General features: G+C 42.8%; 3 protein-coding genes across 7 annotated transcripts; 1 reads left to right on the forward strand and 2 right to left on the reverse strand.

Moving 5' to 3' along the window:
• Window positions 1–293: 293 nt before the first annotated feature.
• HMCES (5-hydroxymethylcytosine binding, ES cell specific) lies at window positions 294–22788 on the reverse strand. 4 transcript variants are annotated; one of them, XM_038565487.1, is made up of 7 exons: window positions 22700–22788; window positions 21893–22098; window positions 12410–12553; window positions 11624–11749; window positions 5802–5980; window positions 2376–2568; window positions 294–932 (listed from the first exon to the last, which is right to left on the reverse strand). In XM_038565487.1, exons 2-7 carry the CDS (start codon window positions 22073–22075, stop codon window positions 684–686), a joined length of 1074 nt encoding a protein of 357 aa, XP_038421415.1. In that variant the 5' UTR covers window positions 22076–22098; window positions 22700–22788; the 3' UTR covers window positions 294–683. The 4 variants fall into 4 exon arrangements, with proteins under 4 accessions (XP_038421415.1, XP_038421413.1, XP_038421414.1 ...); XM_038565485.1 differs by lacking the exon at window positions 22700–22788 and adding an exon at window positions 22378–22476; XM_038565486.1 differs by lacking the exon at window positions 22700–22788 and adding an exon at window positions 22433–22474.
• A 1014-nt stretch (window positions 22789–23802) lies between these two features.
• Window positions 23803–51982, reverse strand: COPG1 (COPI coat complex subunit gamma 1). The gene is made up of 24 exons (XM_038565484.1): window positions 51828–51982; window positions 50849–50901; window positions 50325–50405; window positions 49794–49865; window positions 49601–49680; window positions 48021–48096; window positions 47667–47759; window positions 47192–47278; window positions 45592–45749; window positions 45371–45504; window positions 44222–44289; window positions 43629–43817; window positions 42569–42664; window positions 40424–40667; window positions 38926–39001; window positions 35249–35352; window positions 34652–34777; window positions 34275–34343; window positions 29943–30085; window positions 29446–29617; window positions 28660–28757; window positions 27517–27655; window positions 27094–27192; window positions 23803–24282 (listed from the first exon to the last, which is right to left on the reverse strand). The coding sequence occupies exons 1-24, from the start codon at window positions 51862–51864 to the stop codon at window positions 24152–24154; spliced, it is 2625 nt and encodes an 874-aa protein (XP_038421412.1). The 5' UTR covers window positions 51865–51982; the 3' UTR covers window positions 23803–24151.
• A 56491-nt stretch (window positions 51983–108473) lies between these two features.
• CNBP (CCHC-type zinc finger nucleic acid binding protein) lies at window positions 108474–121159 on the forward strand. 2 transcript variants are annotated; one of them, NM_001252264.1, is made up of 5 exons: window positions 108474–108638; window positions 118002–118139; window positions 118238–118330; window positions 118487–118685; window positions 120068–121159. In NM_001252264.1, exons 2-5 carry the CDS (start codon window positions 118016–118018, stop codon window positions 120183–120185), a joined length of 534 nt encoding a protein of 177 aa, NP_001239193.1. In that variant the 5' UTR covers window positions 108474–108638; window positions 118002–118015; the 3' UTR covers window positions 120186–121159. The 2 variants fall into 2 exon arrangements, with proteins under 2 accessions (NP_001239193.1, NP_001239194.1); NM_001252265.1 differs by having other exon boundaries at window positions 118002–118118.
• Window positions 121160–129542: the final 8383 nt, after the last annotated feature.

The raw sequence follows: 129542 nt of genomic DNA on the forward strand, positions 1-129542 counted from the left end.
TGCCCAGCTTTGTGTTTAGCAACCACTCAGCTTGGTTTTCAGCTAAAGGATTCACAAAACTTCCAAGTATTAAGAGTGAACAGTGCCTCAACGAAGACACCCTCACCACACACACACACACACACACACACACACACACACGCTGAGCCTTTTTGCGGTTTCCAAAAAAAGCAGTTTTGTCCACAAAAAGCCCCAGGGCTCCATATTTGTGACAAAATCCATTCCTGGGGACTGATGCCAGGAGAAAACAGTAAGATCCAGAACTTCCCCTGCCAGCAGCATTTTCTGAAATGTAGACAGTATCAAATATAATTTATTCAGAGAAAAATACAATGTTTTAAGAACTTAATTCCAAAAGGCTGACAGAACCCAAAAGCTGAGCAGAAAACAGCCTTCTGTGAGCAGTAACAGGTCAAGCTGAGAACCACACGGGGTCTAGCTTGGAGAGAAGGCTCCACCAGCCACACACCAGGTATAAAGGCCCCTATGAATTACTGATGGTGGGCGGTCCCTCCTCTGCCCAGGCTGCCATCTGCTCCACTGTGGGTTCCTAGTTGCAGCCAGGAAAGCTATCCACTCATGAATCCACAACTGTCAAAGCAATACTGCTATCTCATCCCAAAGCAAATCCACACACATAATAAGCAACAAAATTGAGTACAGCAAATCACAGTCTTGGTCTCTCAAAGTCCCTGATATTGGCTGTGAGGCCGCTTGGCTACAGGCTCCTCTTCCTTCTCCTGCTTCAGCCATCGCTCCAGGAGTCCTGCACTTCCTCTCTTGGTGGGGAATGGGCTCTTTTGTAGGAACTGGCTGGACCACTGGGGCACATCTGACTCTGCCTTTTGGGGTGTTTTGGACTCTTCCTTTTTGGGTGACTTTGTGGCCAGCCATTTCATCATCTTCTGGCTACTACCACTTGCCTTGAGATCCTAGGAGAAAGAGGAAAATGCTCAAACCACCCAGCTTAAGCTTTTGGGAAAAGGCCAACTGCAAGGGAAGACTAGAGAAGAGGAATTAGGTACTGACCCAGCCTTGGAAGAGGTTACTGAGAGCGAGACTGGGCCCAGTGGTCAGGAGTGGGGAGAAGGGAGGAGCAACTGAGTATACTCCAAGAGGTACAAGGAGTAGGGAGTAGCTCTTACAGCAGGCCTCAGATGAAGTGTGTGGGACCAGTCAGAAAAGAGCTGATGGGCAATCCAAACAGGTGCAGAGAAAGAAGAATTCTCAGGGAAGAGGGTATATTCAGTGTGCCCAGGCTGAGTGTGGGGATATCAAACCGGAGATGTATGGCTTCAAGCAGTCACCGTGATTAAGGATTCAGCTAAGGCTGAACAGGCTGACCTGTTTCCCCACTGTGCAGCCAGCCTCTCCTCGACTGGCACTGCTTCCCCCTCCAGCTCTTACACTTGCACCTCAACCCTAAACTGAAGGTTTTATATTCATTTAAATGCCACCTCTCCAGAATTGAGAATTCTTCAGGGGTAAAGACCATGGCAGAAATGGGGCAGTATCTAGTACAAAATGAATGTGTATCATTACATTTTTAGAGACCTCTAGGGAATAGAGGGATCAGGATTGCAGGAGTTTGCAGAGAACTGAGACAAAAGAAAAAAAGATGACACTGCGTATTGAAAACTTAGAAACTTTCAGAAAAATGAGGTGTAGTAGCTATTTTGTAATCATTGTCCTTAACACTTCTCAGGCATTCTAAGATGTCTATTCTTGGAACACTCAGAGCCATGTCCTACTTAAGTCCCTCAGTATCACCTGGAAACAACTGCTATTCCCAAACCTTTGCTCTGGAACTTTTGTTCCCACTGGAGGTCTCTGGCCTGTTCACCTTCCCTTCAGAATATAACTATTCTTTCCAATTCTGAAAAGTTAAAGTTCATGGCAGGAATGTTCTCAAATCCTCCTGAAGGAGTATAAGGATTGGAACTCCTCCAACTTGTAGCTGGGAAAACAAAGGTACAGAAAAGAGACAGAAAAAAATTCCACAGTTGCAGACAAAGATACAATTGCCGACAAGGGCTCTTTTGTCTTTCTTAAAATCACCCTCCAGATTAGGAGTCCTCAAATTTGGCTTATCAGATTCGCTTAATGACACAGAAGCCCAAGCCCAGCCCTGAATACTGACTCAACAGGTCTAGATAAGGTCCAACATTTATATCTTGAAAGAGTTCTCCTGAGGAGTCTAAGTCATAGCCAGATTTGAGAATAGTGCTCTGCTCCATCTTACCATACATAAAGAAATGTGAGTCTTGGGTGGTTTAGATTAAAGCTAATTGTGAAAGGCCATATTCTAACTGAAAAAGCTATCCTGGCAGAAGACAGAAAGCTCAGAAAGGACTATCAGAGTCACAGGCCCTTACCTTTTTGACCAATAGGTTGACAGGAGCAAGACATTTAGGAGTGTTGTTTCGGGAGTTGTTCACCACGGAAGAGACTGGATGGAAGGTGATGTTCTCTGTGGGGTGGATTAACTTCAGAGCTTCCTGAGTTGAGACCTCACCAAAGTTAAGCCATTTAGAGACTTCTTCCTCTCCATCTAATATGGCAGGCATCCTAGCCAGTGAGGTAGAGACATTGGTTAGGAGGTAGAGAGAGGGTAGGGAGACAGAAGGAAGACTTGAGTCAGCACAAATCAGCCTAAGGATAAACTTGTCCTCTTTTTACACCTCCTGTGCTGATCTGAGGCCATGTGCTCCCTGACCACAACTTGATAGGGAACAACATTCAACCCTTGGGAGCTAGCTTACAAAGTTTATGGCAAAGACAGTGAATAGTGCTATGACAGGATCCAGTGCATTCCAGTGTACTAGCTAACCGACTGGTGAACATTCTGTGATGACTCAGATGCCTAAAATTAAAGGGAAATTAAAGGGAAAATTTGTCTATCAGTAATAATCTCTAGATTTACAGTAAGAAAGAGCTATTTACATAATTGTGAACTACCAGAAACTATGCCTCAGAAAGCAAGGATGCTGCCTAAGATGACTCCTGATATCTACCCAGGGAAATGTTAGGAAAAGACCCTGTGTTTAGCTTCCAGTTTTATGTCCTAGACCAAGGGAAAGCATGCTACACATTCACTGGTGGAACACTTGATTTTAGGAGATATATGCATAAACATCTATTTTAATAATTATTAGAACTTCAACAAATCAAACGTTCACTTTCAAAAATATTTTAGAATTGGGACATCTGATCTGAGTGGCTGTTGGTTAAACGTCAACTCTCAATTTTGGCTCAGGTCATGATCTCAGGGTTGTGAGATGGAGACCCACGTCAGGCTCTGCACTCAGTGGGGAGTCAGCTTGAGATTCTCTTCCTCTGTCCCTCCCCCTGCTTGCTAGCTCCCTCTCTGAATAAATAAATCTTAAAAAAAATTTAGTCTGTGAAATCCAGATGCATTTTCTGATGAATGGCATCTCTGCATTGTATTATAGTTTAACTGGAAGTAAATGGGAGCACTTAACTTTTCTTAACAGTGTATAAAATAATGTTGTATTAAAAAAAATCAATGGGAATTTATTATTTTTTTAAAAGATCTTATTTATTTATTCATGAGAGACAGAGAGGCGAGACACCAGGGAGCCCAATGTGGGACTCGATCCTAGGACCCCGGGATCACGACCTGAGCCGAAGGCAGACGCTCAACCACTGAGCCACCCAGGCATCCCAGAATTTATCGTAAATTAGTGAGAAATACAACCACTATATCATATGAAAGTATAATTTCACAAAGAATGCTTAGGACAAGGCTAAAATAGATAATCCTATCATGTACAGCACTACATTCTTTTCAGCAAAACATCAAGTATCACTTCTGAGGGCACCTGGATCTGGCAAAACCTGTTAGTGACAGACAGTCAATTCTACTAATGCTTGTTTTTAAAATGTGGTCTGTTCCAATGTGATTGATGTATTAGAGAGCAATTTCAGCATAATGTAAATTTCTTTTTTTTTTTTAATTTTTATTTATTTATGATAGTCAGAGAGAGAGAGAGAGAGAGAGTCAGAGACATAGGCAGAGGGAGAAGCAGGCTCCATGCAGGGAGCCCGATGTGGGATTCGATCCCGGGTCTCCAGGATCGCGCCCTGGGCCAAAGGCAGGCGCTAAACCGCTGCGCCACCCAGGGATCCCATAATGTAAATTTCTTGTTTACTTTAGTTTTGTCTGTGGGAAACATGAGGTGAACAGACAGCTGCATCCAGTTGAATGGAACCTTGTAGGAACATACAGAAACACCTCAAATATTGACAGCTACTGCAGCTCACTGTATGTTATCTTCCAAAGTTATGTTTTGCTCTTATTTTGCATTTGTTGAATATATTCTCCCTATATTAAAAAAAACCCCTTCATCCAACATCTCAAATATGCCTAATAAGCTTTGTAGTTCAAAACATGCAAAGGAGTACATGTAAGTAGAAAATTTTTTGACTACTGATGAGAAGCTTGAACTATTAGAGCGTCCTGAAAAAAGAGAACGTGTGCTATCTCTTTAGCAGCAAACATAAAGGAATCCACCAGTGACAACATTGTGAAAGTAAAAGGAATGTCTATGGTTGCAATAACTTCAAGAAGTATCATGAAGTCAGTATCAATCAGGTCTAAAGGAACAGAAAAAAATGAAGAGATTCTTCAGCATATGGATTGAATGCCAAACAGTAAAAAAACAAAAACAAAAACAAAAACAAAAACAAAAAAAACCCCTGTAAGCTCTCATAAGTTTTATTTATACTTAAAGGCCTGGATGGCTTGGTGGTTTCAAACAGTGATTAAATTTCCAAAACTTTCAGTGTCAGGAGAAGACATTAGCATGGATGAAAATGCTGCTAAAGAATTTTCAGGGGGATCCCTGGGTGGCTCAGCGGTTTAGCGCCTGCCTTTGGCCTGGGGCGTGATCCTGGAGTTTTGGGATCGAGTCCGGCGTTGGGCTCTCAGCATGGAGCCTACTTCTCCCTCTGCCTGTGTCTCTGCCCAGCCCCCCATGTCTATCATGAATAAATAAATAAAATATTTAAAAAATAAAGAATTTTCAGCAGTTAATACAGAAGTTAATTGCAGGAAGGGGCTATATACACTGGATTAAAAAGTTCAATTTTGATTAAATATGTATTTATTATAAATGCATGCCCTGAAGAACAACATTTCTTTTTTTAACTCTGAGATCATGACCTGAGACTAAGGCAGACACTTAACTGAAATGAGCTAGCTACCCAGGCACCACCCCCTAAGGAACATTTCAAAGGCAGAAAAACTTGCCCCAGGACTTACGGCCGCAAAGATCGTACATTTTGCCTAATTTTCCCTCCACTTCACAATAGCTCATAAGTTACAACTTCTCCGACACTCATTTTCCACAAGCAAATTCTGCAACTTTCTAAGGTAAAGTGCCATATTTAATGTAATATCTATGTAGATAACTGTGGAACTGTTAATAGGTTCCTATTATTTTTTAATGTGTTCCTGATGAATTTTTAGGCATTGTCCTCTTTTTTTAAATTTAATTTAATTTAATTTAATTTAATTTAATTTAATTTTATTTTATTTTTGGCATTGTCCTCTTAACCCACACTTTTCTCATATGTTCTTGGGTTTTCACTGTACAGTTTGGCATAGTGTGGGGACTTTTTTTTCATATTATAGCCAAACTCCACAAAGCAACTGCTACTCTCTAAATTTCTGCATACATAGAAACATTGAATCCAAAGCTACCTATCTAAAAGCAGAGGACAAATCCTAAATCCTCTTCTGAATGCTTTTGGACCTAGGTATTAGAACTGTAACTTACCTAGGGTGAATGTCATTCAAGCTCTTGCAGGAATCTACTGTGATGATGGTGTAGGAATACAGGAGGTCTCCTTCTGGGGACTCCCAGCAGTCAAAGATCCCCGCCATTGTCAGCAGCCTCCAGTTGTCCCAGACTTTCTCCCAGTACTCAGAACTGTCCACAGCACCAATGCTACCTGACTGGAACAAAATACATGGGCAGATTAGATACTCAGCACCCCCTCCTACACACAGGCTGGGCACTACCACAGACTTAACATAGCAATCATTTTAGAAGTACTTTAGCCCATGCGCTAGCTCCTCTTGATCCACTATTGCTAAAAGAAAGAGGTTTGATGGCAAGTACCCACTGAAGCTATGGATTTATGGCTCCTTAATGCTTTCAGAATACAATCCAACATCATCAATGGGCATTCAGGCATTCCATGATCTGGCCCATCATTCCAGCTTTTACTAACAATTTTTTTGGTCTTTAAAAAAATATATTTATTTATTTGACAGAGAAAAGAGAGAGTGTGAGCACAAGCAGGGGGAGCTGCAGCAGGAGAGGGAGAAGCAGATTCCCGACTGAGCCCGACACAGGGCTCAATCCCAATCATGACCTGAGCTGAAGGCAAATGCTTAACTGATTGAACCACCCAGATGCCCTTTTAATAACAATTTTAATTTGAGCCAAACCCAGCTGTTTGTAAATAAAGCCCTTGTACAATTTCATGTCCTTGTATCTTGCCAGAGCAACTTCTTCTGCCCAAAATGTCCTGCCATTTCTCATCATGCCAGCTCCTACCTAACATTTAAGATTCAGTTCAGGTATCCCTGGGTGGCGCAGCGGTTTGGCGCCTGCCTTTGGCCCGGGGCGTGATCCTGGAGACCTGGGATCAAATCCCACGTCGGGCTCCCGGTGCATGGAGCCTGCTTCTCCCTCTGCCTGTGTCTCTGCCTCTCTGTCTCTCTCTGTGTGACTATCATGAATAAATAAATAAAATCTTTAAAAAAAAAAAAAAAAGATTCAGTTCAAGACCTAGAACTTAGAAAGCTGGAAAGAGTACCCCCTCTACTCTAACAATAAGAAAAAAGCTAGATAATCTATAAAAGTCATAACTTTTTTTCTTCTTTTATTATTTTATTTTTATTTTTTATGTTCAAGCCCCATATGGAGCCCAACACGGGGCTTGAATCTATGAACCTAAGATCCAGATCTGAGCTGCTATTAAGAGTTGGACACTTAACCAACTGAGCCACCTAGGGTGCCCAAAAATCATAACTCCTTAAACTCATCAGAAAACAGGTCACTGGGCAACCAATTGGCATAAACTTTATGGAAAGAGAGGGGCTTCCAAGGGAAGATGAAACATAAGTACTGGCTTACTGGAGACAACAGGAGGAAAGCAAGGCCTTCATTCAGGTAAAATTATCATCAAATTGCTAAAAACAAAAAAAAACAAAAAAAAAAAAAAAACAAATTGCTAAAAACAGTGTATGGGCTAGCCTGAGAGTCCAGAACCCCTGGAAGCTGCAGACATTAGGGGAGTTTACATCAGTTTACAGAACTCTTCACCATGAGCCTCTCCAGCTGCTCACAAGAAAGACAGGGGCAGAGCAGGAAACCAGAGAAAGCCTTTCTTGCTGGTCCATGCCTAGAGGAGGGAGGCCTCACTCTCTTACACCAAGGAAAGGCATGAAGCCTCACCCAATCACTTCTCCTCTAAGGAGCAAAAGCCTTAAGGGGCCAGGGTATAGGTAATACAGCCTGTTGCCCGTAAGATACAGGTAAGACCCACTGAGTCTGGGGAAGGGTAGAAGATCCCTCCTACTCGAAGCAGCAGGATTCCCGAGAAAGCCTGAGCCTGACACCAAGGGTCACAGATCTGTTGAGACTGAGGCTGTATGAAGACAAGAAAGAACACTCTCCCACCTTTTAGATCAGCAAGTACCACATGAACAGCAACAGAAGCCTAATTCTGGGGAAGGGGCAAGAGCATAGAGATCCTCTCGAAAGCACAGGCTTAAAGGGAGGTACTATAGTTGAAGGAAGCAGGGCTACTGAGAAAAACCCTCTGGAAGTTTACTCTTACCCTGAACACAAAATGGCATGGAGAAATTTAAACCCTGTAGTGGGGATCCCTGGGTGGCGCAGCGGTTTGGCGCCTGCCTTTGGCCCAGGGCGCAATCCTGGAAGACCCGGGATCGAATCCCACGTCGGGCTCCCGGTGCATGGAGCCTGCTTCTCCCTCTGCCTGTGTCTCTGCCTCTCTCTCTCTGTGAGACTATCATAAATAAATAAAAAAAAATTTTTTTATGATAGTCACAGACAGAGAGAAGAGAGAGAGAGAGAGGCATCAACACAGGCAGAGGGAGAAGCAGGCACCATACAGAGAGCCTGACGTGGGACTCGATTCCGGGTCTGCAGGATCACACCCTGGGCTGCAGGCGGCGCTAAACCGCTGCACCACCGGGGCTGCCCGAATAAAGGTAATTGTAACAACAAAACCAGTTTAGCTCCTGATAAGATCGACTCAATCTCATACATTTATGGCTTATTAGAAGAATAAATGTATCCATTTCCAGATGTAATTATCTCAGTCTCTGGCAATCAAAAATTTTAAGACTGGGCAGCCCCAGTGGCGCAGCGGTTTAGCGCCACCTGCGGCCCGGGGCGTGATCCAGGAGACCCGGGATCGAGTCCCACATCCGGCTCCCTGCATGGAGCCTGCTTCTCCCCCTGCCTGTGTCTCTGCTTCTCTGTCTCTGTGTCTCTCATGAATAAATAAATAAAACCTTAAAAAAAAAAAAGGACTGGAAAAATTCTAGTCATTATTTTAAAAAACAAAACAACCACACACACACAAAAAATACCAAAACCAAAAGCAGATGCTCAATCACTGAGCTACCCAGGCATCCCCACTATACAGTTTAAAAGGGTGAATTTGGGCAGCCCGGTGGCTCAGCGGTTTAGCGCCACCTTCAGCCCAGGGCCTGATCCTGGAGACCCGGGATCGAGTCCCACATCGGGCTCCCTTTGTGGAGCCTGCTTCTCCCTCTGCCTGTGTCTCTCTGCCTCTCCTTCTCTCTGTGTCCCTCATGAATAAATAAATAAAATCTTAAAAAAAAAAAAGGGTGAATTTTATGATATGTAAGTTACTTCTCATAAAGAAAATTATGATGATTAAAAAAATGAACTAGATAGTTTCTTGGACAAACAAAAATAGAATTCATTACCAATAGGCCTGAACTACAAGAAGTATTAAAGGAGTTCTTTAGGCTGAAGGAATATGATACCAGATAGAAACTTGGATCTACCCAAAAAAGTAAAGATCCATGGAAATAGCTAAAAATTAAGGTAAATGTAATACTTATTTTTTATCACTATAAAATAATTGTTTAAAGCAAAATAGTAGCAATGTATTGTGAGTTTATAGCATATGAAAAAGTAAACTGTATAACAATATACCAAAAGATAGGAGGATTCAGAATGCACTATTATAAAATTCTTACACTATTCAGGAAGTAGTTTATTCTTTGCAGACTTTTTTTGAAAGATTTTATTTATTTATTCATGAGAGAGAGAGACAGAGACAATGTTCAATGGGCTGAAGGCGGCGCTAAACCACTAAGCCACTGGGGCTGTCCTCAGATACATTCTGATAGGTAAGAAAAACTGGACAGAATTGAGAAAGTGCCATCCTACTTAATCCACACAAGTGCCTAACAGTCTCTCAAGAAGAGGGGATCCCTGGGTGGCGCAGCGGTTTGGCGCCTGCCTTTGGCCCAGGGCGCGATCCTGGAGACCCGGGATCGAATCCCACGTCGGGCTCCCGGTGCATGGAGCCTGCTTCTCCCTCTGCCTGTGTCTCTGCCTCTCTCTCTCTCTCTCTCTGTGACTATCATAAATAAATAAAAATTAAAAAAAAAAAAAAAGAAGAGTGCCAGAGGGAAAGACTCTGAAAAGATATATAATTCCTAAAGACAGAAAAGCTAAGCTCTAGAATCCTATGGAGTGGTGCCCTCAAGAAGCCACAGAATTCTGACTTACTGCTAATTTATTTATTTACTTAAATATTTTATTATTATTTTTTTTTAAAGTAGGCTCCATCCTGGCGATCAAGTCTCAGATCAAGACTGAGCTGAGGGATCCCTGGGTGGCGCAGCGGTTTGGCGCCTGCCTTTGGCCCAGGGCGCGATCCCGGAGACCCGGGATCGAATCCCACATCGGGTTCCCGGTGCATGGAGCCTGCTTCTCCCTCTGCCTGTGTCTCTGCCTCTCTCTCTCTCTCTCTGTGACTATCATAAATAAATAAAAATTAAAAAAAAAAAAAAAAAAGACTGAGCTGAGAGCAAGTGACTAAGCCACCAAGCACACCTAAAGGATTTTATTTTTAAGTAATCTCTGCACTTAAAGTAGGGCTTGAACTTACAACCCTGAGATCAAGAGTCACATGCTCCCTTGGCTAAGCCAGCCAGAGGCCACCAATAATTCCCAATTTTTAAAAAATTTAAATTCAATTAGCCAACATATAGTACATCATTAGTTTCAGATGCAGAGTTCAGTAATTCACCAGTTGCGTATAACACGCCTGCCTTCCGCTCAGGTCATGATGCTGGAGTCCGGGATCGAGTCCTGCATTGGATTCCCTGCGGGGAGCCTGCTTCTCCCTCTGCTTATGTCTCTCTCTTTCTCTGTATTTCTTTCATGAAATAAATAAATAAGTCTTAAAAAAGACAAAACCACACCCAGTGCTCATCACATCATGTGCCCTCCTTAATGCCCACCATGGCCCCCCCCCCCCAAAAATGCCCATGGCCCAGTTACCCCATCCTCCCACCCACAATAATTCCCAATTTTAACAAAGCAAACTGGTGAGAATGCAAAGGCTTTAGCAACACCAAAGCAACAAATGTGATTAAAATGAAAACATGATACTGGCATGTCTGATTTGTTTTTAATTTCCTTATAATGGGGGTGCCTGGGTGGCTGAGTTGGTCAAGCAGCCACCTTCAGCTTGGGTCATGATCTTGGGGTCCTGGGATTGAGCCCCACATTGGGCTCCCTGCTTAGTGGGGAGTTTGCTTCTCCTTTTCTCCTTCTGCTGCTCCCTCTGCTTGTGCTCTCTCACTTGTATTCTCTCTTAAATAAAATCTTTAAAAAACCTTTTCCTTAAAATGTTATGTGAACAGCCTAAATTTTTTGTCTTAAAATGGGAGTTCTATGAGGAAAATGCTAAATATAATCACCATGTGACCTAGCAAATCCACCTCTAGGCATAAACCCAAGAGAAATTATAACATATATTCATATGAAAACTTGTACATGAATGTCCACGTAGCAATATCTGTAAGAGTCAAAAGTAGAAACAACGTACGTATCCATCAACTGGTGAATGAATAAACAAAATGTGGCCTATCCATATAATGGACGAGCAATAAATGAGCAATGAAGTAGTGACATGGATCAACGCTGAAAAATTATATTCAGTAAAAGAAGCCAGCTACAAAAGACTATATATTGTAGAAGTCTAAATATATTAAATGTCCAATATAGGCAAATCTACAGAGATCAAAAGACTAGTGGCTGTCAGGGCTGGGGAGAATAGACATGGACACTGACAGTTAAAGGACATGGGGTTTCTATCTGGGGTGATGAAAATGTAAAATTAGCAGCGATGGTTGAACAACTCTGAATATACTAAAAAATCACTGACTTGCATACTTTAAAAAGGTGAATTTTATGGTGAATTATACCTCAATAAAGCAGTTATTTAAAAAGAAATTCTATGAAGAAAGAAACAAAGTGTGCCTCTTTGGATTAGCTACTATTGACAATACCTTTTCTGTTTTGGCTTGGGGGAAGTAGATGAAGTATGGCTGTCTTTCACTAGTAACCTGACATCGCTGCCACTCGTAGAATCCATCTGCTAAAACAACACAGCGTCTTCCTTTTCCAAGAGGAACCTGAGGGAAAATGTGAGCAAAATACAGTTTTAGTGAGAGAATATGTCATGGGCTTGAGTTGAAATCTCAGGTCCACCAATGTAGGACCTTAGGGCAGTTATTTCTGTCCCTCACTTTTCCTATGCATAAAGTCACCATTCACACAGCTGTTGAAAAGATTAAATAATGTACTACAGCCTCAGCTGCATTTAATTTTAATGCATGAGGGGTGCCTGGGTAGCTCAGTGGTTGAGTGTCTGCCTTAGGCTCAGGTCATGATCCCGGGGTCCTGGGATTGAGTCCCGCATCGGGCTCCCTGCAAGGGAGGCTGCTTCTCTGCTTCTCTGTCATAAATGGATAAATAAAACCTTAAAAAAAAATGTAAGTGCATGAGAACCTCCAAATGAAAGCTGTCTACCTGGGGGGGCGGGGGGGGGGGGAGAGGAAACTGTCTAGCTGGACCCATTCAACCTACAGAGGATGAGAAGAAATAATAGTTTTGTTTCAAACCATTAAGTTTTGGGATGACTTACACAGTAATATATATAATAGCACTCAACATTATTAGCAACTGGGAACACACTTTCCAGGAGAATCTTATTTCCTGGGTATATAAGGCATTAATAGCTCTGTTGGAAGAAAGAACAGAATATGCGCATTTTCCATAGACCTGTGACCTACCTTAAAGGAACGTTTCTCCATCATGGTATCACTACGACAGTTGGTAATGTTGAATGGCAGCTTGGAAGGATCACTCTCTTTGAACCATGATGGGACCAATCCCCATCTCATGGGAGCAATGATACGCTCAGATGAATCTGCACCCTGCCATGGGAAAAGATAAGATCCGTGAGGAGATCATAATGAAATTTAGAAAACCAATGGCTCAGCGGTTGAGTGTCTGCCTTCACTTCAGGGTGTGATCCCAGATTCCAGGATTGAGTCCCACATCGGGCTCCCCACAAGGAGCCTGCTTCTCCCTCTGCCTGGGTCTCCACCTCTCTCTGTCTCTCATGAACAAATAAATAAAATCTTTAAAAACAAAACAAAACAAAACAAAACAAAAGTAATGGGGATCCCTGGGTGGCTCAGTGGTTTGGTGCCTGCCTTTGGCCTGGGGCGCGATCCTGGAGTCCCGGGATCGAGTCCCACGTCAGGCTCCCTGCATGGAGCCTGCTTCTCCCTCTGCCTGTGTCTCTGCCTCTCTCTATGTCTAACATGAATAAATAAATAAATAAATCTTAAAAAAAACCAAAAAACAAATGTAGCACATGCATTATATTACTATTAGTATAAAAATACAAAAAATACAGAGATTATTAAAAGGAAAAGATTCGATTTGAAAACAATTTTAATGATTTATCACAATGTGAGTAACTTAAGTTCTTCAGCATTTATTAGAATGTAAGACATACTACTTGGGTAGGGTGGGACACAAAATTTAGTTTCTAGGGCGCCTAGGTGGCTCAGTTAAGCTTCTGTCTTTGGCTCAAGTCATGATCCCAGGGGCCTGGGATGGAGCCCTGTATCAGGCTCTCTGCTCAGTGGGGCATCTGTTTCTCCCTCTCTCTCTGACCCTCCCCCGTGCTCATTCTCATTCTCTCTCAAATAAATAAAATCTTAAAAAACACAAAAAACTCTTCAAAGAAGTTTAATTTTTTTTTTAAAGAGACATACAGAGAGAAGCAGAGACATAAGCAGAGGGAGAAGCAGGCTCCCTGTGAGGAACTCGATCCCAGGACCTGAGCCAAAGGTAGACAGACACTCAACCACTGAGCCACCCAGGTGCCCAAAGAAGTTTAGTCTCTGTAAATGTTTACTTAGTGCCTCTTATGAGAGTCATAGTACTAGGCCTAGCAGTATGTGGTCCCAGCTCTCAAGAACTACATATCACAGACAATGATAATACAATAAGGTAAATGCTATGATCTAGGGATACACAGGGTGCTGTGGGGCAAATGAAGGAGTGCTTAACCTCAAAAGGATTGCACTATAACATATGAAGCCACAAAGACATAAAAATATTAAAACATGGGAGTGGCAGCAAAGGAGTTCAATGAAGAGTGATCTGTAGGAGATGGAATGGAGAAGTATCAACTTGGAAGGGACAGAAAGGACAGGGGTGGTGGTGGGGTGGTTCTTAAATCAGATCTCACAAGAGGTACAGAATTACACTGAGTGTGGAGCCTATTAAAAAAAATAATAAAAACATTAAAAAAATATTTATTCATTCATGAGAGACAAAGAGACAGGCAGAGACACAGGCAGAGAGAAAAGCAGGCTCCATGCAGGAAGCCTGATGTGGGACTCGAACCCGGGCCAAGCTGAAGGCAGATGCTCAACTGCTGAGCACCCAGGCATCCCCAAATAAAAATCTTAAAAAAAAAAAAGATTTCAGAAAGAAAGATAGAAAGTGTGCAAGTGTGGGGAGGACATAGGGAGAGGGAATCCTCAAGCAGACTCCCCACCGAGCATGGAGCCCAATGCAGGGCTCGATCCCAGGACCAAGATCATGACCTGAGCTGAAATCAAGAGTCAGTTGCTTAACTAACTGAACCACCCAGGTGCTCCTAAATAAAATCTTTAAAAATAAAATGAAACAAAGCAAAAACAACAAACAATGTTGGGCTTTCAGTTTCTAAAGGGTTGCTCCAGGTAAAAACACTGCACAGTACTACTTTTTCACTGCTGGAGAAGCAACATGCCTGGTGTATCCTCTCACAGAAAGGAGGGAAGATAAGGAAGCCTGTGCATGGATTTTTTTTTCCCAGATTCCTACTGGTGTTTTTCCCTTACTGATTCTATTATGTATTTTTTCACTGTAATAAACCTTAGCCATAATATGCCTTGTATGCTGAATCCTTCCTAACGAATCTTCAAACGTGAGGGTACACTTAGGGGCCTCCAACACATCCTTGTTTAACTTTTTTGGGGGGTAATTGGCCCCTTGAGAATCTGATGAAACCTATAGATTATAATATCTGTTTGCATGCACACACAATTTTTTTTTTTTAGATTTTATTTATTTATTCATGAGAGACAGAGAGAGACAGAGGGAGAAGCAGGCTCCCTGTAAGGAGCCTGATGTGGGACTTGATCCCAGATCCCGGGATCACACCCTGGGCCAAAGGTAGATAGATGCCCAATTGCTAAGCCATCCAGGCGTTTCCCCCCTCCCCCGCCCACTATTCTATATGTGTACACTATGGGTCGGGAGACACCATGAGCAGAGAGCACATTCTGGGTGCTATCATAATGGTTTAGGGATAAAAATACGGTGGGTCTCATGATGGTAGTAGAATAAAAAACAACAAAAGATAGACTAAAAATAAAATTGTGAATGTAAATGTAAAAGAAAACAAGACTGTTTAAATTTTCAAGCCTAGATGACTGAGCTAAAGAGAAAAGTCTGAAGAGGGGCATGATTTGGGGAAAGGTCAGGTGTTGAATTTCAAATAATAACTGGAAGTCTGGAGCAGTTTAAAGAGATGGTTGCAAAATCTTTGATACTCCTCTCATTGACAGGTGAAGGTGAATGTTCCCTCCCCTTGAATCTGGATGGGCCTGTGATTCACTTGTAACCAACATAATGTGGCACAAGTGACACTATATGATTTCTAAGACTAGGTCAGAAAATGTGTGTCAACTTCTTCCTTGCTTATGGAGACATCGCTTCTGAAGCTCTGAGCTGCCAAAGAAGAAATCCAGCCACCCTAAAGACTGTCATGCTGCAAGGAAGCCCAGGCTGCATTGTGGACGGCCTATGGACTAGCTAGAATTACTAAACCAAAACAAGCTCGGACTTGCGTCCCTCATTTACTCATAAGGCTGAGAGCCCAAACGGTAAATAGTTGGTTGATGCTTGAGAAAGGGCTTGAGCAATGGTTTCCGGAGCTCGCTTATACGTGATCACCCACATAATACAATTGATATAATGTGTTCTAGCCTGATGGTAAAGTTAAATAGGGGTCTGTGCTATTCTTACTGGTCTGTTAATCATATCTATTGTCCTTTTGAAAGCTATGTACCTAGAATAGCATGTTTATCTATTAACTAGGACCCTCCTGTGTCAGTAGGGTCTGTCATGCATGTAGGTATTCCTTTATCTTTGTTCTGCTTGTGCTATATAATACCGTAAGAAGCTTGAATAAAGTTGACACTGCTTGGACACCGTGTCCCTCCTGTCCCCATCTCTTTACATTTTTTTATTTTCCTCATCCTCTTACCCTCAGGACCCTGATCGTGTTGCCACAGAGTGCGCAACACTGCATGGAGAGGCCACATGTAAATGTTCTGGTCAACAGCCTCAATTGAGAACCAATGTCAACTGCCAGATAAATGAGTGAAAATGCTTCTAGATCAGAGGTTAGCAAATTTTTCTGTAAAGGCCAGATATTAAGTATTGAAGATCTTGGAGGCCCTGTTGCAATTATAATATAACTATTGTTACAGGGACAAAACAGCCATAGACAACGGATAAATGAATGGATGTTGTTGTGTTGCATAATATTTTATTTACATAATAGTCAGAGGGCCCTAGTTTTCGGATTCCTGCTCTAGATGATTCTAGCCTCAAATGCCAGGCCTTCTCAGCTGAGACTCAGACGTCAGGGAAGAGACAAACCATATCTGTAATGCCCTGTCCTCATCCCTCACTGGTGAACAAACGTAACAAAAGGTCCTTTAAAGTCAGTTGAATAAAATCCAAGTACAGGTGTTTATTATGTCCAAGAAACATTTAGAAATATGGAATTAAAACTTAGGAGAGGGGGATCCCTGGGTGGCGCAGCGGTTTAGCACCTGCCTTTGGCCTAGGGCGTGATCCTGGAGACCCGGGATCGAATCCCACGTCGGGCTCCCGGTGCATGGAGCCTGCTTCTCCCTCTGCCTGTGTCTCTGCCTCTCTCTCTCTCTCTCTCTCTCTCTCTGTGTGTGTGACTATCATAAATAAATTTTTTAAAAAATCTAAAAGTTAGGAGAGGGACACCTGGGGGCTCTGCATGGAGACTGCCTCTCTGTCTCTCGTGAATAAATAAATAAAATCTTACACAAACAAACTTAGGAAAGAGGCAGCATGAGGGATCCCTGGGTGGCGCAGCGGTTTGGCGCCTGCCTTTGGCCCAGGGCGCGATCCTGGAGACCCAGGATCGAATCCCACGTCGGGCTCCCGGTGCATGGAGCCTGCTTCTCCCTCTGCCTATGTCTCTGCCTCTCTCTCTCTCTGTGTGTGACTATCATAAATAAATAAAAATTTAAAAAAAAAAAAAAAAAAAAAGAGGCAGCATGGTACAAAGAATGGGTCAGCAAGCTTTCTCTGTGAAAGGCAGATAGTAAATATTTTTGGCTTTGTGAATCCATAGTTTCTGTTGCAATGACTCAAGCAACTCAACTCTACTACCATTGGTATGATGAAAGCAAAGAATGAAGGAGCATATCTGTGCTCTAATAAAACTTTATTTACAAAAACAGGCAATGGGCTAGATTTGATCTGAGGACCAGTTTGCCAACTGCTGGTATAGAGCAAAGAATAAGGCCTTTGCAAGAAGATCCTTGTTCAAAAATCTTGTCTCTGCTACTTATGAGATTGGACTAGTCTCAACTCCCTGGACCTTCAAATGTCCTTATTGAAAAGTAAAAGTAAAAGTCAACTTATAATAAAAGTAAAGTGAACAATACCTACCTTGCAGGATCATTTAAATGCATGACATGAAATACACAAATTATAGTTCAATATTTTTCTAAGGTTAGAATTAAAAATAAACAGTAAAATTTTTCTATGCAAAGGTGATTGTTAAAGCCATGAGGATAAAAGTTTCTTAGAAAGTACATCAGGGTGCCTGGGTGGCTCAGTTGGTTAAGTGTCCAACTTTTGATTTTGGCTCAGGTCATGATCTCAGGGTTGTGAGATTGAGCCCAGCATAGGGCTTGGTGCTCAGGGGGGAGTCTGCTTGAGATTCTCTCTCTCAGATTGATAAATCAATCTTTTTTTTTTTTTTTTTAAGATTTTATTTATTCATGAGACACACAAAGAAAGAGAGGCAGAGACAAAGGCAGAGGGAGAAGCAGGCTCCATGCGGGAAGCCTGATGTGGGACTTGATCCTAGGACTCCAGGATCACAACTCCAGGATCATGCCCCGGGCCTAAGACAGGTGCTTAACTGCTGAGCCACCCAGGTGGATGCAATCTAAGAAAAGAATCATCAGCAATGGTACGGTCTCCAACGGGCTTCCCTTTTGTTCAAAGCTAATCCCTCCACTGTGCTCCTGGTAAGATCCTGTCCTGTTTCTTCTAAAATCTTCCCTGGGGGCACCTGGGTGGCTCAGTGGTTGAGCATCTGTGATCTCTGTGGCCTGGGATTGGGTTCTGCATCCGGCTCCCTCCCTATAGGGAGCTTGCTTCTCCCTCTTATGTCTCTGCCTCTCTCTCTCTCTGTGTGTCTCTCATCAATCAATGAATGAATGAAATCTTGCCTGTATCAGATAATCCTCTTCTCTCTCTCACACACATACACACACTCCATTTTCATTATTCATGGCAGTTAGGTTCTACAAAGTCACTGGAAACATTTTATTAGGGAATACTGAACTGCTACTCTTAGGGGAAATATAAGGTTAGGTTCCCACTTGTGTATGGAGACAATATTTTTATCAATTGATCAATATATAACCTGTTCTGTATGTATTTCTGTTTAAAAACACTTTAATAGGGCAGCCCGGGTGGCTCAGAGGTTTGATGCCGCTTTCGGCCGGGGGTGTGATCCTGGAGATCCGAGATCGAGTCCCCTATCAGGCTCCCCGCACGGAGCCTGGTTCTCCCTCTGCTTGTGTCTCTGCCTCTCTGTCATGAATAAATAAATAAAATCTTTTTTTTTTTTTTTAAAGGAAACTATTTGTAGCAAATAATATGGAAGTAAGTGGAGATGGGGTGGTAGTGAGCAGGTTTCTTTTATTTAGGGTTAGGATGAATTTTCAGAAAGTGGAGCTTTGTCATTGCATGTAAAAGTGGGCATAAGGTTGCACAGATGTACTTTGAAAACATGCCTATAATGTATCTGATGTTACGTTAATGAAGCCTGTGTTCCTCCTAGGGCAGAGACTTTAACATAATGAAGCAGACTCTGGGATCATGACCTGAGAGGATGGCAGATGCTTCTCCCTCTGCCCTTCCCTGCACTTGTGGGCACTTGCGTGTGCTCTACGAAATAAATCAATCTCAAAAAAACAAACCCCCAAACCAAGAAAAACCGCTTTTGTGAATCCTTTGAGAATCAAACGTGTGAAGCAGAAGAGCCCCCTACCCAGAGGATAAATGATTTAACATTATACAATAGTGATCTAAATGATCTCTCATCAGGAATTTACAAGACAATAATACTCTAAATTTGAAGTTCTCAACATGCCCTTTTATTTATTTATTTTTTTTAAGATTTTGTTTATTTATTTGAGAGAGAGAGAGAGAGAGAGAGCACGAGCTGAAGAAGAGGCAGTTGCAGGCTCCTCACTGAGCAGAGAGCCTGACGTGGGGCTCGATTCCAGGACCCCAGGATCATGACTGGAGCCAAAGGCAGATGGTTAACCAACTGAGCCACCTATGCACCCCTTAACATGCAATTTTGACAACCCGTCCCCACAATCAAGATCTAGTGGGGAGAAAGGAGGCATCTGGTGGGTGAAGGCCAGGAATGCTGCTAAACATTCTGCAATGCACAGGACAGCATCCCATCCAAAATGTCAATAATGCCAAGGTTGATAAATCGTATCTTAAAATCCCACTGTTCAGCTTTAATGTTAGTGTGTTCACTGGACAGTTATAAGCCAAACCTAAACATGAGGCTTCCCCCTACTGGGAACAATAAATAGAAAGTAGCTGAGAAGCCACAATATTGAAAATATTGCTCAATATTAGTCATCTTTTCCTCTACCCTTTTGGACTTGTGTAGAGCTGGGGTAAATAAATGAAAGAGGAAGTAATTTGCAAACCAGTGGTTTTAAACGCAAATGTTGCAATCTATACACATGTGCTGGCCACTGATGATATGGATTAACGAAGACCTGAAATGATTCTAATTTTGTTTTATAATTTATAGGTTTCAGACAAATGGAATCTCATATATTTAACAAAATTAGGGAACTCCAGCAATCTTAAAATTTATTAGAGATGTGGAGTCAAAAAACACTGCATCAGTAAATTCATAACACTGATGGAAAAGAGAGGGGGTTATGTTTACTAGGGGCTCTACCTTCTCCATTTCTAGCTCTAGAAGCATCCACTGGAGTGGAGAAAGTGGTCTGGACCTCAGTCCCAGCTCTGTCCCCTCACTTACTGGGTAACCTAAGATAAGTCACAATCTCCCTACGTTTCTATCTTTATATCTGTTAAACAATTTTTTCTTCTAGCTAACGTGCATTCTATAATTCTACAGACGTGATATAGAGAGAAGCAAGGTCAAAAAAGGCACATACATTTAATCTGTCTTCACTTCAAATTAGGCCTTCCTTTATTTTTATTTTTTAAAAGATTTTATTTATTCATGAGAGACACAGACAGAGAGGCAGAGACACAGGCAGAGGGAGAAGTAGGCTCCATGCAGGGAGCCTGATGTGGGACTCGATCCCAGGACTCCAGGATCACGCCCTGGGCCAAAGGCAGGTGTTAAACCGCTGAGCCACCCAAGGATCCCTAGGCCTTCCTTTAAAACATGTTTTATTCTTTCCTTTCCCAGTTAAGATTCCCCATGATATTTATTTTTTATATTTTTAAAATACTTTATTTATTTATTCCTGAGAGACACAGAAAGAGGCAGACATAAGCAGAGGGAAAAGCAGGCTCCCCGACTTGATCCCAAGATCACGACATGAGCTGAGGGCAGAAGCTCAACCACTGGGCCACCCAGGTGCCCCTCCCCATGATATTTAATTTTGATTTGTCTCATTAAAAAAAAAGTTTTTTTAGTTTCAATAGGGAAGGATTGCACCCAATAAAAATAGCTCAAGAATAAACTATTTCATATATATGGCTTCATTCAACCAAAAAGATCAATGTTATTTGGTATGCTTATTCCAAATAATATAGAAATGAATCTTGACTATCACAAGAATTCTGACAAGTAGCATAGGTATAACTGACTTTATAAAGTGATTTAAGCATTATGGATCAAAGAGAATAAAAATCCAGGATGGAAACAATCATGATTTTTTATCCCTATAAATGCCACTTAAAATGCTTAAGACATGGAGGGGCCCCTGGGTAGTGGAGCCAGTTGAGGATCTGACTCTTGGTTTCTGTTGAGGTCTTGATCTCAGGGTTCTGGAATGGAACCTGGGGACCAACTCTGTGCCCTGTGTGGAGTTTGCACGGGATTCTCTCTCTCTCTCTCTCTCCATCTCCCTAACCCCTCTCCCTCTGCCCCTCTGTTCCTGTTGTCTCTTTAAAATAAATAAAATCTTAAGTAAAATAAAATGCTTAAGGCATGGAGAAACCATTGATTTCTGGAATTAAGCATTTTATTTACCGCACTGGTGCCCACCTGCATACACATACACCCACACACACATTCAGGAGATAAAGAACCAAAACAGGATTTTGAATTATTGGGCATGCCAACACTACAGAGGTAAATACTATAGAAACAATGAGTGCAATTAAACCTCAGATACCCAAACCATCCACCATCCACATCGGTTCTTAGCTTCAGTAAAAGACAAAACGACTGAAAACATAAGCAGAAAAAAAAATCACCAGAGGTGTTTCAGATTAGCTCATCTTAATCCTGCTCTAGCCTAGAGATTCTGGGTCAGCTGGGTCGGTAAGGGGCATGAAAGTCTTTTTTTTTTTTTTTTTTTTTAAATACTCAAAAGACTGATAATCAGTAAGGTTTCGAAGATGTGGTCTTAAAAAACGTATTCAAATAGGGGGGTTCTAATCCCTTTGCACGCATTACGACTAGCCCTCAACTGAGCCTGAGGAACACGGCGCCATCTTCTAAGATGAGCAAATACCGAGGACACTTCTCCTTTGCACCGGGGCGGGGGTGGTGCTCAAGGAGGCGGGCGTGGGTCGCGGGGGGTGGGGGGGTGGAGATCAGACCCCGCGAGCCGAGGCGGAGCGCTCGCCACACCAAGCCCCGCCGGGCCGGAAGCGGGCGGGCACACAGCGGCGGTTACCTTCTCCAGGTGCAGTCGTGACAGGAGCACTGGGCTGCTGGACTGCGGGCTCTTGTTGTACGACGGGCAGTACTTGTCGGGGTCCTTCCACTCGGGGAGCCGCTGCCGGCCCTGCCGGTCCCGGTAGGCACACGCTCGGGCCAGCACGTCCTTAGGCAGGTGGCAGGAGGTGCGCCCGCACATGCTCGCGCGCGGCCCGGCGCGGCCTGCAGACCGGAGCACAGCGGGGACGGTCACCGCCCCGATCCCCCGCGGGCCCCCGCGGCCCGGCACAGCCTCGCCAGGCCCGGACGCACGGCGGGGAGGCGGCGCGCCCGGAGACGCCGCAGGCCGGTCTGCGGTCAGGGCAGGAGCCGCACGCCCCGGCTCCGAGGGACCCTTTCCGGCCTCGGCGTCCCGGCCCCACTCCTCCCCTCCTCCCTGCCGACTCTCCCCTCCGGGCTCCGCCGCCGAGACAGGGCACGGGGGGGCTCCCGCCCGCCAACCTCTGGGACTGCAGCCGCCGCCGCCCGGGGTCCCGCCTTCCGGCGCAAACTCCACCTGCTCCTCACCGGCTCGCCTCCCGTCCTCCGCGGCCTGCCCGCCCCGCCTCGCCCCGCCTCGCCCCGCCTCGCCCCGCCTCGCCTCGCCTCGCCCCGCCTCGCCTCGCCTCGCCCCGCCTCGCCTCGCCTCCCCTCCCGTCCTCCGCGGCCCGCCCGCCTCCCCTCCCCTCCCCTCCGCTCTCGTCCTCCGCGGCCCGCCCGCCTCACCTCCAGTCCCCTCAGCTCGCTCCACGTCCACCTCGGCCGGCTTGCCCGACCGCCTTACCTCGGCCGCCTCACGTCCACCTCCGCCCGACCGCAGGCAACGCTCTCCGGCCGCAGGCTCTCAGTACAATGCCGCCCGGCGATCCGGCGCCAGCCCCGCCCCCAGCGCGGTCGGCCCCGCCCCCGAGGGGCCGCCGGATCCCGCAGCGTCCCGCGCCCGCGCAGGAATCTGAATCTTCTTAAAGTACCCCAGGAGGAGGCTACGGCTGGCTTTGGAGGCTGCCGGCTCCCTCCATCTTGGCCCGGCCCCCTGCGAGGTTAAGCCCCGCTTCCCCGGCCGGGCCGCAGCAATGGGCGGGCGGAGACCTCCGGTGCGTCCCAGGGAGCGTGAGGTGCCCGCCTGCACAGAGGGAGCCAGAAGTAGTGCACCGCATCCTCGTGGTGAGAACAGGAAACCTTCCCTTTACGTCGCAGTGAGGCTAACTGCCTCAGTTTTGAGGCAAAAATTGAGAAACCATCAGGAAAACTTCATACTTCACTCTCATACTTCAGTGGGCACCAGAATGCGATTTTCCAGGACCTTCCCTTCCTAACCCTAAAACTGAATTTTTAAGGGTGAGACCTAGATTTTTTAAAAACAGGCCTTGCAGGTGTATTTCGGGCATGAAATTAGCAAAGCTACATGGCTTGAGTTTAACAGAAGTTGAGGTGGCCTCTGAGCCTGCTCCCTTGGGACATAAACCAAGGCTTTCTGGTCTTCAGCCAACAGAGTGCTCTCCTTAGAGAGGGGGCTGTTCTTCCCCTCTGTGTGTTCACAGAATTGGGCTGATTGGGAGCAGACAAACCCCAGGGCGCATGTTAGGGAACACCCAAATCATCCATCCAAACCCTCTGAGGGCCCCGTTCATAACCTAGAGAGGGAGCAATGGTCAGGACTGCAAGAACAGGTGCAACCTCAGTGCCTGCTGTCATCCTCTCCACAAACCTGCACTGCTCCTGTTCCTGGGGCTTGAATGGAGAGGAGTGGAAGTCGTCTGACCTCAAGTACAGCAGCCAAAAGGCTGTGTGTGTAAAGGGGATAGGTCAGGTGTTCCTGGGATGGGGCTCAGAAGGGGGGAAGGGGAAAGTGGAGCCCTTAAGCATGAGTCTGCAGAGTAGCAGCCATTCAATAAATACATGCTGATTTATTTATATGGATAAGATGGTTTTCTTGGGGATAAATTCAAGAGGAGGTGCGAGCATTTTATTCATTTGCGATGTCCTACCCTGACAAGAAGGGCAACAGGTTCTAGGACAAGCTAAAATCATCCCCTATTTAAAAAAAGGAAAAAAAAAGTTATCCCCTAGCAGTCCTGCAGGGAAAAAAAATTTTTTTTTTTCCCCAGTGATTCCTAGTTGTTTTTGAATGCAGAGGCTTGGGAAGGAGTTTCCATTGGAATTCAGGATGAAGGCATGACTTCTGCGTAGTGTTGAGGGGAAAAGGGTAGGAGCAGGGTCCATGCAGTCTGGCCCCTTAGCCCACAGATGCCAAGATGATGTCTACTGGCAGCTCCTCTGAACTTCTGGCTGTCACCTGCATTGTTACTGTGTCCAAAAGCAGCAGTCTGGAGCGCACCAAGATATCATGACCTCCCCGGAACACACCTAGAGGAAAGAGAGAAGTACAGGTGTGTAAGGAAGAAGCTGCAGAGAGTGGGCTAAGGGTGGGATTTGTAGCAACTCATCAAGGCAGCTGTGATGCAGTGAAACGGGAGTGGGCCTGCAAACGGGAGTTGGGCTGAAATCCCTGAGATTTTATGCAAGTCACTTTACCTCTCTGAGCTACAGTATCCTCAACTATGAAGTAAAGGAGATAATTATACTGTTTTTTAAGCTTTTGCCAGGTGCAAATGAATTAATAAAACATACAAGGCTTTTACCTGGCATCACAGAGGCTCTCATGCATGTTGGCTAAATCTAAGAGCAAAGATGAAGGGACAGCCCCTTCATGACAAAACCACATCGCAGGTGTCTGCAAGACCCAGGGGACTAGGTTGCTTCAGTGTGGCCAGAAACAACCGCTTGGGGTCTATCAGCTGTGAGCAGGGCACTGAAGCAGAACTGCCTCCCAACCCTGTTTAGAAACACTCAGGAAAAAGGGACGCCTGAGTGGCTCAGCAGTTGAGTGCGTGCCTTCGGCCCAGGGCGAGAACCCAGAGTCCCGAGTCCCGGGATCTCTCTCTGCAGCTCTCGTGAATAAATAAATAAAATCTTAAAAAAAGAGAAACAGGAAAAAAAGAAAATCTCCCATTTCCTTTTGTTCAGTTTTAGGTGTGATAATTGTATTGCCCCCACTCCTTTAAACAAGGCATCATTATCTCTTAGAGAAATATACAGATATAGAGACATTTACATACAAAATGCTGTATCTGGAATTTTCTTTAAAATAACTGGGGATGGGACGCCTGGGTGGCTCAGCGGTTGAGTGTCTGTCTGCCTTCGGCTCAAGGCGTGATCTCAGGGTCCCAGGATCGAGTCCCATGTCAGGCTCCCTGCATGGAGCCTGCTTCTCCCTCTGCCTCTGTCTCTGCCTCTCTCTCTCTCTGTGGCTCTCATGAACAAATAAATAAATTTATTTATTAAAAAAATAATAAAAATGAAATAAAATAAAATAAAAATAAAAAAAATAAAATAAAATAAAATAAAATAAAATAAAATAATAAACCGGGGTTGGGGGATAGAGGGAGTGGCGGTATGGATGCTGTTAAGTTACTGAAACTGGAAGATGAGCACATGAGGGCTCATTATAGCATTCAATTTTTTTTTTTTTATAGCATTCAATTTTTGTGTAAGTTTGAAAATTTCCATGTTGACTTCTTAAAATACCATTCCTATTAAAAAAAGACCAATCAACCTAGTAGAGAATTTGAGAAAGGATATGGAAATAATTCACAGAAAAAGAAATACAAATGGCACACATATTTGGGAAGAATGCTTAACTTCTTTCAATATACAAGAAATATAAAATAAAAACTACAGGGACACCTGGGTGGCTCAGCCATTGAGCATCTGCCTTTGGCTCAGGGTGTGATCCTGGAGACCTGTGATCAAGTCCCACATCGGGCGCCCTGCATGGAGCCTGCTTCTCTCTCGGCCTATATGTCTGCCTTGCTCTGTGTGTCTCTCATGAATAAATAAATAAAATTTAAAAAATAAAATAAAATAAAAACTACACTAAGATACCATTTTCCACCCAGACTGGCAAAGATCATTTGATAATGACCTGATAATATACTCTGTATATTACTGATTACTGTATTATACTGATAACATACTATGTTGTCCACAGTGTGGAAGGAAAGGCATACAGTTCCAATAGAAGGCAACTAGAAAAAAAAAAAAAAGAAGGCAACTAGAAATTTATATCAAAATGAGAAATGCGCTTTGACCTGGTAATGCCTTGGGAAGTTTATCCTATAGATATCCTCAGGGAATACATGCAAAATAAAGTATGTGTGTGTGCATGATTAGTCACTGTAGCATTGTTTGTAATAGCAAAAAGCCTGGAACAATCTATATATTTATCAATACAGGCTGATTCTATAAATTATGGTACACCCATACAATGGAATATAAGGAAGCTACAAAAAAGTATGAAGATTTACTCTGGGATGATAAAAAAGTCTTGGAGAAGAACAGTGCTAATATCTACACAATAATGCAGATATACTTCATGCCACTGGGCTGTATACCTGAGCTTAAAATGGTAAATTTTACATTATGTACATTTTACTACAATTAGAAAAAGAGGAAACTCTATGTATTTTTAAATATATTTTTAATTAGAAAAAGAGGAAACTCTATGTATTTTTAAATATATTTTTAATGTAATCTCCACCCCCAACGTGAGGCACAAACTTAGGACCCTGAGATCAAGAATCACATGCTCTACCGACTGAGCCAGCCAAGCATAGGAAAGACAATATATATACTATTTACACGTAAACATCTGAGTTAAAATAGGAAATTGTGCATGTCAGTGTTCGTATCCATAAAATCACTGTTTATAATAACAATGCTGATCAGTCACCTGTCGGAAAGGAACTAGATAGATGACAGGCAGCAAGGGTCGGATATTTCACTGCTGGGCTTTTTTTACTCTATGAATTTTCTTTTTTGTGTTTTTAAAGATTTTATTTATTCTACAGAGTGAGAGAGAGCACAAGCAGGGGGAGTGTCAGGCTCCCCACTGAGCAGAGAGACGGACACAGGGCTCCATTCCAGGACCTTAAGATCATGACCTAAGTTGAACGCAGACGCTTAACCGACTGAGCCACCCAGGTGCCCCTTACTTTGTGAATCTTCAATGCTATAAATTTGAATCCCCATGTTCCCAGTGGGAGCCCTCAACCCAGGGCACAGTAGCATGCAGACTGTAAACTACGTAGGCCCTTCCCACCTAGAAGTGTTGCTTACCAGCCAGAAGCAATGTGTGGGTGTTCTTGTTATCTGGCACTTTGTCTGACCTCTCACAAGGATGCATTCCCAGGAATTTCACGATATTGCCCACAGCCTCTATAGGGAGAAATCCCAGCATCATTAAGCCACATCTCATTTCTACCTTTGTGTCACCACCACTCCCCCATCCTCTAAGCCTGCTCTAAGTTGCGCTTTTAAAAATTTTATTTAGTAATCTCTACACTCAATGTGGGGCTCAAACTCATGACCCTGTGATCAAGAGTCACATGCTGTTCTATTGAGCCAGCCAGGCCCTCTCTAAGGGCCTTTTCATGAAGTGCCATCTGAAGTATATACTCTCAACATGGCCCTGGGTTCCTGGGGGGCCAAGGCCAGGAGGAGTGAAAGGGGAGGACACATTTCAATAGCCAAGGATTTTACCTTCAAGTGTCTTGATAGTAGACAAGGTGAATGTTTCCTCTTTCTCAAACTCATCCCCTACCTCATCCCAGGCTGCTTCAAAGTTCAGTTTCATGACCTTTTGGATATGATCAGCAACAGTGATTTCCAGATCTTCCAGCTGTGGAGATGGAGGTGGAAGTTAGGCATACACCTCCAGGGGAATGGGTTCCTGTTCTGCACACCTGTGGGGCCTCTGCTCTGCACTCACTGCTTATCCCTTTCTTCAACGCATTGGGCAAGTGCTCACTAGACACAGAGCACTGTGCTTGGCTCTGGGGACATACAGTAACTGGACTTTCCTTCAGGTGCTCACAGCCAAGTGGTGTCCTTTCAATAGAAATGCCCTGACCCAAGTGCTCACCTTAGGATGTCAGCTGCAAGGTCACGTCCCTTTGGAAGCCTGCCTAGAGTCAGTGCCTTAAGGATCCAAAGGTCTGCCTTCTACGGCTCGGACACTTATGACTCATCAGATCCCACCCTCTGCCTCAGAATCTCTGAGCCTGACAGATTCTGGACCCCTAGCCTCCATCTCAGCTGTGTCCTCTCTGAACCTGACACATATTAACCCCCAACCTTGGACTGAGAGAGCACATAAAGGTTCCCCATTCATCCAGCCACCAGCTCTTCACTGAGCCCCTACTCTTGGGGATGTTTGTTTCAGGTATGTAAGTAGGACTCCACTCCCACAGCAGAAGCAATCCTCAGGCCCAGTTCTCCCAAGGAGCTCACTTGATCCTAGGGCAATTCCTGCTCTTAGGGTTACTGCTGGCTTCGGGAGGTCCCCTTAACAATGGCCCCCGTGTGACAATGTCAATTATATTCCACAGTGACTGTCCCTCTAGTCACGAGGAGCTGGAACAATTTGCATCACCAGATTGAGTCTGCCCTCAGATGGTACTGAACCACACTGCCCCACGGTCAAACTCCAGAGCAATCCTGCACTCAGCTCATCCAAGCTCAGAAAAGTGGAATTAGACGTCCTTTGAGTGCATGAAAGGACTACTCAACAGATGCAAACCAATCCAATTCTCTAGAAAGCTTGAAGTCTAATTGTTAGCTCCTGGAAGGGGCTGCTCTGCAACCTTAGGCACAAAATTGAGCCTTCCAACACTAGCTTCTTACCACATATTCATCTTCATAGCCTTCATCATCAGTCTCCCCAGTGGTGGGGTCACAGTCCTTGACAGTGAACTTCATCATGCAGCTGAATGTGCAGGCCACTGCAGAGAAGAAAGGCTGGGTGGTCAGGTTGGCCCTAGTCCCTACAGGGGATAAGTTCCTCCATAGGGCAGGTGGCCATGGCCTGTGTTATATTATCAATAGCAGCAACCCCACACAAAATAGCCATCCAATCCCACAAATTTGGACAGAAGATACCACCTTGTGGAAGAGTTAAGTCATGGGTCTGAGGAGCCCCCTCAGAGGGAAGGAAGAAAGAGGAAAGCAGGAGTGCTTTCAGGATGGCTAAGCCCATGCCAGTCACATGTCCAACGTCCAAGGTCTGGAAAAAGACGCTGGTGGGTCCCTTGGAAGGAGTGGAGCTGGGGTGTTTGAGTCTTTGTGCCTATCTTTGTACTCTCATGGTAAAATGAAAAAGTACAAGTTGAGAACCAGAGAGACCTGGGTTCTGCCTCTTACCAGCCACAGGAGCTCAGGCAAGTCCTTTACCCTGAGTCTCATCTAGGAATAGGGAGAGCAGTACTTATCCCCTTAGGAGACTATGAGGGTGAAATGGGATGATGTAGGACAAGTTCCCAGGACTCAGCCTTTCTTCTTCTTTTCCTCAAGACTGAAATCAAGGAGTTGAAGCTCTCAGAGGAGACAAATGGCTGGTGTACATCTGGCCCACACCATCTGGATCCCCAGGGTTCTCACATGGTCCAGGGTGATTTCTGGAGAGGGGCTCACCAGCTGTGGGGTCTTCCTTGGGCAGTGACACCAATGTGTAGCAGGTCCCAGGCTGGTTGTAGGGTAGGCTTCGGGCAGGCACGTAAGAGACCACCTCATAGGCTTCAGTGGGCTCCATCTGCACTGTGACGTTCTCCAAGGTCTGGTCGTTGAGTGTGTTTGTGCAGTCAAACTGAACCAGGGAGGAGAAGGGTTGCTAAGAGACTGCTCTAGGTCTAAGCCCTGCTGTAGAGGAACAGCCCAGAGATCCTAACTCACCCCATGAGCCAAACTAATTCCTATCCCAGTACCTCTGCGCAGGCTCCCTGTCCCAATGCTGACACATAAGAGCCAGAGAAGTCCTGGGTCAAGACTGCAAGATACATACCAGCTGGTGACAGAACCTATCATTAAATTGGGCTCCTGACCAAATCAGTGTGGGACCCTATAGGACCTGTCGCACTTAAGACCACTCCCTAGGCCCAAGCCCCAGCATGGCCTCGGCACTCCCTTCTCACCTGGAACACCATGTGATCAGTGAAGGTGTGTTTGGTGCAGCGGATGACATACTCTGTCTCTGATTCAGTGAGGGCCACAGGCTCAGGCGAAGACTTGAAGAGGGGCCCCAGGCCATGGAACTCTGGCACTGCCGCCAACTGCTCTGAAAGCCACAGGCCACAAATTCACTCAGCCTTTTAATTCCCAGACCAACCTGTGATGGTTTCTAATATATGCTCATGGCCAACTCTCCATGTCTTTCACCCTACTGAGATGGATGTATATGTATACACAACGGGTTACTCGCTATTTCCCAAATATACAAATACATTTTCTCCTCTTGCTAACAAAAGACCTCAGCCACAGAAAACTGACTGAGAGACCCCAATGTCTGAGGCCTAATCCATTTGGAGACTCCTACAACTTTAGAAGCTCAGCAAGAATTCTTTTTTTTTTTTTTTTTTAATTTTTATTTATTTATGATAGTCACAGAGAGAGAGAGAGAGGCGCAGAGACAGAGGCAGAGGGAGAAGCAGGCTCCATGCACCGGGAGCCCGATGTGGGATTCGATCCCGGGTCTCCAGGATCGCGCCCTGGGCCAAAGGCAGGCGCCAAACCGCTGTGCCACCCAGGGATCCCAGCAAGAATTCTTTTTTTTTTTTTTTTTTTTTTTTTAAGGTTTTATTTATTTATTCATGAGAGACACAGAGACAGAGAGAGGCAGAGACACAGGCAGAGGGAGAAACAGGCTCCATGCACCGGGAGCCCGACGTGGGATTCGATCCCGGGTCTCCAGGATCGCGCCCTGGGCCAAAGGCAGGCGCCAAACCGCTGCGCCACCCAGGGATCCCCCAGCAAGAATTCTTAAAAGGAAACTCTGGGCAGCCCCAGTGGCTCAGCAGTTTAGCGCCGCCTTCAGCCCAGAGTGTGATCCTGGAGACCTGGGATCGAGTCCCACATCAGGCTCCCTGCATGAAGCCTGCTCCTCCCTCTGCCTGTGTCTCTGCCCCCTCTCTCTCTCTGTGTTCCTGGTGAATAAATAAAATCTTAAAAAAAAAAAAAAAAAAAAAAGAAAAACTCTAAAGATGAGATGAATGACGTTACAGCCACAGAATCAGGCAAAAGAACAAACTGGTCCTATACGTTTGTCAGTTAAGATAAACCGGCCAGTAATGAGATGTTTCAGATTCAGACTTGTAGAAAACCTCACTTCAAGTGGTCTTGGGCACCTGGTAAACCTATCCCTACACCCCAAAGCCTGCTTCCAGCAGTGGGCTGGGTCTTCTGGCCTACAGGCCCACATCTGGCAGCAGTCTGCACACCATGTTTGTCTATGATGACTGTGCCTACTGCTCTCTTCCCTGTTCTACAGTAGGGGCATCGTTTCTCAAAGTATGGTCATGGATCACTGGTGTCAAGAGTTATCTAAGGGTGTGACTTGTCAAAAACTCAGATTCTTGGCCCATCATAAATATGCTCTGGCTCTGGGATTCAGGAATCTCATTTCTAAGAAAATTTCTCAGATGTTTCTGATGTACACTAATATGTGTAGACCACTGCCCTAAGATTTTTAACTTGTCTTCCCAATTAAGTTGAACTCTGTAAGGACAGGAATTGTGGCAAGGCCAGGGATCTGATTATTTTGCCCTGAACTTAGTAGGTACTCAATTCATGTTTCATGGGTAGAGACAAAAAAAGTAGGCATTATTATTATTTTTTGCTTTCTCTTTGTGACTGCTTCAGTCCTCTGCCACCTACAGGACTGCATCTGATGAATGTGCAGGCAGTAAAAAGCCCAGAAAGAGCCAGCCTAGATATCTGGGCAGTAAAAAGCCCAGAAAGAGCCAGAAAAGGGCACTTTTGGGCCATCATGATCATGAGCTACTACAGTGCTTTTTCTGTGGGAATTTACTTCTTGGAGCACCATGTTTCTACACCTGACACTTAACTAACCCAGGGGATTCTATAGAAGCTATCAGTTAACACTGAGTGTCTGATTCTTCACCAATAAAATAGATTTAACAATCTTGTTCACAGTGTTGTTGTAAAGATAAATGAAGCAATAAATATCAGGATCTAGCAAAATTCCTAGAACTGAACAGGTGATCAATAAACGTTAGGCTTTGGAAGACTGTTTAAAGATGAAATTCACAGCCCCTTAGAGATTTAGAAGGAGTCTTCCTTCGAAGGTATGTCAGAATGGTGGCCCCAAGACGTACACAGGCTAACTCCCAGAACCTGTAAATACGTTACATCACATGGTAAAAGTGATTTTGCAGATGCGATTAAGTTGTATTTTTGAGAAGGCGAGATTATCCTGGATTATCTGGGTGGGCCCAAAGTAATCACAAGGATCCTTATGAGAAGGAGGCAAAAGGCTCAGAGTCAGATCTGGCTGACTGTGAAGGTGCTGGCTATGAAGGTGAAGGAAGGGATCATTAGGAGAGCAATGAAGGAGGCCTCCAGAAACTAGAAAAAGCAAAGACATGTTTCTCCCCTAAAGCCTCCAGAGGGAGCTCAGCAATACCAACACAGTGAAACCCATTTTAGACCTCTACCCTCAGAATTGTAAGACAATAGGGATCCCTGGGTGGCGCAGCGGTTTGGCGCCTGCCTTTGGCCCAGGGCGCGATCCTGGAGACCAGGGATCAAATCCCACGTCGGGCTCCCGGTGCATGGAGCCTGCTTCTCCCTCTGCCTGTGTCTCTGCCTCTCTCTCTCTCTCTCTCTCTCTGTGTGTGTGTGACTATCATAAATAAATAAAAATTAAAAAAAAAAAAAAAAAAAAGAATTGTAAGACAATAAATTTGTGTGGTGCTAAGCCACTAAGCTTGTGGTGATTTGTGGTAACAGCATGGAGAAGGTAATACAGAAGGAAAAATTCTGTGTTAGAGTGGTCCCAGTTAGTTCCAGATCCTAGTTTTGCTGAATTTGAAAGGTAAATTGATAGAAGATAGGATTCTCGAATGGAATGGAAAAGGGGGGGATTTAATTAAACAATAATTGGGAACTGACCGTGAGGAAGAAAGGTTCTGTTCTAAGTGCCATGATAGAGCATATAAAAGACAAAACCTGTGAAGAACCATATAGAACTAATTAAGAGAAGACAGAAGAGCTGGAATAGAAGAGATGAGCATAGGAGATCCTTCAAGAAGAAAGAGGGGCACATGTTAGATCCTGAAGGTGGGAATTCAGTAGATAATATGGTATGGCAATTAGATACACAGCCTCTACCCTTAAATAGATGACCCTTAAATAGATGCAAGACCAGAGGGATAGATAAATATCTAAATAAAACCTTTCCAGACAATGTGGACTTAAACATCTCTGGAATCCAAGAAAAAATACTAGGGTCTCTGGATCCCGACTATACTGAATTTGACCTCTGGTACCAGCCTGGGCTCCAGGCACCCAAGCTCTCAGAACCAAGGCTAAGTGGTAGCCTTGAGCCAGTCTGATGTGAATCTTAATTCCAACCCCTCTACTTTCTTGCTAATGCAACTTTAGGCATATCACTTTCTCTCTCTGAACTTCCAATTCCTCCAATACTAAATGGACCCAATACCTTACAACTGAGGATTAAATGTGCTGTCTAGGGTACCCTCAGGGCCCAGCACTCCAGAATAAGAACTGTTGTTGATGGGAGTCTGGGTGACTCAGTCAGTTAAGCATCTGCTTTCTTTCTTTCTTTCTTTCCTTTTTTTTTTTTTTTTTAAGATTTTATTTATTTATTCATGAGAGACACACACAGAGAGAGGCAGAGACAACATAGGCAGAGAAAGAAGCAGGCTCCATGCAGGGAGCCTGACGTGGGACTCCATCCTGGGACTCCAGGATCATGCCCTGGGCTGAAGGCAGGTACCTAACCACTGAGCTACCCAGGAATCCCAAGCATCTGCTTTCGGCTTAGTCATGATCCTAAGTTCCTGGGATCAAGCCCAGCATTGGGCTCCCTGCTCAGCAGGGAGTCTGCTTCTCCCTCTGTCCTTCCCCACTCATGCTCTCTCTCAAATTAAGAAGTAAAGGGATCCCTGGGTGGCTCAGTGGTTTGGCGCCTGCCTTTGGCCCAGGGCGCGATCCTGGAGTCCTGGGATCGAGTCCCACGTCGGGCTCCTGTCATGGAGCCTGCTTCTCCCTCCTCCTATATCTCTGCCTCTCTCTCTCTAAGTCCATCATAAATCAATAAATAAATCTTAAAAAAAAAGAAGTAAAATCTTAAAAAAAAAAAAAAAAAAAAGAGTAAGAACTGTTGTTGATTGAGTCTCTTCTAATTTCCCTGAGAAGATCAACTACCCTAAAGCTGAGGAGACCAAGCCCAGGTCCTAAGAGCCCCACCAAGCACTGCTACTCACCCTGGAAGATCTCTTGCCGGGTAGCTGCCACTTTCTCAGGCTGCTTGGCGGCTGTGATGGGGGTGCTTTCTGCAGGAGCAAACAAACATTGTGACCAACAACTCCAGTAATGGGGCATGTTGACCACAGAACTGTTACTTAGGGATTATAACTTCCAACTCCCCTGACAGAGTGTGAACATGTAAGAGTACAGAACACGTGAGAAAGAGTGTGTGCATGCGTCTCTATGTCCTGGAGCTAGATGTAGAAAGGATTATTCCATCCTTTTGGTGTAAGCACCCCATCCTGACTAGGTTTAGTGGCTTCAAGGCCCATGCAGACCTTCCCACAGAGCTTTGGACCTGATGGCCTCTGAAAGGAGCACAGATATTACTTACCTGTTCTCTGCTCTGCCATTGGCGTGGTGGCCAGGGGCACAGACTTGAGGTCAAAAGGTTTTTCTGATGGTTCTAGAGTATACTGCTGCAGAGCTCTCTCCAGACCAGGGATGGAAACCGTCAGACCTAGAAGCCAGTGGGAGACAGACATGCCTGCATACATGACAGAACGAGCACCTGGAATCCCCCACAAAAGATTGAGACCCAGGGGCCTAGGTTTTATGACCCTAGACCACTGAGAAAACCACTTAAAACCCTCTGGGCCTCCACTTTCTCATCTATATCCTTCTTCACACAGCTGGTATGGGGATAAATGTATATAGAAAAGTGACTTATAGAGAGTAGAGTACTATGCAAAGAGAGATTTTTATTAATGACTAGTGTTTCAATTTACCGAGCTGTTTCCACCCACATTGGTGTGAACCACAAGATTGTAGGTCTCCTGAGGTTAGTGATACCATGAAGTTTCCATGCAAGTCTAGCCGAAAGTGTCTTGCCTCAGGCTTCCCCTCCCCAGTGAGGTGCACCTGCTCTGGAATAGTGAGAAGGGCCACAGCTCTGGGATGGGGCCAAGTCAAAGGAGCCGGTGAGACTCACCATTTAGGATATACCCTGCATTGAGGGCCTTCTGCTTCTGCTCCAGGACATTGAGATAGAAGGTGGCTCGGTCCCTTACTTCATTGTCATCATCCATCACACACCTGCAGTCAGAACACACAGTTTTCCTGGCTGGGGCCCCACAGGGATAGCAGGAGGGATACGGGAAGCCTTCATCAGAGGCCAGTCAGAGGAAGCAAGTCTCCTAAAGCTTGGTCCCTAAATGTGCAATCCAAGCATGAAAAGCACAGAAGAGCCTATGATATTCTAACTACCTAAGGGGTGGCCATATTCATATTCCCTGGACCCCCTCCCTGAAGTCCATCCAGTGAAGAAAGCAATCTCCTATATCCAGCAGCATGTGTCAAAAAACAATTTTTTAATTTTTTTATTGGAGTTTGATTTGCCAACATATAGCATAACACCCAGTGCTCATCCTGTCAAGTGCCCCCCTCAGTGCCCGTCACCCAGTCACCCCATTCCTCCCGCCCACCTCCCCTTACATTACCCCTTGTTCATTTCCCAGATTCAGGAGTCTCTCCTATTGTCACCCTCTCTGATATTTCCCACTCATTTTCTCTCCTGTTCCCTATAATCCCTCTCACTATTTTTTATATTTCCTGTATGAGTGAAACCATATAGTTTGTCCTTCTCTGATGGACTTACTTCACTCAGCACAATACCCTCCAGTTCCATCCACTTGAAGCAAATGGTGGGTATTTGTCATTTCTTTTTTTTTTTTTTTAAGATTTTATTTATTCATAGACACACAGAGAGAGGCAGAGACACAGGCAGAGGGAGAGGGAGAAGCAGGCTCCATGCAGGGAGCCCGATGTGGGACTCGATCCCAGGTCTCCAGGATCACACCCCAGGCTGCAGGCGGCGCCAAACCACTGCGCCACCAGGGCTGCCCTATTTGTCATTTCTAATGGCTGAGTAATATTCCACCGTATACACAGACCACATTTTCTTTATCCATTCATCTTTCGATGGGCACTGAGGCTCCTTCCACAGTTTGTCTATTTTGGACATTGCTGCTATGAACATTGGGTGCAGGTGTCTCGGTCTTTCACTGCATCTGTATCTTTGGGCAAACCCCCAGCAGTGCAATTGCTGGGTCATAGGGCAGCTCTATTTTTAACTCTTTGAGGTACCTCCCACACTGTTTTCCAGAGTGGCTGTACCAGTTTACATTCCCATCAACAGTGCAAGAGGGTTCCCCTTTCTTCACATCCTCTCCAACGTTTGTTTCCTGTCTTGTTAATTTTCACCATTCTAACTGGTGTGAGGTGGTATATCTCATTGTGGTTTTGATTTGTATTTTCCTGATGGCAAGTGATGTGGAGCATTTTCTCATGTGTTTTTGGCCATGTCTATGTCTTCTTTGGTGAAATTTCTGTTCATGTCTTTTGCCCATTTCATGATTCCACCCTCACCACTGCTATTCAACATAGTACTAGAAGTCCTAGCCTTAGCAATCAGACAACAAAAAGAAATAAAAGGCATTCAAATTGGCAAAGAAGAAGTCAAACTCTCCCTTTTCGCAGATGACATGATACTGTACATAGAAAACCCAAAAGCCTCCACCCCAAGATTGCTAGAACTCATATAGCAATTTGGCAATGTGGCAGGAAACAAAATCAAGGCCCAGAAATCAGTGGCAGTTCTATACACTAACAATGAGACTGAAGTAAGAGAAATGAAGGAGTCAATCCCATTTACAGCTGTATCCAAAATCATAAGATACCTAAGAATAAATCTAATCAAAGAGATAAAGGATCTATACCCTAAAAACTACAGAACACTTCTGAAAGAAATTGAAGAAGACACAAAGAGATGGAGAAATATTCCATGCTCATGGATTGGAAGAATTAATGTTGTGAAAATGTCAATGCTACCCAGGACAATTTACACGTTCAATGCAATCCCTACCAAAATACCATGGACTTTTTTCAGAGAGTTGGAACAAATCATCTTAAGATTTGTGTGGAATCAGAAAAGACCTTGAATAGCCAGGGGAATATTAAAAAAGAAAACCAGAGCCGAGGGCATCACAATGCTGGGTTTCAAGTTGTACTACAAAGCTGTGATCCACCAAAACAGTGTGGTACTGGCACAAAAACAGACACATAGATCAATGGAACAGAAGAGAGAACCCAGAAATGGGCCCTCAACACTATGGTTGACTAATATTCGACAAAGGAGGAAAGACTATCCACTGGAAAAAGGACAGCCTCTTCAATAAATGGTGTTGGGAAAATTGGACAGCCACGTGCAAAAGAATGAAACTGGATCATTCTCTTACAATATGCACAAAGATAAACTCAAAATAGATGAAAGTTCTAAATGTGAGACATGAATTCATCAAAATAGATGAAAGTTCTAAATGTGAGACATGAATTCATCAAAATCCTATAGGCAACACCCTTTTTGAACTTGGCCACAGCAATGTCTTGCAAGATACATCTAGGAAAGCAAGGGAAACAAAAGCAAAAATGAACTATTGGGACTTCATCAAGATAAAAAGCTTCTGCACAGCAAAGAAACAGTCAACAAAACTAAAAGACAACCTACAGAATGGGAGAAGGTATCCACAAATGGCATATCAGATAAAGGGCTAGTATCCAAGATCTATAAAGAACTTATCAGGGGCAGCCCCGGTGGTCCAGCGGTTTAGCGCCGCCTTCAGCCCAGGGTGTGATGCTGGAGACCTGGGGTCGAGTCCCAGGTCAGGCTCTCTGCGTGGAGCCTGCTTCTCCCTCTGCCTGTCTATGCCTCTCTCTGTCTCTCATGAATAAATAAAATCTTAAAAAAAAAAAAAAAAGAACTTATTAAACTCAACGGCAAAAAAACAAACAATCTAATCATGAAATGGGCAAAAGACATGAAAACAGAATTTAGTATGACCCAACAATTCCCCCTCCTGGGTGAATTCTCTTGAGAACTGACAACACAGGTCACACAGAAACTTGTACGTGAATGTTCACCACAGCATTATTCGCAAGAACTAAAAAATGGGAAGAACCCAAATGTCTGTCAATTTGGTGAAGAGCTAAAATGTGGTCTACCTGTACAATGAATTCTTTGGCCATAAAAAGGAATGAAGTATTGGTACATGTTACAGCATGAATGAACCTTGGAAAAAAAACATTGTGGAGAAGCCAAACACATGAAAGCCCACAGATTAAATGATTCCATTTCATGAAATGACCAGAATGAGCAAATCCATAGAAATAAAAAGTAGATTAGTGGTTGTCTGGGGTTAAGTAGGGGGGGTGCTGAGGGGAGGGAAAAGTGACAAGTAATGGATATAGGGTTTCTTTTCTTTCTATCTCCACCCTCACCAGCTAACCAGCAAAACAGCCAAGCAGGTACAGTTGAAAACAGCCTCATCAAACTTCATATATTGCAAAAAACCCACAGAGACCAAGGAGTCTTAATGCTAGGAACACACATCCACAGAAAGTACTACCCTAGTACAACATTTAGTCTGCCGTATAAGCACCATGGATATAGGGTTCCTATTGGGGATGACAGATATGTTTTAAACTTAGATTACGGTGATGGTTACACAGCTCTGTCCCATAATAAAAAACATCACATTACACATTTTGAGTTGGTGAACTTTATGGCTTGCAAAATATATGTCAATAAAGCTGTTTTTAAAAAAGACTCACCTCTTCAGCAACACCAAGATACTGGGTAACATCTCTTCATTCTGGGCTCCAAACTTGGCCAGAGCACTCACAGCACCTGTGTTTATGAAGCAACTATGATTTATTCAACACACCTGACAGCTCATAGCTCGGACACTTCCAGCACTTGGAACAGGTGTTTGAGCAGAAGAGCCCCAGAGCTTATAAGCAGTCCTGAGCATGGAGGCCCAAATCTGCCACCATTGCAATGACTGGTCTTGGACGGACCTTCACTGGGCCTCAGCTCCCTCATCTGTTTCATGGAGAAGGCAGCCCCATTCTTGGGTTCCAGGAGCCATTTTGGCATTAACTGAGATGAGGCCACAGAAGCTAGCCACACACAGGTTGCTCAGCTTCTATACACAAATGGCCTCAATTTGTAGTTATTAACCTTTGGATTAACGTAAGAAAATGAACTATTATTAATGAATATCAATCGCTGAAACTGGAAAGATCTGTCCAGTGGGGGCATTAGAAGACAGTAAATTTGAAATAAAGAATATGATGGCGGGACACCTGGGTGGCTCAGCGGTTGAGCATCTGTCTTCACCTTAGGTCATGATCCTGGGGTCCTAGGATCGGGTCCCACATCAGGCTCCCTGCATGAAGCCTGCTTCTCCCTCTGCCTCTGTCTCTGCCTTTCTCTCTCTCTGTGTGTGTCTCTCATGAATAAATTAATAAAATCTTAAAAAAAGAGAAAAATATGATGGATGCATACTGAATTGTATACTCATTTAAAAGAGTGCATTTTGGGGTGCCTGGGTGGCTCAGTTGGTTAACCACCTGACTCTCAATTTTGGCTCAGGTCATGATCTCAGGGTTGTGAGAGAGAGCCCTGCATCAGGCTCTGCACTTGGTATGGAGCTTAAGTTTCTCTCTCCTCTTTCCCCTGCTCCTTCTCTTAATAAAAAAATAAAAAAATAAAAAAAAATAGTGAATTTTATAGTCTGTGATTTATATCTCAATAAAGCTACAGTTTTTAAAAAAGCTAACCAAAAAACAGCAAGAAATAAAAGAAAGTTAAACACCAACATGTAGTCAAAGTTAAAAACCAAAAATCAGTAACAAATCAGAGAGCTAAAGAACCATCCAACTGGGTGATACCCAAGCATCTGAGGTCCTTTCCACAATGTTATAAATCATGGAGCTTGTGAGGCAAGAACACAGAGTGCCTGTGGGCTGGGGCGTAGGTCCCTTTGGCAGGCCATTTGCTCAAGCAGCAGCTAAGAGCCCCAGTTTGGGGAGTGCCTGGGTGGCTCCGTCAGTTAAGCATCTGCCTCCCACTCAGGTCATGGTCTTGGGGTCCTGGGATCTAGCCCCGCATCGGGCTCCCTGCTCAGCAGGGAGTCAGCTTTTCCCTCTCTGACTCTCCCCACTGCTTGTGCTTCTCTCACAGTCTCACTCTCTCTTTCAATGATTAAATAAAAAAAATCTTAAAAAAAAAAAAAAAAGCCCCAGTTCAACACCAGCTCAGACCCACCTGCCCGGACCTCCTCATGCTCCAAAACTACACGGTTATAGATGAAGCGGATATACTTGGAAGGGTTGTTGGTCTTGGGTCCCTCCTGCCCTAGAAGATGCAGGATGCGGGTGGCCAGCACGGTGAACTCGCAGTCCTCGATGAACTCGCACAGGTGTGACAGCCCCGTCTCCTTGCTCTCTGTGTTCTCCTCAATGATGCTGATGATGCAATCCACGATGGCCCGCTTGTATTCAAAGCCACCCTGCAATGGGAGGGGTTGAGCTGAGCAAGAAAGTTGCTCTTTTCAGAAATGAGCTGTGAGGCCCAACACCTAACCAGGACGAAGGACAGCGGTCCCAACACAGAACCTGGTCAAGGGAGACCAGGGACCTGGCTTATATTCTGTGTAAAATATAAGGCTTGGACTGAATGCATGCTGGGGCCCTTGCAAATCTAATAGTAGATCATTTAATAGAAATATTTTGGGTTTGTTGTATGGCTGTGAGTTACTTTCCTTGTCCGAACCTCAGGCATATTCATAATAAGGACCATCAGTGTACTTAGTTCACAGATTATTGTGAAGGGTTAAGATGCTATTTGTATGCTGTTTTATTTCAGTGAGGCGGTTATGTGAGAAAGCACACTATAAACCTTCAAACACTGTTTTCGGTAACAGTTTTACAGCCAGGCAAGCAGTGAAGGGGGGGGCGGGCAGCAAGAAGCTCAGACTAACTGCATCAAGGCTTCGCTGGCAGCTGCTCTGATTAGTGAATGGACATACCCCTGTGCACAAGCAGCAGATCCATTTCTAGAACACAAGGTTTCAGTGTCTGACTGCTGCACCCTAATGAATGAAGTCTTACATTTTACTGATATTTGGAACCATGAATTTTTCTGGGAGGAAAGGAGGTATGGGGAAAAACCATGGACTCTGGAGCCAGATACATCTTAGTTCAGATTTTGGCTCAGATACTGATTGGGCAGGTGACCACAGGCAGGTCACTTCACCTGAGTCTCAGATCCCTGATTTTTTTTTTAAGATTTTATTTATATATTAGAGAGAGAGAGAAAGAGAGAGAGAGAGGTTGAAGGAGGCAGGCAGACAGACAGAGGGAGAAGCAGGCTCCATGCAGGGAGCCTGATGTGGGACTCAATCCCGGGGCCTCCAGGATCACGCCCTGGGCTGAAGGTGGCACTAAACCGCTAAGCCACTGGGGCTGCCCAGATCCCTGATTTTTTTTTTTTTTAAGATTTATTTATTTACTTATGATAGAGAGAGAGAGAGGCAGAGACACAGGAGGAGGGAGAAGCAGGCTCCATGCCAGGAGCCCGACGTGGGACTTGATCCCGGGACTCCAGGATTGCGCCCTGGGCCAAAGGCAGGCGCTAAACCGCTGAGCCACCCAGGGATCCCCCAGATCCCTGATTTTTAAAGGGAGGAAATGATGTCTGTCGACAAGGCCTGTTATGAAGATCACAAGATTGTATACGCTGTGTGGTGTCTCCAAAGTGTTGGACCCATTAGCTAAAAACTCCCTAAGTATTAGCACCCTCCTCCCCTCTAATATTGCAAGAATCCCAAAGATACCCAAGGCAAGGGTTCCTCACCTGCCTTGTTCCAAGGGCCACTTTGGGCTGGGGTAAAGGGGCACTAGATATCTGGGGACCAATTCTACTCTAAAGCCCTTTGCTTCTGCTCCTCTGAATTAACTGGTTTTGTTGACACACCCAAGGAAGGCAGTGTGAGTCACAAACTTACATCAAAAACAAAAATAGAACCCAATGTTACATACATTATTAGCATTAATTTCAGAAGAAACCACCCCTGGAGCTCTTGGAATGCCCAGAAAATTTCTATACTAGACACCAGTGAACACAGGTTTTCCTGACTCTGGCATAAGCATCGCCACAGGGCATCTGCTGTGTCTTTAAAGCCAGGGTGGTGAGTCATTACTTATTACTGTAATTACTAGCAATTGGTATGTTTATACTATGGTTCATGAGGAGTATAAAGGCCACAGGCACCAGGAAATCTACCTCGTTAATAGGTTGATCTGGGTACCCCCCAAGAAGAGGACCTTGGCTCCAAATTGAGCATGGAGTTAGCAGCCAGGTCACTCCCTGCACGAGGAGACCTGGCAGGCCCCAAATGCCAGCTCTTACCTCTTCCCGCAGCATGGTGAACAGGAAGTTCATGAGCACAGCGTGTTTGCGAGGATACTTCTGACACAGGGCACTGATGGCCTGGACCACCACCACCTGAGTCAAACAGACATGTGTGAGCAGCGGCCTGACACTAGGGTCAAGTTACTTAGTTTACTACGTGCCAACAGAGTCCTTCCTTAGGTCCAGCCAGGCCCTGGACCTAGAGGGCAAGGAGGAGAGAGGAACTCCACTACCCTCAGGGAGTACATGATCCCTAAGCCCATCCAACTAGGGTGGCATGCACACAGGTCCCAAGAGCCCCAGACCCAGACTCTGGATCCGGACTCTGCTTTTCTCAGACCTCAAAGTAAGTCCACAGGCCCCTCTCCTTGCCACCTGTTCTGCTTCTCTTCCTACCTCCACCCCCACAATCTTACACATCAGCTGATCTGGTTCCTCCCTAGGTACTTTGGTCTTGGCCCTCTCCCCTTTGCACACAGTCTCAATTTTAGTACATGTGCTGCCAAAGTGAGCACTGCACAAAGTCTCTTAGGCAGTCCTTCCTGCTCCTGTAGTTTTACCTATTATGCCGCTCACTCTCAAACCTTTGTCTGTTGTCTGAGCTCAAGACCAGTGTTTCCAAATGCCCACCAGGCAACTCCACCTGGTGTTCACTGGCACATCAAACTCAACATATCTGCAATCACCACTATTACCTTCTCGCTGTGCTCATCCAGGACCTGACTCTCCCTCCTTCCCCAAACTGATCAATAGCACCACCATCAGCCCATACTAGTAAATGAGAGCTCTCTGACAACATTTGCTCCCTCAGCCTTCGCTCCATGCCCTGACAACTGGTCTCACAAAGGAACAATAAGGACAAAGTTCCAGAGGCAGGATGAGCGTGTCTCCCAAGTCCGAGCCCTCAGAAGGGCAAAGTGCCACCCTCTCCACCAAGTCTTCAAGCCTGACCAGCTCCCAGTCAATCTTGGCCTGGGGGCTAGGGAATGTGGAGGAGCAGGCACAAAGTGTCTTCCTCACTCTGGGGACAGTGGGTGTTCCAGGCACACCCGGGTACCTTGAACTCATCTGAGATCTCTGACATGAAGGACGAGATCTGCTTCATGAGGCGGTCGATGCTGCTCTCACTGCCGGTCTTGAGGAGCGTGGTGATGGCCAGTGTAGCGATGCTACGGTTTGAGTCTGTCACCAGGTTCTCCAGATCCAGATTGCATGCTGTCACTGCAGAAGGGTGCTTCATGGCCACCTGTTTGAGAGGACAGAGAGAACAGATATAAAAAGGGCCTTTTTCTTTTTTTCTTTAAAGATTTTATCAATTTATTCATGAAACATACAGAGAAGCAGAGACATAGGCAGAGGGAGAAGTTCCCTGCAGGGAGCCCAGTGAGGGACTTGATCGCAGGGCCTGGGGATCATGACCTGAGCCAAAGGCAGACACTCAACCACTGAGCGACACAGGTGCCCCAAAAAGGGACTTTTTTGATGGCTCTGGCCTCAGACGAGCCCATCTCACCATCTGGTAGAAAGCAACTGTGACCAGCACCACACCTTTTGTAACTCAGGTCAGGGGTAACTGAAATGCCTCCAGCTGATTAGGCCACCCCCCTGACCCTCTCAAAAGGCCAGAGTTACCCACCTCTAAACCCTTACCTTATTGAGGGTGCGGACAGCAGCATAGCGGAGAGCGGCCTTAGGTGAGCTGCAGAAAAGCTGGAGCACTGTGGGGATACAGATGCCATGTGCCAGGCTGCCCTCACCACTCAGCAGCTGGGAAAGCCCAGGCCTCCAGGGAAGGGCAGCACAGGGCATGGAGGGCACACAAGGGCTAGGAAGCTGTTCAGACCCAAACTCTGTGCTCATTTCCCTGCTGGCACCCTCACCATAACCAAGGAAGAGAGCTCATGAGCAAAGAGGCTTTGATATGCCTATGAGAGCCCAGTGGATGTTATGAATGATGCCGGCTGCTACTTACTGAGAACCTGCTATTTTCCAGGCATTGTGCTAAGGAGCTGCTATACCTTGTCTTATTCATTTCTCACAATCTCACAGAGCAGCTATTATCCCCGTTTAACAGATACAGAGACTTAAGTACACGGGTAAAGCTACTAAAGTTAACTCTGGAGCAGCTGCTAGCTACCAGAACCAGGACTGAAATCCAGGACTGCCTGTACCTAAAGCCTGAGCCCTCTACCTCTGTGAAGTAGAACTGCACTCCCCATTCCTGGGCATGCACTGAAACCAGCAGAATTAGCTCCATCCTGGCTTCAACAACTGCCCTGGTTCCTATGCTAACTGGTTACACGTCAGACAGCATATCTCTCCCCGTGTCATGGCTGTCAGGAAGCCAGGACTCCAATCCAGGCCATCAGGCTCCAGTGTTCAGGCTTCAGGGATCCCTCTGAAATGTTCTTCCTTTGTCTAAGACAGCTTGGCCCCTAGTGACCAATGCACTGGTTTTATAAATATTGGGTTCCTCCACCAGGCTCTCTTGGCATGGCTAGCCAGTCTGATAGGCTGCAGAGTGGATCTGAACCCCACCTCTGCCTCTTATCAGAGCCCCAGGCTCTTTAATGAATGGTAAGATGGAACTAAAAGTACCCTATCCCCAAACATAAGGCACACAAGAGAGCCTGGTACAGTGCCTGGTACCAAATACATACTAGATCCCAAATACTTCTCTTAACATAACACTATGGCCTATTTGAGGGCTTTTTCTTTCTTTTCCCTGACCCCTGGGCCCAGGGCCTAGTTCCCAGCAGACATAAACATGTGGGGCTTGGGTGAAGGGATGTCTGTAACCTGACACAGCTGGGGCCAGCTCTTTGGCGCTGCAACCTGGCAGATTGACGATGGCTGAGGCAGCTTCATACACCACCATCTCATGCTTGTTGCGCAAACAGCTCTCAATGAAGTCAAACAGTGGGCTGTCACGGCTACAAAAGAACATGGGCAGCAAGAAGTTGGGGGTGGCCCAACACTGAATGAGGCATTACCTGGCCAGGGGAGCCGAGAGCCATTACCTGCCGTCCTCCTCCTCCAGCTGCTTGCTGGCCACCCGGATCATCATGCAGTAGGCAAAGGGAGACTTGAGGCCGTGCCTGGTGAACTTGCTGATCATCTTGTTGACAGCCAGGCGGTCGTTCTTACGCACATGGTACAGGAGCCCCAGAGCATGGTACTAGATGATAGGAGACCATGGCATAGTATAGACATGTGAACCTCAGGTCTACCAGCAGGCCAGTACATCTCTCTGGGCTTTAGCCTTCTCATTCTACCTCAGAGGGGCTATGAACAATTTACCCAGATGCTCTGTATGGATGGCCTCTGACACAATACTCAATAAACCATACGAGTATATTTGTAGCCTAGCTCCTACCCCCAATTTTGGCAAGGCGGCCTGAGTACAGATGTGGAGGGGACAACAAAAACCACAGAGATGAAAGAACAGGAGAAGATGAGATGTCTTTCAACAAGAGAAAGTGGGAGCCAGGCCTCGAGCATGGACCCATGCTCCTCCCATGAGATCTTACAGCGTTAAACCTTATGACACCCCTAAAGGTAGTTATTTGTAGCCCTACTGACTCCCAAGGACTCATGGCTGGCACTGGCAAAGCTAGGTCTGAGGGCACAAAGTCAAGGGATTCCCCTTTTGGAGATGTAAGGTACACAGAGTTCATTCTTATCCCCCTGCCCTTTGTTTTTTTTTTTTGTTTGTTTTCTTTTCCTTTTTTCTTTCTTTACCAGAGTGGTATTCAAAGGCTAAGGCATGCAACTGTGGGTGCCTTGTATGTGAGAAGCTTCTCTGACCCCAGGAAGTGTTCTGAGGGGCCACAGCCGGCCCTGGAGAGGAGAATCAGCACAAGGAGTGAGAAGAAAGAGGCGATAAGCACACAGGGAGCACTTACAGGTACGCACCTGAAAGGTCAGACTTTTTTTTTTTCTTAACTTTATTTATTTGAGAGAGAGAGAGAAGGAGCACAAGCAGGAGAGGGACAGAGGGAGAAGCAGATGCTCTGCTGAGTGGGGAGCCCAATACGAGGCCCAATCCCAGGCCTGTTGTATCATGAACTGAACCAAAGGCAGACACCTGAGACTGAGCCACCCAGGTGCCCCTGGACAGGTCAGGTGTTGTTAGATGCTGTCTCATAGTATTCTTACAGCCTTGTGAGCCAGAAACTTTCATTCCCATTTTACAGGAAAGGAAACTGAGACTCACAAAGATTAAAGGAATTCCTGGCCTAGGTCACTGAAAAAGAGTTGAGTGGCTGAAAGCCCCACCAATGTATTTACATGCACCACTAACAGCCAACTTGGCAAAGGCTCTCTGTCTCCCTGGGCCAGGTTTGCTCCCTCCCATGCCCCCAAACACTACTCGGCTGGTTATCAAATACTTGAATATTTCAGTTCCAGCTGGTAAGCAGCCTCTAACTTAAACCTTCCCAAGGGTACCCTGGATTCTTTTCCCAAATTCCCAAGTCTCCCCACAATCCAAGGACAAAAGATTAAAGCCTGCCCCTGCTAGGGACCACCAGGATCTCCAGGAGAGTGTCCTTTCTGACTGGCCAGTGCCATGCCATATGCCTAAGAATTGTAAATACCACTCCTCTGTTCACACCTCACCTGGACCATGATGTTATCGCTGGATGCCGCCTCCTGGGCCTCATTCACCCAGCGCTTGACTACGTCAAAGCTGCACTTCAGCAGGTGCTACGGGCAACAGAGCACATTAAGAAGCAGGTAGGCAGAGTGCTCTGCCATCATACTGCCTGGCCCCAGCTCACAGTTAAGTCCAGCTCTGGATCCTCCCTTGGACAGCCCAGAGACGCCCTGTTGTCCTGGTTTTGTGAGACAGTGCATGAGAACAGCTCTCAACCTCAGTCTCCACCCTGGTGACAGATCTCCCACCAGACCAAAATTTCAACAATCTGTCACCCTAAGGAATCGGTCAAAAGTTCCTTGGTACCCTTTACTGAGAAGGTGGTGGGACTCTCAGATCTGGGGACATAGAAACACTTTTTTTCCTACTGAAAAGCAACTGATATTTCCTCAGTTTCCCAACCTGATGCCTAGCCCCCCAGGGTCCCCAGCTACACACCAGGGAAGACACCAGGGCAGAACTGGAGACACTGGGCACCTTGTCCACGATGGCCTGTTTCATGTAGCGCTCGATAGCCTGCAGCATGGTGCTCTGTGGGGACAAGTAGGGGTGGGAGGGGACACTATCAATCCATGGCAATAGTCAGGAGTATAGATGATGGGTGGGAAGATTGAGGGCAAGAAGGAGGCAAACCTGTTTCTGGTGTTCCTGCACCCCACCCGCACCCCATCACCTGGCTCAGTGTTTTACCCAGGAGACACAGGACAACCTAAGGCATGTGAAGGAAAATCATAACTGAGCCTCTCCAGGAAGCAGGGAAGAATGGCTGCTTGGAGGGGGCAGGAGACTCACGTCAGTAATCTGGCAAAGGGCACGCACAGCTGGGCCCCGGTAGTTGTCTTCTTTCCCAGTCATGTCCTTTGTCAGGCTGCAGGAGGGGAAGGCATTGTCTACACACAGGAAACTGGGCCTCTCTGAGACCATGTCCCCATCCATTTCTATCCAGCTCTGGTCAACATGCTTGCCTGGACTACTACATGAGTTTCCTAACTAATGCCCTCACAAAATTCTTACTCCTTCCTGGTCAAACCCCACATGGCAACAAGAGAGATTTTTATAAAGCTTGAAACTGACAAGGTCACTCCCCAGCTTGGGTTGAAACGTTCCCAAGGCTTCCTATTGCCCATTACCACCAAGTATAAACTCCTTAACAAAGAAGTCCCCAAATAGGCCATGCTCTCTCCTCTCCAGGCCTTTGAATATGCTATTCCCTCAACCTGGAGCACTCCTGACCCCCGCCCCCCCACTTCTGTCCTGCTATTTATTTATCTAGGTTTCTATCCCTTCCTTCCTTAAGATTTTATTTATTTGAGAGAGAGTGTGTGAATGCAAGAGAGAAGAGCAGTGAGGAGGGGCAAAAGGAGAGGGAGAAGCAGGCTCCCTGCTGAGCAGGGAGCCCAACACAGGGCTCGTTCCCAAGGCCCTGAGATCATGACCTAAGCTAAAGGCAGATGCTTAACCGACTGAGCCAACGAAGCACCCCTAGGAGGCCTTTTCTGATCCAAATTCAAATGGGATATTCTTCTAGTCTGTTCTCACAGTCTATCATGATAAACTCTATTATATCTTTTTTTTTTTTTTTTTAAGGTTTATTTATTCACGGGAGACACAGAAAGAGAGGCAGAGACACAGGCAGAGGGAGGAGTAACAGGATTCATTCGGGGAGCCCAATGTGGGACTCAATCCCAGGACTCCAGGATCACGCCCTGAGCCAAAGATAGATGCTCAACCGCTAAGCCACTCAGGAGTCCCTAAACTCTATTACATCTTAATACCTGTCTGCCTAGTTATTTCTCTGTCAATTCTGGGGCTGCAGAGCTCATGTCAGTTTTTTTTGCTGCTATATTCCCAGAACTATTCACAAGGACTAGTGGACATTCAATACATATTTTCTAAATGAGACCTATGATGTAATGTACAACATCCTTCCCTCCCCACATTCTTGGTTCTTAAGAACAGAGATTATATTTTAGTCACATCTGCCGCCTGAATAACTCAGTCTACAGCAGAAACCAGTGATTGGTAAGCAAGGCTGTCTGTATACCCCTGCACTCTATTTTTCTTGTGTTCTCTCTTGGTACTCACTAAAGTCTTTGTGAAAGTTCCAGGGTGGCTCAGTTGACTGAGAGGAATCAAGGCAAGGAAGGGTTTGTGCTCTAAGGTAAGGTCAGAGAATTAAAAAGGAAACTGCACACTCCGGAGGCTGCCATGGGGTAGGCAGCAGTAACACAAGGATGAGGGAGACAAAAGAGGAAAGGGTGCCTGGTATTATATTAAACAAAATCTCATTGCCTGATACACAAGAGAAAAAAACGGCCTCTGTGTCAATGGCCTCCATCAAGGGAACCATCATCCATCAACCTAAGACTCACCTGCTGGTGACGATAATAACATCCTCAGCGATGCAAGACATCTCCTTGATGGTCAAGTAGCACATCCGACGGAGCGTGGGCTGGAAAATAAATAGGAAAAGTCCTATAACTGACCCGTGGCTCAGCAAGAGGGCCAAGGTAAGGAAAACTCCAACCCACACAAAGGTAGACCATACTGACTGAGGGCACTTACGTCATTGGACTGAAAGAGCTTGGTCATGGCAAAGAAGGCCTCAGTTGCTTCAGTGGTCCCTAGGTGCTCCCCCTGTTTTAGTCGAAAAAGAAAGTCTCAGTGTGGGGCAGAGAGGCCAGAAGGCTCTTTCTGCCAGTTCAGCCCAGGCCAGATCCTCAGACCCTGCAGAGGCAAGGGCACCAAGGGCAATACATCAGAGTTAGACATTGAGGAGACCCAGAGCTGGACAACCATCACACAGGAGCTGTCAGATATCTGAAGGGCTATCTTAGCAACCCCTCCAACAACCTCCAGCACCATTTCCCTCACCCCCCAAGTTCCATCCTTTTTTTTTTTTTTTTTTTTTAGGATTTTATTTCTTTATTCACGAGAGGCAGAGAGAGAGAGACAGAGGCAGAGGCAGGCAGAGGGAGAAGCAGGCTCCCTGCCTGATGTGGGACTTGATCCCAGGACTCCAGGATCACACCCTGGGTTGGAGGCAGGCGTTAAACTGCTGAGCCACCCAGGGATCCCCAAGTTCCATCCTCTTACCTGGTTTATGAGGTAAAGGATCTTGGTGAGGATGTGCGCACATTTTCGAGGATTGATGGGAGTTTCATTAAATACACGAGCCTAATAAAAAGCAACCAAGAACATTACTTTCTAGCCTGGTTTATTTCCTTCCCATTGATTGCACTCAAGCACATTCAAAATCTGAGAAGTCCCAGGGTAAATAAATACATTTGCCTAAAAAGCTTACTTTCATAAGGAAACAGTGTTGTTTTGTTTTTTCCTTAATTCATCTACTAACCACTCCTCAAATCTTCCCTAAATATTAGTTAGGGATGTGCTGACTTACTAACAGGTTTTTAATAAACACTTGTTAAGTAGAAAAAGAAACAGAGAGCAGGAACAACAACAAAGGCGAGCATAATGAACTCTCTCCAGGAAGTTTTCCTGTCTTTCCAGGAACAGGTTCCTCCCTTACTGTTCTTTAAAGCACCACTTTAAAGGTGTTAGTATTTTGAACACGTTGATTATGAACACTTAGGATGGAGAAGGTAAATGATACTTGCCTCCTGGAGTACTGCACTCTTCTCAAGATGCTGGAATGGGTTAGAGCCTCCACCTACAGAGCAAAGAAGAGTGAGTATGGGTTGGAAGCCTAAACTGCAAACCTTGCAGACATAGAGAAGGGAAAGATGTCACTACTGTCTACCTAGTCAAGTTCAAATTACTCCAGAAGGGCAATCAAAGCTCTACAACTTGCACATAGATCCTACCACTCTTCTGCAGGGAGCTCCTTCTACCCGAAACCACTCGGTCACCCAGCAGCCCTGGTACAGTCCTTCTGTGCTTCTCAGTGTGGTGTCTTGCATTCATTTATGCAACTTGTACTTAACTGAGTCCCTACAATGTGTGGGGACCATTGTCTCCTAGTGACGAGGATTTCTTCACAGCAAATGTCACATTTGTAATCAATTACGTGTGTCTTTATCTGGTTGGTGTCTAGCTTCTCCACTAGGCCTGTGACTTAATATTCCCAGATGAAGCCCTGAGGGTCTCATTGTTCTACTACAATCTCGGGATGCAATACAGTGCCGGGCATTCGGCAAGCGCTCAACACATGTTTACTGAATAAATAAATGAAAGAGGGTTCTTAGCCACAGCACTGGCTCCACAGATTACGCTCCCGTTCGGCCAGCAGCAACGCAGCCCCGTGAATCCCAAGGGGTCTCACTGAGAAAGCCACCACGGTGCATCTGGCCGGGCCCCTCCTCCTAACAGCTGGGGAAACCGAGGCCCCCAGAGGCGCATGACCCACCCAAGGTCACCCAGCGAACTGTGGTCGAGCCCCCGAGAGGGGGCAGCGGAGCACGCTCGGGCTCTCCAAGGCCTGCCACTGCCCCCCTGCGGACGTTGGCACAACCCCTGCCCACCCCCGTCCCCGGGTCTCGGCTTCCCGTCGAGGAAGGGGCCCGGAAGGACGGCTCCCCGGGCGGGTGCAGAGAGCCTGCGCGAGGGTCCGGCCTCCCCCAGCCTACGCCCCCTCACCCGACTCCTCGTCTTTCTTGTCGAATTTCTTCAGCATGGTGGTGCCGGCGGGGCGCGAAGCAGCAGCCCTGTGGCAGACCCGTGCAGCAAGCGGCAGCGACCCGGGGGCAGCTCCGCACAGGCCACTTCCGGCCAGCCACGTAGTCCCGCGTTCTGCGCACGCGCAATCTGCGCTCCGCGCACGCGCACAACCCGGAGCTACGCCCGGCTTTAACCCTCTCCCTGCCGGGGAGGAACAGGGCTCAGGGCCGGGAGTTGCGGGGGAGGGCAGAGGCCTCGGACTCGGGCTGACGTGTACCCCTGCCGTGCGCCTTACGTCCTCCTTATTTGTGCAATGGGAGCAGTCGTTCCCCCCTCCCTGCGTTGTGGCGTTAGTCTAAACGGGCTTCCCCAGGTGAGGCCCCTAGCACGCCCGCCGCGGTAGACACCCAATTGTTAGCACTTACTAGGGTCACTTCAGGGAGGCCTTGCTTTCAGTCTCCTAACCGCGCCGGATTTGTCTCCCTAGCTCGAATCACCATCTAACACACTGCTTTTTTACTTTATTGAATTTATTGTCTTTTACTCACCACCGTGGATAACGGTGGCATATAGTAGGTGCTCAGTCAATTCTTGAATGAACTTTCGTGCATGAAATGCATGAACTTTCTCTTACTAATTCATATCTCCCCCTCCCCATCGCATCTAATCATGGTGCAAATTGTTTTTAACTTTCAGGGACCTAAAGTAAAAAAACAGCCTAGAAACTTCAAGGTGCTGTTTAAAATACTTTGGATGTTTATCAAGCGCTTACCAGACGCGCCGCCCTACCGCTGGAGGCGGGAATGGACTGAAAGGGGAAAAAGGAACGTCCTCCGCAGTTTGTCTACCTGGGCACCTGCGCGGGACACAGAGGCTCAGGTAAGGACGGTGCGTGCCAGCGTCCCGAAGTGCACCTGGCCGGCAAGCGCGAGCCAGGACGGCCGAGGACCTGGAGGTCGCTGGAGGAGAGGGGCGGAGGGGCCTGCGGCACAGCCGGAGTGGAGTCAGGGGGAGGGCCAGGCTCCAGGGTTAGGCTTTGCGGAGGCGGAGGCTGGGGACTGGGGGCTGGGGGCTGGGGGGAAGGGGAGGGGGCAGATCCTGCGCCAAGGTGCAATTGTGAAGAGTCGGAAAGATATTCAAAATCCAGCCGGTATCCCCACTCCTTATTCGGTGGAAATCACCCAAGAGAAAATAAAATTGTCCACTGCAGCAGTTTGCAGCAAGGTAATTGGAAACACCCTAAATGTCCCGCAATGATGGGATGGTTAAGGGAATCACGGTAGATCAGATGAAATATTCGTCACCCTTTATAAAGGGATATTTCTAATGACTTAAGAGGCAATATGCAAACTTCCTATAATGAATGAGACATTAAACGAGGAGAGCAGGGTGTAAAAATGTTCCCAATTAAGGTGAAATAAATATGCCTCATGGTTAAAAACCAGAAAAGAACCTCAGAAATTTGAATTATGTTAAGAGGCTGAAATACAGATGTATTGGGCTAAATACAGATGAATTATATTGGGCTAACATATCCTTTTATGTTTTAATATTAATTCTATAAAACTGTGTACCAAAGCCAAAATATACAATCTTTACCATAACTCTCTGAGAATGAGAATTGTAAGTGGTGACTCCAGCTCTAAGTGTGGGCATATATGTGTATATAATTGTAGGGTTTTTATTACTTTTATTTTATTTTTAATTTTTATTTATTTATGATAGTCACAGAGAGAGAGAGGCAGAGACACAGGCAGAGGGAGAAGCAGGCTCCATGCACCGGGAGCCCGACGTGGGATTCGATCCCGGGTCTCCGGGATCGCGCCCTGGGCCAAAGGCAGGCGCCAAACCGCTGCGCCACCCAGGGATCCCTTTTTATTACTTTTAAACGTTAGTATATGTTCTTTATGAAAATTGCTAAGTCCTTGGTAGAAAAACAGAATACTGAAAGTACTTGCGAAACTAGGAAAATCTGAATGACATTGGTAGATTGAGCCAATATTAATATACTGGTCATGATATTATTTTTTATTTATTATTTTTACTAGTTAAAATTGAGATATAGTATGACACAAAATTCACCCTTTTAAAGTATACAATTCAGTGGTTCTTAGTATATTCAAAGAGTTGTGTACCCATTCACCACTAATTCCAGAACATTTCATCACTCCCAGAAGAAGCTGGTACCCATTAGCATTCCTCACTCCCCTCCCTTCCCCAACCATTAATCTACCTTCTGTTTCCATGGATTTGCCTCTTCTGGATATTTCATATAAATGGAGTCATACAATATGTGGCCTTTTGTGTGTCTGGCTTCTTTCACTTAGCATAATGTTTTCAGAGTTCAACCACATCATAGTATCAATCAGATACTTCATTGCTTTTTATTGTTGAATAATATTCCATTTTATGGATATGCCACATTTTGTTTATCATGCATTAGTTTATGGACTTTGGGGTTGTTTCTACTTTTTGACTTTCATGAATAATGCTGCTATGAACACTTGTATACAAGTTTTCATGTGACATGTTTTCATTTTTCTTGAGTGCATACGTAGGAGTAGAAATGCTGGGTTATGTGATAACTGTTTAACTTTTTGAGAAACCGCCTATTTTCCAAAGCATCAGTACCACTTTATATTCTCACCAGCGTTTTCAATTCACCACCAATCTCTCCACATCTCAGTAACACTTATTATTGTCTTTTTGATTATAACCATCCTAGTGTGTGTGAAGTGGTATCTCATTGTGGGTTTTTTGTGTTTTTTTTTTTTAAGATTAAAAAAAAAAGAATATTCACGAGAGACACAAAGAAAGAGACCCAGACATAGGCAGAGGGAGAAGCAGGCTTCATGCAGGGAGTCTTTTTTTTTTTTTTTTAAGATTTTATTTGTTTATTCATGAGATACACAGAGAGAGTGAGAGAGAGGCAGAGACAGAGGAAGAAGCAGGCTCCTCACAAGGAGCCTGATGCGGGACTTGATCCCGGACTCCGGGATCAGGACGTGAGCTGAAGGCAGATGCTCAACCGCTGAGCGGTCCAGGCGTCCCTGTGCAGGGAGTCTTATGTGGGACTCAATCCCGGGACTCACAGGGCATTTATATATCTTCTTTGAAGTATTGTCTACTCAAATCCTTTGCTCATTAAAGAAAAAATTTTTCAAAAAAAAAAAAAAAAGAAAAAATTTTTCTATCATAGGGTTGTAAGATTTCTTTATATATTCTGGATACTAGATCCTTACAGATATATATGATCTGCGAATATTTTCTTCCATTTTGTGTGTTGTCATTTCACTTTTTTTTACAGTGTCCTTTTTTTTTTTTTTTTTTAAGATTTTATTTATTCATGAGAGACACAGAGAAAGGCAGAGACACAGACAGAGGGCTCCATGCAGGGAACCCAATGTGGGACGATTCCGCGTGTCTAGGATCACACCCTGGGCTGAAGGCGGCGCTAAACCGCTGAGCCACCGGGGCTGCCCTTACAGTGTCCTTTGAAGGAGAAAGGATGAGGTCCAGTTTATCTATTCTTTCTTTTGTTGCTTATTCTTTTCTTTAAGATTTTATTTATTTATTAATGAGAGACAGAGAGAGAGGCAGAGACATAGGCAGAGAGAGAAGCAAGCTCCATGCAGGGAGCCTGATATGGGACTGGATCCTGGCACTCCAGGATCATGCCCTGGGCTGAAGGCAGGCGCTCAGCCGTTGAGTCACCCACGTGTCCCTTGTTGCTTAGTCTTTTGGTATCCATATATAAGAAATTGTTGCTCAAACCAAGCTCATGAAGATTTAACCCTATTGTTTTTTCCTAAGAGTTTTATAGACTTACCTCTTACATTTTAGGTTTTTGACACATTTTAGTTTTTGTATATGGTATGAAGTAGTGGTCCAACTTCATTTTTGTTTTCTTTTGCATGTGGATATCGAGCTGTCCCAGCACCATTTGTTGAAAAGACCATTTTTTCTCCCACTGAATTATGTTGTTACCATTGTCAAAAAAAAAAAAATCACCAGTAGTGTATGGGTTTATTTCTGGACTCTAGATTCTACTCAATTGATCTATATACTATAGTTGGTTTTTTTTAAAGATTTATTTACTTATTTGGGGGGGGGGGATAAGGGAGAGGGGTAGAGGGAAAGGGAGAGAAGATATCAGGCGGACTCTGTGCTGAGCGCACAGCCTGACCTGGGGGCTCAATTCTATGACCCTGAGACTACAACTTGAGCTGAAATCAAGAGTTGGATGCTTACCTGACTGCACCATTCAAGTGCCCTGTGTAATGTAGTTTTACAAGATGTTACCATCGGGGGAGACTGGGTAAAGGATACATGGCATTTCTCTGTATTATTTCTTTTTTTATGTATTATTTCTTATAACTGCTCATGAATCTATAATTATCTCAATAATAATTTAATTTTAAAAAGTAGAGATGATTTTTATTACCACCACCACCCCACCTGTGCCCTTAAACTAAAACAACTATTTTATTCTAAGAATTTTTCTAGCCTTCATCTAAGGTGGCTATTCTCACCCTCCAGGTGGCACCAACTCTCTTTTTTACCTCTAGTTTCTCACAAGCCAGAGTAGGAAAAGGCCCTGCCAGGATCTTTTGACACAAGCAGGGCCCCTTGCCAGGCTCTGGCGTCCACCAGGAAGACTTGGGGCAGTTTCAGAGCCCTGCCCTGCCCTGAAGGTTCCCTTAATGTAAGAGGGAGACTCGGGCCTACCTTTGCTTTAGGGGCAGCTTCTAGCCTCATAAAATGGAATTGCCCAGTCAAAGAAGCCGTCCACTGTTTTTTTCTCTGCTTATACTCACCTTTGAAAGCATTCATTCATTCATTCATTCATTCAATTAGCTCTTACTGAACACCCACTTTATATAATTCTTATAAACATAGCAATGTAGTACAATGTAGTCTCTACATGTAAGATATTATCTTAATAAAAATTAGACTTTTTGGGGATTCCTGGGTGGCTCAGCGGTTTGGCGCCTCCCTTTGGCCCAGGATGCGATTCTGGAGTCCCGGGATTGAGTCCCACGTCGGGCTCCTGGCATGGAGCCTGCTTCTCCCTCCTCCTGTATCTCTGCCTCTCTCTCTCTCTCTCTCTCTCTCTGTCTATCATGAATAAATAAATAAATCTTTTAAAAAATTAGACTTTTTTCAGGATCAGATAATGAACATAACTCCCTGCATACCTTTGCAAACTGTAAAGGGCTACTCTATAATAAGATACAATCAATGCTGGGACAGGAGGATGACAATGTAAGTGCTGACATTTATCAAGGACTCACCAGAAGACAGATACTTATGTATTTTATCCTTAAGCCACCCAAAGAAAGCTCAAAGTAAACACCACTGCTCCTATAGTCACAAAAACCCAATCTCAGAGAAGTTACATACATTGCCAAAGGATACACAGCTGCTGAATGACAGAGCTGGCTTTCATAACTAGATTTCCAGGTTGCCAAAGACTGCTGCTGCTTCTCCTTAACCCCAAGCTATCAACTGAAAAGAAATTTCAGGAAGAAACCACCTCCAGGAAGGTTTGTGCTGAACACATAGTTACTAAATGACCTGGGTCAGCTTCCTAGATATACTTTCTTTATGCCGTTTCTTCCAAGCATCCTAACCCGGTTCTATTTATAAACGATTCCTGAATTTAGCAAGAGACATTTCCCAGGTAATGTAATATATTTCTTTTTTTTTTCCAATTAGAAAAAAATGTAATATATATTTGGAGGGAGGAAACTTTAGAACAATACAACAAAATAAAATGAAAAGGACAAAATTATTCCTTTTTTTCTTAGTTACATCTTTATATTTGGTGCATACAAAAGAATTTAATTGTAATAAATGTGTAAGTTTGGGGGTATAAGAATGCAATGACCCTCCTGAACTCACTTCCCAGGTGCAGATCTAGAACCTTACCAATAATCAGAGTTCCTTTACATGATCATCCTCTGCTCACCCCCAGTAGTCACTACCATCCTTAGTTTATTGTCTCCCTACCATTTGAAAAAAATAAATCAGGGATCCCTGGGTGGCACAGCCGTTTAGCGCCTGCCTTTGGCCTAGGGCGTGATCCTGGAGACCCGGGATCGAGTCCCACATCGGGCTCCCGGTGCATGGAGCCTGCTTCTCCTTCTGCCTGTGTCTCTGCCTCTCTCTCTCTCTCTCTCTCTCTCTGTGACTATCATAAAAAAAAAATCATCTACATATGCATGCTTAAAAATAAACATTGAAAAAAAAAGAAAAAAATAAACATTGTAGGTTTTTCTTGATTTTGAGCTTTATAAACACTACACCATAGGTTGTATTCAGTGGGTGAAGGAATAGTCTTTTCAACAAATGGTGCTGGAACAACTGGATATCCACATGCAAAGCCTCCTTTTCACTGCTGCATAATACTCCATTGTGAATATACCACTGTATGCTTACCTGTTTTCCTATTGCTGGTATTTAATTTGTACCTAATTTTTTTAATCACAAAAAAACCCCCACCCACTGCTATGAACATTTTTATGCCTGCATATATACAGGAATGCCTCTTGGACATACATAAGAAAAAGAATTGCCTAGGTTATTAAACCTTGCGAGATAGTTGGCAATTGTTTCCCAAATTTTTGTACCAGTTTATATTTATACCATAATCTCCCATCCTCTCCAATTCAGTATTGTAAAAGTTTTTGTTTGTTTGTTTGTTTGTTTGCTGACCTAGTGGCTATAAATGGAATCTCACTAAAGTCTAATTTGCCGGCAGCCCCGATGGCTCAGTGGTTTGGCACCACCTTCAGCCCGGGGTATGATCCTGGAGACCTGGGATCCAGTCCCACATCAGGCTCCCTGCATGGAGCCTGCTTCTCCCTCTGTCTGTGTCTCTGCTTCTCTCCCTCTCTGTGTCTGTCATGAATAAATAAATAAAATCTTTAAAAAATTTTAAAAAGTCTAATTTGCTTTTCCCTAAAGTTGAATATCTTTTATCTGTTTATTGAAAAATTATGAAATTTCTCTGAAATGCCCATTCATGTCCTTTGTTGTTTTGGGGTAGCCAATATAAAGAAGTTCTCTATATCCTATGAGTGCTAATCATTGTTGATTTATTGCAAATATCTTCTCTCAGTTCATAACTTGTCCCTTCTCTTTCTTCATGGTATATTTTGATAAATGGAAGTGTGAATATTTAATGTTGAATTATCAATATTTTCATTTGTGGGTTGCATTTTTTTTTTTTTTGTCTTTTTAGGGAAATATTTCCCTTTCCCAAGATTGGGAAGATACTCTTCTATATCAAGTAATGTTCCATAGCACTTTCTGCAGTGGTGGATATGTCCTTTATCTGTGCTGTCCAGGATAGTAACCACTAAATGTGGCTAGTGTGACTTAGGGATTGAATTTATATTTAGTTTAATTTAATTTAATTTAATTTTATTTAATTTTATTTTTTTATTTAGTTTAATTTTAATTTAAAAATAATTGAAGATAGCCACATGTAGCTAGTGTCTACTGTATTGACCAGTACATTTTTATGTTTTCTTCTTTATTTCTTTTTAAAGATTTTATTTATTTATTCATGAGAGACACAGAGAAAGTGGCAGACACATAGGCAAAGGGAGTAGCAGGCTCCATGCAGGCAGTCCCATGCAGGACTTGATCCCAGGACTGTGGGATCATGCCCCGAGCCAAAGGCAGACGCCCAACCACTAAGCCACCCAGGCATCCCTGTTTTCTTCTTTAGAAGAAATTATGCTCTTCACATTTAAGTTCTAACTTCATCTGAAATTTTTTTGTGTGGTGTGAGATAAAAGGCCCATTTAATTTTTTTTCCAAAATATTTATTTATTTTAGAGAGAGACAGAGACAGCATGAACAGGGGAAGGGGCAGCAGTAGAGGGAGGAAGAGAATCTCAAGCAGACTCCCTGATGTGTGGAGCCCAACAAGAGGCTAGATCCCAGGACCCTGAGATCACCACCTGAGTGGAAACCCAAGAGTCAGACACTTAACTCACTGAGCCACCCAGGAGCCCCTATCTTTTCCTATATGGATAATCAACTGCCCCAACACAATGGATTGAATTATCCTTTCTTTCCATGCTGCTCTGCAATGCTACTATTGTCCTGTATTAGTCTTTCACTTACATTCTGCTTATATATCATATATCAAAAGCCCATTTCTATGGGTCTGTTTCTAGACTCCTCTATCATTGTCAACTTGTCAATCCCTGTGTCAATTCCATACTGTCTTTTTTTTTTAAATAAAGATTTTATTTATTCATGAGACACAGAGAGAGGGGCAGAGACATAAGCAGAGGGAGAAGCAGGCTCCCTGCAAGGAGCCCAATGTTGGACTTGATCCCAGGATCCTGGGATCATGCCCTGAACCGAAGGCAAATGTTCAATCACTGAGCCATCCAGGCATCCCAATTCCACACTGTCTTAATTATCAAAGTCTTAGAATAAATCTTGATATCAATATCCAATAGAGAAAGGCCTTCAATATTATCCTTTTTGGAGAATCCTTTGCCTCTTCTTGGCCTTGTCTCCTCATTAGAATTCCTCCAAATAAAGCTTATTCCATAAACAAACCTGTGGGTTTTAACTAGAATTGCATTAAATCTGTAGGTTCCCTTAAATTATCTTGAGCATAACCATCAGTTTTATATATGTATGTAACTTTCTGGCTTTTTAAAAAAGTTAACCTTATGGTCCTTACATTTTCTCTGATGGCTCCCACATACTACTGGGGCATGATGGGGCCACCAGGTGCTGAGCCATGGATCACATGTTCATTCCTATCTAATTGTACCACAGCCCTAGGTGGTGGGGTTGCCCTCGTTGTCTCCATTTTCCAAGACAAGTGAAGGTTACAGAATTTGATGACTTTCCAGAAGTCACCTAGAGGATACCCTGGAAGAGCCAAGTCTTTTTCACTTCAAAACTCTACGTATAACCTACCAAAGTGTTTTTAAACCACCCCTACCCCAGACATTTAGTTGTTTCCAGTTTTCCTGTGTGTAAATGACATTGCAACAAACATCTTTGTTTTTTTTAAGATTTTATTTATTTATTTGATAGAGAGGAAGAGTAGGAGGAGTAGGGGGAGGCAGGCAGAGGGAGAGGGAGAAGCAGACTCCCCATGGAGCAAGGAACCTGATGTGAGGCTTGATCCCAGAATCCCAGGATCATGACCTGAGTCTGAGGCAAATGCTCAACCAACTGAGCCACCCAGGTGCCCCAACAAACATCTTTGGTATACATTTTGTCTCTGTTTCTCTTTGTTTCCCTAGGCCACAGGGGAGGTAGCCCCTTGTCAAAGGATATGCTGACACTGCCTTCCAGAAAGTTCATGTCAGTTCCACTTCCCCAGTTTGTTTTACTATCAGCATTTACCAGTCATTGCCCCTGGTGAACAACCAGAAAAGAAACTGATATTTCTATAGCTACTTCTTTGGGCCAAGCATAGTACTAGCTCACTCTCTAATATTACCTCATTTATTCTCACGACAATGTCAGGAAACCAAAGCACAGAGAGGTACACTCATTTGCCCAAGATCATACAAGCTAGGAATACAAGCAGCCGAAGTGTTACACTCTACCTTAAAACTTTCCAAAGGATTCCCCTTGCACTTGAAATAAAATCCAAACTCCTCCTTATGGCCTATGAATCCTTAATGCCCTGCATCCTCCTCTCTTGCCTACCAATTTTCCTCTCCAGTCATACTGGTTTTCTTTTTGTCCTTCCAGCTTTCCATGATCCTGCCCACCACAGGGCCTTTGCCTAACCATATCCCCACATATTTTACATGGCTGTTGCTCTCTCACTGTGACTCAGCTGAAAGGCCACCTCCTCAGAGACGTGGTCCTGACCTCCACACCTAAAGTACCACCCCTCTCTTTTCCACAATCTTGTTTTATTTTCCTCACAGCAATTTATCACTGTCAGATTGATCACTGATTTGCTTGCTGGGTTTGTCAGGATCCTCCAGAATAACAGAAACAATAAGGTGTGTGTGTGTGTGTGTGTGTGTGTGTGTGTGTGTGTGTGTGTGTAAAGAGAGTGAGAGAAGTTGATTTACTATAAGGAGTTCACTCATGCAGTTATGGAAATGGGCAAGTCTCATGATCTGCAGGGTGAGTGGGCAATCTGAAGACTCAAGAGAGCTGATGATTTGGTTACAGTCCAGGTCCAAAGGTCTGAGGACTAGGAGAGAAGATGCTGTAGTTATTGTCCAAAGACCGATAGGTTCAAGACCCAGAAAGTACCAATATTTCAAGTCCAAAGACAGAAGAAAGGCTGATGTCTTAGTTTGAAGGCAATCAGGCACGTGTCATTTTCTCTTAGTCAGCAATTTTGTTTCATCCAGACCTTCAACTGATTGTATGAGACCCACCTACCTTGAGGAGGGCAATCTGCTTTACTTGATCTACTGATTTAGATGTTAATCTCACCCCAACACACGCTCCCAGAAACACCCAGAAAAGTGTTTGACCAGACATCTGGGCCCCCATGATCCCGTCAAGTTGACACATAAAATTATTGTCCTCTCTCCACCTTTAGTGGCTAAGGCAGCTCCTTGAGTGCTCGGTCCCTGGCACATGGAAGATTGTGTTAGTTGAATGAATAGCAGTTGAATGAATGAATGACAGAGTCTAGATTCTAGCCCTGATCTGAGCAATTCCACATTTATTCTTTTTCTGTGATAAGTTACCTCACATTGATCACTGGTGGTTTACTGCAAAGAAGGTAATGTAACATCTAAAGTCAAATCAGTGTCCATGTGCAAATGGGTGATTTGTGTGTGTGTGTGTGTGTGTGTGTGTGTGTGTGTGTGTGTGATGAAAAGACCCTGGACTGAGAGTCTGAGGGCACTACTCAGCTTCTTTTGGACCCTTGGTTTAAGGGGTTAACACCCGGGCTGCTCTTCTCTGAGCGTGTGACTGTGAGCCAACTGAAAGTCAAGTTACCTACAGCAAAGCTTCAAGGTTACTGAGAGATGATTTCCTGTCACTGCAAAGTAGGAAGAGAAGCAGCATCTGCAGGAGGGGTAGAGTGGCTGAATACTTATTAGTGATTCATCAGGAGCTGGTGACAATGAATAGAAAGGGTTAGAGCATCTCCACTCATCAGTCTGTAGAATAATGACCTTCCAATATATCCAAGGGGAGTATCTATGATAATCTCTGAGGGGCCCACCCCTAGGTGACTGCTGTATACAACCCATAATGCCTGGGCCTAGTAAATGTTGGATTGTTCCGGGGCCTGGGGATTCTACAGTCAAAAGGCCCCCACAACAAGTCTGCCTTTACATAGATGGCTAAAATACACATGCATGTTGTGGTGGAGTGTACACAAATCACACTTGTGTGAATAAAGCAGGAACACATTTTATGTGCAGGGACTTAGTTCTGGCATTGGCCTGGAGGATGTTTATGGTGCAGTTTGTAAAGGACCTGAGTCAAAACTCAGGAATCCCCAGGAAGTTCAGCCATAGGAGTAATTTCATTTTCTCTTTCAAAAAAATGTCATTGGGGAGTTACTATACATTATGCTTTGCTTGGAAGAGACTTGAACAGGAGTTGGTGTGCTAGGGAGGAAGGGCATGGAGCTGGACTATCCAAGAGACAGATTAAACATATATTTGTACCCAGCCAACAGGGGCACCAAGAGGAAAATGGGAGAGAAAGAATGAGAATCCTTGAAATAATTAAATATTTGATATTTGCCACCTAGAATAGTCATCAAGAAAAAACATGAGAACATTGCTGGTTTATGTCTTGTTTTTTATTTTGCTTCAGACGTGGGCAGTTGAGCAAACATTTTACAAGCTCAGGAGCCATTCAGGTTGGGTTCTAGTCCCACTTGACATAGGTGCCATAGGTTTTAAACATGATCATTTTTTTTTCCTATTTTTAAAAGGAAAAGCGAGTAAAACCCTCTTTCCAACTACCATTTATCTCACCTTCTCAGGAAAGAAAACAGGCAATCCATAAAAATTATGTAGATGATTCCTGGAGCCCCTGAGTGGCTCAGTCGGTTAAGTGTCAGACTGTTGACTTTGGCTCAGGTCGTGATCTCAGGGTGGTGAGATTGAGCCCTGCATCTGGCTCCATGCTCAGTGCAGACTCTGTTTGTCTCTCTCCCTCTGCTCCTCACCCTACTCTTTCTCTCAAATTAATAAATCTGTAAAATCTTTTAAAAATATTACATAGACAACTCCTTTTTTGTTGTTTTTTTTTAAGATTTTATTTATTCGGGATCCCTCGGTGGCGCAGCGGTTTAGCGCCTGCCTTTGGCCCAGGGCACGATCCTGGAGAGCCGGGATTGAGTCCCACGTCGGGCTCCCGGTGCATGGAGCCTGCTTCTCCCTCTGCCTATGTCTCTGCCTCTTTCTGGGTCTCTCATGAATGAATAAATAAAATCTTTTTTTAATTATTATTATTTTATGATAGTCACAGAGAGAGAGAGAGAGGCAGAGACATAGGCAGAGGGAGAAGCAGGCTCTTTGCAGGGAGCCTGATGTGGGACTCCGTCCCCGGACCTGGATCACACCCTGAGGCAAAGGCAGACGCTCAACCACTGAGCCACCCAGGTGCCCCTACATAGACAACTCCTTAAGTTTACTTTATTCCTTTTTGCATACTATGGCCAACCCCCCTCTCCACCTTCACCCTTTGAGTCTGCTTTGCCTGAGGTCTCCGCCTTTATTCTATGATGACTGCAGGAGTTTTTGTTTCAGTTCTATTGTTCAACCTTTAAGCCACATGCATTTAACCAATAACTACTCCCTCCTTGGGACTCACAAAATGAAGTGATATATTACTTATCTCGTGCTATGTAAGAATCACCCCAAACTTAGCTGCTTAAAACAACCCATATTTAGTGAGATACCTCTTCATGCACGTTGGGCTGACCACTATCAGAAAACCAAAAAACAGAAAAACAAGTATTGGCAAGGATGTGGAGGAATTGAAACCCTTATGCACTGCTAGTGGGAACATAAAATGACACAGCCACTGTAGAAAACAGTATTGTGGTTCCAGAAAAAATTAAACATAATTACCATATGATCCAGTAATCCCATTTCTGGGTGTATATCCAAAAGAACAGAAAATAGGATCCTGAAGAGATACTTGTACACAGTGTTTATAGCAGCATTATTCTAATAGCCAAAAGGTGGAAGCAACCCAAATATCCATTGATGGATGAATGGATAGACAAAAGGTGGTCTATACATACAATAGAATATGATTCAGCCTTAAAGAGAAAGGAGATACTGACATATGATGCAACACAGATGAACCTTGAGGACATTATGCTAAGTGAAGTAAGCCAGTCACAAAAAAGACAAATATTATATGATTCCCCTTCTTTTTTTTTTTAAAGATTTTATTATTTATTCATGAGAGAGAGAAAGACAGAAATATAGGCAAAGGGAGAAGCAGGCTCCATGCAGGAAGCCCGATGTGACATTTTGTCCCCTTGATTCTACTGAGTAGAATCAAGTAATGGTTCAGCCCACATTCAAAGGAAGGGGATGACACAAGGGCATGAGCACCAGAAGGCAAGAATCCTTGGGGACCATCTTAGAAATATCATAGGCAGAGAAGGCATTTCATTAAGAAATAGGCTTCCTCTCATTTTTCAAGTAATGCTTGACTGTCTCAGTCTATATTTTGTTTTCTTACTCTGAATAGAAACATACATTGAAGAAAGCCTCTCCTTTCTTTTAGCTCTACTAAAAGAAAAGTAATAATGTAATCAAGATGATGTCATAGGCTGAGTGTTGTATGTACTCCCCCTCCCAAGATTCATTATGTTGGAGCCTTAACCCCAAATATTTAAACCCAAATATGATGGTATTAGGAGGTTGAGATGAGGTCATGAGGCTGGGACCCTTATGATGGGATCAGTGCCCTATAAGAAGGGGAGGAAAGAGAGATCTCTCTATGCATAAGAACCAAGGAAAGGCCATGTAAGGACCCAGCAAGAAGGTGGCCATGTATAAGCCAGTAAACAGGCTTCCACTAGGAACTGAATCTGCCATCATCTTCCTCTTAGACTTCTCAGCCTCCAGAACTATGAGAAATAAATGTCTCTTGTGTAAGCCACTAGTCTATGGTATTTTGTTATAGCAGCTCAGGCTGACTAAGACAGACGGAGAAGGACATCTGCCAGGCCTCCAGTGTCAGGGACACAACAAGGATAGGTGGAGATTGAGACAGAGAGGAGAGCACATACCTCAGCTAATGGGGGGAGCCGTGACTCAGTGTACCTGGCTCTTGGCATACAGGAGTTCAGGCCCAGAATGGCCCATATTGTGATTTTTCCAGGGAAACTGGAATAGAGATTTCTTTTCTTTTTTAAAGATTTATTTATTATAAATTAAAAAAAAAAAAAAAAAGGGATCCCTGGGTGGCGCAGCATTTTGGCGCCTGCCTTTGGCCCAGGGCGTGATCCCGGAGACCCGGGATCGAATCCCACATCGGGCTCCCGGTGCATGGAGCCTGCTTCTCCCTCTGCCTGTGTCTCTGCCTCCCTCTCTCTCTCTCTCTCTGTAACTATCATAAATAAAAAAAAAATAAAAAAATAAAAAAAAAAGATTTATTTATTGGGGCACCTGGGTGGCTCAATGTTTGAACATCTGCCTTTGGCTCAGAACATGATCCTGAGGTCCTGGGATCGAGTCTCACATCAGGCTCCCCACAGAAAGCCTGCTTCTCCCTCTGCCTATGTCTCTGCCTCTCTCTCTCAGTGTCTCTCATGAATAAGTGAATAAAATATTTAAAAATAAAGGTTTATTTATTTGGCAGAGAGAGAGAGAACAGGAGCATGCACAAGCAGGCAGAGGGAGAGGGAGAAGCAGGTTCCCTGCTGAGCAAGGAGCCCATTGCTCCTCAACCAACTGAGCCACCCAGGTGCCTCTAACTTTTTAAAAGATTTGTTTATTTTAGAGAGAGAGAGCACAAATGGGAGGGGCAGAGAGAGAGGGAGAGAGAATCTCAAGTAGATTCCTCACTGAACTCAGAGCCTGACACAGGGCTTGATCTCATGACCTCGAAATCACGACCTGAGCCAAAACCAAGAGTTAGATGCCCAACCAACTGTGCCACCAAGGCACCCCTGGAATAGAGATTTCAAAGGAAATACTCTTGTTTTTAAATTGTAACAGCTAAGTCAAAGTGTTTTAAAATATATTTTTTAAAGATTGTATTTATTTATTCATGAAAGACACACAGAGGCAGAGACATAGACAGAGGGAGAAGCAGATTCCCTGAGGGGAGCCCAATGCAGGACATGATCCCAGGACCCCAGGATCACAACCTGAGCTGAAGGCAGCTGCTCAACCACAGAGCTACCCAGGTACCCCAAAGTGTTTTAAAGTATCGTACAGGCCAAGAAAACAGACCAAAAAAAGCATGTTCCAGCCCAATAATACCTGTAGCTACCACATTGAACCCCTTTCTCTTTTTCCTTGGCCTCTGTGAGGGGGTTACACTGCCTTGGTTTCCCACTTAACTTTTTAGCTTCTGTTTTGCTAGGCTCTGTCCTAGACCTTCTCATCTCACTCAGAATACTTCCTTGGGTGATCTCAATTACCTCTAGACTCCATTTATTACCTGCATGCTGACCACTCCTAAATCCACATCCACCATCCACCACCCAAGACAGCTCCAGACCCAGGGCAACATAATAACTGACTTCTCAATGCCACATTCCCTAATCCAACCAATCCCCATCTCCAGTATACCTGCTGGCTGTCTCTGCATGGCTCCTGGCCTGGTTAATGGCACCACCCGGTTGCATAATCCAGAAACCTGGTATCATCCTGGCATCTTCTTTCCTGTCATTCTCCACATCCAGTTCATCTACCTTCTTCACTGTCTCTTCAGCAAATATGTGCAGTTTCTTCTTATGGGCCAGGCCATATGCTTGATCTTGGGGATCAGCAATAGACAGGACAGATGAGATCTCTGCCCTATTGATGCCCACACTCTAGCTGATACAGTAGTTTAAAATGTGTTTCCATAGCTTGAAAATTAATGTAAAATAGGATTTATCTGGCACATAATAAATAGGCTCATCAAATGCTACTTGTTAAAGTAAGAAACCCTGGGAATGAAGAGAAAAAGAGGATGTTGTAGAAGAGAACAGGAACATGGGCCTCCTCTCACTGGGGTGGGCAGGGGAGACTTTTTTTAGAAGCCCGTATATACTTTTTAAAGATTTATTTATTTATTTGACAGATAGAGCCAGAGAGCACAAGCAGGGGGAGTGACAGAGGGAGAAGAAGGAGCAGGCTTCTCCCTGAGCAGGGAGCCCGACTCAACTCTGGGCTCCATCCCAGGACCCCGGAATCATGACCTGAGCTGAAGGCAGATGCTTAACTGGCTGAGCCACCCAGGTGCCCCAAGAAGCCCATATTTTGGATGAAACCAAAAGGATGAGAGGGGACCAGCCAGACAAGCATGGGGGCAGGGAACAGCAAATGCAAAGATGAGAGGTAGTACTGGGCTGGGCTGAGGTGGAGGACGTGGAGAGAGAGAAAGGGTCCCACCTAGGAAATGTTTTGGAAGCAGAATCAACATGATTTGCTATGGGTGAGTGAGACAAGGGAAAGGGAGCAAAGAGAATGCCAGTATCATTTAATTAGCCAATATCATTTTTTGAAAAGGGGTCACCTAGGACACCACCAGTGTGGGAGAAGGGCAGAAAACAAGGCTCCCAGCTGAGTTGTCCAACAGACCATTTCCTGCATGGTCACTTGAATCTACTCTGTCCCTCCCTCTCCACTGCCACACCCTAGTCCCGGCTGCCCACCTCTCCTGGACTTCTGCAGTAGCTTCCACCCTGTTTCATTCCTGCCCATCCCTCCTTCACCCAGCAGCTCCAGCTGCCTTGCCTACACAAACCTTCTCCGGTAGCTCCCTGGCAAGCAAATAATTGCTTTGTCTAAGAGTTCAATAGGTGTTTATTAACTTACTGATTTATAAACTGTTGGAGCCAGAAGAGGCCTTAATAGCATCTTTACTTCAAATTTTCAATCAACTAGTCTTTCTGCTTCCACATTTCTCACGAGAGGCAGTGTAGCATGGTAACAGGGGGGAGGCCTTTGTTTTATTATTTTTTTAAGATTTAATCTATATATTCCTGAGAGATACACAGAGAGAAGCAGAGACACAGGCAGAGGGAGACGCAGGCTCCCCGCAGGGAGCCCGATGCAGGACTCGATCCCAGGACCCCGAGGTCACGACCTGAGCCAAAGGCAGACAGATTTTCAACCACTGAGCCACCCAGGCACCCCGAGTGAGGCCTTTAGAATCCGGTGGAACTTCCAATCAGTTCAGGTACGTTACTTACATTCTGGGGACCCTAGACATTTTGTTTGTGAAAAAAAAGTTTCCTTTGTAATTGGTATGTTGGGGGCCCCAGGACCACACTCAGGTTTGTGATTTGCTAGGAAGACTTTATGCAACTCAGAAAAGCTGTTCTACTTGTGGCTACAGTTCATTACAGCAAAAGAACAAAGCTTAAAAATCAGTAAAGGAAAAAGTGCATTGGCCAGGGTCCAGGAGAGACCAGGTATGTGGTTTTAGTTGTCCCCACCCAGGGGAGTCCTACAGCCAGCTGAATTTTCCCAGTGATGACTTGTGACAATACACACAAATGTTGCCAACCATCTGAGCCTTGGTGTCTAGGGTTTTTACAGAGAATCAGTTGTGTAGGCATGGAGGAGGGCCCGCATGACTGACCACAGGTATTCAGTGTCCACCAACAAACACTCCCCAGCCCCAATGAAGTCAGACTGGAACAGTGTGGCCAAGGCCTCAGGCAAATTAAAACAGGCATTCACTCTAAGTCACGAGTGTTAGTGTAAGCTATCTGGTGTGACCTAAGGTCTGCAGTATAGAAAGATACTCTTATCAGGCAGGATATTCCAAGGGTTTGTAAGTTATCTCCCAGAGCCAACCAAGAGCCATTCCGCTTTGTGGCTTGTCTGGGGTTTGAGCACCCCAAGCCTGCTGAATTAATCCTTTAATGCATAGTTACTTAAAAAAATTACTATGTGTATCTGCTAGACTCCAGTCAGGAAAATCAAAACCACTGTAGTTATTTTAAACAGACAGGATTCTTTTTTTTAAGATTTATTTAAAAAAAAAAAAAAAAAGATTTATTTTTTTAGGGATCCCTGGGTGGCTCAGCGGTTTGGCACCTGCCTTTGGCCCAGGGTGCAATCCTGGAGTCCCGGGATCGAGTCTCGCGTCAGGCTCCTGGCATGGAGCCTGCTTCTCCCTCTGCCTGTGTCTCTGCCTCTCTCTCTCTCTCTCTCTGTGTGTGTGTGTGTGTCTCTCATGAATAAATAAATAAATCTTTAAAAAAAAAGAAAAAAAATAGTCTGTAGGGGGTGGAGAGAGTTTTTGGGGTGGGGGAAGGAGGAAGGATTGTAGGCTTCATCCCATCATAGATGCTTGTAAAGTTTCTCCAAAAATCTTTCAGGGCGGGAAGTATCCCTTGTAGCCAGAGCTGGCAAAGGTGGAAAGAGTGAGATATTAGTTCAGCAGATTCTTTATTAATTTAACACAGTAAGGAATTTCCTCCTGCCTGGAGCCTCATTTCCTTCCTCAGTCAAATTGCCCCACCCAGATGTCCCCTGGGAAGATCTGGGTTCATTAACAGCAGAAATTGTGTTGAATGGTTTCTTTTTCTTTCTCATGTGTGCAAAGATGACTTGTGACTCCAGTTTGTTTCTTCTCTCAAGGACTGACTTCTGTGTTTCATGTCATTTTCATGCTGTCAATCAGTGAAGTCAGCCTGGGGCTTGTTAATACACAGGCAGTTAATTATACATGCTTGAATCCAGAGACCGGAGAGCTCCCACAAAATGGTTTTATTAAAGATTGATTGATTTTAGAGATGGAGGTAGAGAGAGAGCACAAGTAGGGGGAGAGACAAAAGCAAAGGGAAAGAGAATCTCAAGCAGACTTCCTGCTGAGCGTAGAACCCAATGATCATGACCTGAGCTGAAATCATGAGTTGAACGCTTAACCAACTGAGCCACCCAGCACCTCTACCACAGATGCCAACTTCACAAATTTTTCCAGGTCTCTGAGGTTCAGAAAACCTTTTCTTTCCCAGCTCCCTCACATTTGGCCTAGGACCCTGGCTGACTTTCCTATGCTCCCAGATAAGAGATAGAGATAAGGCTCTTATCTCCTTCCTCCAACCCCTGTTCAAAGATTCTGATTATAGTTAATTTTCTTAGGTACAACAATGTTATGGTGGTTATGTAGAAGAATTGGACTTACCTCCAAATCTTTGAGGAAAACATACATACATGTACACAGAGTCAATGTGGCCACTTATTAATTGTTGAATCTAAAAAAAATTTTTTAAAAATTGTTGAATCTTTTAACTCTTCTGTATATTTGACTTTTTTTGTAATAAAAATATTAGGAGTAAAAGAATCCCTATTCCCTCCCCCTTTAAAAAATTTTAATGTATTTATTTGTAACTGTAAAGTTAATTATTTTTTTACTCTCGCATAACCAATCATTACTTCTAATCTCCTTCAGATAAATTGTGTCATCACTTTGAATTTACTTAATTCCATCCAAGAGGGAAAAAAAAGAGAAGAAAGAGGGGCACTGGGTGATGCAGTCAGTTATAGCATCTGACTCTTGGTTTCAGCTCAGTTTGTGATCTCAGAGTTGTGACATGGAGCACCACGTTAGGCTCCATGCTCAGCACAGAGTCTGCTTAAGACTGTCTCTCCCTTGAGTGCCTGGGTGGCTCAGTTGGTTAAGCATCTGCTTTGGCTCAGGGCATGATCTCAGGCTCCTGGGAATCGAACCCTGATTCAGGCTTCCTGCTCAGTGAGGAGTCTGCTTCTCCCTTTCCCTCTACCTCTTTCTCCTGTTCATGCTCTCTCTCTCTCAAATAAATAAATAAAATCTAAAAAAAGGACTGTCTCTCCCTCTTCTTCTGTGCCTCCCCCCGCACTCACATGTGTGTACTCTCTTTCTCTCTCCCAAATAAATAAGTCTTTTTTTAAAAAGAGGAAAAAGAAATACTTAGCTTAGGTTTGGAGGCAGTATAGAGTAGGGTTGGGTTTGGTTTGGTTTTTAAAGACATGGATGAACTTCAAGGTGAGGCAGACCCATCCCATTTTCCTTCCCTTTCTTTCTCCCTGCCCCACCCCCAAAGAGCAGCTGGGGCTGTGGAAAAGGGGCCAGAAGATAGGATGGGTGTGTGTCTGTCCAGCGTACAGGGAAGGGGAGATTTGGCCCCCAAACCTTGGGAGTCAGGGAGAGGGCAGAGTGATTTTGAAGGTCTGCAGGAAGCTCACTCTTGTAGCTCAGCTATGGCAATCCTTCATGAGCCTATTACATTTGGTGGTTTTAAAGATCACATGAGCAAATGACTGCAATCACCTTGCCAACTTCCCTACTTTCAGACAGCAGCTGGAACACTGATGCTCAGTTCAAAAGCTGCTCCTGAGGTGGGTAAAGTTTCCCCCAAGTCTTGGGTGGCAGTTAACCATGCCTTCTCTGAGCCCCCATAGACCTTTCTTTTGACGTCTCTGAACGCTTATGTTCAACCTCCTGCACTTGGGCTGCTGTGCTGGGAGTTGGGTATGATCTCTGACCTCAAGGAACAGCCTTGTGAAGTGTTTGGGGAGTGAATCTTCACTACTTCTTTTTGCACCTTCTCCATCCCTGACTGACAAACACATACACACAAACACACAACTATCTGCACATAGGCGGCACGGAGACTAGCATGTAGAGGAGCTCAACAAATCTTTGAATGAAGACTCCTAGATTGACTTAGCTTGTGCAGGATGCCAGGCAAAGTGAGGAAAGCAAAGATAATCATGTTGCATCCCTTTCCCTTGGGCTCACAGTCTAGTAGAGGAAGGGTATAGACTCATACACAACCATTTATAGTGGAAAGTAAGCTGGTGTTTTAGCTACCTGTTGCTGTGTAATAAACCATGCCAAACTTATACAAAATAATGACTTATTATTTCTCAAATGGTTCTGCAATCTGAGTTGGGCTCAGCTAAGTGGTTCTACTTGGTACTACTTGGTACCTGCTGGGGTGAAACGTCCAATTTCACTCACATTTCGTTTTTTTTTTTTTTTTTTTTTTTAAGATTTCATTTATTTATTCATGAGAGACACACAGAGAGAGAGAGACACACACACACGCAGAGACACAGGCAGAGGAAGAAGCAGGCTCCCTGCAGGGAGCTTGATGTGGGGATTTAATCCCGGGACTCCGGGATCATGACCTGAGCCAAAGGCAGACACTCAACCACTGAGCCACCCAGGCGTCCCTTCACTCACATTTCTAGTACTTCAACTGGAATGGCTGGAACAGTGTGGGCTGGCCAGGCTCATCTGTCTCTCTATGTGATCTCTTCATCAGGGTAACTCTTTACAGGGTAACTTGGGACCTTAAGACACAGTGTCCCAAGAGGACAAATAATTATTCAAGGACTTATCAAGCCTCTGTTTGCATCACACTTTCTAAGGTCCTATTGGCAAAAGCAAGTCACACAGTCAAGCCTGGAGTTAATATGTGAGGTACTACAAAAGAGCATGAATCCTGGATGCTGTGTTCCATTGGAGATCACCAATGTACCAATCCAGCACAAGTAAAATATGCACCGAATACAGGAATAAATATACTGCCATGAGTCACCCAGGAGGAAGCTATTCATTCTGCTGTGAAGATAGTGTAGAGGTTTTCGCTCATTCATTCACTTACCCAACACTTCTTGAGTGTGGAAGTGCTGGGGATTCAGTATGGATAGATGTGCTCTTGCCTCTGTGGGGTATTGTATAATAAATACATATGCAAATAAAGCGATCTCAGATGATGATAAGTGCTAAGAAGAAAGTCAAGCAGTACAATAGGGTAAAAAAGTGACTAGTGGTTGAGGGATGGCTACTTTAGCTAAGGAGGGCAAGAGAGACCCTCTGTGGACGGGTAGCTTTGTGGAGACCTAAATGATGAGAGGGACCTGGCCATGTGGAGATCAGGGGAAGAATGTTCTAGAAAGAGGGAACAAGGGCAAAGGAAGGAGGCAGGAATACACCTTGGAGTACACCTCAACTTGGCATGTTTTAAGGACAGAAAGAGGGCCAGAGTGACTGAAGAATACGAAGAGCTTGGAGAGAGTAGAGTAAGTTCAGAGGAAGCAGGCAGGTGCCTTCTGGACTTTTGGATGCAGCCTTGAAGTATTTATTGAATGTCAGGACCTGTGACCTGTAATTCCTTCCCTACAAGCTTGGCCTTGTGTATTTCCAGAACCCTTCTGAGAAGCTAGCTGAATCTGACAACTGCTCAAAGGGGAGGGGCCCAGAAGAAAGTTAAAATATATCATAACATTTGAGGCTAACATCCTTTTTCTGGGAGTTGGGAGGCAGCATAGCCAAAGACCTCCACCACTACCATCTACAACACAAACAGACATGCTGTCTTGACATAGATTCAGAGCCCCTGTTACCCACTTCTAATTATAACCAACATTTGTTTTCACATACATCATCCAAGGTAATCCTCATGTCCAGCAGAGAGAGACAGTCCAAGGAAGCAAACATTTGAGCAACCCTGGTGCTAAGCCCTGTTCTAGGGACCGTCCTGTGTATTACCTCAGTTATTCTTCCCCACCACCCTCTAAAGAATATTTTATTACTGCCTCCATCTTGCTGTGGAGGACATAGGCTCAGAGTTAACACAAGAAATGGGAGAACTGTGATACCAACATGAGTCCTTTGATTTTGTGCCATAGGTTCATCTACTCCCTGCAGCTCTTGCTGTCTCATAGCAGGGCCTGCCATGGGCTGGTGGCCAGGTTGCGCATTCTCTAAGAGCCTCATCTCCAAATAAGGGTGTGCATGAGTCAGAGACACCCTGGCAGGATTAAAAGAAGATACTTATCATATTACTTTGAATTTGTCTTCCTTTATCAAACTGGAACACCTGGAATACACTGAGTAGTTACATAGATATAATATTATGCATATATGTGTAAAAACTTTATAATATATGTACCTTTTAGAAGGAAGAATTGGATCTCTTGCTTTTTTAAAAAAAAAATATTTATTTATTTATTTATTTATTTATTTATTTATTTATTTGAGAGAGAGTGAACAAGAAAGAGAGCAAGCGTGCGCACAAGCCAGGGAAGAGGCAGAGAGAGAGAGAGAGGCAGACTCCCCACTGAGAAAGGAGCCTGATGCAGGGCTCAATCCCAGGATCCTGGGATCATGACCTGAGCCAAAGGCAGATGCTTAACCATCAGAGCCACCCAGGTGCCCCTCTTGCTTTAAATTTAGGTGTGTTTTTTTTTTATTTTTTTTATTTTTTCGCCTTAAAAGGTCTCTAGAAATTAAACAAATATTGAACATATCATTTGAAAAGACAACTAATATACTACTTAAAAACAAAACATCCTATTTCCTGACTTTTAAAAATACCTATATGTTCCAAAAAGGAGATATATGTATCTCCATACATGCATATAAGATTCTGTAGTCATCTTTAGAATAGCAATATTATAAATGCAATGCTTGTATGTTGAAAGTGTTAATCATTTAAAGTAAGCATTTAAAATGTACCACTATTTTTAAACCTGATGTGATATTGCTTCATATTGGAAAAACAAATTAGAAGTGGCCTGAGCCTCTCTCAACCTGTAAGAGGCCCTCTGTTCCAGTGGATTTGAACCATATCCAATGTAGGATTGACTTTGTTTTATTTAAGTTGCAGGGAAAAGTGACCTGCTTGGATTATATTCAATTGCACCCCATGTTCATATATTTCAAAAACATTTGCTGGCTAATCACAGTCCCCTCCCTTGGCAGAGACTGTGTCTCTCTCCTGAAAACTAGCCCGTTTTAGATCCTTGCCACTTGTGTCCCTTACACAGTGCAGCCACTTCAGATGTTCCAGTGACCCCACCAGCCCCCCGGGGTTGAGTTGTAACTGATCATGAGCCTCTGTCCTAAATACCTCTCACTGTGGCCAAGCCTGATTACAATTCTTTCTGGATATAGTCTCTGATTTGCTTTCCAAAGGTCAGCAGCTCAAATTAATGTGTTTCAGGGATGACCCAATCAGCTTGTATTTAGGAGAGATTTTGTATAACTTGAAAAAGAAGCTTGAGCTTCTGGGAACTGGAAAAGCACAAGTTAAAAAGCCTTTTCCCTCTACTCTCGATTTGTATTCTTTGTGATATAACAGTAAAGGAAATAAAAATTAGAAACCCTCAACAATATAGGGGTATATTGTGACAAAGCTATAGTCATAGCATAATACAAATTTGTGTTCTAATGTCATTAATTCCAAAAAAAGGAGAACCTAGCCTTTTATTTATTTTTATTATTTATTTATTTATTTTTTGAACCTAGGTTTTTAGAGGGGAGGAGTTACTTTTTTATCCTAAGATATTATAATATTGCATAAAGAATGGGAAAATTGAAAAAAATGTATTCATAGGCCTACCATCCTTACTAAAGAATTTTAATTTTTGCATTTCTATCTATACTTTGTTCACTTCATCCGTATTTTGCATACTTTACATAATAGAACTATTTTGGTTATTGCCCACAAGCATTCACAGGTTTAAAAAAAGAATGCATACTCCCACACTCTAAAAAACTCTAAAAACCTGTTTGAGTTCTCCTTACCAGCCCTTATCCACATGCATATTTCATTTTTACAGTTGTAATCCAAGCATGAATTCAATTTGATTTTTTAATTCTGTCATTTTATATTGCAAAATATTTACTATTATAGTCTTTGTCATTCTTAAGTTTTCTTTAAGACTTAAAATAACTACAAAAGGCAATTCATGCTTATTTGTTACAAGTGGAATAATAAAGAATTTTGTGAAAGAATAATTTTATATGCCCTACTCTAATTCCATCCCCTGAAGTAATAAATATTAACAGCCTAGAGTGCTCAATGTGTATTTTTCTATCTTTCAGATATGAACAATATATAAAATAAATACTTTTTGGTTTTTAACAGAATAGGATATTATTCACATTTCTTGACAAATCACTTTTTAAAAAAAAGTGACATGCATATTTCTTCAGGTCAGTAGATACCAATTTAACTTATTCTTTCATTTATTTATTTATTTATTCTAAAGATTTTATTTTTAAGTAATCTCTGTGCCCAGCATGGGGCTCAAACCCACAACCCTAGGATCAAGGGTCACAGGCTCCAGAGACTGAACCAGCCAGGTGCCCCACCAATTTAACTTATTCTTCTATTTATTTATTTTAAATATTTTATTTTATTTATTCATGAGAGATATATATAGAGAGAGGCAGAAACTTAGGCAGAGGGAGAAGCAGGCTCCCTGCAGGGAGCCTGATGTGGGACTCCATCCCCAGACTGGGATCATGCCCTGAGCCAAAGGCAGGTAAGACGCTCAACTGCTGAGCCACCAAGGCATCCCTTAACTTGTTCTTTTAAATGGGTTCATCATAGGGGCATCTGTGTGGTTCAGTTCATTCAGCGTCCAACTCTAGTTTTTGGCTCAGGTCTTGATTTCAGCATTGTGAGGTTGAGCCCCAAGTCAGGCTTTGCGCTGGGCATGGAATCTGCTTAAGATTCTCTCTTTCCCTCTCCTGGTGTCACTCCCCTCTCCCTCTCTAGATAAATAAATAAATAGGTTCACAATAGTCTAAAGGAAGGATCTACCTTAATTTATTCATCTATTTTCTTAATGATAAACACTCCTATCATTTCCAATTTTTGCCTCTTAAAAACAGTGCAATAAAACATCCACTTACATACATTCTTCTGTACTGGTACTTTTATTTCTGCCAGCCAGATTCTCCAAAATGGGACTTACAAGGTCAAATATATACACATATATATTTGTATTTGTAGTTTTGAAACCATCTTTATTGAGATATAATGAGCATATAGTAAAATGCTCCCATTTTGAGTCTCATTCACTGAATTTTGACAAATGTATTAATCAATCAACGTAACCACCAATACAATCCAGATATGAAACTTGTCATCACCTCCAGAAGGCTCCTCCTGCTCCTCACTGAAGAGCCTTGCTCCCACTATCTGTGCAGGTTTCAATTTCCTAGGATTCCACATAAACAGAATCATCAATGCGTAGACACTTATGTCTGGCTTTTTTTACTTGGCATGATACCTTTGAGATCCATGCATCTTGTTCATATCATTAGTTTCTCCTTTCTTGCTGCTTAGTGTAATTTTGGGAATACCACATTATTTTCCAAAAAGGTTATAGTAGGTCATACTCCTACCAGCAATGAACAGGAATGTCTTTTTCCCTGAACCTTTACAAGGACTGGATGTTGTCATCCTTTTTGGTTTTTGCCAGTGTCACAAATGAATATTAGTATCTTGTTGCTGCCTGAATGTGCATTGCCCTAACTGCAAAGGTTGTGTTTCTTGGATTTCCCCTTATAAATTGTTTGTCCTTATTATTACCCATTTTTCTACTGGATTTTAATTTGTAGAAACTGTATACTAAGGCATTAACCTTTGTTGTACATATTAGTTTTTTCCTGCTCTGTTCTTTGTCCTCTGACTTTTCAATAGTTTTTTTTTTGTCATAAAATAGTTTAAGTATTTTTGCTTTTATAGCTTCTGGATTCTCCATAATCATAATGCATATGTGCTTTTGTGTTATCTTTCTTCCCTTAAGATATAAGTATTTCTTATTTGTTAGATCCCTCACAATTGTCAATACCCCATCCAGAGATGATCCATAGTTTTTATTTATTTATTTATTTATTTTTTTTTTTTTAATTTTTTTTTTTATTTATTTATGATAGTCACACAGAGAGAGAGAGAGAGAGAGAGGCAGAGACATAGGCAGAGGGAGAAGCAGGCTCCATGCACCGGGAGCCTGACGTGGGATTCGATCCCGGGTCTCCAGGATCGCGCCCTGGGCCAAAGGCAGGCGCCAAACCGCTGCGCCACCCAGGGATCCCGATCCATAGTTTTTAAAAAAGATTTATTTATCTATCTTAGAGAGAAAGAGCATGAAGGGGAGTGGCAGAGAGAGAGACTCTCAAGCAGACTCCTAGCTGAGCACAGAGCCTGGTGTGGAGCTTGATCCCACAACCCCGGGATCATGACCAGAACCAAAACCAAGAGTCTGACAAGTAACTGTGTAACCCAGGTCCCCCAAAATGATCTATAAATTAATTAAAATTATTCTTCTTTTGGATACTTAAGTTGTTTTGATTTTTCATTTTTTATTGAAATATCTTTGTGCATATATCCTTTTCTATTTATTCAATTAATTTGTTTCAGTAATTTCCCAGGAGTAATAACCTAGGTTTTGAATATATCAGATAATTTTAAAAATATCTCAATAATCTAAAGAAATACTAGCACAACATCATTAATGATTTCATAGTTGAGTGTAAAAGAGGGCTAATAGTAGACTTACAGGTTCAAGGAACAACACATCAACCCCAAATGTGCCTAGAGCTTACTGCTATCTGGTTTGTAGTAGAAGAGAAATGGACACTTGATGCTCCAGGCTTTCCCATATCTCATTTAAATGTCCTGTGTCTCCCCACCCTCATTTCCCTTTTACTGCTTGGTAAACAAGCTCAGAGCTGAGTGGGTAGAGCCAGGATTGGATCACAACCCTGACTCTGATTCGGAAGCCTGGTCTTCACACTGTGTCTGTGAATAAAGTAACATTTGTACAGCACAGAGCACATCACAGTTTAAAAAAAGCCCTTTTACATCTCTTTATGCTGGCACTCCATTTCTGCTTTTCTCAGCCCAGTGAATGCTTTCTCTTTCTCGGGATGGTCTTACCATTTACTGCACTGTATTTTAGTCTGACCTTTTTGTCAGTCTCCTTAACTAAACCTAGTTCCTCTACCTACTTTGGATCTGTCAGAAGAGCAGCAACTGCCTTTGCAGGCTGAGCATGGTGAAGGATCTAGTGTGCTGGGATCTAGGTGAGGACAGGATGGAGCTGGTAAGGTTGGCTGAGGCTGGGTCACCAAGAACCTTGCTTGCCATGCAAGAAACTGGACTCCATCCATGGTTAGCATGGAGCTGATGGAGGGCCTTAAATTATGTGCATGCTAATGACAGGGCCCAGTAGTGACAGCTGGGACAAAAGAAAAGGAAGGGCCTGGGTTCCAGAGGAAAATTGGATTTTGAAATAATACATCTTGACCACTGTAGTGTCTGCCGTTATTCAGGAACACCTAGGTTGTTTTCTGGCTTCAGAACTTGACAAGCCAGTGAGGTGGAGTATGGGCATTGGGGGTGTATACGGCAAAGCAAAGTAAGTGGTTAGGAGTGTATATAGGCTTTGGGGCTGGTGTGCCTGGGTTCAAATCCTGTGAGTGACTGCCTATAAGTTACCTGACTGATCTGTGCATCCACTATTTTGGCCCATACCCCAAAGGCACAGACAAACAGAATCTAGAGTCTTCCTTGGTGGTAGTGGTGGAGGAGAGGAGTAAAGGCAAATGGGTTTTTCCATGTGCACACTGTAAACTCGTGACTTGTATTTTTTTGAAAAGATTTTATTTATTTATTCATAAGAGACATACAGAGAGAGGCAGAGACACAGGCAGAGGGAAAAGCAGGTGCCCCTTGGGGAGCCCGATCCGAGACTTGATCCCAGGACCCCAGGATCACTACCTGAGCCAAAGGCAGATTCTCAACCACTAAGCCACCCAGGCATCCCATGTCTTATAAATCTTGTCTCATTCTTCCCCTTGGTGGTCTGGCACATGGTAAGCTCCTAAATATTTGTTACGTGAATGAAATGCTTCAAAAATATTTTCTAATTTTTCAAAATTTTGTAAATATATTTTAAAATAATTTTATTTATTTGTTTGACAGAGAGAGAGTGCGAGCACAAGCAGGGGGAGCTGCAGAGGTAGAGGGAGAAACAGGCTCCCCACTGAGCAGGGAGCCTGACACAGGGCTTGATCCCAGAACCCTGGGATCATGACCTAAGCCCTAGGCAGACACTTAACCTACTGAGCCACCAAGTACCTTAGTACTTTTTTTTTTTTTAATTTTTATTTATCTATGATAGTCACAGAGAGAGAGAGAGAGAGGCAGAGACATAGGCAGAGGGAGAAGCAGGCTCCATGCACCGGGAGCCCGACGCGGGACCCGATCCCGGGTCTCCAGGATCACGCCCTGGGCCAAAGGCAGGCGCCAAACCGCTGCGCCACCCAGGGATCCCAGTACTTTTTTTTTTTAATCAAAAAACACTCATAGCAAAGAGTTTACCCATTCATTCATTCATTAAAGAAACCTTAGAAAACAGACCTTGTCGAAGCTGTCGAAGCTAATTAATGGAGTCCTCTGGCTTTGATAGAATGAAGTGGAAGCTTAGGCAGCCTTTTCAAATTACTTATATTTATTATAAAATTCCTTTTTAAAATATTTTATTTATTTATTTATTTATTTATTTATTTATTTATTTATTTGAGACACAGTCAGAGACAGAGAGAGAGAAAGCATGAGCAGGGAGAAGGGCAGAGGGAGGAGAGAATCTCAAGTAGACTCCATATGGAGTGTGGAGCCTGATGTGGGGCTCAATCTCACGACCCTGAGACAAACCAAATCGTTCTTTCTTTTTCTTAAAGTAAGCGTTATACCCAACAGGGGGCTTGAACCCATAATCCCAAGATCAAGAGTCACATGTTCTACCTACTGAGCCAGCCAGCCAGGTACCATTTTATTATAAAATTCTTAAACATAACAAAAGATTGTCCAATATAAAAGTATCTCATCTATCCTAATTTCCTATTAAGCAGCAGCATACAGAGGCAAATTTCTGTGGGGTAGGGGCAGAGCCCATATATAGTACCTTAACTTCTAGGTGGATATTGTGTTCGGGAGCCCCATCCTCACAGCTGCTAGGCGTTTGCTCACTGTGGACTGGATCCAGTACATAAGGCTTCCCCATCAGAAAGAAGGCCAGAGCTTTCAACTGCAGACTCCCTCCACCATTCAAGAGCCAGAGAGTGGGTGAACAGCATGTCATGCCCCCGCAATGGTACTAATGCCAATAGGATCTGCAGGCTCAGGCTCTTGAACTCTGGAGTGGGGAATGGCTTTCTGAGATCGATTGCCTCAAGAAAATCATTTCCCATGGCCTCCCATAGTCTCATCTGATGGGCTCCATGCAAATGAGCAAACCCTAGCATGTTGTTTCTAGGTATGACTAGTGCACATTTGTCTCTGCTCTAGGTCTTATAAATATGCAAATAGGCAACCCCAATATGTTGATACTGATATGATAAGTTGACCCCCTCCCTAGAATAGGGCAGCTCCCATATGTTGGTAATTGATAAGATACTGTGCCCAGAACTAGGCCTTTGAGTTATAGTTCATATGCACACCCACTCCACACATATAAACAAAGAAGAAAGTCATAATTTTTCATAATCCCACCACTGATAACATTTTGTTGAGGTTATGCATGTGTTATGTATGTATGTATATGTTGCTATGTTTTACCTATCTCTACAGACACATATTTTGAAATTTTAAAAAAAGATTTTATTTATTTATTTGATAGAGAGAGAAAGAGTACATAAGCAGGGGGAGCAGGAGAGGGAGAAGCAGGCTCCCCCCTGAGCAGGGAGCCTGACAGAGGGCTTGATCCCAGAATTGCAAGATCATGAGCAGAGCCGAAGGAAGACACTTAACTGACTGAGCCACCCAGGTGCCCCCAGGCTTTTATTTTGAAAAAAAAATAAAATAAAAGCTACAGCAATAAAAATGAGATAATACGATACAAGCAGTTACATACCTTATTTTTCACTTAAATAGGTTAATGGATATGTTCCAGGCTTGCCACTGATTAACTAGGTGAATTTTTTTTTTTTTTTTTTTTTTTTTATGATAGTCACAGAGAGAGAGAGAGAAAGGCAGAGACATAGGCAGAGGGAGAAGCAGGCTCCATGCACCGGGAGCCCGACGTGGGATTTGATCCCGGGTCTCCAGGATTGCGCCCTGGGCCAAAGGCAGGCGTGCTAAACCACTGCGCCACCCAGGGATCCCTAACTAGGTGATTTGAACAAGTTACTTAACCCCCATGCTTCAGTGCTCTCAGATATAAAAATAAAAAATATGAGTATTTTATCATAGGGAGTTACATTATAAAGATTAAATGAGAGGGGCACCTGGGTGGCTCAGTGGTTGAGTGCCTGCCTTTGGCTCAGATTATGGTCCCAGGGTCCTGGGATCAAGTCCTGCATCAGGCTCCCTGCAGGGAGCCTGCTTCTCCCTCTGCCTATGTCTCTGCCTCTCTCTCTGTGTCTCTCAGGAATAAATAAATACAATCTTTAAAAAAAAAGATTAAATGAGAGAATATATGTGGAGCACTTAATTAAGGTCCAGTGTATGTTAGTTACTATTAAGTTATTAAATACAGTTCTTTAATTTTAATGGCTATATATATATGTTTACATATATATATATAATTAGATTTTATTTTATTTTTTTAAAGATTTTATTGATTTATTCATAGAGACACACAGAGAGAATGAGAGGCAGAGACACAGGCAGAGGGAGAAGCAGGCTCCATCCAGAGAGCCCGATGTGCGACTTGATCCAGGGTCTCCAGGATCACACCCTGGGCTGCAGGCGGCGCTAAACTGCTGCGCCACCGGGGCTGTCCCATATATAATTAGATTTTAAATGGCTATATAGCATTTCATTGTATTGATACACTAACATAAGTAAATATATGTAGGTAGAATATAAATATATTTACATGTTATTTAATTACATATACATATGATATATATCTGGCATATATATTGATAGACTGATTATGGTGGCATATGTATACTGGTGTATGGTTTTGTTTTTTTTTTTTTACTGGTGTATATTTATACATACACTATCATATCTATCTATATAATATATATAAAACCAATTTGTAATCTTTAGACATTTAGGTTTCTTCTTTTTCAGTATTATAAATAATTATCTTATTCCATTTGGTTGTTATAACAAATTATCATAGACTGGGGGGCTTAAACAACAAGCATTTATTTCTTACAGTTCTGGAAGCTGGGAATCCGAGATCAAAGTACTGGCAGATGTGATCTCTGGTGAGAGCCCCCTTCCTGGTTTGCTGATGGCCATCTGCTCATTGAGTCCTCACACAGTGGAAAAGGAGTAAGCTAGCTCTCTAGCCCCTTTTTATAAGGGCACTGATCCCATTCATGAAATCTCCATCCTCATGAGCTAATACCTCCTAAAGGCCTCCCCTCCAAACACTATCACATCGGGGATTATGGTTTCAGCATAGGAATTTGGGGGAGACACAGTCCATAATGACAATCCTTCAGGGAGCATCCTTACAACTAAATATTTGTGCATATCATTGAACATTTCATTAAGATCATTTTCCAGAAGTGAAAATGATGAGTTAAACTGCCTTAAATATTTTTCTTTTTTTTTCTTTTTTTTTTTAAATTTTTATTTATTTATGGTAGTCACAGAGAGAGAGAGAGAGGCAGAGACACAGGCAGAGGGAGAAGCAGGCTCCATGCACCAGGAGCCCGACGTGGGATTCGATCCCGGGTCTCCAGGATCACGCCCTGAGCCAAAGGCAGGCGCTAAACCGCTGCGCCACCCAGGGATCCCGCCTTAAATATTTTTCCCAGTTGTTCCATATTTTATTTTAAATACCTAAGTGTTAAGCTGGAATGTGGTGGAATCAGGAGAATCACCATCAATTAGCTTCAGCCACATCCAAACATTTTGTAAAGGGGAGTCCTACAGTATATGATTGAGACTTGTCGTGTAGTGGCAGGGAGTCTTGCTTTGTTCCTTGTCGATGCCATATAATATTCCACTGCCAACCCGTTTCACTGCCTTCTTTGATTTCTACATTAAGCTATTCATTATTAATATCCAGGTTTTGCTCAACATCTTAGGCTGATGTTTGTGGGCTAAGCATAGAGAGAATAACTAAAATCTCCTTTGGATAATTTCTTTTGTGAAAACCCTGATATCATAATGAACACTAAAGTTACTGGATAAGTCAGCCCCAAAACTGTGCAGTGTTTTGTTTTGTTTTTTCATTTATTTCTCAAGAAACCTTTTGAGATAGCCAAGGTGCCCTGATGAGGATAAAATCATCAATTGAAAATTGTAGGAAAGAAAGTTATTTCTATCTTGCTATACTGTGTTCCCAAATTTGGTCTCTAGGCCCTGGAACTAGGAGCATTCTTAGAGATCTCAGTCCAGCCCTTTCATTTTGCAAAAGAGAAGGCAGATCCAGAGAGGGGCTTGTCTATGGTCACTGTTCTAGGTGGTGGCAGAGGTGGACCTGGAACATCAATCTCCTGACGGCAAGTCCAGTGGCCTTTCTGCTTAAGTCCACTGTTCCCTGAGGACTTGGCCAGCTCCTGCCTCTGCTTGAACCACTTTCTCTCTTGGTCCATTCAATTGCTGAGCAGACGGCCATATGTGAGCCCAGATGACTCAGAGTTGAGGCCTAGGAGGGGTCTGGGTGGGGTGGTAGATGGTGCAGGAGTGGCCGGTTACTCACCGGAGGGAGCCAGACTCTCAGACTGGGAATTGGAGAAGGCTATGTGGAGCTGGGCCAGTAGGATTTGGGCATAGGCCAAGAGCAGCTTCGAAGAGGTAGAAGGACTTGTGGGAAAAATGTTTGGAAAGGCAGAATGGAGGTCCTGCCTCCAAAAATCCATAGGTGTGGATTTTTAGTTCTGCAAAGCTGTGGAGCCACTGAAGGATTTTTTGTTTTGTTTGTTGTTTTTTGTTTCTTAGTCTTTGGTGGGGAAATCTATATAAAATTGACCGTTTCCATTATTTTTAAGTGTACAATTCAATGGCATTAATTACAGTACTGTGCAACCATCACCACTACTTAGTTCCAAACTCTTCTATCACCTGAAAGAAACTCTACTCATTAAGCAATGACTCCCCATTCCCCACTTCTCCTAGCCCTTGGTAACCTCTGATCTACTTTCTGCTTCTATGAATTTGTTTTCAGCTCAGGTCATGATCTCAGTGTTCTGGGATGGAGCCCCACATCAGGCTCTCTGCTCAATGAAGGGAGCCTGCTTTTCCCGCTCTTTCTGCCCCTCCCCCCTGCTCATACTCCCTCTCTTTCTCAAATAAATAAATAAATAAATAAATAAATAAATAAATAAATAAATAAAATCTTTAAAAATAAGATTCATCCATGTTGTAGAATGTATCAGAAGTTCACTCCCCTTTTATAAGGGGGGATGTCTTAAATATGTCATGTTTTCATTTGCTTTTACTTTATTTTGGTAAAATATAGATAACATGAGGCAGCCCCAGTGGCTCAGCGGTTTAGCGCCGCCTGCAGCCGGGGGTTTGATCCTGGAGACCCAGGATCGAGTCCCACATCAGGCTCCCTGCATGGAAGCTGCTTCTCTCTCTGCCTGTGTCTCTGCTTTTCTCTCTCCTCTTTGTGTATTCTCATGAATAAATAAATAAAATCTTAAAAATATATATATAGATAACATAAAATTTGCCAGTTTAACCATTTTTAAGTGAACAAACAGTTCAGTGGCATTAGTACAGTCACATTGTTGCACAACCATCCCAGCCATCCTTCTCCAGAATGTTTTCATCTTCCCAAACTGATACTGTCTCCATTAAACACTAACTACCACTCCCTCTCCCCAAGCCATTGGCAACCATCATCTTATTTTCTGTCCCTAGGAATTTGACTATTCTAGAGACCTCAAGTAAGTGGAATCATATAATATTTGGCCTTGTGTAACTGGCTTATTTCACTTAGCATAATCTTTTCATGGCTCACCCATGTTGTAGCATATATCAGAATTTTATTATTTTTTAAAGGTTTTTAAAAAGATTGAAAAAATTTTTTTAAGTCATCTCTCTACTCAACATGGGGCTCAAACTCACAACCCTAAGATTGAGAGTAGCATGCTCTACTGACTGAGCCTGCCAGGTGCCCCAGAAATTCTTTATTTTTTAAGCCTGATTATTTATTTATCCATTCATGCATTGTTTATACACGCATCCATTTTTGGACGTTTGGTCATTTTTACCTTTTAGCTTTTGTGAATAATGCTGATGTGAATATTGGTGTACAAATATCTGTTCAAATCCTTGCTTTCAGTTCTTTGGGGTATATAGCTAGGAGAGGAACTCTTGGGTTATATAGTAATTTTATGTTTAATTTTTTAAGGAACCCAAACTGTTTTTCACAGCAGCTGAATCATTTATACATTTCCTCCAGCAAAGCATGAGGATTTTAATTTCTCCACATCCTTGCCAGTACTTGTTATTTTCTGTGTTTGCTCCTTTTTATGGCAGAATAGTTTTCCATTGAATGTATATATCACATTTGGTTTATCCATTCATGTATTGATGGACACTTGGCATGTTTCCACCTTGTGGCTATTGTGAATAATGCCTCAGTGGACATTGGCATACAAGTATCTGTTTGAGCCCCTGTTTTCAGTTCTTTTGGATCTGTACCTATGAGTGGAATTTCTGAGTCATATGGTTCCTTTTTGAGGAACCACCAAACTGTTTTCCACTGTGGCTGCACCATTTTACATTCCTACCAGCAATGCACAAGGGCAACAGAGGGTTTTGAGCAAGGCCAAAATAAGAGAAACTTCTCCAAACCACCTCCCCTCCTGGCCTGCTGCAGTGTTGTTCCAGGATTAGGAAATCACTTCTGTGTAAACTGCCTGCTTCTGGGCTATTGCAGTGCCATCTCTAAGGCTTTCTTTTCTTTTTGGCTTTAGTATTTAATTCTGTAGTGATTACCTTTCTCCTTAATTGTAATAGATCCCACTCTATGAAGATTCTGAGCAAAGCTATTTTATATCCCTTATTATAGCATATTTCTGCTTTGTTACGTATTTTTTCACGTCCTTGAGAACTTTCTTATTAGAATCTGTTGGGTTTCAGAAAGGGTTGGTCTCTTGGCTCTGTGACCAGCAGCAAGTCACTGAATTTTGGGGGGCTTATGGCTTCATGGAGGATGTTGGAAGATGTAATGTCTGAGTTAGTTTTTCAGAAGATTGTCTGTCTTGCTATTTGGCGAAAAAAAAATAACCAATTATATAGTATATCTTCATAATATTTCTAATATGCCCAAACTTGATATTGAAGTTTTTAAAAGTCATAATTATATTTAAACTTATGCCTTAAAAATTGGTGGTTTATGCCCTAAAAATTGTTTTGACTGAAATTCATACAGAATAATTCAAGTTCACAGTCCATATACATTTGAAATATAGTTATTATATTTTATGTATTTTTAAATAGAAGTATTTATCTTGTCTTGAATTTTCCTCCTATCGTGGATACTGATAAGATAATCAAGGCAGCATTTATTTGTCACAATGTATATGTTAGGGGTAATTTTTTAAATCAGTAAATACCATTAATTTTACAGATATTAAAATATATATTCTTTATAATAATATAAATATGCTACATTTATGCATATGCTTATAAATATGGAATATAATTATATTATTTATGGTAATACAGTGTAAGAAAGCAATATTTCCTGGTTGGATTGTTTTCTAGATGCACTAGCAGTTATTACTTTGACTTCAGTTCGATAAGTGTATGATAGGAAGAAGCAATAAAAATTACTGTACTTAGAAATATTGTATGAAAAAAGTGTATGGTAGAATGTTAAATTATGAGAATAGGCATTATTAAATGTTTTATACGTTGCCATTTTCCTATAGACTAAAAATTTCCTTGCATCAATTAATGCCCACTTTTTGTAAAGATTTGTATAATGCAATACAATCCATGATTTATATTAATTGGTTTGTCCTAGATTGGAAAGTCCTAAGATACTTTGTTTATGGACTTTGTGGACTCATTTGTATCTATTTCTCAGAAACACAGCTCCAGAACACAGGCTGATTATCTCAGAGCCTGTGGGATAAAGTGAAATATCTAAAAGCAAATAATGTTTACAGTTGCTCTGATTCAGCACAATTTAGATTCTCTTTGGCAAAGAAAACTAAATAATACTCTGCTATTTCTCAGCCTCAGTCGATAGAGCTTTGAGCTCCTTGTCCTAATGATCATCATTGCAAAGGCAGCCTCTGGAGAGGGCCAGGAAGCCAGCATGGACACTTCACACCAGATGCTCCTCTTGGACAGCTGTGTCTTTAGGTTGCCTCGGCTACGTTTGTTTGTAAAATCAGGACTGATTTTGATCGTTGTAGTTTTAATGGGAAACAAAATGAAGAAATAAAAGTTCAGATAGAGATTTAAAAAGGGAGCAAATTCTGACACATGCTACAACATGAATGAACCTTGAGGACATTATACTAAGGGAAATAAGCCAGTCACGAAAGGGCAAATATGGTATGATTCCACTTAGGTGAGGAATACTCTATTCTAAGAATCTTCAAACTGATAGAAACAGAAAGTAGAATGGTGGTTTCCAGGGGTTGGGGAGGGGAAGTTGGGAGTTGTTGTTTTGTGGGTACAGGGTTTCATTTTGGGAAGATGCAAAAGTTCTGGGGATGGGTGATGTTGATGGTTGTACATCAACATGAATGTACTTAATGCTGCTGAACTGTACAATAAAAAATAGTTGAGATGGTAAATGTTATGTTAGCTATATTTTACCAAGATAAAAAAGAAAATTCAGTTAGAGAATATACCTCAAATCCACATAGTTCTGTTCATTTAGTCTTTGGCTTGTTAAACAGCAATCTGCTTAGTCGTCTTTTACTGAACACTGAGCTTTTTTTTTTTTTTAACTTTCATAAATCAGTTTAATACAAAGAGAAGTAGAGATTTGGGAGCTTTTTTAAAAGACAGTTAATCCTTCCAGGTTAACTGTAATGTCAGACTTGGCTCAGATTCAGCAGATTCAGTGGTGCCAGTACTCAGGGCCTTAACTCTGCCATGTACTGAGAGGTAGCTGGGTGGTCCCAGCCTGTTCACAGACTACATGGAATTGAACTAGAAATCAACAACAAAAAGAGAGCTGGAAAGTCCCCAAATATGTGGAGATTGAACACACACTTCTAAATAACACATGGATCAAAGAAGAAGTCTCAAGAGAAATTTTTAAATATTTTGAATATACAGGGGCGCCTGGGTGGCTCAGTCGGTTAAGGATCTGACTCTTGCTTTCAACTTGGATCGTGAGTGAGCCCTGCATTGGGATCCATGCTCATGTGGAATCTGCTTGAGATTCTCTCCCTCTCCCTATGCTCCCCCCTCTCAAATAAATAAATAAATAAATAAATAAAATCTTTTTTTTTTTTTTTAAGATTTTATTCACTTATTCATGAAAGACACAGAGAGAGGACAGAGACACAGGCAGAGTGAGAAGCAGGCTCTGTGCAGGGAGCCCGATATGGGACTCGATCTCGGGACTCCAGGATCACGCCCTGAGCCAAAGGCAGATGCTCAACCACTGAGCTACCCAAGCATCCCAAATAAATAAAATCCTAAAAAATAAATTTTGAGGGGCTCCTGGGTGGCTCAGTTGGTTAAATGCCTTCAGCTAAGGTTATGATGTCAGGGTCCTGGGACTGAGCCCTGAGTAGGGCTCCCTGCTCAGCAGGGAGTCTGCCTCTCCCTCTCCCTCTGCTCCTTTCCCTGCTTGTGCTCTCTGTCTCCATCAAATAAATAAATAAAATCTTAAATAAAAATATATTTTCAATATACAAAGAACTCTTAAACTTTGAAATTAAGAAAAGGAATAACCAATTAAAAAATGAGCAAAACACCTGAACAGACATCTCACCAAAGAAGGTACAGAGGTGGCAAATAAGCATCTGAAAAGATGCTCAACATCATATGTCATTAGGGAAATGCAAATTATTTTTTAAAAGATTTTATTTATTTATTCATAAGAAAGAGAGAGAGAGAGAGAGGCAGAGACACAGGCCAGACGGAGAAGCAGGTTCCCAAGGAGCCCGATGCAGGACTCGATCCGAGATCTTGGGATCAGGCCCTGAGCCAAAGGCAGATGCTCAACCACTGAGCCACCCAGGCATCCTGGGAAATGCAAATTAAAACAACCATGAGACACCACTACATACCTATCAGAATGGCCAGTCTGAAACACTGACAACACCAAATGCTGACAAAGGAACCGGAACTCTGATTCATTGCTGGTGTAAAGGCAAAAATGGTACAGACACTTTGAAGGACAGTTTGGCAGTTTCTTACAAAACTAAACATACTCAGGGACCCTGGGTAGTGCAATTGTTTTAGTGTCTGACTCTTGGTTTCAGCTCAGGTCATGAGATCAGTGAATGATCTGCTAAAGTTTTTCTTTCCTTCTTCCTCTGCTCCTCCCTTCACTTGTGTTCTCTCTCTCTAAACATAAATAAATTTAAAAAGAAGAGGGTTTTTTTTTTTAAAGATCTGTTTATTAATGTTAGAGAGCAAAAATCCAAGCAGACTTTGGAGCCTGACATGGGGCTTGATCTCATGAGCCTGAGATCATGACCTGAGCTGAAACCAAGAGTCGAACACTTAACCCAGGCACCCCTAAACATACTCTTACCATAGGATCCAGCAATCATACTCCTTGATGTGAACCCAAAGAAGTTGAAAACTTTTGTGCACAGAAAACCTTCACACAGATGTTCATAGCAGCTTTCTTCATAATTGCCAACACTTGGAAGCAATCAAGATGTCCTTCAGTAGGGTGAATGGATGGGTAAACTGTGGTACATCCAGGTAATGGGATGTTATTTAGCACTAAAAAGAAGTGAACTACCAAGCCACCAAAAGACATGGAGGAAACTTAAATGTATATTACTAAGTGAAAGAAGCCAATCCGAAAAGGCTATATACTATATGATTCCAATATGACATTCTGGAAAAGGCAGAATTGGAGACAGTAAAATGAGCAGTCTTGCCAGGGTTTCCAGGGGAGGAATGTGGGAATTTTCTGTACTCTCCATTCAATTCTGCTGTGAATCTAAAACTGCTCTTAAAAAAAAAAAAGTCTGAAAAAAAAAAGTCTGGAATTAGATAGTGGTGATGATTGCATGGCTTTATGAATGTACAAAAACCCACTGAATTGTACACTATAAAAGGGTGACTTTTTTAGCATATCCATTTTATCCCAATAAAGCTGTTATAAAAAAAATACCTACTTCATAAGGTTGTGCAGATTAAAGAAGGTCATGAGGGGGAGCTCCCTTCTACTTGCTAAATGGGATGCTCCCCAATTCATGAATCACTTAATAAAGACTTTCAAGTTAACAAAAAAAGGTTACGAGTCATTTTATATAAGTGTATTATAACACTTAGTAAATACTGTTTTGCAAATACTTGTCCCTTTCCACCTTTCCCCCCAAAGCCTGGACTACATTTTTTTATATTCATATCCTCAGTACTTAGCATAGTACCTAGCATTTAGGGAATGCTCAGTAAAGGTTTAATAAAGGAATTGGAGATGAAAGATGAAATAGAGATCAGGTCACAGATGACAGCAGGGTTTCTAATCTGGACAATTAGATGGACTGTGATCAACAAGGACTTCAAGATGGGAGGCAAGTTTCATTCTGTTTGTATGTTGAGGAAGATGTATTGTAGTTTAAACAGATTGTATTTGAGTAGTCTATGGAATGCCCCAGTTAATTTATCCACATTCTCATTAAAGAAACAGGTCTCAAGCTCAAGAAAGAAGTGCAGGGTAAAGCTAGAAAATGTACAGTCACAGGTTGCTAACCACAGTCTATGCATACTACTAATGGGTTTCATTTGGCCACAGTAGTTTTTTTTTAATAGACACTATTTATTAGAGTAGTTTTAGGTTCCTGAAAAAAATGAGTAGAAGGTACAGAGTTCCCCTGTGCCTTCTGCCTGGACGCATGCATACTGTTCCCTACTATCAATATTCCCCATCAGAATGGTGTATTTGTTATAGTCAATGAACCTACACTGACACATCATTATCACCCAAAGCCCATAGTTTCCATTAGGATTCACTCTTGGCATTGTACATTCTTCGGGTTTGGAGGAATTTATAATGATATTTATACACCATTGTAGTATCATATAGAGTAGTTTCACTCCCATAAAAATCCTCGGCAATTTTATTTTGAGAAGGAGAGAGAGCACAGAGGGAGAAGACGACTCCCCACTGAGCAGAGAGCCCAATGTGGGGCTAGATCTCAGGACTCTGAGATCATGACCTGAGCTGAAGACAGATGCTTAACTGAGTGACTGACCCAGGTGCCCCTCCTCTGCAATTTTAAAAATAAATTGTCAATAGTTGAAATTGGGAGATTTGTCCTAAAAACCAAGAATTTCAACTTCTGTCAAAAAATGAGGGGAAAAAAGGCCCAGAAAACAAAACAAAAATGAGACACCTGAAACCCTAATCTCATATTCTCCAAAGACAACTAGCTAGATCTAAATAAGGAGGCTCACATGCTCAAGTTTGTTTCAATCATTTTCATTCTACTCCATCCCTAAGTTATTTTAGGTAACTTTCCCCTTCCCTCCTTTCCTCTTAGGTAAATGGTAATTGAAACAGGGAAATTAGGGAGTGAGGAGAGAGAGCAGTTGAGGACAGATCCTTTGAGAACACCAATGATTAAAGATTGAGAGGTGAAAGCAGGAACAGTGGTAAGTCTTATGTTTAATGGTCTCTCCTCCTCTGAGCCTTTTTCTGGGTTTCTCTAGTCCTTAGCTTGGCTTCCTGTTGCTTCATCAAGAATCTAATCATTGGGGCATGTGGGTGGCTCAGTCCATTAAACACCCAATTTGATCTCAGCTCAGGTCTTGATCACAGGGTCCTTCATTTAAGCCCTGTGTTAGAGGCCAGCATGAAGCCTACTTAAAAAAAAACAAACAAAAAAAAAAACAAAAAAAACAAAAACAAAAACAAACAACCCAAACAGACAAAAAAAGAACTACTGATAGTTGATCTTGGAGGAGTTGATGAAGAATGTAATTGTAGTTATTCTTGTACTTGAACTCCTTTCCACAATTCTTTTATTTCTGTTTCTCTTTCTTAACAGAAGATTATTGGAAACTGGAAATTAAAAGTAGTCTTTTTCTTTCCATTCACTCGGGTAAAACACTTGCATTAGATAAAAGTGAATGAGATCGAAAGTGTTGAGGTGTTTTGCCAGAATGATTAACCAAAAATATTGGAGAGCCACTGCTTTGTCATGTTGAGTAAAAGTATCCTTGAGTAAAAGTATCTTCTTTATAAGATTGTATGGGTAGTTTTCTGGTATTCTAATAATGATAGTAGCTAAAATATGGATAGCACTTTACAGTGTAAAAAGTGCTTCTTACATACATCATTCTAAACTCCCAACCCTCTTGTTAGGTAAGCATCCAAACTTCCTTTTCTATGGTAGTTCCATTTTAAAACTAATTGTGTTAACATCAATTCTGGAGATTCCAGATTCTGTTACTGTATCATTGCAAAGGCCAGCATAAAACACAAGCCAACTGATGTCACCAGCAAATCAAGATTGGCCAGTACTGAAAAAAAACAGGAAAAGCCTGTGGAAAATGCCTTGTCTTAGCGACTTTCAAGTGAGATGTAATAAATGCTGGCTCTGAAGATAATGAACAATCTGAGCAATCTCAGGCGTGACGCCGAGAGGGAAAATGAAAATGAAATCTTCATTCAGTCAATAATAATTCACTGAAGACCGATGTTCAAGATACTCTGTTAGGTACTGGTACTATAAAAATTAGACTTTGCCTACCTTTGACCTCGAAGGGTAGTGTAGAATCATATAATGAAATGAAGAGATTTGTTTTCAAAGATTTCCTCAGATTTTACTTTTCAGAGTTCTCTTTTTTTCCCTATTGTGGATCTTTTTTTTTTTTTAAGATTTTATTTATTTATTCATGAGAGACACAGAGAGAGAGGCAGAGACACAGGCAGAGGTAGAAGCAGGCTCCCTGCTGTGAGCCCCATGTGGGACTCGATCCCAGGACCCTGGGATCACAACCTGAGCCGAAGGCAGACACCCAACCACTGAGCCACCCATGGATCCCTCCCTTTTGTGGAAATTCAACTAGAGTTTCACCTTTTATGTCCCCACACAATAACCCAATATAGTGTCCTTCCTTTATATTGGAACATATAAAGGTCTTAAAAGTGGGTAGAATAAAGAAGTAAATGAGGATCTGTGTCTATGATGTGAGGAACCTTGAGGAGCCTGTCCTTTATTAGCCTCCCTACGACATCTACCACAAAGGATTTAATGGGCTCTTCAAAAAGGACCCATGGAAGAAATCCCGGAAAAGCTAAGACCCTAGGCTAATGTGTTCTAACCTCTCAATAGGAAGCTCTTTGTTTAAAAAAAAAAAAAAAAAAAAGGAATGGGATCCCTGGGTGGCGCAGCGGTTTGGCGCCTGCCTTTGGCCCAGGGCGCGATCCTGGAGACCCAGGATCGAATCCCACGTCGGGCTCCCGGTGCATGGAGCCTGCTTCTCCCTCTGCCTGTGTCTCTGCGCCTCTCTCTCTCTCTCTCTCTCTCTCTGTGACTATCATAAATAAATAAAAATTAAAAAAAAAAGGAAGCTCTTTGTTGGCTCTTTTACTCAACTGAGATCACTACCTAAGAGTATGGGCAAGACAATGGTAAGGAGTGGGAAAGGGAGTTGTGAAAAGGTAGAGGGCTAGAAATCAGACAGTTGTCACCCTCCAGTTGGGTCTTAGGGCCAGTCGGTATCCTTAGAGTTGTTGATATCAAGGGGAGGTTTTACCATTCTGTGTCGTTCTTCCAATCTTCCACTTAATCAAGGGCACATAACAGTGCTGTGTGCAGGTATGTGCACTGCACACACACATACACACACGCAGAATGAGATTGCTGCTCTGAACTTGGAAAGCTGCCTGCATCTGGAGACCCACACCCACACTGGATGTTTCAGACATACATACCATATGTGCTGAAGCTCTCAAGCATCCCCTCTATTAGCCTTTCACTACCTTCCTCACCCTGACCAAACAGCCCCATAGACAATTTCCTGGGATTAGCAAGCCAACAGGAAAAGCTCGTTGAACAGCAGTCAGACATTTATGGTTCCCAGTACCAGCCCTGGGCTCCAGGTTCTTCTGCTCTGAAAACTCTGCACACAGAAGAAGTAGGAAACAGGAAATGGTTTCTGTCCTCTTTTTTTTCCCTCCCTCAATTTAAAAACATTGTTAATGCTCAAGGATAGCTGGCCAACATGTTATGATTACTCAACAGCGTCCTTGCCATATTCAAAGGAAAAAAATGATCTTGTGTTTTATTTTTAATAACAATAGTGTATTTCTTGAGGATCTTTCCTTCCACCATAATTACCAAATTACTCTGGCAGCTGATCTTCAAGGCCTGTTAGAGTTCAAAGGCAGATACTAAAATTGGATTAGGTGAGAGGCTCTGGAAATGCCATTCCCATGTACTTCCCTTCTCCTCTTCCACTATTAAGGATTCCTTTGAATTTCACCTGCTTTCCCAGACTTGCTCCCCTAGCATACCCTCCATTCCATCTTTGCCAAATCTACCTATCCTTCATGCTATCTTTGGAATTGTTTACATTTTGTTGTACTTCCTCTGCTCTTATTTACTTCATATTTATTCTCCTTAAAAAAAGATTTATTGGGGACGCCTGGGTAGCTCAGCAGTTGAGCACCGGCCTTTGGCCCAGGGTCTGATCCTGGAGTCCTGGGATTGAGTCCCACATCAGGCTCCCTGCATGGAGCCTGCTTCTCTCTCTGTCTCTCATGAATAAATAAAATCTTTTAAAAAAATTTATTGATTTTTTTATCAGAGGGAAAGAATTTCAAGCAAACTCCCTGCTGAGCGTGGAGCCCAACATGGACCTCAATCTCACAACCCTGAGGTATATCTTGAAACCTGAGTTGAAATCAAGACTAGGATGCTTAACTGACTGAGCCATTCAGGTGTCCCATATTTGTTCTTAAATCAACTCATGTTTTACTCTTATTTTAAGAGGTAACTTGAAAAAAAAGAGGAAACTTGAAAAAAATTATGTAAATATAGTTGACACATAATGTTCCACTAGTTTCAGTAGTTGTACAGCATAGTGATTTGACAAATTTCGACATTATTCTCTGCTCACAAGTTAGCTATCATCTGTTACTATACAACATTGTTATAATACCATTGACTATATTCCCTATGCTGTGCCTTTTATTCCCATGACTTATTCATTCTGTAACTAGAAGCCTGTACCTCCTACTACCCTTCACCTATTTTGTCCATCTCCTCACCTCCTCCTCTCTGGCAACCATCAGTGTTTGTGGGCCTGTGTCTGCGTCTTATTTGTTGTTTTTAGTTTTTGTTGTTAGATTCAACATATAAGTGAAATCATGTGGTATTGTCTTTCTAAGTCTGACTTATTTCACTTAGTATAAAGCCCCATAGGTCCATCCCTGTTGTCATAAATGTCACAATCTCATCCTTTTTTATGACTGCATGATATATATATATCATATCTTCTTTATCCATTCATCTATCCATGGATGAATAGGTTGCTTCCATGGCTTGGGTCTTGTAAACAATGCTGCAGTAAACATAGGGGTGCATAAATCTTTCAAATCAGTGTTTTCTTTTTCTTTGGTGTATACCCAGTAGTGGAATTATTGGATTATACAGTATTTGTATTTTTAATTTTTTGAGGAAACTCCATACTGTGTTCCACAGTGGCTGCACTAATTTACATTCCTACCGACAGTGTAAGAGGGTTCCCTTTTTTCTACATCCTCACCAAGACTTGTTATTTCTTGTCTTTTTTTGTTTTTAGCCATTCTGACAAGTATAAGGTGATATCTCACTGTGGTTTTGATTTGCATTTCCTTGATGAGGAGTGATGTTGACCATCATTTCATCATTTCATTTCATACCTGTAGGTCTTCTTTGGAAAAAAAAATGTCTATTCAGATCCTCTGCCTGTTTTTTAATTGGATCATTTGTTTTTTGGTGTTGAGTTGTATCAGTTATTTATATATTTTGAGATCATCTCTCTCTTTTTTTTCCAGAACCAAAGAGAGAGAGAGCATGGTGGGGGGAACAGGGGACAGTGGAGGGAGAGGGAGAGAATCTCCATGCTGAGCATGGAGCCCGATGCAGTGCTCGATCTTATCACACTGAAATCATGACCTGAGCCAAATTCAAGAGTCCCACTTTTTTTTTTAAGATCCCAAGACCCTGGGATCACCACCTGAGCCAAAGGCAGAATCTCAAACACTGAGCCACCCAGGCATCCCCAGTTCTTTTTATATTTTGAACATTAACCCTTTATCGGATATGTTATTTGCAAGTATCTTCTCCCATTCAGTAAATTGTCTTTTTGTTTTGTTGATTGTTTCCCTTACTGTGCAAAGCCTTTTTATTTTGATGTAGTCCTCAGTTTATTTTGCTTTTGTTTCCCTGGCCTCAGGAGACCTATCTAGAAAAATGTTGCTATGGCTGATGTCAGAGAAATTACTGACTATGCTCTCTTCTAGGATATTTTTTTTCAGGACTTATATGTAGGTTTTTAATCCATTTTGAGTTTATTTTTGGTGTTAGAAATTGGCCCAGCTACATTCTTTTACCTGTAGCTGTCCAGTTTTTCCAGCACCATTTATTTGAAGACATTGTTTTTTTCCTCATCGTATACTCTTGCCTCCTTTGCCATAGATTAATTGACCACATAATCATAGGCTTATTACTGGGCTCTCTATTCTGTTATACTGGTCTATGTGTAATTTTTGTGCCAGTACCATACTGTTTTGATTACAGTTTTGTAGTATATCTTGAAATCTGAAATTGTTATACCTCCAACTTTATTCTTCTTTCTCAAGGTTGCTTTGGCTATTCAGGATCTTTCGTGGTTCCATACAAATTTTAGTATTATTTGTTCTAGTTCTGTGAAAAATGCTATTGATGTTTTGGTATGGATTGCATTGAATCTGTAGATTGCTTTGGGTAATATGGACATTTTAACAATATTAATTTTTCCAATCTATGAGCATGTAATGTCTTTGCATTTGTGTCATCTTCAATTTCTTTCATTGATGTTGTATTTTATTTTTTTAAATATTTATTCATGGGGCAGCCCCAGTAGCTCAGTGGTTTACTGCCGCCTTTGGCTGGGGTTGTGATCCTGGAGGCCTGGGATCGAGTCCCACATCAGGCTCCCTGAGTGGAGCCTGCTTCTCCCTCTACCTCTCTCTCTCTCTCTCTCTCTTTCTCATCTATGAATAAATAAATAAAATCTTTAAAAAAATAAATATTCATTTGAAAGAGAACAAGAGCAAGAGAAAGAGCAGGGGAAGGGCAGAGGGAAAAGGAGAAGCAGATTCCCCACTGAGCAGGGAACCCGGTGTGGGGCTCAATCCCAGGACCTGAGATCATGACCTGAGCTGAAGGCAGTGCTCAACCATTGAGCCACCCAGGCACCCCTCATTGATGTTTTATAGTTTTTGAAAGTACAAGTCTAAAAGAAAAAGAAAAAGAAAAAAGAAAGTAAAAGTCTTCCATCTTTGGTTAAATTTATTCCTAGGTATTCTTTTTTTTTTTTTTTTTTTTTTTTTTATTCCTAGGTATTCTTTTTGGTGCAATTGTAAATAGTATTGTTTTCTTAATTTCTTTTTTTAAAAATATTTTATTTTTAAGCAATCTCTGAACCCAATGTGGGGCTCAAACCCACAGTTCTGAGATCAAGAGTCACATACTCCACCAACTGAGCCAGCCAGGTGTCCCATTTTATTAATTTCTTTTTTAGGGATCCCTGGGTGGTGCAGCGGTTTGGCGCCTGTCTTTGGCCCAGGGCGCGATCCTGGAGACCCGGGATCGAATCCCACGTTGGGCTCCTGGTGCATGGAGCCTGCTTCTCTATTTGCCTGTGTCTCTGCCTCTCTCTCTCTCTCTCTCTGTGACTATCATAAATAAATAAAAATTAAAAAAAATAAAAAAAATAAAATCTTAAAAAAATTTCTTTTTTAAAAAGATTTTTATTTTATTTTTTTAAATATTTATTTATTCATGAGAGACACAGAGCATGAGAGAGAGAGACAGAGACACAGGCAGAGGGAGAAGCAGGCTCCCCATAGGGTGCCTGATGTGGGATTCAATCCTGGGTCTCCAGGATCACAACCCAGGCTGAAGGCAGCGCTAAACTGCTGAGCCACCCGGGCTGCCCCCTAAAAAGATTTATTTTAGAGAGAGAGCACGTGAGCATGTGAGCAGAGGGAAGGGGGAGAGGAAGAGAAAAAGAAATCTCAAGCAGACTCCTGCTGAGTGCACAGTCCGAGACAGGGCTTGCTTGATTCCAGGACCCTGAGATCATTATCTGAGCCGAAACTGAGCCACCCAGGGCCCCCTTGTTTTCTCAATTTCTTTTAAAAAATATTTTATCTATCTATCATCTATCTATCTATCATCTATCTATCTATCTATCTATCTATCTATCTATCTATCTATCTATCTATCTATCTATCTATCTAATCTATCCATCCATCCATCTATCTAATTTATCTATCCATCTAGAGAGGGAGTGCCAGCAGGGGGAGGAGCAGAGAGAGAAGAGAGACTCTGTATTGAGTGCATGGAGGCTGACAGCGGGCTCGATCTAACCCAGACACTACAACCTGAGCCGAAATCAAGAGTCAGCCACCTAACTGATTGAGCCACCCAGGTTCCCCTCATTTTCTTAATTTCTAAGAGGAAACTTTTGGAAGCAACCTGAATGTCCAGTGAGGGATGAATGGATAAAGAAAGTGTGTATGGAATATTATTCAGCCATATGAGAGAAGGAAATCCTGCGATTTGTGACAACATGGATGGATTTGAAGGGATTATACTAAGTGAGAGAAGTTAGACAAAGAATACAAATACTATATGATCTCACTTCTATGTGGCATCTAAAAAAAAAACAGGGGCACCTGGGTGGCTAAGTCAGTTAAGCATCTGCCTTCTGCTCAGGTCATGGATGATGAGGTCCTGGGATGGAGCCCCGCGTCTGGCCCCCCACTCAGTAGGGAGTCTGCTTCTCCCTCTCCCTCTGCCCCTGCCCCTCTCTCCACTCATGCTGTCCCTGTCAAATAAATAAATAAAATCTTTAAAAAAAAAAAAAAAAGGAGCCTGCTTCTCCCTCCTCCTGTGTCTTTGCCTCTCTTTCTCTATGTCTATCATAAATAAATTAAATAAATAAATAAATAAATAAATAAATAAATAAATCTTTAAAAAAAAGGGGGGGGGGATCCCTGGGTGGCGCAGCGATTTAGCGCCTGCCTTTGGTCCAGGGCGCAATCCTGGAGACCCGGGATCGAATCCCATGTCAGGCTCCTGGTGCATGGAGTCTGCTTCTCCCTCTGCCTATGTCTCTGCCTCTCTCTCTCTCTCTCTCTCTTTCTCTGTGTGTGACTATCATAAATAATAAATAAAAGTTTTTTAAAAAATAAAAAAATAAAACCCCCATATATACACACAAACCAAAAAAATAAAAAATAAAAAATAAAAACTCATAGATCCAGAGAACAGATTGGTGGTTGCCAGAGGCAGGGGGAGGGTGGTAGGTGAAGTAGGTGAAAGGGGCCAAAAGGTACAACTTCCAGTAATAAAATAAATAAGTCCTGGAGGTATAATGTACACCATGGTGACTGTAGTGAGTGATATATTCTAAAGTTGCTAAGAAAATTAATTGTAAAAGTTTTCATAATGAGAAAAAATGTGTAATTATGTATATGATGACTATTAAATAGATTTATCGTGGGGATCATTTTTCAATATATACAAAGGTCAAACCATTATATTGTTACACCTAAAACTAATATGTTTTTATCAATTTTATCTTGATTAAAAATGCCCAAAGTCTGCTTCTTACTCTTAGCTGCTTCAGCAATAAAATAAAATATCTATGTGTGGATGTGAATGTAAGAGGAAATTTGATTACACAAATTAGGAAACAGTGTAACTTGTCTATTATATTATCATAATAAAATGAATAATGTTCTAGATGGTTACTATGCTCTTCTCATTAAGAAAGGTTAAATACAGTGTTGTAGAGGAGTTAAAGACTGGTAAGCACCAAACTGAGACTTCCCCTTGAGATAGATAGAAGGCTTGAAAGAGCTTGAAATGAGACTTTATTATACCATATGACGTAACTTTAGTTGATGCCCTGCCATATACCACCTGAAAGTATTGTGTACATCCCACCCTGTGAAAAACACTAGGTAAGGAGGTTGGTGCCTCCTACATAAATACATAGATCTTACCTAGAGAAGTTATGCTTGAATCTGAGGTTTCTTTTTTTAAAAAATATTTTATTTATTTGAGAGACAGAGAGAGAGCATAAGCAGGGAGAGGGCCAGAAGGGGAGGGGGAAGCAAACTCCCTGCTCAGCAGGGAGCCTGAAGCGGGGCTTGATCCCAGTATGCTGGGATCATGATCTGAGCTGAAAGCAGATGCCTAACCGACCAAGCCACCCAGGCACCACATGAAGTTTCTGTACTAACTAAATAAAACAGAGGTGAAAATACCCTGGATAATGTGGCACATAATAATCTCTCGATGAATGCTGGCTGAATGTTTATGTGCAACTATGAAGGGCTATGTAAATGAAGTTATTACCCTAGCTTGCGTTGGTTGATAAAATGATAGTCCCTGATAGAGCAGGACACGTCAACCTTGAAGAGAAAAGGAAGTTGGCCCAGATTGACTCAGGAAATCCCTAGGAAACTAGACGTGTATTTGAGGTGTCAAAAAGGAAGAAAATAGGAAGTACGGAGATCACATTAACCACCCCCTTTAGCTTAGTCCAGAGCTGTCTTTGAATTCTGTGCCACTCAAAGCAAACTTCATCTTGGATAAACGTTCAGCCTCAGAAGTTTGAGAGTCAGTTTCAGGCCCCTGAGAACTTTTATTGCATCAAGTGGGGAAGCCATCCGCTAAATAAAGGGAAGAAATTACTTCCAGTCATTCTTCAAATGCAGTAGAAATATTAGCATTGCCTATTCACATGTCCAAGATACAGTCTTTATCTGTTTTAAATCAGCATAGAAAAGGAATGTCATGCCTTAGATGTGTCAGAAACTGATCTTAATAATATTTTACCGTGGCAAAACGCTTTGGAATTTGCAAAGCATCTTCCATTTGAATACCTTATTTAATCCTCACCATTACCCTTTGAAAATATCCAAAGCCTCTTTAACATTCATTTTGGTTTTTTGTTTTGTTTTGTTTGTTTTGTTTTAAAGATGGTGGAGGTAAAGATCCCTGGGTGGCTCAGTGGTTAAGGGTCTGCCTTCGGCCCAGGGTATGATCCTGGAGCCCCAGGATCAAGTCCCTCATCGGGCTCCCTGCATGGAGCTTGCTTCTCCCTCTGCCTGTGTCTCTGCCTCTCTCTTTGTGTCTCTCATGAATAAATAAATAAAATCTTAAAAAAAAAAAAAAAAGAGTTGGATGCATAACCAACTGAGACACCCAGACACACCTAACATTTATTTGTATAGCATAGGCATAAATTTTCATGCTCCTAGAAATCCTGATACTTGCCTTTATTTTTTTTCCTGTGATTTATGAGGGGAAATTATAAGAGACTTTGTCTATCAGTTTCTTCACAGGCAATAACTGTGAACAATTGCAATGTTCTTATAAATAAACTAGTGAAGATAATTTTGGCCAGTGAATGTTTTATAAGGTAATTTATTGAAATGAGAGCTAAATTTGGAATTGTTAATTCAGCTATGCAGATTGTTTCACTGTAAGCGCCACGCCCCAGCTGAGACTCTGCAGATGGGAAAGACAACTCACTGAGCTCAGAAGGACAGCACTGGCTGTGCCAGCTCGTACAATCCACAGCTTTCTGGCCAGGATTGCAGAAGTGTGGCTTCCCTGTCAAAGGAGAAAGGATAGCAGCTGAGCAGAAGAGAAAGTTAAAAAGGAAAAGCCTCACTATTACCTGAAATTGCACTGATTTTGGTTTGTCCAAAAGCTATTTCCCCTTTCAAAGTCACTTTGTGAGCATTGACCATACCAGAATGATCAGCATTCTCTGTGGCTGGCTGAAGGGTGAGTCAGGATTCTAAATTCTGGCTGCAGTGCTAGGGAAAATGGAAACACCAGTGAAGGAGTACATCATGATGTCAGCAGTTTCCAAGGGCTGATTAAAATGCTGAAAATCATAGTTTTGTGATGCAATAAATGCATCTGAATGCCCTCCCGCCAAATGAAGCAAAGGGTTTGCTAAAGACAAATCTAAGGACTCATGGCATTTGCTCACAAGCAGGCAGAAATTTTGATAAGCTCTGCCTGGCATTCAACATGCCATTATATTGTTGGCATTTAACAGATGCAAAGGAGGCACTACACAGTGTGGGGATTGCAGTAGTCTCCCCAAACTCTTGGTGGGTAGCCCTGAGTAACATTCCCTGAATGAAATCACTCTGTCTCTTCATCAATTATCCAAATCCAAGTTTCAAAAATTCTTTATCCACTTCTAAACTTTGCATCACATTGAGAAACAATGATCACCAAAATGTCAACACATACGATTTCATGTAACTGATAACATGTAACATGTAACTGATACTGTGTTGAGCACAGTCGCTAAATGCACTACCATGATTAAGTACTGGTGATCTGAATCCAGGTGTAATGCCTGATTCCTATCACCTGAGCTCTTAACCACTGTGCCTCCCCATAAACATGATTAGTATCCCAAACATATAAAAAATGTTTTCAAATCAATAAAAGACAAACAACAAAATGAGCAAAATCTGCCCTTCTCGAAAGAGGAAACTTGGACAACCTACAAATATATGAAGATGATGATCAGCCTCACTGCTAATATGATCCATAGGAAGTTACTTTAAATGAATGCATCTGCTTTTCTTGTAAGAAAAAAATTGGTGGTTTTATTTTGAACCTTTAAAAACTATTTTCAAATGATGTTCTCTTGCCAGTTATTTTGCAGAAGTAGAGATAGTTTCAATTTGAGATCACAGAGGAGGAAGCCAACTGATGGAATGCTCACTAAATTATTAGTGTTTCATATTTTTTAAAAGATTCTATTTATTTATTCATAAGAGATACAGAGAGACGCAGAGACACAGGCAGAGCGAAAAGCGAGCTCCCTATGGGGAGCCAGATTCAGGACTCGATTCCAGGACCCCAGGATCATAACCTGAGCCGAAGACAGATGCTCAACCACTGAACCACCCAGGTGCCCCCAGTGTTTCATATTTTCCTTACCATGTTAGTATTCCCTATACTGTCACTTTAATGAGTCAATGGGAAATTGTAAGATTGGGTTTCAATAACTACTAGGAGGCTGGAAGCTTTGTATTTAAGCACGTACTCTATCTCTGAAGCCTGCCCTGTCATTTATTCACTCTCTGCCCTTGGCGGAATACGTGAATCTTCTGGAATTGTATTTCTTCACGGGATTAATAAAAGTACGTATCTCAATGAGGTTTTGTGTAAACTTATAAAGAGGTTATAAACAATGACTGGCATATAATAAGCACTCCATAATAATAAAAATCATAGATAACACTTTAATGGTAATTATGCTAAGCCCTGTTAAAGAAATTATATATACTACCAGCTATTCTTAGTATAACTGATAATATTTCGGGATTTAGCTTAGTAAACTATGTTTTAGCTTCAGAAACAGACAGGAGTGGTGAAACAATTTACACTTAACTTTAGTTGCATACTTTCCAAGTCAAGTCATAGAGCCTCTTTCCCTGTAGGCAGAGAAAACAGGACATGGAAGGATTTAGAAAGACAGATACGATATCATCTCCATTTAACAGCAGAATTTAAGGCATGTACTATGCAATTGGGCATTTTAGCGGAAATTAAGAGTTGGCAGGTATTGCTGCTCAACTGGTATTTTAAGGAATCCTGAATCATGCTGAATCATAGCATTTTAGCTGGTCCTCCTCAGGACACTTAATACTTTCTTATAGCCCATTACATCTTGCAAGATCTTCAAGGGCAAAGTCTATGTCTAAACTAGTCACGTTTGTAACACACTGCTGACCACAATATGTGTGGGTAGACTGGGTAAGACTGAACATTGGAAGGGAGGAGAGGAGAAAATACGTTTCCAAGATAGGGACTCTTTCTTCATATATGGTTGGCAGTTTATCTTTTGAGTGGAGTGGCTTTTTCTTTTCTTATTTTCAAACATCTCTAGTGAGATAGGTGTACCCAAGGGCATATACAAACACAAATGACTGTAGTTAAATTCCATCATAAACCTCTGGAGACAGAATGCCTCATGATCAGTCTGGTTCTGTTAATAGTAATAGTTATTACAGAAAGCTGGATGCCAGGTAGAAAAGAGCCATTATCTGTTACTACTCCTAGAGCTGAGAAGTGAAGACCACATTATGTTTCCATTCCTTCCATTTAAGTCTTTTGAAACCTACAGAAGAACATTATGTCCACTATTTCATACCCACCCTCTTTTTTTTTTCTTTTTTTTAACATTAGGAACATTCTGTCCCTGGGTCTATAATAAATATCAAACATTTTATGTAGTATTGTGTTTGGAGTGATAAGTCAAAGTCAGACAAAAATAGGAATTTATGGTTACTATGACAATTTAACTAGTCCTCTTGGATGTACCCAAGGTGGACTTCCTCCATTTAGCCTTTTGCACTAATACTGACTCAATGCTTGGGCTTAGGAAATCATGGAATGATTGTCTTCAATTACCATCCTACTACTTACCTCGAGATATTATAAAGATTAATCTGTTAGGGAGGGGAAATCTGTAAAGCTGTGTAAGATTCTTGGGAATAAAACTCTTTAAGCACAAAACACTGTTTTATTATTGGTAACTGTGGTGTTATATAACTCAATACATAAACAGCTAGGCAATTCAATCTTACTGGAAATAGGACATTTCATACTGAATTCTAAAATATTTTTACTTTAGTTGTCTTGGTTTAAAAAAAGCTGAAAAAGTCATTGGTCCTTGAAATAGTTCATTCACTCTTAGATAATTGCTAACCTTTACCAAATACTGTGTTGAGCACAGTCGCTAAATGCACTACCATGATTAAGTACTGGTGATCTGAATCCAGGTGTAATGCCTGATTCCTATCACCTGAGCTCTTAACCACTGTGCCTCCCCATAAACATGATTTCAAAAGTCATACAGCCTGGGGACTGGGAGAATTCAATGAGATGAGACTAAAGGCAAAGAACAGCTGGAGTCTTCACAGCTACTCACTGAATTAATGCTACAAACAAGGACTGTTCAGCAGTTTTAACATCGTAATAGATCTGTGCAATTAATTTCAAGTACCATGGTCATTAAAAGAATGAGAAGTAAATCTCCGGGATGTACCAGCCAACAATATGGGCTACATCCTAACCTTGAGGAGCATATTAAGCTTTAGTAGGAGACTATAGTTAATTTCAGGGCTTTTAGAGCTCAAGAGACTGGGGTACTTCTTTTTTTTTTTTTTTTTTTTTTCCTGTTTCCAACAAAAGCTGTTCCAAGATGGCACTCACAATTCTAGAAAATCTTAGTTCACATTCAATAATTTACATTGTTTTCATCCTGAAAGAGTATCAATGACGACACACACAGTCTTTTTGGGACAAGGTAAGGGATCCCAACCGGAGGCCGTTCCTGAACACGAGAGCCCGGCCAGGTGGCTCTCCTGGCACTTGCTACCCTAAGTTGCAGGATGTCCTTCACCGATGTGTGAAGCGGTCCCAGGGTGAGTCGTGAGGCAGAGGGTCCGGGGCCCTCCCTCCGCCATCTTCACACACTCCGCAGGGCAGGTCCCATCCCTCATCTGGGACATTTGGGGCGCACATGGTCCTAGGGCGCGGCGGTGAGGGTCTACCGTTAAGAGGTGTAAGCAGCGGCCATTCCAGGCTCTGCCTGGGTCACACAAAAACCAAACCAGGGATCCCTGGGTGGCGCAGCGGTTTAGCGCCTGCCTTTGGCCCGGGGCGCGATCCTGGAGACCCGGGATCGAGTCCCACGTCGGGCTCCCGGTGCATGGAGCCTGCTTCTCCCTCTGCCTGTGTCTCTGCCTCTCTCTCTCTCTGTGTGTGCCTATCATAAATGAATAAAAAAAAAAAAAAAAAAAAAAACCAAACCAAAACTCGGGGCCGGGACCCATGGCCACAGTAACTTGTTACTTGGAGCTGCGACTTTCCCCCGAATTGGGATGTGCGGATTAGAAACCGGGAACCAACTGACGAGCTCTAGGAACCGGGGCCGAGCTCGTAAAGCCAGTCAGAGCCAGAAGCTTGGGGGCAAGCGCTTCTCCTGAGCCCCAGAAGGGACCGGAATTTTCCCTGACCCCACGCTAATCACAGCCACTTCACGAAGACCTGCCCTCTGGCACCCCTCGGCGCCCGCTGCCGCGAGAGACCACCAAGGCCCGGACGACCCAAGTTCCCCGGCGGGGGGAGCGGCCAGGAATAGGGTCGGGGCCGGCGGTTCCGGGCGGGAAAGGCCGCGCGCGGGGCACGGCGGGAAAGGCCGCGGCGCGCGGAGGCCGAGGCCCGCCCCACGCCGCGCCGCGCTCAAGCTGGGCGGCCCTCCTCGGGGCGGCTCTGATTGGACGCCGGAACTCCGCGTGCTGATTGGCCGCGTGGGCGAGGCGGAGGAGAGCCGTGCGCAGCGGCGTGTGTGGGGCCGTGTGCAGACCCGCGTGTGGCGCAGGCAAGGACCCTGAAAATAAACAGCCGCTACCTTGTGAGCCGCCTTCCCCGGGCCCGCGTCCGAGTCTCCGCCGCTGCGGACCCGCTCAGACGCCGAAGGTGAGGGCCCGGAGCAGGGCCTGGGGGCGGGGGGCATCCGCGGGGCGGGCGGTGGCCGAGGCGGACGGAGAGGTTGGGAGCGGCTCGGCGGCGATGGCGGCCGCGCTCTGGCCTGCTCTGCTGCTGCGTCAGGCGGGAAACTCGGCTGCTGCAGCCGTCCCGGGCCCAGGTTTCCGGGCTGCCGCAGTCGGGCGACCCCGCCGCCCTTCCTTCCGTCTTGGGAAGCCGGGCCGCCGGGCCTCGGGGCCTCTCCCAGGGCCGGGCCGCGCCCCAGGCCGCGGCCTCAAGCGACGGCGGCCCGGGCCGTGCGCCCTTGGGACCGAAGCCCTGAGACCTCGGGGGTCGCGGGTGCGGGACGGAGGGGCGATTTGGCGGGAACTTACTGGGGGGAGGCTGCGGGTGGGGAGGGTCGGGGGTGTTTCTGCAGGCCATGTGCTGGGGTCGGGGGCCCGGCGGGCCATGTGCCAAGGGTCCTGAAGGCGCGCTGGTCCTAGGGCGGTGGGATACTCCGCCTGCAGGCCTGCGAAGCCTCGAAATTCGTACTCTGCGTACTTGGTAGCTTTCCGATTCTTGAGTTCTTACGGTGGTTCAAATGTTGAGTTACTTCTCTTGACAGTGTAACTCGAAAAGAGGCAGATAGGACTGGCTTTCCGTGAATCAACGAAATCCAGTCATTTCTTGGATTAATTAAACGGGTACAACTTAATCTAAAAATGAGACCTGAAGTTAATGAGCCAGTCCCCATCTAGATATTCCAAATGTGCAAGCCTATTTTAGGACGACATAATTGCCCACATTTGGTTTTGGGTGTTGATTTTATTATGGGTAAGGCTTATGCTTGTTGCCACATGTTAACCACATGGCCTCAGCCACAGGGCACTTCCAAAGGAAGTCGATACATCTGGTCTCCGAGGTCTTAGAAAAAGAAAATACTGCTCAGTAGCCCTCTGTGACTTGGGATAGTGTGTTTCAGTCATTATCCAGAAAGAGTAAGAAGCCCAAGAGTCTGGATTACTCGTTTCTTTTAAGGTAAAGGGAGATTAATTTACATCCTCCTACCCCAAATTATTCAAGTTTTTTAAAAAACCTGTTTCTCCTTTCCTGTTGTTTGATCCAATTTTTGGAACATAACCAGTTACTTTCTGCATGGACATGTTATCTTAACTAAGATAGCAACTTGTTACTCTTTTTGCTCAAGCACTATAAATTGCATATACGATTTTGAGGGTTCTTAAAAGATGAATGAAATGAAATTCCTACATCTTAGATTTTTTTCTTCTTCTGCAAAGCAGTCCTTCTCGAATGCTTAAAAATTACTCTGATCCTGGTTTAATCAAACCCCTACAAAATGCCACGTTCATAGGTACATGCTGTGTTTAGCTTGTTGAGCCTGATTCTTGTCTACAAGGAGCTCTCTGTACTGGAATAAAAAAGGAATAATTTATTAGATTCCCTGGGGCTGAATTAAGGACTTAAAATTTTTTCCAGATCGCAGTTGTCGGCAACCGTTTTTTTCTTAAACTAACAATATATGTTTGTGTACTTATCTGCATATGTCACATTAGAAAACTTGGGTAAGTCCTGGCAAGCTAAATATCCGCGTTTCATACTGATGATGAGAGGTAATATATTTCAAACAAATATGGAGTCCGTAAAAAATACTCTGAGCCAGATCAATAGAAGACCAAAGGGCATTTATTACACTAGCATTTGAACAACTGGAACAGGCAGAGTAACCTCTTCCTTAAGGTATTATTAATGGGTTTTGCAAATGGCTATATGACTTTTTGGGGTATCTGTCCCTTTTAAAATCTAATGAAAATATGGTACAAATGGGAAGTTATCAAATTGGTACTTAAAAGCAATAGAACCACAGTTTGACTAATTGGAATGATTGGTCTGTTGGCTAAGCACTTGACCACAAGAGAGATTTTGCTTTTTCTTGCAGGAGTGAGAGTTTTAAAAAATTGTTGGCTGCTTTTTTCTTCCTAGCCTTCTGACAGTTAAGTGGAGAGCCAGAAGACTGATGCCAAGGCATCCTGGCCTGCTATGTGGAGAATGCTCTTTCCCTACTGTCTCACTTTAATAGAACTCCTATTCTGGCAGTGTCTGATGCTGCCGCAGTAAGAGCATAATAATGAGAATTCCGGTAAATTGTGCACCATTTTCATGTTGTAAAAAACTGCTGGAGTAATAAAATGAGAGCTTGTGACCACCCAAAATGCAAGTTGTAAGTAGATGGACTCTATTAATCAGTAGTATGAGAGTGTAGTATAGTGATCAGCTGCAGTGACTCCATAATTACAAATGAGGCTATTAACTAGTGGAATCAGATAGCCAGTGTTTGGATCTGTGGTGACACTCTTAAGTACTTACCACAGAGAAAGTTAAGAAAATCTATCTTGGCTTAAAATTCAGGAAAGCTGTATGGTGGTATACTGTGAATAAGTTTATATATGGCTGTGGATTTTTAAAAAGTTTATCAGTTCTAGTTTCGATTTATCTAAAGAGAACAAAGACTTTTTACATTGAAAACTAATGTGTTTTTCAAAGTCTCAGATCTGGGCAGCCCTGGTGGCACAGCGGTTTAGCGCCGCCTGCAGCCCCGGTTGTGATCCTGGACACCCAGGATCGAGTCCCACGTGGGGCTCTCTGCGTGGAGCCTGCTTGTGTCTCTGTCTGTCTCTCTCTGTGTGTCTCTATGAGTAAATAAATAAAATCTTTAAAAAAATAAATAAAAAAGGAAGTTAAGGAGACTGAAGATCTGAGACTTTTTTTTTTATCAGTAAAATGGGGACAAGAATACATAACTTGCAGGGTTGTAAGGATTATAGATAATACGTTTATTAACCTTTGAGTCATACTAGATAGCTATTAAATTAAATCTCTTTGGGGGGGGGGTAATTATGGCAGGAGCCAGGATAAGAACCCAGAATTGTTCCAGTATTACACTGTGGTCTCCATTATTCTGGTCCGAATGCAAGTAATGTACAGTGTAACTTGCTTCCTTCCCTCCTGTCTGTAGTTTTTTTATTTATCTTAAAACAGTCTGAAGTGTTTTAGGACCATGTTGGAACACTAAACTGATTTATTACAGCATCATGATGAGTAAGTACATTCAGGGGGCAAAATCTCTCCTATGGTCTGGATGTAGTTAGGTCAGCAATGTGGAGGAGTCAGGGATAACCCTAAACTTGAGGGAAATAACTAGAAAAATACAGTAAATACACATTATCTATATTAGGAAAGCCATATAAAACAATAAAGATAGCCAGATCCATATCATAACTTTGTTCCCACGACCCCCTACACTTGCCTGTCACTATTTATTTAAAGCCCTAAAGAGTTAGGGCTTTCTATTCATTGGAACTCCCATTGTTAGTCTTGTCAGTGACCTGTTAAGATTTAAGTGGTTTGGGTGGGGGTGAATGGGTGACGGGCACTGAGGGGGGCACTTGACGGGATGAGCACTGGGTGTTATTCTGTATGTTGGCAAATTGAACACCAATAAAAAATAAATTTATTATTAAAAAAAAGATTTAAGGGGAACCCTGGGTGGCGCAGCGGTTTGGCGCCTGCCTTTGGCCCAGGGCGCGATCCTGGAGACCCAGGATCGAATCCCACATCGGGCTCCCGGTGCATGGAGCCTGCTTCTCCCTCTGCCTGTGTCTCTGCCTCTCTCTCTCTCTCTCTCTCTGTATGACTATCATAAATTAAATAAAAAAAAAATAAAAAAAAATAAAAAAATTTAAGTAGTTTACTGGCTTTGCTCTTAGTATCAAAAAATGTGGAAAAATTACATTGATGAAGACAAGTTAGTATAACCAATAATGTTTTGGTATCAATTCTAGGATTTAATCCTAGATGAGTATAAAATAGACTCTTAATTATATACTGGCCCTCTCAGTAAATTTTCAAGCAGTATCTTGACTGCCTTACTGCTGCCTGGCATGCCCTGTGTTCCTACATTTCTTTGTGTGGTTTGTGTCATGCAAATTTGGTAGACAAAAAATGAAGTGGAAACATACCTGATGTCTGTTGTTGCAAATATGAAATCATTTGGCATTCACCCATTTTTCTTACCTCTTCTCCAGTCCACTCAGGAAGTAGACTTTATGAGATGGGAAACTTGAGTATAAGCAGTTGCCCTCTTCTAAACTTGTTCTGTAGGGATCCCTGGGTGGCGCAGCGGTTTAGCGCCTGCCTTTAGCACAGGGCACGATTCTGGAGACCCGGGATCGAATCCCACGTCAGGCTTCCGGTGCATGGAGCCTGCTTCTCCCTCTGCCTGTGTCTCTGCCTCTCTCTCTCTCTGTGTGACTATCATAAATAAATAAAAATAAAAAAAGAATAATTTAAACTTGTTCTGTAGGCATTGCATGGGGGGGGGGGTGTTTCTAATCCACCTGTAAGCAATCTAACTTAATTGGAGTGGAAAGGAAAGAATAAGCAGAAGACATAAGCCCTTAAAGTTTTTTAAGTTGAGCATCTGGTAAGGACAAGACACCTGGTAACAATTCTCATCACAGATCAATTTATCATCCTTTCCTGATAAGGACAGACCTCAAGTGTCTGAGGTAACAGCACAGATGGTTCAGTGGTTAACCCAGGTTTAGCTATTAGGATCCTCAAATCTTTTTACTGTCTGATGATAACATCAGTGTAGATACAGCGATGATTGCTAAAGCAGCAAAAGGAAGAAAATAAATGCTCACCTTCTGCCTGGCAACAGTGGAAAATACAACATTTTGTCTTTTATCTTTATTAGTAAATATGTTTTGTAGCATTCCATAAAATATTAGGTCTGGCAGCCCCGGTGGCGCAGCGATTTCGCCTGGAGACCCGGGATCGAGTCCTGCATCGGGCTCCCTGCATGGAGCCTGCTTCTCCCTCTGCCTGTGTCTCTGCCTCTCTCAATCTCTCTCTCTCTCTCTCTGTTTCTCATGAATAAATAAATAAAATCTTAAAAAAATACATATTAGTGAGGTCTAGTTGATTGTGAATTCTTGGAGTAATAGGATTTTATTAGATAATCCAAAATAAGCATTCTTGAATTTAGATTGATAGTCTATCCTCAATGAGTACATAATTTGGGACGCCTGGGTGGCTCAGCGGTTGAGCGTCTACCCTCAACTCAGGATGTGATCCTGTGGTCCTGGGATCGAGTCTCCCGCATCAGGCTCCCTGCATGGAGCCTCCTCCTCCCTTTGCCTCTCTCCTCTCTCTCTCTGTCTCATGAATAATCTTTAAAAAATGAGTACATAATTTAAAAATATTTTGCCTTTTTTTTTTTTTTTTTTAGATTTTATGAGAGAAAGGGGATAGAAGGGGTAGCGGGAAAGGGGGAACAAACTCCCCACTGAGTGGAGAGTCTGACATGGTACTTGGACCTGATCCCAAGGATGCTAGGATCATGACCTGAGCTGAAGGCAGATGACCAAATCACCTGAGCCACCCTGGTGCCCCTATGTTGTTACTTTATTGTTATCATCGTTTTTAAAGATTTATTTGACCGAGAGCAAGCAAGCACCAGCTGGGGGAGTGGCAGAGGGAGGAGGAGAAGCAGGCTTCTTCTGAAATGGGGGAGCCGGATGCAGGGCTCAATCCTAGGATCCTGGGATCAGACCTGAGCCAAAGGCAGACGCTTAACCAACTGAGCCGCCAGGGGGCCCTCCTACGTTGTTACTTTAATGGTGCAGTAATTCTTGTCATAGCAAGAATTGAGGTGGTGTTAGTACTTAGTCAGATTGGGTTGGGTCTGTACAAGAAACAATTTGTTTCATTCACAAATGACTATTAGCTGCCCCCCCCCCCCAGCAGTTAAAATACTGAGTATAACTGCTACTGAAAGGATAATTATATGGGGTGTTGTGATGATTGAAAGGTGAATTATTTGGTCTCTGCCTTCAAGGAATATGATAAAAGTCAATATGGTAGTGTCAGACAAATACTAATAAAGAACTATGGGTTTTGAGAGTTCCAGGCTGAGAGATGTGGTCAGATTCTTTTATAAGAGTTGGCATTTGAGTTGGCTGTTGAAGGTTGGAAAACGTTGTGACAGGTGGAGAGGGCGGAGGCAGGACAGTGCGGCAAAATTCCAGCCAGGAGTAGTCATAGGCAGAATCACAGACTCATAATTCTCAGCTGTCTTACCTTACTGCCTCTTCTTTTCTTAGAGATGGCATATAGCTCTCTAAAGATCTTTTAACTAAATACATTTGTATATAAGATGAATATTAGGATGGGAACCTACTTCTAGGATAAGTGGCAGGACTCTAAAACATTGTGGGAATTGGTTGGTTTAATGTTACTGAAGAAATAAATCTATCACAAGGGACTTGGAAAATGTAGATAGAATAGCTAAATGACTGGCTTGGCCCAAGGGGGAGAAGACAATGGAGAAACAGTTCATGAATAATCTACCTGTAGATTAATCAGTTCTTAAGTAGTTCTTTATTTTTTTAAAGATTTTAAAAGAGAGGAAGAGGCAGAGACACAGGCAGAGGGAGAAGCAGGTGCCATGCAGGGAGCCCGACGTGGGACTTGATCTGGGTCTCCAGGATCACGCCCTGGGCTGAAGGCGGCGCCAAACCACTGAGCCACCTGGGCTGCCCCTTAAGTAGTTTTTTAAATTCATATTACTGTGCTGAAAATAAACCCAATTACCTGTTGACTTTATTCCACTGATAAACATGATGATGTGTTATAATGCATTTCTTTTGTACTTTATTAAATAAACAAGGTCCTTTTAAAGCAGCAGTCTAAAGGAAAGATTGCCTAGAACCATCGTTTCTTTAGCTTTGGAATGTATAGGACTGTAGTATTTTGTAAAACATAAGTGTCTTGTTCATATATATGTATGTGTATATAGATATATAATATAATTTAAGATTGAGAGTGTAGAGGGGAGCAAGGAGAGAGAACCTTCAGCAGATGCCCTGATGAATGTGGAGCCTGATGCAGGGCTTCATCTCAACCTGACATCATGCCTCAGCTGAAATCCAGACTTAGCTGCTTAGGGATCCCTGGGTGGCGCAGCGGTTTGGTGCCTGCCTTTGGCCCAGGGCGCGATCCTGGAGACTCAGGATCGAATCCCACATCAGGCTCCCGGTGCATGGAGCCTGTCTCTGCCTCTCTCTCTCTCTCTCTCTCTCTCTCACTCTGACTATCCTAAATTTAAAAAAAAAGACTTAGCTGCTTAACCAACTGAGCTACCCAGGCACCCCTCTTGTTTAAATATTAAGTGATAAACTACTCAGGACTTGTCAGATTGCCTGTATTACTTTGTAAAAAGAAATGATCATTTCTCTGCAAATAACTCATTGACATCAGTAGTTAAATATGCTTAAATTGGTCTGGCTATAAACTAGAGAAGGTGCAAAAGGAAAATGAGGGTGGAGGGGAGGACAAAGTACTATAAACTCTTTTCTGTGATTTTTTTTTTTTTAAGATTTTATTTATTTATCATGAAAGACACAGAGGCAGAATCATAGGCAGAGGGAGAGGTAGGCTCCATGTGGGATTTGATCTCAGAACTCTGGGATCACACCCTGAGCCAACCAGGGGTTCCTCTTTTCTGTGACTTTTTAATTACTTTTTACCCTAACTCTTCTCTCCGGTGGAAACTAGTACTTAATATGATTTAGAAGGCTAATACCAGTAAAAGAAAGCAAATGTAATCTCATTATTTTACAAAAATACATTTTTAATCTTCACTGGCTGTTTTCTTTTTTTCTTCTGACTAGAAATATGCGTTATGCATCTGAAACAACTATTTTTAAAGATTTGTTTGAGAGACAATTGGGGGGAGGGGTAAGAGAGGGAGGAGAGAATCTTAAGCAGACTCCCAGCTGAGCATAGACTCAGATGCAGGTCTTGATCCCAAAACCCGAAAGATCATGACCTGAGTCACCCAGGCACCCTAGAATCTATGGACTCTTGAGTATTCTGTGCAGGTACCTGCCTGTACTTCCCTCATCCCCTTTTTTGGTAATGTGTTTATATGGTAAGTGGCAAGAATTGATAGAAAGATCCCTTTGAAAACTTACTCTGAATCTGATTGCAGAGACTTGGGATAAGTATTGAGTTCTTTTGAATATTTGACAATGGAAACTTTTGAAACTGAACTTTAGCTTAATTTTTAGTTACTAGATTCTCTATAACTTAGTGATGAACCGGTTACTGAAAGGATGATTGGGAGGGGGGCCTTGTCCATTTTACTGTCATTTGAGTTTGGTGCTGTGGTTGATTTGGATAATTCCACTATCCAGTCTTACTCAGTTGAAGCAGTATCTTTTGCTAGATCATAGTGCTTATGGCTTTGAGAAGATAGTTTAAAAAGTTGGTGTGCCATGGCTTGACACTGGAAATAAGGGTAAAAATATTCGGATGTGGAAGTGTGGAAATGTAAAGATTAGATTGTTCTGAGCTAGTTTGTTTTTTAAAAACCACTTTCCTAGGAGTTTCTCCTACAACATTCCATTCTATTCCAGGAATAGTTCCTGTTTATTTTTAGATTGTTACATAAGAAGTGTAAAATTCATTTACTTATTGGGAGATTTGCCCCCCTCCCCCATTTTTAAATAATACCCAATAAAGGAATCTATTGTGAAGTTCCAAGTAGCCTTGTTTTAAATGTAAAAATTACAGGAAAATTTAGAGAATAAAAGAAAAAAATGGTCCTGGTGCTTTAGATACTATTAGCACTTTGGTGTGTCCTTTTGTTTTTCTAATATTTTTTGCCATACGGTATTCTCTAGAGAAAATTTTTATCTGCATTTCTTATAATATACCTGCTGTAAAGAGTGTGCAAACAAGTGTTGTAGTATAGCTAGACACTGTTGGATTTAAAGTTAGAAATAGTTTCTCTTTACCTACCCCTCACTTTTAGAGTCCATACTACAGCTGTGTTGTTTTGAGCTATTTCCGATTTTATGACCATTAAATAACTTCAGTTGCCCAAAATAAAGTTTACTGGCTTGTAACCATGAAAATAGTCTACAAATTAGACCTTGAGTGATATGTTACTATTTCTAATAATGGATGTGCATTAATCCTTTAAATTCTACCACCCCATTATAACTGAATTAACATTTGTATTAATCTGTATATCCATAGTCTTAATGGTTTTTAAAAAATCACAAATTGTATCAAAATACATGTTTTACATTTTTTTTCACTTCTAATATATTTCTTAATAGTTATGTAAGCCTACAAGTACATAGTTGTGTGGCTATTTTTCTAAGCAAGGTATATGCTAAGCTTCATCCCCCAGAATAATTATCTAAAAATACACTAAAAGGGCAATAAAAAGCTAAAAGTAATTTCAATTAGTTTAACATTGTCATTTTTAATATTTCGAAGATCTAACTGCAGCCATGAGCAGCAATGAGTGTTTCAAGTGTGGACGATCTGGCCATTGGGCCCGGGAATGCCCTACTGGTGGAGGCCGTGGTCGTGGAATGAGAAGCCGTGGCAGAGGTGGTTTTACCTCGGATAGAGGTATTTTTGTCGAATAAAAAATTTTGAAGTGCTTCAGTATCTATTAGTGTCAAGACTGGTCTAATTAGCCAAATTCTTTTTGTTTCTGCCCAAAATAGGTTTCCAGTTTGTTTCCTCATCTCTTCCAGACATCTGTTATCGCTGTGGTGAGTCTGGTCATCTTGCCAAGGATTGTGATCTTCAAGAGGATGGTAAGTATTTAACACTTCATTTTCATACCCTTCTAGAACTTGGAGAGGTGAGCCTGTGCTACTGCTGCACATAGCATTGGAAAAGACTTTTTAAAACAAAGAACGTTTTGTAAAGGTTTTATAGTCTTGGTCTGCTTCTTTTCCTTATTGTTGAAGCCTGCTATAACTGCGGTAGAGGTGGCCACATCGCCAAGGACTGCAAGGAGCCCAAGAGAGAGCGGGAGCAATGCTGCTACAACTGTGGCAAACCAGGCCATCTGGCTCGTGACTGTGACCATGCTGATGAGCAGAAGTGCTATTCTTGTGGAGAATTTGGACACATTCAAAAAGACTGCACCAAAGTGAAGTGCTATAGGTAAGTTGTTAGGGTGTTGGCTGGAGGAAGGCTCATGGCAGAGATTATTTTAGAGGTGAATTAGCTATAAATGGACTTTGTGGACCAGTATTCAGTGGAAGTTCGTTTTGACCAGATGATACTGATTTTCAGCATATATAACCAGCAGTTTGTCTATACATCAGTTACTATTTTGCCAGTCATGGTTTGTGGCTTATGACAGCTGAAAAACTTACACAGCTTTGGAATTTTTAATATTTTATTTTTATTTATTTATTTTTTTATGATAGTCACAGAGAGAGAGAGAGAGAGGCAGAGACACAGGCAGAGGGAGAAGCAGGCTCCATGCACCAGGAGCCCGACGTGGGATTCGATCCCGGGTCTCCAGGATCGCGCCCTGGGCCAAAGGCAGGCGCCAAACCACTGCGCCACCCAGGGATCCCGAATTTTTAATATTTTAAAAATAAGAATGTTAATGCTGTACTTCGGAGTTTTCAGAGACATTGTAGAAAACTATAAATAATTCACATATACAAATTTTTTGTCCTACAACCTGAAATCCTTGTGGATGTGACATAAGATAAAATGTACATATTTAAGCTGTAAAATTTGGTAAATACCAGTGAAATCTTAAGGATTAATTTGTATAAAGGTACAACATCTTGGGGCGCCTGGCTGACTCAGTCAGCAGAGAGTGCGACCCTTGATCTCAGGGACGTGATTTTGAGCCTCATGCTGAGGGTAGGGATTACTTAAAATAAAACTTAAGAAAGATTCCTGGGTGGCTCAGCGGTTAAGCATCTGCCTTCGGCTCAGGGCATGATCCTGGAGTCCCAGGGTTGAGTCCCACATCGGACTCCCTGCATGGAGCCTGCTTCTCCCTCTTCCTGTGTCTCATGAATAAATAAATTAAAAAAAAAAAAAAAACTTAAAGAGAAAGGTATGTATTGGCCAATGTTATTAGTGTTTGCAGTGGGAGGGAGAGAGAATCTAAAGCAGGTTCCATACCCAGTACAAAAGTGGGTCTGGATTGCAGGGCTCCATCTCATGACCCTGAGATCATGACCTGAGCCAGAATCAGGAGTTGGCTGCTACACTGAGCCACCCAGGAGCCCCTATTTTTAGTGTTTTGATGTTAGTGGATCTCTTGGGGTAAAAATTTTAATTTTATGGCTTAGTCTGCACAATTGAGTACTTTGTTACTTAATTCCTCCTTCCTGCTCTTAGTGGAGGGGTTAATGAGACTGTCCTGAGGGGAAAAAAGCATTGCTTCACTGATCATTGCATTTGTTACCCAGTTACTACTGTTTCTACAGTTACTATTGTTTCAGTGCGGCTTTATGTTTTCTGGGGACATTGTGAAAACTCACTGTCCCTCTTTCTTTTTTTTTTTTTTTTTTTAGGTGTGGTGAAACTGGTCACGTAGCCATCAATTGCAGCAAGACAAGTGAAGTCAACTGTTACCGCTGTGGCGAGTCAGGGCACCTTGCACGGGAATGCACGATTGAAGCCACAGCTTAATTATTTTCCTTTGTCGCCCCTCCTTTTTCTGATTGATGGTTGTATTATTTTCTCTGAATCCTCTTCACTGGCCAAAGGTTGGCAGATAGAGGCTACTCCCAGGCCAGTGAGCTTTACTTGCCGTGTAAAAGGAGGAAAGGGGTGGAAAAAAAAAAAACCGACTTTCTGCATTTAACTACAAAAAAAAAAAAGTTTATGTTTAGTTTGGTAGAGGTGTTATGTATAATGCTTTGTTAAAGAACCCCCTTTCCGCGCCACTGGTGAATAGGGATTGATGAATGGGAAGAGTTGAGTCAGACCAGTAAGCCCGTTCTGGGTTTCTTGGATATGTTCCCATGTAGGAGGTAAAACCAATTCTGGAAGTATTTATGAGCTTCCATAAACAACTTTAATTTTAGCATAATGATGGCCTTGGATTGTCTGACCTCAGTAGCTATTAAATAACATCAAGTAACATCTGTATCAGGCCCTACATAGAACATACAGTTGAGTGGGAGTAAACAAAATAAAAAGATGTGTGTTAATGGCTGTGCGAGAAAAATCGGGATAAAGGCCTAAACAGGAACAACTTCACAGCGTTGATGCTGGATATGCATAAGGTGATGGCAAAGGTTTAGAACACATTTTTTTCAAAGTCTAAATCTAAAACCCAGAGTAAACATCTATGCTCAGAGTTAGCATAATTTGGAGTTATTCAGGAATTGCAGAGAAATGCATTTTCACAGAAATCAAGATGTTATTTTTGTATACTATATCACTTAGACAACTGTGTTTCATTTGCTGTAATCAGTTTTTAAAAGTCAGATGGAAAAAGCAACTGAAGTCCTAGAAAATAGAAATGTAATTTTAAACTATCCAATAAAGCTGGAGGAGGAAGGGGAGTTTGACTAAAGTTCTTTTTGTTTGTTTCAAATTTTCATTAATGTATATAGTGCAAAATGCCATATTAAAGAGGGGAATGTGGAGGACTAAAAGCTGACAGTTTGGACTTTTCTTTATGTACTAACTCAGTCATGTCTTCAGTAATGTAAAATAGCTATTTTAAGGAAGCATAGCCATTAGATACTTTGGTGTCCCATTTTGCAGGGATACAAAAAATTTAAGTCTCTTTGTAACCCATTATAATGCTGCCCTTTAGCTCTGTGTTCATTCTTGATTGCCATTATTATATTTTAGCATTTAATATTTTTCTTGGGCTTCACAAGGTTCTGAGATGTTAGATTGCGTGTTTTTCCAGGATTTGTTCTGAAGTCGGGATGGAACTTAGAAATCACTTGGATTAATGAATGAATTCACTTTATTCATGAGTTAGTGGAAACTTGCTTGAAAAATGTACAGCTACCTAGGGTCTAGAACCTACTTCAAGAATCCCTCCCACCCTATGTCCTCTTTTTTTGACACCCCACCCCCCCATACTCACTCTATAGTTAGTGGCTATGCTTTCCTGACTTAGTTTAATTTTTTTGTACCTTTTCACTGCCATGTGATTCATTCACATCGGATATACTGGGTTTTTCATCCTTATGTAGTCTGGTCAATTTGTGATCTATACCATTGCAGGGTTAAGACGTTGGTGTCTCAACTGTGCTGTGCCAATTCCTACTTTGTCAATTCTTTTTTTAAGGAAAGGTTTTCTTCTTCTTTTTTTTTTTTTTTTAAGATTTTAAATTTATTTATTCATGAGAGAGACAGAAAAAGAGAAGCAGAGACCCAGGCAGAGGGAGAAGCAGGCTCCCTATAGGGAGCCCGATGTGGAACCCGATCCCAGTACTCCAAGATCACGCCCTGAGTCAAAGACAGACGTGCTCAACCGCTGACCCACCCAGACATCCCTACTTTGTCAAATTAATAGTGAAAAGCAGGCAAAAAAAAAAAAAAAAGGTGTGAGGTCATAAAATGTTCTTTTTCCTCATGAATACTTGTTAACAAGTTCCTTTATCATTTGATATTTGTATTAAGCAAATGGTATGTGTCAGATGTTAACTAAGCATGTTAAATATCTTGATAATTTTGTTTCTCCTATAAATACAAAACAGCATAAGAGAAGACCTATTTTCAAAGGCATCACTGTTAAATGTAGTCAGATTCAGGTTTGGGGGTAGCGTACATGTGGTTATTTTCCCCCAAGGTTTCCAGCCTCAACTTGGAAAACCTAATGAGTGAGATATTTAGAACTGCTTTGCTTCACACAACTGTTCCTTGTGCTGCATTTGTAGTACCTAACAGCCTTTTGTTTCAAGCCCTTTGATACACATAACTGAGAGCCTATTCACAGGCCACATAAGTGTTCTTTCATAAGGTTGCATTTGATTGTATTGACCTTGATTACTGAGCAAGTACAACGTGAAAATATGTGTATTCTAGGGAATTCAGGCTAATTGCTGAGAGCCAGTGAGCAGTTACTGTGGCAATTTTTTTTTTTTTTAAGATTTATTTTTTTATTGGAGTGGGGCAGAAGGAGAGAATCCTCAAAGAGATTCCCTGTTAAGTGTGTTGCTTGATGCTGGGCTTAATCCCAGGACCTTGAGATCATGACTTGACCTGAAAGAGTCAGATGCCCAGCCAACTGAGCCACCCAAGTGCCCCGTTAAGACTTGGTTTTAAGCAAATTTTCAAAAATTTTTCAGATAGTAAGTAGCATTGCCTTGATAGGTGAATGGTTCTGTCAAAAGTGAGGTTTGTTTGGGGTTTAGCAGCTTTCAGCTTTGGGTAAGAAACCAATCCCATGTTTCTGTGATATCTGCTAAGATTCCTGTCCCTGCAAGCTAGATAAATGGGCAAGTATTTCTCTTGTGACAAGGATTGAGGGGATGATGAAAAGGTGAATGGAGGTGCTACAATGAATTTTGCATTGTCAACAAATTTTCATCTTTGCATCCTTAAGTTTTGCTGCCTTTTTGCGTACTTTAGCTGTTTCTCCTCAGCCTCTTAAAGCTGCTTCATCAGTGACTTGAATGGGTCAGATGGAGTTCTTGCCTGCAAACTTATTTTGAAAAATTCCATAAAGAACAGTTAAGAGAGGGACACCTGGGTAGCTCAGGGGTTGGGCACCTGCCTTCAGCTCAGGTCATGATCCCGGGATCCAGGATCGAGTCCCACATCAGGCTCCCTGTGAGGAGCCTGCTTCCCCCTCTGCCTGTGTCTGCCCCTCTCTCTGTCTCTCATAAATAATCTTTTTAAAAAGATAAAAAGAATAGTTAGAACGATCTATACATTGAGGGGTGCTTGGCTGGCTCAGAGCATGCGACTGTTGATCTTGTGGTCCTGAGTTCAAAACCCCACATTGGGCTTAGAACTTATGTTTATTTTATTTTATTTTTTTTAAGATTTTATTTATTCATGAGAGACACAGAGGGAGAGAGAGAGGCAGGCAGGATCCTGGTGTGGGACTCATCTCAGATCCAGAGCCGAAGGCGGACACTCAACCACTGAGCCACCCAGGCATCCCAGAGCTTATGTTTAAAAACAAAAATAGTACAGTGAACACTTGAGTGTATTCTCCACCTAACAGCAAACGTTTGTTACTGAGCCATTTGAAAATAAGTTGTAGACCTGAAGTGGCAAAAGCATCTTCATTTTTGTATGCATGTCCTAAGAATTAAGATACCAGGATCACAATCTATTATCATACTTAGAAAATTTTACCTAATTTCCTTAGTACCATCTGATACCTAACGTAATATTCAAGTAGTGACTAGAATAGAATATTACAATTCTACTGAATTGTACCAAAATTTTAACATTGCCCAGTTTTCCAAACTGGTATCCAGCCAGGGTTTGTCATTGCATTTGGGGTATAGGTTTCCTTGGTCTCTCTTAACCTAAAACTTCCCCACTTTCCCCCTCATAACATTGATTTTTTTTTTTTTTTAAGTGCCCAGAGCAGTTTTTTTGAATGTCCTATATTTACTGATTGTTTTTTCTTCCTGATGTTCACTTACTTCCTGGTCTAGAGGCCTGATTATTAGGTTCCCCTTGAGCTTGTTTTCATCAGTTTTTTTTTTTTTTTTAAGATTTTATTTATTTATTCATGAGAGACCTAGAGAGAGAGGCAGAGACACAGGCAGAGGGAGAAGCAGGTTCCATGCAGGGAGCCCGATGTGGGACTTGATCCTGGGACTCCAGAATCATGCCCTGGGCCGAAGGCAGGCACTAACCCGCTGAGCCACCCAGGGATTCCCGTCAGTTTTATTTTTGATACAGAACTTGATCATTTAAGACAATTTTGTATTTTCATTGTAGTTACAGGTATTTCCCTTGAAAAATTTAGTAAGTCAGTCTCCACTCCCAGTATCCACTTAATGCTTTTTTTTTTTTTTCCACTTAATGCTTTTAGCATTTATTGTTCCTTGTGTAGCTGTTGCTTTGGGTTCTTAAATTTGTTAGCAATAGCTGAGGATGTAGAATGTAATTCCACTGGTTTCAGCAAAGCCAGGTTATAGCTAGAGTGGTAACAGTGTATCCCTAAGCATAGGTTCTTTATAAATGTTTCACTAAAAACACATGAGAAAAATTGGTTTTCTTGATATAGTTAGATTTCTGCTGAAGTTGTGGGAAAACTTAGAAAACAAACATATATAGTCCTTTGAAAGATTGTAGGTTATAGGTTGGAAGATTGTAGCTTTTGCACTAGAGTTATTTTGATTTTTTTTAATACGTTCGGGAAAACTTTTTAAGAGCAATTCTAGAGTTTGGGGTCAGACACTGGTTTTCTAAGAGGAGAGCATGAAACATTTTCTTTGGCAAGTGTAGTGGCTGGAGGGAGGTAGAAAGCTTACATTTTTTTAAAATTCCTAATGAATTATTTATTTATTTATGATAGTCACACAGAGAGAGAGAGAAGCAGAGACACAGGCAGAGGGAGAAGCAGGCTCCATGCACCGGGAGCCTGACGTGGGATTCCATCCCGGGTCTCCAGGATCGCGCCCTGGGCCAAAGGCAGGCGCTAAACCACTGCGCCACACAGGGATCCCCGAAAGCTTACATTATTGACATTCAAATTGAGGTGTGCTGGGGTGGGGTGGCTCAATTGGTTAAGCATCTGACTCGATTTCAGCTCAGGTCATGATCTTAGGGTTGTGAGATTGAGCCCTTCCTCATCCTCTGCACTGGGTGTGGAGCCTGCCTAAGTTCTCTCCCTCTTCCTTTGCCCCATCCCACCCTGCTTGTGCAGACACACAGAAGCACATGCGCTCACTTTCAAACATTCAAATTGAACATTCCATCTAACTTTGATACGCATGGCAAAGCTATAGTATCAAGTACTATTTTAAAATGTTAATTTCAGGGGATCCCTGGTGGCTCAGTGGTTTAGCACCTGCCTTTGGTCCAGGGCGCGATCCTGGAGTCCCAGGATTGAGTCCCGCGTCGGACTCCCGGCATGGAGCCTGCTTTTCCCTCTGCCTCTCTCTCTATGTCTATTATGAATAAATAAATAAAATCTTTAAAAAATGTTAATTTCAGGGGTCTGTGTATCCTTGCTTTGAAACTTCATTAAATATTTAGGGTGAACCAAGTGGAAGGGGGAGAGAGGGAGAATCTCAGACTCCTCCCTGAGCAGGGAGCTGGACAAGCGGCTCAATCCCAGGATCCCAGGATCACAACTTGAGCCACCCAGTATCCCCTGCCCCCGGTCTCTTATTTTCTATTTTGGATGTGTTTGCCCTAATATGTAACAGTATTTGTTATGATAATCTAAGTTAAACTTCCATGATATTGAAAATTCTTTAAAAAGGTTTGGGGCATGTTTTTGTGGTGGACTCTGGTATGTCATAGTAAGCATTAGATAATTGCATTTCCTGTGTGTAACCTAAAGTATTGGGGGCTCCTGTTGTGAGTCTTCTGTGCTTGATGTGAAAAGCAAGTAACTGCTGAAGCAGTGGAGAAGCATGAATCTTATTAGCAACAGCCTCATGGCTAACCTTTAGAATTAGACATTTAGGCATTTGGCTTTAATTTGGGTGGGTCTGAGCTATCAGTATTTTTAAGCTTCCAGATGATTTTCGGGTACCACTGGATTGAAAACCATTGGTGTAAGTAACCGAAGGTCATAGCCACAGTGGTGCTGTTGGAATTTGAAAACACAGTACTGTGCTTATGTTAAGATAGTGGTTTACATGTAATTATACTTTTTTGCTTTAGGATGGAAAGAACATTCATTATGCATAAACTGCTTCGTATCCATCTATATTCAACCCCACAACAAATCTTTACATGGAACTTAGGTGTTATCTGTAATCTTACAGTAAATTTTTTTTTTTTGAGATTTTATTTGATAGCACAAGCAGGAGGAGCGGCAGAGGGAAAGGGAGAAGAAGCAGGCTCCCGGCTTAGGACCCAATGTGGGGCTCCATCCCAGGACTTGAGGATCATGACCTGAGCCAAAGGCAGATTAGATGCTTAACCAACTGAGCTATCCAGGCGCCCCTTATTAAATATGTTGATAGCAAGCTATATGGTATCTTACCTCCTAAGGTTGCTGGTACATATCTGCATGCAAGGATAGTGATAGTGTTTTCTTAAAAATAACAAGGCTAAAAAAAAAAAAAAAGCCTATCTTTTTTGACTTTTACTTGGATTTTGCTTCTAAAAACATCCTTTCTTAAATGGGTCTGAGGAGATGAAGGTAATTCTGTTTAGTGTGGGTACATTTTAGTCTTGATTGTTCCTGGTCTTTTTTCTTCCTGCAATTGTGGTTCTTGGTTTTCGGCATTGAATTTTTCATTGAAGTTACTTTGCAGCATGGCCCACCAACTAGGGCCTGGGGCTTAACTACTCTTGTCTCCCCAGATAGCATTGCTAGGTGACCAAACTTAGGCAAAAATAATTTGGTGGCAGATAGTTCATTACTCAGCGAATTTTTTCGCTTGACTGAGATGGACTTGTTTCAGAAGTATGGCTGCTTCATTGCTTTGCCTTTACAGAGTAACCATCCTTTTCCCTTAGGTTCATTTCAAGTATTCTTAGTTGCAATTAGCTTACCCTCTTGTGCCCCCAATAATGAAGGTCACTGGAGAAGATTTATTACAATGGGACCTCTACTTAAATTGGATGCAAGTGTTCTAGAACCGGGGACCCCATTCTCCTGGGGAACTGCATCCAGTCCTTCTGCCTACTACATTTGTACTTCCTGGGTCAGGCCACAGAGATTCATCCAAATGGCACTTGATGCTTAGCTGACACACCTGCCATTTATGAAGCAGCCTTATTACATACTGGGAGCTCTCTTAGCCTTCTAATCAAGAATTGATTATACCTGGTTGAATGGTTCAAAGTCAGAAGATCTGGGGCTGGTTTAGGTATAAAGCTCCTTAGAGGAATGGGCATTCATTCAGTGCTTGCAAGTATTTTTAATTTGGAAAATTAGAAACTATATTTGCAAATTATGTGGTGTAAGAGATGAGGTGACACTCTTCTGCAGGCTATGGCCGTTTGCTTGTCTGCTAATGTTTTTGGATGATAGTTTCCACATGGAATCTGAACAGGTATGTTAAGAGGTCAGAGCTTATAGTCACAGATCTTTTTTTTTTTTTTTCCTAAGTAGGACAAAAATTTAGAGGCAAGATTTTTGTTTTTTAGATTTGTAACCATACAGCTGAGGGCTGAAGCAGAAGCAAAAACTCACTTGTCATGGATTTTTCAACCTTTGCTGATTCTCTATGGTGAATCGAGGAAAAAGCCAATTCACTCTAGTGGTTTTTGTGCCAGTTTTCAGAATTAGATCACAATTATCCTAGTTACCAAGTTTATGTCGACTTTACAAAATTGCTCCATTAGGTTTGTGAATCAGATAAAATGCCTTGGAATATTTGCAAAATGATAAGTGATAATGTACAGAGGAAACACGAATTTCCATTTGGTTTCATTTTAATTTTTGCTGGTTGGTTTGTTGGATCAGGATCCAAATACTCCATATACATTGCATTTGGTAATGTCTCTTAAATCTGTGAGCATTGCCTGTCCTTTTTGGGAAAAAAAAAAAATTGAATTCCTAATGACCTGCATTTGGCTGATTGTATACCTTTAGTATTGTTTAATATGGTTTTATCTCCCAGAATTTAGTGGTAGTCAGGTCTAGGAGCTTGATTATATTTAAAATTTTTTTAGGCTAGATATATCATGCAGGGTGCCGTGTACTTCCTGTTGGATTATATCAGGAAGTACATGTCATATTGCCTTAACTTATGGTGATATTAAGCTGGATTAGTAGATTCAGGTGACTTCAATGTTTTCTATGTTATAAAGTCTTCTATCAGCCTTGCACCACATGGTTTTAACAGCCATGGATGATACATATACTCCACTAATACTTCAGTCATAAAGAACAATTATTGAAGGTGCCTGGGTGTCTCAGTGGTAAAAAAGCAAGCAAGCCCAGGATAGAATACCCCAGAAATTAATGTGTGTGACTTCTAAAAGCTGGCCAAGTTACCTTGCACTTTGTCACCCAAGGTATATTGGTACTGCAGTACCTGGGCCTTAAACCTGATTTTAGCTGCAGGGCTTTGCACATTTTTGAGATCGTGGCATCATGCAACCAGTATGGGCTGCGGTGTCAGACTTCACTGGAATCTGCTCCAAGTCAGTTTTTAGTTTATATTTGAAACAGCTTGCTCTAAACTCCAGTTTCCTCATCTGTAAAGTGAAAAAAAAAAAGTATTTTGCAAGATCACTAAGAGAAATTTCATGAGACATCATTCATAAAGGGTGTACCACTTATGGAATAATAAATGGTACTTACTGTTTTATGCAAACTCCTACAGTACCACCATCTGGTTTGTATGCTACCTGGGAAGAATACTTCTTAGTATGTTTGGCAAGTCTCAAGGCCTGGTTGAACCAGTTCAGGGACATCTTAAATGCATGCCAATGACTCCAGAGCCTTGGAAGGCAGTAGATGGTGATATGAATGAAGCTGGTATGTTGGGAGATGGAGGAGGTGGTGCCATAGAGAACTGCTAAGGAGCTCATGTCCCTCAGGACAAAAAAAATAAGAGACAGAGAGGCAGACTCCCTGTCAGGAGCCTGATATGGGACTTCATCCCAGGGTCCTGGGATCATGCCCTGAGCCACACATCCCTACTTGGCTCCTCTTGATTAAGAGATTCGCTAATGCTTTGTTGCATGGAGGAGCAGCCTGCTATTTTTTGTGTAATGCCTACTCTGTTAAACCTGAGGAAGATTTTGAAAATCAGTTTTTCTTATGCACTTAGGTCTTGATTCTAAATTTGTTCTAAATTTAAATTTTTTATTTTTATTTATTTACTTTTAAAGATTTATTTATTCAGAGAGAGAGAGAGGGGCAGAGACACAGGCAGAGGGAGAAGCAGGCTCCATGCCAGGAGCCTGACGTGGGAC

This window comes from Canis lupus, chromosome 20 (genome assembly GCF_011100685.1).
Source record: "Canis lupus familiaris isolate Mischka breed German Shepherd chromosome 20, alternate assembly UU_Cfam_GSD_1.0, whole genome shotgun sequence".
NCBI classification, from domain to species: Eukaryota; Metazoa; Chordata; class Mammalia; order Carnivora; family Canidae; genus Canis; species Canis lupus.

What these genes read in the sequence shown, in the direction of transcription:
- HMCES (XM_038565487.1), bottom strand. Translation starts at nt 22,075, where the DNA reads ATGTGCGGGCGCACCTCCTGCCACCTGCCTAAGGACGTGCTGGCCCGA. An exon ending in TTGAATGACATTCACCCTAG is followed by an intron (nt 2,569 to 5,801) that starts GTAAGTTACAGT and finishes CTCACTGGCTAG; the next exon opens with GATGCCTGCCATATTAGATG. An exon ending in TCAACCTATTGGTCAAAAAG is followed by an intron (nt 933 to 2,375) that starts GTAAGGGCCTGT and finishes TCTTTCTCCTAG; the next exon opens with GATCTCAAGGCAAGTGGTAG.
- COPG1 (XM_038565484.1), bottom strand. Translation starts at nt 51,864, where the DNA reads ATGCTGAAGAAATTCGACAAGAAAGACGAGGAGTCGG. An exon ending in TCCTTTACCTCATAAACCAG is followed by an intron (nt 49,866 to 50,324) that starts GTAAGAGGATGG and finishes CGACTAAAACAG; the next exon opens with GGGGAGCACCTAGGGACCAC. An exon ending in CCCTTTGCCAGATTACTGAC is followed by an intron (nt 47,760 to 48,020) that starts GTGAGTCTCCTG and finishes TTGTCCCCACAG; the next exon opens with AGCACCATGCTGCAGGCTAT.
- CNBP (NM_001252264.1), top strand. Translation starts at nt 118,016, where the DNA reads ATGAGCAGCAATGAGTGTTTCAAGTGTGGACGATCTGGCCATTGGGCC. An exon ending in TGGTTTTACCTCGGATAGAG is followed by an intron (nt 118,140 to 118,237) that starts GTATTTTTGTCG and finishes TGCCCAAAATAG; the next exon opens with GTTTCCAGTTTGTTTCCTCA. An exon ending in ACCAAAGTGAAGTGCTATAG is followed by an intron (nt 118,686 to 120,067) that starts GTAAGTTGTTAG and finishes TTTTTTTTTTAG; the next exon opens with GTGTGGTGAAACTGGTCACG.